This window comes from Athalia rosae, chromosome 4 (genome assembly GCF_917208135.1).
Source record: "Athalia rosae chromosome 4, iyAthRosa1.1, whole genome shotgun sequence".
Taxonomy (NCBI): Eukaryota; Metazoa; Arthropoda; class Insecta; order Hymenoptera; family Athaliidae; genus Athalia; species Athalia rosae.
Genome location: NC_064029.1, coordinates 13,258,839 through 13,394,047, shown reverse-complemented (window position 1 = coordinate 13,394,047; position 135,209 = coordinate 13,258,839). Strand labels below are relative to the sequence as shown.

Below are 135,209 nucleotides of genomic sequence, written 5' to 3'. Positions count from 1 at the left end.
ACGCGACACGCAGGCGGCAGTTGGTTGACACAAGATGGCAATTATTCGTTTACTGCTGGCGGTATAAAGAGTGAATTTATAACGCGACGCTCACCTCTCAATTGTCGAGAAATCTCTTTCTTTCTTAATTGTTATATCGATTAGATTAGATATGAGACTCGTAAAGCGTGTATATGACACACGAGCAACGTGCGACGACGATTATCCCCCGGAGTTTAATTAGCAAAGAAGGGGGAAAAAAAAACAAGAAAAAGGATTACGAAATACCAAAAGCCACAATGAGAATCGGAGTCGAGAATGTGTGTTCCCTTATCAGCGTGCATAATCACGATTATACAGTACCCGCATTTTATTGAAGCAATACTCGCGTAGTCCTCAACTTTAACGATTCAACTTTTAACTACTACAACTTAATAGCCCGATCTCGTCCTTCGCGACCGCGAATATCACATGACCGTATTCATTTATTTATAACACATTATAAGGACGCGACAATGATTTCTTTTTTTTTCTCTCCGACAGTCTGAGGATACGTTATATCTAATTGCTCCGCGAGATGCGAAAATAAAAATTAAAAAAAAAAAAAAAAAAAAAACAAATACAACGTTACGTCGGTGCAATGAGCTTGGCCTTGATCCGCGCGATGAGACGAATATCCTGTAAATCTTTGGTACGGAAGAAGGTAGGTAGGTAGGAGTACCGCAGGAATATCACCGTACACAAAAGGGGGGTGGGGGGGTGGGCCCCGGTGATTCGCGGCGAAATTGGCAAGTGCGAAAAATAAACAGTGGTCCAGAAGGTTCACCGTTAAGTCATTAAAGCGAATGTGTGAGTAGGACGAAAAGAAAGAAGGTACGTAATACGCGACGTGTGTGCGACGTTGATTACACGAGAAGAACGAAAAAGCACGCGAGGCGTTGAGCTACTCGCGATGTTAAGACCCGTTGGCTTATGCGAGTACGAGTTTTCTCACGTATTATACTTATATACGTACGTACGTACGTACGTGTACGTAACCGCGGTGAAGAAAAAACGATCGTTCCATATATCCCACTCGGTGTTGCAGTTGTTATCTGTTTTTATACGGGGAAAGAAAAGTACGAAGCGAATAACGCGGGCGCGGACTAACCAAGCGTGAAAGAAATCCGTGAAACACCAAACTCCGCGAGGAATGGTGAGCACCTGGTCGTGTGCTCGGTGTACAGGAGGTACGTACGTACGTACAACGCACGTACGGGATGAATAATCTAATTGGCACGCGCGCTCCCGAGCGCCAACATCGCGATCAATTATAAATCGAAGTTTCTCCCCGTACGGGATACCTATACACACGCGCGGAAAAAGAAAATAAAATATTCCAACGGAAGGGGAGAATAAAAAAGGATTTCTCTCGCTTTTTACACGTACCATTTATCGCCTGGCGAAAGACACATGTTCTCACCGCAACGTCGCATTATATACTTGTATGTATACGTATACGCTGCCTGCCGCAGAAACGATTCTTCTTTATAATTTATGCGTTTGATTTCGAAAATCGTATTTTTCTTTTCTTTTCAATTCCAAACACACTCCTTTAACCGGCTACGAAAAATTGTACGAATCGATCAGATACATTTTTAATTAGATAACGTCTAGGTACCCAAAACTAGCCACTTGTCGGTCGGCTTTTTTTTTTTTATTCCCACGATGCGCGGTTTCCGCTTCCGGTTTATTACATCCATTCGGACACGTGCAACTGCTGCGTCTTGCCCTATTAAGCAGGCAACACCTGAATACTTGACTTTACAACTAGAGTTCTGAATTTTTTTGTCAACAACGGACGCCAAAGAGGACCGGGAACCTTCAACCCCTCGACGCACGACGTCGGACTTGAGATCCGGTGGGTCAGCGGTTCGTCCGAACCTTCATTTCACCCACGGTATACCGTTTCGTTTAATCCTCTCCGGCATAGGGGAACAAAAAAGAGAGGGGGAAATTTGAGAAAGGGGCGGCAAGGGGGAAGAAAGGGGGCGATGAGTAATGGTCTGCCAATGATACAAATCGCTGCGATTCACCTGCAGTCGATCGGCGATTCGGTTGTGGTTCCAATTAAAAGAACACAGGTTCTGGTCAGCGGGTGACTCTCTTTCCACGCTCCCTGGGAGTCACAAAAAACCCCCCGCGGTACCACCACCCCGAATATACCGAATCGCCACGTGAAATCAAAGAGAAAAGTTCGATCAGATATTAACTCTACCTTTTCCGATTATATGACTACGTAATAAAGGTACCTGCAGAAATCCTCGTCCGACAATCAGATATGATCTTACGCATTATCGTAGGAATAATTTTTCTCGATAAAATCAATCTCGCGAGCGAGTAAGCGGATTCTTCGATTTTTTTTTTTTTTCATCTTTTTACCGCGCTTATAAAAATGGGCGTCTGGTCGAAAAAAGGCATGGGATAAATTTGAAGGGATCGCGGTGGATGCCACGCCAGAAATCCATTGAAAACGAACCTTTTTAACAAGATTCTTAAGAATTTCGAAAGAACTCTATGATCTCGTGGCTGGTGCTCTTCGGGGGGTAGATTTGATAGTTCAAAAATTACCGCAGGTGGTTGATTCCGTTCTATTTCATTTCATTTCATTTCATTTCAATTTTTTTTTTTTTTTTTTTCTGACAATTCAAAGAATACGTACAACACGTATCCGTCCATACGTATTTATAATATTTGAGAAAAGCGGAATAAAAATCGTACAATGGACAATCGCGGTCGTATAGAAATCGTACATTATATCCAAACTCCGTAGAGGGTTGATTTCGGTCACGATCTTTATCAAACAACCCCATTCTCTACCAGCAACTTTCATTTCATTATTTTTTTCACTCTGCATTTCCTACATCAAAAAGCTCGAGCTTCCCCACGAATTTGAATCGCAGAATTTCGTGAGGACCTTTGAACTCCCCGGTGCAAAAGTAAGAAAAAACTTTTTCGTTTCTTTCTCTCATCACCTACAAAATTTTGGGTCCTGTACGATCTCCGCGGCCGGATCCTGGCCGGTTCAACGATAAAATAAAATGTAATAATAATAAGAGGAAAAAAGCCTCCCATCCCACGCGGCAAAGAAACGCGTGGGTGAACGCATATGATAATCGAAGACTGGCGCGTGTGTTTATCGGTCGGTATGGTATACAGGCGGAGAGAGTCTCAGAATGGCCTTTTAACCTTATATGGAAGCCGCACCTGCCGCCTGTTAGCTAGAGGTAATAAAATTTAAAAAAAAATAAAAATAAAAGAAAATAAAAGAAAATAAAAAATAAAATAAAATCTCTTACGAGAGAGGCGGTAATTGTTGACACCGAAATTAAAAATGTTAAACTAAAATGATTGCGCCGTACGCACTGATCATCGATACTCTCTTTCTCCCTGTGTACCGGTACCGCCCTGCACCGCGTTGATATTACGTCGAATAATATTTGTATTACGTAATCGATAAATTTCAATATTTATTAAGATGAACACTTTCTCGAATAATCGAAAGGTCCTTAAAAGACTTCGGCGCCTCTGATGAGACTCCGAAAAATGTTATCACTTCCCCCCTCCCCCCCTCCCCCCTCACCTCAGACCCTTGCTCGCGTGAAAAATGGGTCACTATGAGGCGCGGTCGAAGGTACCCGATGAAAGAAATTCGATATGATTTCGGTCGAGGTGCGCGGCAGCGGAGAATCGCGGTGGAGTCTTCGTCGGGTGGTGAAGCGGAGAAGTTCGGACGGGTTCGGTTCCGATCTCTTTTTCATCGCGAAATTAACCAACGCGAAGGGTGATAGAAACAGAAGATGAGAGAGAGAGAGAGAGAGGAAGAAGCGAAAAAAAAAATTTGTGGGAAGATGCTGCCGGTGGTTTTTAACGTAGCGGCAGCGCCAAGTCGAAATCAGGTTGTTTCGAATGCAGGTGGTTCCGTGGCACAGGTCAGGGTCAGGTTAACCCCGATCAGATTACCGTCGGCGTGGGAGTGTTTTCAAAGACTTCGGATAATAATAGGATAGGAAGAGCTAGAAAAATATCCCCTATAAACCTAGGGAGAGAACGCGTCGCTGAAGATAGCCGCGGTACGTCGCGACCCTGGGATCCCCCAGATCACTTTGAATTTAGTTTATTACCTCGGTCAAGCCCGCTTCTCTCGTCAAACGAAACTCTTTGATTTATAAAGCCACGCATTCGTCGTTATAACCCGCGATGTACTTTCATGATACACGTTTCTCCCGCGTCGAAAGCCGCCCCCACCCCCCCGCCCCCGTGAAAATCGACCGACGAAACTCGAATCGATTGAAAGAAAGGAGGCGAACAACAAAATCACGACGTACTTAACGTTCGATCTCACGATTAACATCGGCGCCGATCGCAACCGGAGTCAAGTTGTATTTCGGGGACGTCGCATCGGTACACAATAAACAGAATTAATTGGGCCACCGCAGGGGTTGTCGGTGGATTTATTTATTATAAACTCGGTCAGACGAGCCGCCGACCCCCGTCGCGACCTCAGATTAATTTCATTTTATTCCGTACGAACTAAACCGACCGGTCAGTCCGTCTCACCGACGACGGTTCGTCGCTTCTTAGGTACCGTAGATACACGGCAATGTCGAAAATTTCACCGCTCATCGATGGCTCACTTCGCGTATTACTTTATCATTTTTTTGAAAAAAAATTTTTCTCTCTCTCTCCGATTCGGAGACACACGGACGACTCAATTATTTAATTTTCCAGATTTCTTGCGCAAGTCGTTTCCGATGGCTCTATTATGGGAATAAAAATTCGCAGAGTTATTTCAGAACGTTTCCGATCTTGTAGAATTGAGTTACGCCCACCGGCGCTCTCGTATAGGATTCACGGGTGATATATTCATTTCTATCGTACGCATTGTGCTTCTCACAATTAGGATATTGTGTCCAACCTCGGTTATCCATCACGTCTTACAATAACGTTTTTAAAGCATTAATCCAACGAAATGGTTTTTTTGAAAGAACTTCTTTTTTTTCTCTCTGCTTACTCGCGTTATAAATCTCACGCTCGGTAACCGCGCACTATAACCCAAAAAAAGAATTATACACGTATCTGTGTCGAGGAAAATTATATTCCGAGTAATTTGTAGGCTCGCAAGGCAATATAACCGGCGTTAAATTTGTTCGATTCAAAAGTCGGTTTACGTGATAAATTAACCGATGGTATACTTACGTGAAACTTGTATCAGAGATGAGGGGAAAAAATGATATCTCACAACTTTGGCGTTTGCGACGATATGTTTAAAAACTCTGTAATATTCCGCAGGAGAGTAGAACAAAAGAGAAAAAAAAAAACAAAGAAAATGAAACTGAAAGATACCAGGAAACTTACAATTCGATCGATCCGGTGCGATAAAATTAAAGTGCTTCTAATCGAGGGTGAACAATTGGATTCGTTACACCGACATTTATATATATATATAAATCGTTACAATCTGAGGAGGTAAAAGAAATAACTGTTCGTGAAGCGTGGATCGGTTGGGATCGCCATACCGGCCTAACACGCTCGGTGAACTTATGAGCTCATGATCGTCAGATGGGTTTGAGAGGATTCTTTGTTCTTACGGCAAGAAGGAGGCTGGAGAGGCTTCGGTCTCGAAAGAGAAAGGAATCGATGTCGACGGCCCAGAGACCGAAGGTATAATAGTAGATCCTGATTATCTGGTACGCCACATCAACTCCCACAGTACAGCGAATGCCGTGGAAATATATATATATATACCTGTATACACGTGTGTGTACAGGTATATATAAATATTCCGGGCATGAATCCCCCCATGCCGAACGCACTATCGGTATACGAGGGCAACGGAGAAGAAGAGATCGTGAAAATGTCAGCGGGATCTTCTCTACGATCGCTTAGATTGTAATAACGATTATTATAAAACGACGTCACAATAATTCCGGCTGTAATATCGTTACGATAATAATCCATTTGTTACGATTGACCTCATCCAATACGCTTCTCGCGCACGTACGAAAGAGAAAAGGGCAAAGCCCGACTGCCGAACCTAAAAAATCGGAGACGGAACCAGAACCAAGACTCGAAACGAAATCTAGACCGGAGAAATTCGCTCCGATATTTTTTCGAAAAAGCCATTCCTCGCGCAAATAATTCACACCCACCCCGTCGAGGTTACGAAATCGGTGAAAGCGTCGGATCATCCGGAGACGGTAAATTTTTCGGAATCGCCCCGTTCGATGCACGTTTCAAGTAAGTAAGATGCTCGTTTTGAGATATCCGGTGGAAAAAAAAAAAGAAGAAAAACAAGAAAAGAATGTACACAAGGTACGAAGGGTCGCGTCTCATCTGCATCATATGGGTAGCAAAAGCGGCAGCAACGGCAGCGGGCAGCAGCGGGATCAGAAGCGTAGTTACGTAGGGGATACTACGCTGCGGGGTCCCGCGGGATCGGGGTGCGCGAGGCGGTTTGATGCAGATATAGTTTATGTACCGGACCTCATTGTGGTCCGCCCAGTTCGCGGTGTACGTACAAGATATAGGTACGGTACACGGAGTGGTGGAGGGGCATCCCCGGATCCTTCTCACATCGTTGAGAGGGTCCAAGTCCCGTGTAGATCTTCAGATAGCCGGAGTACGGAGCTCGAGAGATATTCCTCTCTCTCTCTCTATCTCTCTCTCTACGGTTCGCCCGCGCCGTGCGGCGCGCGGTCCGCGCCTCGCTAATGCCCCAGTTTATAAGGGTTATCTCTACGACGGATCCTCTCGAACGGACCGAGAGACCGAACGGAGGTCTAGGAGATAGCGAGAGTGCTCCTAGAAATTCTCGAGATTTGTTTTGCGGTCAAAAAGGTCGAGAATGATCTCGGAATAAATACGGCGGATCCGGCGACGGCCCTCGCAGGGGGAGACAGAAAATGACGCGTATCCCGTTTTCATCGGAGACCACGCGAACGGGAGTTTCGAAGAAACGAGGTGAATATCGAGAGGGGAAAAATAAAACAAAACTAATTCGGAATCGTAGCGATGATGATATCGGTTTCGCCTTCCGTTCGTACGTTCGGCCGTAGCGTTCGAACTGAAATTATCCTCCTTTAATTACGATGGGTTCTCTTAATTTATTGCGAAATCTGCACCGGTGGCAATTCGATCAGATAAAAACCCACGACCATAAACCACGGCGTCATATAAAACTCCTTTTATTCCCTGCCCCTCGGACTCGGTCGCGAAGCATCCTTTTTCCCATACCGTAACGCTCCGTGAGTACCATACACGGTTATCTCACTCCCGTCCCTCGGAACTCCGACCGAGTTCTCTCTCTCTTTCGGAGACGTGCGTCCTGCCCGCGGCCGCCCACGCGCCGACCCGGTGCCCTCCCATACCGACTCATGCACGCCGTAAAAACCCCCACTTCGTATATATATATATATATATATACAAGCGTTCCCATAACCCAAGAAGACATCCATCCACTCCACACGAATATACCCACCCTCAGCCCTCGCTCTCGAACCCGCGCCTCGCCGCATAGCGGATCGCTCCTTCGAAACGATAAAAGACCGAAGCGGGGTCGCATTTCTTTTCTAATTCTCTCTCCCGTAACTGTATTACACGTACGCTCGCGGGAATTACGTGTAAGAAGAAAGGGGAGAAGACGCGTCGGAATCGATGCCCGGACGAATCGGGTTAATCTCCGATAATTTTCGGTGAGAAAAAAATTTCGAGAACAAGTCGCGAGATGCGTGTAATTTTTTTTGTCCACCGATACGTATCGAAGGAGGTGAAGGACTCTGGTGTATTCCGGTATTTGAAAGTTAAAAATAAAACTGATGCGCGCGGATTTTATTAATTCAATCCTTCCGAGAGCCGACAGCTTCTTAAAAAGGCGCGTTGAATTGTAAGTCGCGCACACGTCGGAGGAACGCAATAATATAAAGAGTCGAGTGTCCGAGATCGTTAAATAAATCGCGACGACTATTCACGTTGAAATGTCCAGGTGTTCGGGTGGGTGGACTCGATTTTAATCTAAAAAACTGAGGTTTTTCTTCATAAATCAGAATACCTCCGAGTCTCATCTGGATCGTCGTTTGATCCCACGAAAAAAAAAAACTCGCTCTACGTCGATCGACCGAAAACGGCAACGGAATCCGTTACCGTTTAATTTTATTCCGATCGAGTATATTTTGCAACGGGCAGATGTTTGATTCGATTTCTCCGCGAACACCGCATAAATTATTCCAGAGAAATCTGTTCCCTCATTGTAATCTCATAATCCACATCTCGATATTGAAATTTTTTTCGGAATTCTATTATACGTTTGGAATTACGATATAAAATTTATAAAATCGCTCATCTTGTTTCCAAACTTAGAGATAATCCCCTCCGAGCAATTATCGTTTCCTTCCAACCTCGAAACTGGGACGAAACAATTAAAATAATCTGCGACAATTATTTGGCGAACGTGGTACAAAATACCAGCCAGCCAGCCCGTTCGCCGTCCCGAATAATTCTCGCGCACGGTGATTCAATTTGCAATTAGCGTTCGCTCCTCGGATTGAATTCGCTAATTGTATTGAACCAAATGAGAAAAAAAGCACACCGTACTTCCCAGAAGATGAACGAAAAAAAAGAAAAAAGAATGCAAGCGCCCTATTTTCTTCTAATCTCGGGGGTCGAAATTGGTAATCGTCAAAAAAACCAATAACGTCGGCGGAGATTCGGCGGGGAAACGAGCGTTAATAAAATAAGATAAAATAAAATAAAATATAAACGTTGCGTCGGAGTAGGCATGGCTCGGGCAGCGTTGCGCTTGCGGTGCGAAGAGCGCGAGGCGTCGAGCCAATTTGTGGTAGGTACACGTCGTGAATGTTTCATTATAACCGATATCTAAGAGGTGTAGCTCCTGCGGGCTACTGAATTTTGGACTTACCGGACGTTGGCTTTCGCTGTCTGCACCCACCCGATGCCGCGCCACACTCCGGGGGAACCACACGATGTTGCCCCGAAGCCGCGTTCTCCATAGTCCGCCCGCTGCTTCTGCTTCTTCTTCTTCTTCTTCTTCTTCTTCTGCTGCTGCTGCTGAAAAACAGTTGTGTAATTGAAATTCGCTCCATCTCGGACGGGAGATGACTACCGACCGCAAATTGTGAGCGGGTTCAGTTTTCTTTTAAAATGTAATTTGTAGCTTTACTTTCGCCCCCATGAAACGGCACCGGGTTTCAAGTTAAAACTATATTTATATATAGGGAGTATTACCTGCGTGGGACGAGCAAATATATCATTACGTATACAACTTTTGAATCCGACAAAAATATTGTGTATACATATATATATATATATATATATATATATACATATCTAACGGGGGAAGAGGTAGTGATGCGAAATATTATATTCCGCGATGATTCAACGCGAAAATGTTGAATGCGGTGAGAAAAAAATAAAATCCACCGCGCGGGTTATAGTTCAGGGATTCGAATTATAAATTATTGTTATACGATTTTATTTTCTTTTTCATTACCAGCGTCATTTATTCCCAAGCCTTTTGCAAAATACGACGAAATAAAGATATGAAAAATTCCATACGATTTCTTCGCAAGCCAAGCAGAATTATAATCCCGGCAAGGTAATATCGTGGCTGCGATAAGTAGAAGTAATTCGATCTCAAATATTTGATAAATATCCACAAAAGCCCGAAGAATAGCCCGAGTATTATGATATATTGTGATATTTAATATGATACATGGTCAGTCGGTGGTTTAAAAACAGGTTCATATACAGCCATGGAAATAGCGAATAAGAAAAAAGAACTGAAAAGAGTTATATGTTTTGTCCAAAATAATCCCCCGCCGACTCTGAGAGTCCCAGAAAAAAACAAAAAAAAATAAAAAAAAAAAAAAAAAACAAATCTGAAAACCAAAAAATAAAGAACCGGGTCCATTCTCGCCAATAAATATTTATCTCGCGACGCGCAACGCGTACGCATCACACTCCCATACACTTTATGTATCGCAGGTTTTATATCTGGTGTAAATTCAGCCGAGAAACACGGGCTTCGCGGATTAGGCAAAATCTGTCTTAAAAATTTTTATCATGCCCAAAAGCTTATTTATATCACGGTACAAGGACGACGATCATCTGCATTGAAAAAAGAAAGTGAAAAAACGATTGAAGAAATTCTCGCTTGAATAGGTTCATTAGTAGTTAGCTTTCGGATTGGTAGCAGCCGTGGAGCTTACCCGCACTTGGGGGATGCATTTCGTGTGATTCTAAAAATGCCGAAGGACTTCGAGACGATGAAAAATAAAAACGATAACGCGCGTAGGTAGCGCATCTTTGAAATAATTCTACGTTTATACGCATAGGCTGTGTGGTAGGTGAGAATATTTATAGCTCAGATATTTTCGAAGCCGTTTGTTATTTTTGAGAGGAAAAATTGAACTGACAAATATTTCATTAACGGTAATCAATAAAATCGGTTGTAATCTCTGTATTATATCTCGTGATACTGTTACAACCGAACGGTTATTACGTTTCATTGAATAATTGACCCCCCTAGGAACGCAAGATAGGTTCTAATTTTTTTCCCTCCCCCTCCTTCGCAATACAGTTATACTATATACGTAACGAAATTATACACGAATATTTTTATTCCTAAGTTATAGTCTCTGTCAGGGCATCTCAGAAAGGCTATTACTATTCCCTTCACTGGTGTTAAAAATTGCCCGAACGTCCCACGGGGATACCCACCGCCCTTTTTCTATCCCCATATACGTACTGTATCTATATTTATTTATCTCAAACTTCTCTCCCATATTTCCACATACAGCGGATCCATCGATGAAACTACCCTCACAGCGAGCTGGAAAATTCTGATATACGTCACGCCGAGCGACGGCCTCTTTCGTTGTAGAAGTTTCGAATGCTCGCACGGTCCACGTCGAGATCGGACGCGACTATACGAATCAAGATCTTAAGTCCGGAGGTTCGCCTTATAAGGTGCGATTCCTCGCAATGAATTTCAACGCCTGACGCGGAGAAGGAATTGAAAAAAAGATATGCTCACGTGTCCAAAATAAAAAAACTTTCATTCTCCAAACGACGCTGGTCTTTTTTTCGCGTCCACTTTGCGACTTTTTTTTTGGGCATTGAAAAATGAAAAACGGTTCATAAAATTCGATACGTACGTATAAATCGTGAGCATTGCATTTTGTCTCATCCGAAGACAATGGTAACGGGGGTCGTTTAGGGTCGATGCTGCGACCTGAGGCATCACCGGGGGAGTTGTTCCGAGGAGACGGTGTACACACGGGGCCACCTGGTAGAAACTTTTGCTCCCTCCGAGGAGCGATCGGAAAGAGATGGGGCCCTTTTTGTTTTACGGTCACGCGTGCCTGGTCTGGAGTAAAGTCGACGTCGGGGACCCCCGGGGTCGACTTCAGCTCCGTATAGAAGCATGAGGTATTTTTGAGTGGCGTCATTCGTTGTTAAGAAGACCGGTCGACGGTCACAGCGAGACAGATAACCTTTATCTGCCCGAAGGCACTCTGCACTTCCAAGTTGATGGACCCAAATCGCGCGGACTTGGTCCCAAAAAGTTTCAAAAGGACAAAAGCGTACGGGGGAATTAGTGATGCGCGAAACAAAAGCAGGTGCAAAACGAACCTAATCTTCGCGGATAACGGAACAAGTTTCTTCCATTCGTATGTGGTGGTCCTGGTTTTTACCTGGTGACAATTAGCTGCTCGAATGGGACAATTTTCGTCCGATTCGTACGGATTTTATTTTTTTTTTCTCTCTCTCTCTCTCTCTCTCCTTCATGTTTTACTATTTCGAGATAACATCTGACGACGTGAAACCGCGTTGACGAGTTGGCAGCGTCTAAATTCAGGTAACTCTAAACTTGCGGCCCAGCGATGAAATGATAGCTTTGGTCTAGCCGGGGACGTGGGACAGAACCTGCAACGTATCCTCGGTAAGGATACGTCGTGAAACGAGATCCGGGATGGAGCCCGGGTGGAGGTCGGAGGGTCCTTACGAAAATCAATCTGATTTAACCAAAGGTGGACGGGACGTCGCTGCCCATACGAAAGGGCGGCAATTATCTTCTGGGCGACAAATTATCGGGGCTTAAACCATCCCGACGCGACGCCCCTAAGACTGGACCAGTCGTTCGGAACTCGGAATGGACTCTCGGAAAAAAACTACCATCCCCTCGTTATATCCGAATTTATGTACTCGCCGGTCCGCAGAGGTCTTTGAAAAATATGAAAAATTTCAAAAAATATACATAAAACCCTTCGGTCACGGGGGTTATTCGGGCGTATAATCGTGCCATGCGCAGGCGGAGTAGGAGTTATACACGTTGGAATGCACACGCTTGATATTCATATTTCAAATCCGTTCGGCGTGTAGGTTGAAAAGGTCGAGAGATATGAACCGAATAAACGGCGTCTAATCGTTGCACTTAACTTCGTTCCACCTATATACCTATACATAATATTCGAAAAGGAAACAAAAAGGCAGGTGCAACGTCAACCGCGTGATGAAAACTGAACTAAACGTCTGGTGGAAAAAACAAAAAAAAAAAAAAAAAAAAAAAAAGAAATCCTTTCAGCTCCACCCTCGAATCCTTCGAATTTTCTCTCTTCTGGTGTTTCGGACCGCGACCAACGCGCCCTCCAGTCTCCGAACGATAAAGATTTGTGGTATCGCACGATTCCCGACCATGAGCATTAAGCATTTGTTCACCGGTGCGGGTTATCTGAGAGCTGGTAATGCGCCTGTAACCCAACACGGTGCTGCTACGGTACCGCGGACAGATAGCCGGTGCGGAGCTCAAAAAACCGTAGGACACGAGACCGGAGAACAAAGCATTACACGTGGAATGATATTCATCCTCGAAGGACTACCGTGACAAAATTAACACCGAGTCTGCTCCGTACGACGATTTTTCCATGGTCAGGATCATTCGAGGACCTTTGCACCGGAGTAACACGTGTACATCATACCGCAACGGAGTTAGCTTCCGAATGAATCCAATTTTATTGGAGATTTTTTCAATTTTTTGAATCGTTTGTCGGTTGCAATCGCGCGGCTACATTTTACAAGCGATTAAACACGTGAACGGTCAATTCGTCGGTATACGAGGTTCGAGATGAGAAAAAAAAAAAAGTCTTGGCGCAGTACAATACCATACGAGATTTATACGAACTCCTTAGACTGTGGTGTATTTTCAAGCGTGCACAATGAAATGAAATGAAAAAAAAAAAGAAGAAAAAAAGAAAAGAGAGATGGAAAATTCATCCGGGCGTAGAACACAAACGTGTACATGATTTCAACCGTGCGAGACAAGCGCATTAGCCACGGAGCGTCTATGTAACCGGGAGACCCGCGCGGTGCTCATTTGAATATTTTATTGTTACTGCTTTTCAATAGCGACGTACACCCGCTGATAGGTTGTAGAAGGACTTTATGATAGTCTTTAGGTAATTCAACGTATATTACGGTAAAAGAACTTTTCAAATTTAACATCCATAAACCTGCAACGCTGCAGGTCTCGTAGTAATAGAAGATTTCCACGCGGTTTCCGTTTGATATACAAATACGCGCGCGCGCACGCGGCCTTAATCTCTGACACATTATACACGCGTTCATTACACAAATCGAATCAGATTTTAATACCGCGGTTATAAAACAGCGCGCCTTCTCAAAACTTTTTTTCTCCCATTTTTTTTTTTTTTTTTTTTTTCTAGTTTCTCACATTCCAAATCACTTTTACTTGCTGCGAGGTGAAACTAGAAAAATTTCAAGGGTCTATTTCCGTGACTGTGAAGCGGCAATTGGGGGGAAGCAGCGTTTTCTGGCCAGAAATTTGACACAAAATTTCCTATACGCGGCGTACGTAAAAATTTCACTTCGGGTCCTATACGGTGCAACAATGGCCATCCGGACGTACAAAAATCCCGAGAACAATGGCGGTGATAATTTTTCAAAGTCACGCGGCGCAGGGTACAGAGAGGGAACAGACGACGCCGACGGTGACGACAGATCCGAACCAGCTTCCAGGGTGTTAAGCCCTGGAAATGGCCTCTCGAGTGCCCGGAAATCGACGATTGTCGCCGGTAATGACTGACCCGAATCCCAAGTCCTAAACCTTCACTTTTGGAAACGCTAACGGTGAAACTCGAAATCCACTCGAGATAGGAGATTTCGCAACGTTGTTACGAGTGTTCTGTTTTTGAGAAAAAATAAGAATGTCACTTCCTGCGATCGTTTCCGTTCGCCACGGTCGACTTGTAGCAATGTGCGAAAATGTACTTGAAAAAAACTTTCCGTAGAAAAAGACCGCGCCTCGTCCGTTATAAACATTTCCAACCACTTCGTGTCATTAAGATTTTCAACTCGAACGAAGGAACAGCCGCACAAGCTACGAGGTGTGAAAGAGATTGTCGATCGTCGTTTCTTTCGGCTCTTTCAAAAAAATAAAAAAAAAAAAAAAAAACACCGCAATGGAACAAGATAAGAGGGGTTGGTATAATATTGATTGTTTCGCGCGAAATATATTCGAACCACGTTCGCGGTATTTCCTGTTAACACAAAAAACTTTCATCGCGTCACGTACACCAACATTTGTTCACCAATGAATGACCACCGCGAGATGATACCCACGTGCGGCCGGGGGTGAGACATAATACCCAGAGAGATCGGTATCTCACATTTACAAAAGGGACGCGTCACGTCCTTCGAATACGTACGAGCGTATCAGCCGATACACCCCACGTTCGGTGTATATAATGGGGTGGAAAAAGCGATCACGATTCACGCGGTAAAAGCATCGCGACCGCGACGCCCGACTTGACGTATTTTATTCTTTCTTCCTTTTTTTTTTTTTTTTTTTTACTTACTTTTTTCAGCTCAGAGCGTTTCTACCAACGAAAAGTAGTATCACAACCCTCTTCCAAGCTCCTCGTACGGCGAGATAAGAAATTATCTTGAAATGCGACCTTAGAAAAAAAAAAAAGTCTATACCAAGTAAAAAAAAAACCAAAAAATCTCTCGCATCCCTTGATCTCGCTGGATCCCTTCTAGATACACACCTAGTCTCTAAGGGGTTTCGGTTATGGGACTATACGGTAGACACCCACGCAGGTGGGACCACACACGACGGTCACCGTCATTTGTTGGACACCGTTCAAGCATGTCGTGTCGCGCGCATGCGATACACGCCATTGTACACTTCTTGGCGCTGTCCCGCGGCGTGTCGCCCCAACCCCCTCTAAAAGCTGGGAGAAATAAAAAAAAACAAAAAAAACAAAAACAAACTTTAACCCGCAACTTTATGGCTTGAGTCAATCGCGTGTGACACGGACGAGCCGTACGAGACCATCGCTTCTAAAAGGTTGAGCGCGTCAAAGGGTTGCTGGCGTTTGCCTCCCCTAAAAGAGAACCATGAGAGCGGGGAACGCCGGCGTATCGTCGTCGGCGTCGGGAATTCTTCCGAAATTTTTTCTTATTCGCTCGCGAGGTAGGGGCATTCCAATTAGAAGGTGCTTCGACGTGTTATGTAATGGATGATCGATTCCTCGCGTTTTTTTACCGCGACGATTCTCGGGGTCCGCGAACCAGATGTTTCAGGTACATCCGTATCGCGGAGAGAGAAAAGGTGCGGGTGATTTTAATTTACATTTTGTCACAGGTAGTTTAATCAAAGTCGAAAGCGGACCAGCAAACACGGTCGTTTCGGTAAGCTCGGAGATATCAATCTACAAAGATGTTAAGGACCAGAAAGACCGCGTATTTATAATCCCCGGTGATCCACGCAGAGGGTGCGCGGGTGAAACGAACGAGATAGGAGAAGAGAAAGATCGAGGGCTCTCCGGAGAAGACGAAAGACGAAGGACGAAAGATGGAAGACGAGAGATGAACTGCGGGGCCGGGCTCCGTATAGGCCGACGGGCAGTGGGCAGCCCAATTTATATTGCGTCCCAGGGACATCGCCGATTAATCCTTGGGGACCCGCAGGACCACCCAAGTGAACCTAACACCCTTTGCTTTGCTTCGCTTCGCTCCCCGACACCGGTCGTGCGTCCTTCTGACTTCGGTTAACTCCGAGTTAAACGTGTGCTCGCGAGTTAAACGTCGCTGCGAGCCGCGATTCGATACCAAAAAGAAAAAGCGTACGGATTTTTTCTTATTCTCGTCGTTTCATCGCGTCGCGAAAATGACGAGAGTTCAAAAAAAAAAATCCACCGATCCAAGTTTGACGTAGAAATATACGGCAGAGAGCTTTTACGTCCACCGCAAGAAGCTAGTTATGATAATGTATTGGCAAAGTGTTCGGTTTTTCTAATAAGATTCCTTTTTTTTTTTTTTTTTTTTTTTCTTCTTCTATACCTTTAATATCCTTTGAGTGTTTTTGTTTTTTTTTGTTTTTTTTTTTTTTTCATTTCTCAGGTTATACGGACACGCGAGGGTCTCCGAAGTGGTCTCGGCTGTTAATTTGAATATTCAGTGCGGGGGTGTTGGCATCGGGCAGCTGCACCACGCGCATAAAACATGAAACGTTAAACATAAAGCATCTCTAGAACGTTCGCGAGACAACCGAGGGGGCCCGGTGTGCGTGACGGTATGCGTGGGTGGGGCCAAACGAGCAAACCCACAAGCGAAGCAACACTTTGAAACGCCGCAGGAAGTGACACATTCGCACGATTTTTGCAACGGACACCAAAGATATTAAGTGTAAGCCGAAAAAAAAAAAAAAAACGCCAACCCCCATATCTCGCGATTTACAACCATGAAAATGATGAATAATTGCTGATGTAACGACCGTTTGCTGAAAATTTGAAAATTATTCCCTCGGATTTCGGTTTAATGTTTCCTCCGGAGACTCGGGCGGCCCAAGTAATTTTTTTCACTTCTTTCTTTTTCTTTTTCTGTTTTTTTCTTTTTTTTTTTTTCATTATTACACCGCGTCCGAGGAATTATAATTCTTGAGGAAATGAGAAGGCCGCCGAGATTATAATTTCCTTTATGGCAGAGCTGAAAAGATATGAGCCTGGGAACCGGTGAGTTTCAGTGTTGGGGTCCCTACTTATATATCACTAAATTCACTCCGAGCACGGTAACATATTTTGTCAACCAAAGTGATAATTATGCACGCCCACGTAGTCTATCGGAAATTAACCAAATCTATCGATTAGTAAAATTGGTATTTATTTTTACGAGGTGTGTCCGATCGTCGAGACACTGCGCGTACGGCTCGTAATACTGTGTTTCTTTTAGAATAGAGAGAAAAAAAGAAAGAAAAAAAAAAAACAAAAACATTTCCCATAAAAAAAAAAAATACTTCCCATGGAACCTGTTTGTCTTCTCTTGTCTCGTCTCAGTCTCCCATAGCATAGTCTCTACGGGGTTACCGATACGTCCGACAGCCGTAAGCCACGGGACCTCTGTAGGATTTCTTTTCCCAATCGGGTTCAAAGTTCATCTCATCGCTATCACGTTCTTATATCCACACCTGCCTCTAATTATAATGGACGCGTACTCGCGTCGGCTTAGGCAGCGCTCAATAATCGCCCATGTACTTTTATATTATATATGGATATGAATGGGGAACTTTAACTTTTGAACCGAACGGCCGAAACTGATTTCCAAATCACAGTTAGCCCATTCAAAGAGGACGGTCGATCGAAGTATGAAAATAGTTTCTATTCGGATGTGGTCGGACTCGTCAAAAACCGGAGAGACGTAACTCTGCCTTTTTTAACGCCATGAATGGTATTAGAATTCACGCAAAAAGCCAATCATTCAACTACACCGGCATAATGAATGGCCGGTTATTTACATACGAAGATGGCGCGTATCTTATTACAGCAAAGAAAGGCGGGTATGGGGTGGGTTAGGTCGAACAATGCGCTCCGAGGTGGTCCACGAGGTAATACGCGCAAAGGTGCGCGACGCGCCGCGTCGACCCGAAGACATGATTAACATCCGTTAATAAGATGGATGCGAATGACCGCCATTGTTATCCTTTGACATCACTTGTGATTTAGGTGTGATTTGGGTACCTACATTTTTTACCCCTTCCCGGGACCTTGTTCGTCATGATTCGAGTCTCGCTGTACGATGCCCGAGAAACGAAACTAGCCGAATGAATTTTGTACCACCTTCCCCACCTAGAAAAAGAAGGTCGACGAATGAATCATTAAGCTCGATTAATCCAGAGCGACCTTACGGAAAATAATCATGTTTGCCCTTTGGATGCATTTTGCTTGGCTTTTGGTTTTTTTTTTCTTTTTTTTTTTTTTTTTTTTTTTACCTGGATGCCGCAGACGGTGCAGATCTGACCCTGGACGGCATCGGAGGGGAGCGTGAAAAATGTGGCGGTTCATTTAATTTACGTAGAAAGGTAAAGGTTATGGGTACGTGTGGTTATAACCACCTTACAACGCAGGTGCGTAGAGTCGGTGGAGTAATTCAAGTTGGAATAACCTGATCTGGGACGAACGGCGAAGGTACACGTAAGTAACGTACCTCAAGTACGGTGTAGGGTGAAGTGAGGTGTACGTACACGCATAACTTATCGTATGCGTGTACCTATAGTAGAGACTCCTCTATCGAGGTACATAAAACGGAACTTGATCGGCCATTAGCGGTGATCCCTCGCTCCAAGCTCACCGTCTCATTTTTTATCAAGGTGTGGAATATAAAGTCTAAAGACACGCCGAGATGCTGCATTGATAGGAGCTCTCCTCTCCTCTCTACCGCGAGTAACGTAGTTACGTTAAATTAAAACGCGCATGGCAGCTGTTGTTTTGATAGCGTCAAGCGAAGGGTTTAATGTTTCCTTTAAAAGCCGCGCACGTTCATAATTGCAATATGATGCACACCGCGCGAGACATATGGCGTAAGGGGGTTGCCCAGTTCCACGGATTTTCAATTAATTCTCGTTGACCACAAATCAGTTTCAATCAACGAATCGCCACCGACCATTTCAACGACCAACTTTACTTTGTCATTCGATCCAAAGGTCTGCCAATTTACCTTATCGCGAATTTGTCGCACGTTAAGATCCGTTGGGATCAACGCTACCTCGGGGTCGATTTCTCGCGTCGTCGCAGCGTCGTCGGCACATCGGCAGCGTTATTATTAACGAAAGATCTCGTACCGAGTTATGCGTTTATCCTTCTCACTTTTGGAGCGCCTGCATGCGCATATAACGTGTTGCGTTATACGCCGCGCGCCGCTGCATCGTGTGGACCAGTAATCCTTGAATGCGCCCGCATAAGAGGAGAACCCATTACAAGAACTGGGCTGAATACACCGCCCTCATAATACATCTCGAGCCATATAGGCCCTTCTCGTAGATATATGTATACATGTATGTATGTGTATATACCTACTTACACTACGTACGTATACATAGGTATATATAAATACACGTGTCGTGCGATGCCGCTGGCTATATAACTACGTATGCATTATATGAGCGTAATATATATATATATATATACGTACGTATAAGAATGTAGGTACCAGTTGCACCTGGCCATACTGGGCACAAGATCTAAATCGAGTCAAAGCGAGCCACGGGAAGACGAGACTTTCTTTTTACCCCCCTCCATTTTATCTCCATCTCATTTTCTCCCTTGAGGAACTGCGTATACCTACCTATATACCCCAAAAAACTAATCGAGATTTATCGATCAGTTTCTCACAACCAATTTATTAGGATATATCTCTACCACAATATCATTCGAGAGAAATCTACAAAAAAATTCTCACCTTCCGAACGGAATTTATTCATACCGATCAAGATTCGAGTGAAATTATGTACTCTCATGTACCAGCTATATCCTACGGATAATTAATTTTCTCGTGTAGGTAATCATCGAAGGTGGAAAATTTGCGTGCAGTTTGAGAAGCGTGCTTATACCGATATATATATATATACACATATATTCGTTCGGTACAATTTCTTCATTATAATAATAAAGACATTAAGCGAATTTTTAGCGCGGACGTGCAAAAAGTGATTTCCAATCTGGAGCTCGTATATATATAATACGAAGTTTAAGCGTATAGATGCACGGTGGGTGGCAGCAGGGGCCTTTATTACGGGCAACCATTTATAATTGTTAAGTTGCGTGTTAATGAGTAATACACCGTATAATTACAACGGACCTTATGCCACCACGAAGAATATTTTCCTCAAAGTCGTCTCACACGCGATCGAATGAAGAAATTTGTATCCATACTTTGGTACAAAAAATCACGTCGCGCCCGTACAACACCGTGAAACAAAGTCGCTATAGGCGTAATGAATGACCGTTAAAATTTTTTCAACAATTCGAAAAACTTTCGCACGAGACGAAGAAGTTTACGACCACCGTGGAAACGGAACCCTCGCTAAACTGATGATGAAATTGTTTTTTTTCTTTTTTCGTTCGTTTGTTTCTTCTTCGTACCTAAAAAACGCATTGCACCTGATCGTGAGCACGTAGCTTAACGAATACGTCGCAAGTCTGTCAACCCTTGTTAGGGGGCCGTCACGCCATCTGGTAAGATAACCCACTTTGGATTTCCCGCGTTTGCGATGAATTTTTTACTCTTTACTTTTTCAATTTTATTTCTTTTTTTTTTTCGTTCATCTGCACGCGCGGGGCTTTTTTTGCGTTATTAAAAATAATGGTGACATATATTAGTTTTAACGAAGAGAGCGTGCACGGTGAATCGTTTTTTTTTTCTCTCGTCGTTTTTTTTTTCACGTGACTCTTTGTACGTCGACGGTAGTAGTCATTTGTTTCCACGAGGGAAGAGCACGAAACAATGGGCCTTAAGCCCCCTCTTCAACGCTTGTATCGCTTGTTGCTTCGAAAAGTGAAAGAGGAAAATAAAGGAGAAAACAAAATAAAACACAAACGAGCGCTCGAAACGAAACTAAAGGAAATTGTTATACTCGAAAGGTATACCGCATGCCGCAGACGTAGCAAATTTTAATTTCAAATCGACCCGGTGTACCGTTCGGATTATTATACTACGAGGGGTATGTTATTGCAAATCCGATTTTTCACCTCAACCACGTGACTGAAAATCGGTCAAAGATTTTCGTTCGAATGGATTATCGCTTCGACACGTCGAGGTGGAGCCCACGGGGAAAGGGTTAAACGGATTTGAGGGGCGCGTCGCGCTACTTGTAACTTTCATTAATGCGGTGGGGACTCCTCAACGTTTAACGTTTAAATCTGTCATATTTATTGCGCTAAGTTTTTCTCGGTAAAGTTCAAACGTAACCTACGCATTATTTACAACGTGGTTTTATTGGTACGCAGTCGTCGTCACGTCGACAATTTTACGACGCGTTTGCCACGGCGAGTCCGACGCGTATACGAGGGGGGGGGCATTGGTCCAGCATTTCGAACGGGCGTCACAATCCCCCGTCGGAGTTTTGCCTTTATGAAGACATTATTTCGCGATACACACGCGCAAGTTGTGCACGTGTGCGGTGTGTAGCGATGATTTCACGACACGTTTACAACCCCCGCGATCGTTTCGAGAAGGTAGAAAATATTTGCGAATCTTCGGCGCAGCCGATGACGCCGTTGCCGCAATTCTGATGCTGATGGGATCCGGTTGTTCTCGCGATCGTAAATACAGATTTCATTGTCGAGATTTCGGACACTCGACCCCGGCACCCACCCTCCCTCCCTCCCCGCACCCTATATACAGTCCTTTGGGCAACGCGGTTATTCCTCACGTAGCTTGCCGCGCATCGCGCACTCTCGATTGGATTTGTTAGCCTCGAGTTACTGCAGTGCAGTTAGCGGTGCGGTTTTGAGCCGGGTTTGATAGGGTAACTGATTTATGACCGTTTGCGGTCAGTCTACGTTCATTGGATTAACCGTAAATATAAGGGAAGGAGTACGTCGGTCGCTGTCTGCTCTAAAGTCGAACGTTACGGTAGCTTCGCTCTATCTTTTGGTATTACGAAAGGGTTCACAGGCGAACCGCTAGCTTCGCGGTAATTCGTCGACTCAACCCTTTCGACTTTCTGAATATGTATTTCACCTTACACCGGACACAAAATTATTGCAGCGGTCAGAAAACCGCGCGATACCCGCAAATATTCTCGAAAGGATGCGTTATAAATCTGTGCGAGTTTTTGAAATACTATAAATTTTACCAATCTCGAGGTGTCAAGACTAAGAAAATTAACGACAACTCGGAAGATCGGAGTGTTCGAGCATTCTCAGTTTGACCTGTTGTATTTTAACCACAGAAATACGAATAAAAACCAGTCGAAATATCTCAATTTCTTCACTTTTTTTATCAATAAATGGGCGATAATTTAACTAATTTAACAGATAGATCAATTTAAGTTTCAGATTTGGATTCCTGAGCTCAAAATACACAAGAATAGCATACAAAAGCCAATTTAAATTACCTAGGCTCAAAATAAACAGAAAAACCCTCAAGAAAGAGATACTGATTTTCAACAGTAAAATCAAAAGAAATTCAAAAGTTATAGTCTTCAGATTGAATTGAATATACAAATCGTTCGGGCGACCAATTGCTGGTATTCGTCATATGTGTAGATTTTTGTTCGAAAATACGAATTTTTTTTTTGTAATTTCTCTGGCAAAAAGGAAGAAATAATTCGAAGGTCGTTCGCTCGTTCGGTGGCGGTAATAAGACAGGATATTTGGCCACCATGGATTTAGCTGCGGACGCAAAATATCACGAGCGTTCAAGGTAAGCGGTAAATTTACCAAGAGCGTAACGACCTGCAGGCATTAACAAGCCAGACAATAATCTGTGAAGGTTGTTGCGAGAATTTCTAGGTTCAGTTTCTGCTGCTGCTGCTGTTGCTGATGTTGCTACCGCTTATGGGAAAGGTAAGTTTCAGAAGCCGGTGCTGAAGTGAAACTTGTCATATTTTGGCCACGGCTTTGGTATATTTATGGCCAGAAATATGGCCAAAAACGTTAGGAGGTCCGCAAACATTCTCTGTCAGCCTCACCGGGTCACAATGAGTCTCGGTAAATTTAAGTGAACACATTTTCCTGATTTTCGGTTAAAATATGACAGCCAACCGAGTCCGAATGAATTGTTTTCTGATTTCGAACCGCCGCTCCGACGTCTTCCGCGACCCTCCGGACGTTGTTTTTTTCGATCCATTCCCTCCCGTCCCCCCCTCCCCAGCCTCGCTCGGTTGCGGCAGATCGCAATAAAAATTGCACAACTTTCGTAAAATATTACCAGCGATATAAGGGGAACGGTTGAAAACAATCCGTAATAATGTGGCCGTATCGAAGTTACCCAAATCCGAATGGAACGACGAAGGTCGAGTCGTAAGGATTCGGGGAATTTTTCTGAAGGTTTTACAGTTGCAACTGTAAAGTAATTTTTCGTTGTCGTAAAACCGAAGGCTCGGAATTTATGTGACTGATGATTATTAGTCATAAAATGCATTCCACCTTCGCTGCAGCAGCCCTAACTATATTACATAAGCGGAGTTCAAATGGATTTGTATAATTCACGGTGAAATTTTTGATCTCCTAATCTGTTCCCAAGGATCCTCGGCAGACGGATCCGAAAATTAAGAAAAAGCTACCAGAGGAATCTCGATTTTAGTGCACCGAGTGAAAGAAAAAAGAAAGGGAGGGAGGTAAAATATCCGAAGATTTTTCCGGACGACTGTAATAAACGTGATTTTTGGTAGAAGAGAAACTCTACAATGGCTCGGTTCAGCAGCGAATCATGACCGAGGCGCATCTGCTAACAACCAAACTAAATTTATGAAAACGTACAGTCAAAGAGAAGAAAAACCAACTCGAAGACGTTGTTTACCGGGTCAGAATAACCGTCGCCAAGGTGCGCGGAAATCAGATGAATAACGATTTTAAATCCGTGACGGTCCCGGGCATCGCTACTCCATTCTATTTACACCGGATCAAATCGCGACCGAACGTCATCTGCCGGTTTCGGAAAATGCCAAATACTCGCTAACTCGAAGATCCCATTGTTAATACTTTGACAAAAAAAAAAAAAAAAAAAAAAAAAGAATGCAAGTTGCTGCCACTTTTTGACCCTCGCACCACATAGTCCGGCGGTGTACCAACGGGGGAGTAGACCGAAAAAATCCTGTTTCGGGATCGATTCCACCGTATTTCCATTCGACGCCGATAACTTCGGGGAAAATTTTCATCGGCATCGGCATCCTCGCGGATATCGCAATGCAGATGAAAAATTGTCGAACGAGTTAACGGAGTACCTGCACGTGATCACGTATGAAAGGTGCAGCACCGGGAGCAGCGGCGAGAGAAGAAGAAGAAGAAGATGGAGAAGATGGAGAAGAGTTAGCTTTTAGTCGAGTGGCTTTATCGAAGGCAGCTGCTTATACACGTCTAAACCTAACGAAGTCGCATTGTAGAATACTACTGCCGGGGCGCAGAGGAGGACAAGGCGTACGTACGTCGTGTCGCGTCGTGGTCTTAGACTCTTCGTGGTCGTGGTCATGGTCATGGTCGCGGTCGTCTTCGTGGGCGGAGAACTCTGCGAAAGCCGCATCGGTCTCCGTGAAATCCACGATTCGCCTCGGAGACGACATTCTATGCAAGCCTCCGGTCGCGCGACTTCCCCGACAGAGGGGTGGTACGCCTTTAAGGACCCGTTTAACTATCGTCCACTTGCCTCCGACCGTTTTCCCGCCCGACGAATCGCCCCACGGGACAATTCTTACCCGGGGTAATAGCCGACGATTGGATACGCTCGACCCAAACTCCGTGCCGTGCATCGCACGCCGTATACACCAGTCAACCCAACTACATACTAACTATATACCAAAGAGAAGTTGAAGTCGAGAACTTTAAGACTGCTGCTGCACTACCTTTGTGTATACGTATACGTTCGATGCTTCCCTCGACACTGCCAACAGTCCTCGTCGTCGTCGTCGTCGTCGTCGTCGTCTCGCGGAGACTTCATTGTCAGAAACGTATTAGATTCAGTAGCCGTTTCTCAAGTCTCGTACGTGATCTGCGGGACATGTGCACCTCTATTGTAAAAATACCAACATGCGCCGCCGCAGCTGAAAGACCAAACGAGTTTTACGCGCAACCCCCACCCACCCCTCATTCATGTCCGGCGGTGTCTTTTCTAACCGCCCGCCCAACGCACCGGACGATCTATTTACACGTATCCGTTTACACTGCGATTAATTGAACTCTTCTTACTATTCCGGCGTATCGGACACCTGTTTTTATCACTTAAAAAAAAAAAGAAATAAAAAGAAATAAAAAAAAAACGAGTTAATTAATTCGTGGAGAACCTGGTCTCTTTTTCGTTTCTCCGAATTTTAGTGACGTCTAAACAAATTTTACGATTATTTTCCGCTCTCGGAGAACGTTGGGAAAAGATTTTCCCGGTCCCGCCCTTTTAGTTAGAGGCTTTTAAGTGGTTTCAATAAATTTTTCTCACCACTCTCCGGGGCCGCGCGCATTTCTCTGTAAACACACGCTCGGTATGCGGAGTAGTGTATGAGGAAGCTGGCCGGAGCGGTGTACCACGGTAACTTGTATATAACCGAGTTGCCTTCTCACAGCCCTCATAATAAAACACCCCCATGAGTCCCGGTCACGACTCACGGGGGCCGCGCCGACGCTGCTTCCGCTGTACAATTGACCATTGTAAAAATTTCTATAGAAAACGTAGTTCAATTAAGTCTACGCGTTGGAAAAGGAGAAGAAACAGCCCAACGGTATCGAACCGGAGAAGAAACTGCCCCGCCCATCGAACTCCGTTCGTAGCAGTAGGTTATTGAGAAGTGATCCTGCAGGAATCGAATGTCCGAATCGTGGGAGTGCGACTGGGGGAGTTGCGACGCTCTCTCCTCCACTCCTCGTTACACGCTCCTCGAGGCGCTCCGGATCCGACTGTACGTCCGTTTTTTTCTCCCCCTCACCGCTTCGGGAGTCGAGAGTTACCGGCTAATTTGAGCTCGAACAAATGGTGAAAAAGTTGAATTCCTGATCAAAGGCGTGTTGCGTTGTCGAAACCGGTGCGAGATGCCAGCGGAGCTACACGACGCGTCAGGCGTTACATTCTGTTATACGCCCGATTGAACGTGGGGATATTTTTGTACTCGTTTTACTTCGGCGGAGGTAGAAAAAAAATTTCGCGGCCATTTTATTCATAAGGGAATGAAAGCGGGCCGAAAGCGAAGCGGCGCTAACGAACCGCGATGCTACTCTTTCGCCGGTGTAAAACGAATCGGCGAGATTCATATCGAGGGATATACACTTTCGCGGTGTTCGTAAGGTGAAATGTTTAAGTAAAGTTTGTAACGACAGTTTCAGTCGTAAATGGAATTTTATGCAGCAATAATGACGAAAATAATCCCCCCCTACGAGAGACTGGAACCTCAGAAAGCAGAAAGTTTAAAAGTTAAAAGACAAAAACACCGCTTTTTAAACAGAGAAGCCCCATTCCCGCTGCCTTTTTATTAACCGGAAATTAAAAGCAGCCCTAACTTCGACCGATCCTCTTCTACCTCCTCCGTCCGCACGCAGCAACGGTACACATACGTCTATCTTTAGCAAGCGGAGATCACCTGCTGTGCGACTTGTTCGTACATAAAATGAACGAACGATCGAAATCATAGGAAATTTTTTTCTTTTGGATACACACATATATATAAAAATTAGTTAAACGTGACCATAAAGTATACGACCTTACTTCTCGCTCTTTTCTCCCCCTTCCAAATTTTTACTCACTAAAATCTCCACCACTCACCCTTGAATTTGGTTTCTCTTACTCCGCCGACAAAGATTTGACAAAAGGTAGCTTCTGAGGACCACTTCTTTCTTCAAAATATCCTTTCAACTCACCGCCAACCTATCCCACCACCTCCTTACACGCACCGTATACTAAACTACCTTTGCGATTACTCCACCGCGTTGCGCACTTTCGGTTCTCCTCGAGAGTGTAAAATTACGTAGTGATTTTTCCATTGAGTCCGGAGTACGTTGAGTGCACCTCTCGAACACACTTTCGACTCGACCTCTTCCTTTACTCATGACTTTAAAATTTGGGAGGACGGAAAATACCTTCGAAGGCTCGCGGTAATAAAACCGAACGCACTTTTAATTCGAACATAAACGCCGTAGGATAAACGAGGAAACAATTCTCACCGCGGGCGATTCGTACGAAACAAGATCCAAGACGAGACTGAGCAGTGATATTGTAACGATAGGTAGTACTCGCAAGTAAACATTAACGCGGAACGTTCGGGATTAAGCGAACGACAACAAGGGGGTGAGAAAAAAACGTCGTAGCGTTCGAGCGGCGAGGCGTCGCGTCGATGCGATTTCGATATAATGTAAATATCTATAAGGAATCCAATTTGTCCGCTACGACGATAAATTGAAATTATGTATGGAAATCGTATAGTTGATAACTTTTTTATTTTTACCTCGGATCCGTTGAACATTTGTTCGTCGCTTTTGCGGGTGTTTAAAGACTCGTTTACGACGGAGAGGTGTTTGTGTTTCTACGAAGTTTTGGAGGTAAACTAGACACACGAGTTAAAAGGTGCTGCGAAGTATAAAAGTAACATCGGCGTAACGGAGTAATAGGCGAGTTTTCCAGTCCCGCATCTGCTTGATCTAAATTAGACCTTGGGGAGAAACCGGAAGCGAACTGGGTGTACAAAATGTACATAAATGTCGCGTGAATTTGGAATAGTAAAAATTTTATGGAAAAACATTCGTAGGTTACAGGGTGGTTACATCGCTGTTTTGTTAAGCGGAGAAAAATGATAATGAGTAAGTTGACACTTTGGTTGGAGAATTCCGTTCGGTAGTACGGCGTAATTGGCCACCGCAGAACCTACTACAGACGATACATGCGCAACTGTTTTCGATAAATACAGGTCAAACGACCATTAGGCAGGTTTGAGGAAAGTGAAACGAAATAGTTTGAAAATTATGATCATTGGTATTCTGAGGAAAACGTCAAAAGCACATGCCGTTGACATAAAGACCCTCGGCAAAGCGCACCGCAAAGACACGCGACAAACTATCTCATCTTCCATGCCCATTATTTGCCCCACATGTGGTTCGCATAAAAAACCAAAAATGAAATAAGGAGACACATGCTACACCGAGTTTAACGCACCGAGTCAAAACTCCCATGATCTCGATTAGTTGCCCTTAATTATATCAAACGAATTCAATAACGACACGGTAAAGTACACGATGAAATTTCAAACGAAATTGAATCCAAACATTCGACTCAAATTATAACTCTTTACGATTTTTAACATTTTTTATCAAAGTTCATTTGATGCATCGGCCGTTCTGATTATTATTCAATTTCAGATGAGTCAATTTCGATAAAAACAATGTTCATTCGACAGTAAAAAAAAAACAAACTCTTGAAATGAATCTAATCAAATTTGTGGATCGAAAAAAGTCCAATAAAGTCGGTAACAGTGGATTCACAGAACCTACGATATAATTGAGCTGAGATTTTCTTCTACATTCGTTGAGTACCAAATACAAATTGGATAGGAAGTTGTAAATTATCGAATTAATTACCTACCTCCAAGGAAATATTGGTTTCCCAACTCACAGAGTCTGTCTACGATTATCATATTCATAGACTTTGTGCTTCGACTAAAAACTCGTATCCATAATACCTTATCGCCTTCGCAGATTGAGTTTCTTAATGGCAGGATCAAAATTACGTTTAAAAGGAGTCTCGTGGTATATGAGACGAAAGGTTGAAATGTAAGTTTCTCGTGGTAATTTTAATTGCGAGACGCGGATACCTTGTATATAATCATAATTAGCTGGCTTGCTCTTTTGGCGTGTAAGCCGTAATGATAGCTTCGGCAATTCTGCAGTTTCGCAGAAAAACAATAAAATAAAACAACAAAAACAAAAACAAAAAACAAAAAACAAAAATCAACGGCGATGACGACGATGGTAATAAAGATAAGAAAAATCTTAGACGCGTTATTTATCGCATTCCTCATATGATATTCCACGCGGCATCCTACGGGACCTACGTAAGTATACGTATATATGGGTTTATATGCATTGATAGCATAAAATGCCACTTGCCTTCTGCAGCACTCGCGCCGCGCATCGTTTTGCCGAAGCCCCCACGCGGACATGGGTCAATATAAGACCCCTCACGTACATAAAATGTTGAAACGCGCGACTGGCATGATTACATGCACATCTTCCCTGCACGCCAACCCGTATTGCAGGTCACACAGATGATAAGAGAATGTGACCGACTGCCGCCGCACGACGTCAACGATCACGCGCACTGCATATGGAATGAAAAAAACGTCAAACATTTTCCGCGCAACATTCGGGGGGGGGGGATTGTAACAAGACAAAAAAACTACAAGAATCGACTCTCACAATCAGTCTGACTCTCACCCGGGAGATTTTAATTTTTAATTGCAGTGTGATGGATAGTCGAATCATCTATTCTTCACGCCCGTCAATCAATGAATTATTAAAAGCACCGTAGGCTTAATTTTATGCACTTTGTACGTGTGTTCGTGTGCGTGCGTGCGTGCGTGCGCGTGTGAAATCTGAAAGTTACACAGACGTTCGCTGGTGTTGTCGACTCCGCGGACAACTAGCTTTTTCTACGAGGATGTTCATTTTTTATTATAGATAAAAGATACAGCCTAATGAGATAAGTGCCTCTATAACCCCTTGCGCAATATACCAGATGCTGCGGACGTTGTAATAATACAGAAAAAAAAATGAATAAATGAATAAATAAAATAATTATGAACTTTGATCCAGCATCCACTCGAACTTCGTTAACGAAAACAACTCGAGTCACGAGTTTACGGAATGTACGTGTACGAGTAAGTGTACATGTACGTGAATTGAATCTTGTGTCAATAAAAAAAATTCCACGATCAAAAGTTTGACAATTTGTATCATCTTCGACCCTCGATCCGAATTTCGAACGTGTGTGCTTTACTTGGGGATGTTTTCAGATTTGTCGGTTTTCTTGTTCGGCAACTGCAGCGGAGTTACACGGACACGCGTTTTGTTCTAAAAAGTGGTAATAAATTGACGACATAAGTAGAGACGCGTGGCCGAGAATTGAGTCGCTTTGCCTTCGCCCGTTGCACGCTTACAAGCGTCACGCTCAGTCGCACGCTTTGGGGGGGTTATAGTGGTTCCTGAGGTATACACAAAAAAATTGGTCTAATAATAGTAAAAACTGAAGTAGAGTATTAAGCGTTACAACTTGGGAAATCGTGGCCCGTCGTCAATCGCGCTCACTTAGCGATGTTCTATTCGTATATTTTTATGCTTTCCAAGAATTATAAAACAGCTTTTAATTTCGGCTCTCAGCGGTATGGCTTTACGACAAAGACGCGTCCCCCGCTTGCAGCACGCGTTCCCAAATTTCCGTCAAGAATGAAAAAAAAAAAGAGAAAAAAATTGTTTTATATATTATCCTCAATACGCGTATTCTAAGATTTTTGGCACACCTCAATATAACGCGTACAAAAACGACGAGTCTGTTTCATACAAAAATGGTTCAAAATTGGCTCGATTAGTTTATTTGGGTGACCGTAATAATACGAAAAGTGTACCGAAAAATTGACTGAAATTATACCGACATTCACTATACTGTACACGGCATATATTTTAGTTGGGAAAATTTTTTTTCGAAAATACAAGTTTTAGAGCGGTCTTCGGAGTTTCCTTATGGGTATGGATATATATAGTACAATAGTGTGAGGCGTAAAACCCGCACGAAAAACGAGGGTAGGTATCTCCGTCGTACCTAACAGTATCCAAAAACTTCGGAGCGTTAACAAAAAGTTTTATGAGATTTCCGGCAGTATAACAAACTTGAGGATATAAGTTTTGGGCCAAAAATTGTAAAAATTTTGTTCCAGAAACAAATTTTTATCATAAACCGCGCGCTGCAGTACAACATCCAGGTCTAAATTCGGGTGGGCTATTATTATGTATATACGTATTCGAAAAATTCTAGAACTCTGGTCTGAATTACATTTGCCTCTATTTGTATCAGAGAGCGGTGTCATTATTGGTTTATTACGGTCACACCGAAGGAATAATAATTAATACCGAAGGTCGACGTTATATCCCAGCAATTGAAGAGCATTTCTTTACTTCGGCCTGCGGCCATTTTCAGGTAGTTAAAACCGCCCGGAACTAAACTCACGGTACAGTAGGTACACGCACAACGCGGACGTTTCATTTCGGTGCAAGAAATTCGGGGACATGATTTTTATTCGAGACATTCGCACTCGACGTCCATTTTACATTTTTTCATCTCCCGTTTTTTCGCGATACTTGAAAAAGGTGGACGCCTGATTGAGTCTCCGTTAATTAACGCCCGTAGCGATCATTAAATTCGATTGATTTCCGATCACGTGCCGTACAGGTTGCTTTTTGCATCGTTTTTATAACGTCGCAACAGCGGACGGAAGGAATATTTGTAAATAAAAATCGTACGTCTGAAATTATTCGATATCTCGTTATCCGCATGAGCATAAAAATAAATGAGAGGCGTGAGCACGAGGGCAATATACGTTTCACGTGGTATAAAGAACTCGGTAATTAGTGCAAGGGAAAATTTCATCCCGTCATACCGAGTTTGGTAAATGAAAAAAAAGGTAAAATTAAAAAACAGAAATTAAAAATGAAGTCTCACTTAATGTCCGTTGCGGAGAATGCCTGACAGATGACTGACAGGTAGCGTATGAAGAATATTCGAGAATGATCGAGCTGTTTGACGGAAGAAAAAAAGAAAAAAAAAAATTATAATAATTAAAGAAAACGAATGAAAAAATTGGTGAGCCTCGAAGATGTAACGGCTAACCGATAAAGAGCATGTATACCTGATTACTGTAATCAAGATTCCGGTTTTATAATTGCACCTGAATATTTATGTGATAATTATGTCTCATCGTTCTGATATATTAAAAAGATGTATAATTTGTTGGTACATTAAGGTTGCTCGGGAATCGCGAAAAGCACTTTCGGTACATTTGAAAGCGGCGATCTCCTTCTTACGTCACAATAATCGGCCACGGTTGTAGTCGGTTACCTGCAATTCCAGAGGGTAAAGTGCTCGTGGGGTTGTTACGGTTACAGTCGTAACCTTCCGGCGAAAACCGTTAAAAATTAACCCTTAACCATTTCGGTTGTAATGGCGAAAAGTGTTATTTACAACTGGAGCATATTTTCGGTTAGAATTTGGAAATTCTCACGTCACAACGTAACTTCTTCGTATCGAACGAGCATAGTTCAATAAAATTTTATTTCGCTCGGACTCGGAAACCTCTTTCCATCATATTTCATGGAAAGGGTAAGACAATTTTTAACCCTAATATCGTTGTACAATTACGTTGTAAAATGGGGCGACCTATTCGAAAACCAAAATCCTACGGGCGATTGCTCTACTTTCATAAAATAATAAACCGTTGAAAATTTTGCAACCAACTACCGCACGCGTACAACGAGTTGCGAACACAATGACACACCTATACGTTACTCGACAAACCCTTTTTGCAAAATCAATTTACAAGTTCCAAGTATTTCACGAACCGCGTAGCGCGAAGATATACGTGAAGTGAAAATTCGGCACCCGGTCGATTCTATTCTTGAGAGGGTTGAAAAAGGGTGTGCATTTATATGAGGGGTACGCAGGAAGAGGAAGTATAAATTCGAACAATCGTCACCCTCATTTTTATCCCTTCGTGATTAGGTGGACCGAATCATTTTTTTTCAGTCGAAACGTAATTTTCCCTGTGCGCGGTGCGGGTCATTATTTTCTGCCAAGATTGCTCAACCCTATTCGCTAAATTTTTCATGAAAAATTGCGCGTCACGTTGTGCAAACATAGGAGATAGGCGACCCTTGACGCAATAAATTTGCTGGTGAATTGGTTTAGGGCGTTTTAACCCGTTTCCGGGTAAGGTATATACAGTTACACCGCGCAGGGTAAACTGCTCCAAATTTTACAAGGTGACCAAAACGGGGCTGAAATTTCTTGTATAATTTACAACGACGCCTACAACCGTCCACACTTTTACTCGCCCGGGGTTGAAACGATCTACTTCTAACTGTTACAGTTTAAATTACCATGGTCGCCGGCCGACTTAGAAAACGAAAGGAAAGAGAGCAACATTTTGGGGTAGGTAATTTACGGCACTGGATATTACCTTATTCGCTTTGACTTTCTGCTAGAATAACTGTTACAGTTTAAACGAGCCTCGTTATTTAATACACGACCGTATAACAGCAGTTTTCATATAGAGCGAACACACCGCTCCTCGGGTTTTGCGAAGTTGCTGCCGGTGTAGGCGGCTGATATAATTGAACGTCGTTGAAGAGCGGTGACCGTTCTCGGAATCTTTTGAGGTTTTCCGACCAGCATATATACATATAACTTGGGTCACGGCTGAAATTCAAGAAAGAAGGAGAAACTCGGCAGCTGCTCTTGTTTATCGTTTACATTCTTTTATCGTAATGTATATTTTACACGAACTCGTTTAGCCCCCGAGGATATTTTTTCATTAAACCCGCGGCATACCTACACTTTTATCTTATTTTTTTTTCTGCTTCGAAGTTTAGTGCGACTTACGTCCGAAGCGCGAAATTTAAAAAATCACCATCCAAGATCGACGCGGTTGATTATTTAATTCGATTTAAATTCCCTCCGCGCGCTCGTTATAACGAGCTTTTGAGTGGACCGGGTACGGCGCCTTTGGTGGTCCGTTCTGGTCCGGAGTAAAAATTTATCCGCGTGGCGTCAAAGGAGGAGGCTACTGCTTTTTCTGCTTCGATAGCCGTGTGCAACGAGAACAAAAAGAAAAAAAAAAAAAAAATGAAGTGAAATAAAAAAGAAAATAGAAAGTAAAAGCGGTCCGATGCACATACCGCGTTACACAAAACGCTAAGTTTACGATTAAGAATTACGATATTTTTATGTTCGCGGCTAACTGAAACTTAACATCCCCGTTAAATTGGTCGCGCGCGCTGCTTAATTTCGATTTTTCAAAGACTTCCACACATACGTTACAGTGAGCTATGCGCGCAATTTGTACGGTGGGCGTAACCCGCCTCTGATACGTATAAAATATTACAATTTTTTATGCGCATGGGCCAGGTTTTCCAATACATCACAATTTTACAGCCGTTGAACTCCTAACGTAACGTAGAGGAATCGGAGAAGCGCGATATTCTCCTCGGAGTTTCAGCTCCTCGTTACGCTTCACATAAGGCTCCCTGAATTCCAAAGCTATGAAAATGGTGAAATTTATGTCGAACAAAAATAAACCGTTAACAACAAATAAGTCACCTTATAGTATCGAAAGAAAAAAATTGGGACCGCGTAAAGCTGTAGACGAGAAAGAAAAAGTGTGTCAGTAAAAAGCATGAGCAGTTAGTTTTACCGTTAAAAGGTTAATTTTTTTTCCCGATTCTGTCGCATCTATTATTTCCCTTAGTCACTGGGACGTCCCGCAAACGTAGCGGTTCGCCCCAGTGCAACGTGCAGTAAGACGGAAGGGTTATGCGGATACCATATAAAGGGCGGGAGTGTTGAGCTACTGCGACGACAATGACAAAGTCAAGCCGGAAATTTTTCGAGGAAGTATGAAGCGGGTGGAGAGAAAAAATTTAAGGAAAAATACTCGGGGGGGTAATTCATCGTTAACAACGAGAGGGAATAATATTTGAAACTTTTACTGCTGACGGTGCAGTGGTGCGTTTTAAGATGTTTTCATATTTTTCTACTTTTCATTTTTCGGTAAACATCCCTCGACTGTATTTAAGAGGGTGGCTTAACCCTTTGGAAAATTTCCCGCCGTCTGTTTTCCAAGTGAATTTGTCTAAGTCGTACAGTAAAACACTAAAGTCAAATGTAAAACGACGAGGCTGAATTATTCAACCCGAGGCAAGTGCCTATCGGCGGAAGGGTTATTTTTACTGACCGGTCGGTCCCGGAGTCAACCCCTTCGGATTGAAAAAAACTGAAATAAAACCCTTTTTCTCGAAGGAGCAGCAGCGTTTTTGAAAATCTAAATTATAAGGGTCCCCAATAAAGCAATATTTTGACTCTTGCGACACGCGTATTATATTTAACCCTTAATATACCTTCCGCTGCCTCAGCTAAAAATCCATCGAAACCCGTAAGGGGTTAAGTTTAAAACCGTAAAATTCACGGTCTGACTTTATATTTTTATCACAGTAACCCCTTTACAAAAAATACAACTACCGTAGCTTAACCCAAAGAACGGGAGACCCCTCACGAGTCCCGTCGATTCTATTGCCGACAATTTGCCGCAGTTTCAACGGGTTGTACATACGTTTCATCTCGCTTCCTCTTCTTTTTTTTTTTTTTTTTCACACAAGATTTCAACCCATTCCCTTGTAAACGGGAATAAAGTACCGTAAGACAGAAGACCGAGTCGTTTTTGAATATGAGAGTGGTGGAAAAAAAATTTGTCCCGTACTTTCACCCAAAAGTTGAAAATTTTTTTCATCCAATTTTTTTCTTTCGACTCATTTGAACTGTTACACAAAACCGTAAAGTCAACCCACTTTCGGCTACCGGAGTCAGTTTCTTACAACGAAAGGGTAGAAGCTATACCGCTAACGGGATGCGAAGAATCCTAGTGAAAAAAAAAGGAGACGGAAGATGGGAAGAAAAAATTGAAAGAAATAAAACGTGGAGCCTATTTTTCCCGGTGTCAGCATCAAAGACTCGAGGATTTCTCACGCGTGCCCGGTTCAACGGCGTATCTCTTACATATACGGTACAAGTGAGTTTCATAATTAAAAACAAACATAACAAAAAACCGAACAAATTAACCGACGAGGAATGACGTTTATTACGAACAGGTGGGTAAAAGCGAATGGTTTGTACATCAGTACCCAATTGAACCGATCTCAGATCAAAGCGCGTAAGAGAATCTCGCTGCGTATCGCCGAACTCGTATTTTCCTCTTATTTTATTTATTCGTTTTGTCGTTCCCTTTTTCGGTGGAGATTCGGTGATGATCTATCGGGGACCTGAGGTAAGATGTGGCTGTAGGGGCGTATACCGATTTAGACAGGGAATTCCCTGGTGGCGCTGGTATATATTTCAGGCCACACACGTGGGGACCGCACAGGCGGTCCGCGGTGAGAAATTACATTTTTATACGCGTAATCATCAGAGCTGAAGAAACGTCCGAGTTGAATCCCGAAGCCGTAACAAGCCGAGCATCGGGAACGACGGCTACTGTTCGCCTGTATACCGAGTTCCAGGTCGGACGAACGAAATCCCGATGCCGAAGATCGACCGTCTTATACACCGCTCGTGTAAAGGTGGTAGGCAAAGAGATCGCCGACTTTCCGTCGACTTTATCGTCTTATTCGTTGATTCTCCGAGCAGCGAGCTCTTGAAAATTAATCGCCGCTTACAGCGGATCAAGGATGAAAATGTGAGTCGAATTTAGTTTCGCTTTCCGATAATTTTTCAAACGTATCTACAGGGGAAAAAAATCACTTATCCTCGATTCTCATCGCAGATAAAATACAGCGATTTTTCAGACACCTCGAACGTCGAGGAAAAATAATTCAAATAAATTCTTGGCGGTTTTTGGAGTTTGAAAAAAAAAAAAAAGAAAAAAAAGAAATATTCTTTTAAAATGTAAAACTCTCGGGGTGACAGGTCGAGCGATTTGGCGTAGAGCGTCGGATGCCAACGTACCATTACAATGGTTTTCGAAGAAAAAAATTGAATAATAAATGTCGGGTGACGGAATCGTTCGTCGCGACCCATTCGGTCGGTACGAATTCATACGTACGTTTGACAAAGGTATTACACGTGTACCAGACGTGTACAGACTGTGCGAGTTGAAACGTGGTCAGAAAATAGGTTTCATTGACGTGAATCCACGCGGCGCTACACAATCTCTACATCCATACATATGAAAACACGGGACGCGATTCTTAACGGCGATAAATAAAGGAAACGACGATGCTGCATTCGATCGGCTCGATTTGATGGTAATTTGTTATTCGTTATCCAATAAAAGGCGTGACAACATTGTTGCGTCACGTCGGAACATATAGAAACAATTTCTCTCGACTCCGCGGTGACTCGTGACTCTCGAATATCTCCGTCGAGTCTTGTATACCTGCAATACGGTACGCGTTCCACACGTTTACACGTATCGGTACACACGTGGGTACCGCTGCACGCTTTCGGGCGCGCATGTACGAGTTCCACGTGCGTGCCACACGATTGCCGTGACAGGGACTGTCACTGTGTCGTAGTCGGGTTATTTTCACTTCTTTTGTGCGACGGCATGGCGGAGCTCTTGGCCAACAAGTGAGACGGCCCACGCGACTCGGAGGAGGGTCATAGGTTAAACAGACGTGGGAACGCCCGGGCACCGAAACCGAAGTCGAAACTCCGAACTTTTGTCGAACGGATTTCTCTCGTTCTCTACGCAACGTGATTAGCATCCGGAGTTACTAAAAAAAAAAAAAACGAAGGAGTAACGACGCCGTCGAAACGTCCGATAAGAATTAGAGTCGACGATTAAGTCGAACGGTTTCCGATATTCGTTTTTTTTTTTTTTTTTTTTCTCTTCATCTTTCGCGTTTATCTCCGAGAGGCAAGCGAGCCGTTTCGAGAGTCGTAAGGTTGGTGGAAGCCGGTGGATCTCCAGCGGTCTCCGGCGCGGGTCTCCGGTGTACGTGAATTTATTTTCGATCCCTCGTGCAGCCTCGTCGAACGCGGCTCACAAAAGGTCGACGAGTCGAAAAACGAAGAACGCAGATAAGCGGCGCGATACGGATAACGGCGAAAGTCGTCCGAAAAATTCTGATCTCCTTACCGGAGCTCGTATGCCCCTTTTACACGAAATGGGACGACCGCGTCTGAGCGGGTAATTAAAAGTAATCGACCTCCCGCAGCCCCAAGTTTATTTTAAGCTCATCTTAATTGGAAGGGCTACTCGGTCCGTGGTGCGGAACAATTGATCGCGCGTTGCCGGAACCCACTGCGACCACGTGAGTCATCTTCGTCGTAGTCGTGCGGTGGATTGAACGGCATAAATAAGCGCAGGCGGAGTTCTCTCCTCTTAATTCATGCGACCTCGCGCCCGACGCGACGCCTCGTCCGATGACGTCACGGTGGCGTCATCTCCAGTCGTTTATAGCGCGTGTACACGTGTACGTACCGCGTACACGTTCCTAATAATAATACGTTGAAACGAGCTTAAGAAAGACCTAGACGTCGGTTCTCACACTCTGTGACCTCACTAACCCTGATCATCACAACCGCGCATTCGTTGCAGCCTTCGTCGTATCGAAGATTGGACGGTAGTAGGACCTGCATAATACGACGCCTGCACTTGTACTCTCGTTAAACTACATCCACGTACATGCATCGTACACAGACGAATTTTGATCGTGTAAATTTTAACATCTCTCACATCGACCGAAGGCGCCTCCGGATGCCGTATCGGGGGCGCCGAAGGATACGGGACGTGATGTGTTCGGATGTGTTTAGAAACCGGAAGACGACCCTGGTGTAAGTTCGTTTTCTTTATACGTTTCACACCACCCCGTTCGTGTGTCGGTTGAATTTTTATACAAAAGTAAAAAGAAGAAGAAGAAGAAGAAAAAAACGAAGAACAAGAGGCGCCAGGGAATTAATAACGCCGGGTAATTACGTAGGTATATAGAAAAGAGAGGGAAACAAAAAAAAAGAAACAAACGAATTCGTGTAACCCGATAGGAGTACGGAAGGTTGAAGGGTCCAGTTTTATCGTGAAAACATATGCAGCATGTGAAGTGCAACGTGGTGTCCCTTATTTTGATAACATCGGTGGTCGGATCGACGGTGTTCGATTATACGTACACTGACAAATGTGATTATGATCAAGTGAAAATTTTCTATTCCATTTTTTTAGATCCTCTTCATCATCGTCGTCGTCGTTCGCATGAAAGTGAACGACTCGCGTCCGAGGGCGTGCACACGAGTCGAACTCGCGTTGCGTGCGGTGGAAAAGGATTCCTCTCTCGTCTATTAGTAGAGAGAACCTTACGCGCGGCTCGACCAAGCGAAAATTAAGGATACCCATATCCGATGTTATCCGAGACACTCCTGCGGATGAACCGCGTCGGTATGCGTGTACAGGTATACGCTTCGTACTACACGTAACGCGACGTGCGGGCCGTTTCGTCTCGTTCGCGTGGCGGAGCGCGAGATGGTAGTTTGTATATGTATATATGAGGTTTGTGCGGAGGTGAAGATATGTTTCTTCGATATAGCCAGAAACTCGTCGACGTCGATCGACGCGATAACCTCAACGGAGCGTTTAAATTGTGTTTTCTTTACACAACGGTGATACGGTGCGAGCGAGCGGAGATGACGTGAATCGCACGATCTTCACTCAGGGCAGAATTTGTTTTTTCTCTTTTCTCTTTTCTCTTCCCCTCGAATTCTGTGAAACTTTCAAGATCTTTTCAGGAGAATCGAACAAACGTGCTTCGTTTTATTCGAGTTTTTTTTTTCAACGCCCTGCCAAGAAGAACGCGTCAAAATCGGTATACAGGTGATTATTGGGGTGTTTTCCATTGAATTCCCAATTATAGGGAATTTGATGTCAGTTTTCATCAATATGCACTCTTATGCACCTATTGGGTGTAGAGCCAAAACTTAATGGAGAAAAAAAGAAAGAAATCGCTCAAAAATGAAACACCCCAGTGTTTATACCTATACCTGATAGCGACAGGAGCTCGCCGGCAGGACTCCGCACTTATATATATATATATATGTATATATAATAAAGGGAGTGGTTATAAATATCAATTATACAGTACGTAATTCCCGGTATTACCATAATTCTTGGACAAGGGTGTTTTTTTTTTTCAACAAAAAAAAAAAAGAGCGAGAGAAAAAAAATTTATGTCGACCACCCAGGGCGAACTGCCCTAAAAAGTTTTGAGGAACGCACGCTTAGCTTCGGCTGTAACACACGACGCTCTGTTATCCTTTATGTATATAACCCGGCTCCTGGGCGTGCGTCGTCGAGTCGATCGTTAAAAAATTTCTCAAATGTAAAATTACACGAATTAAGCATGTAAATTTTGATGTCACCACTCAAGGACGCTCGAGCGTACGGTAGGTAGCGGATGGTTCGCCTCGCGATCTGCATAATTGTAATTACAACTTAGGTCCAGATTGTAGGCGAGAACGAAGCGCCTCCCTGTATCCTCACGAGAAGGTGCAGACAGCAGGTGCTGAAATGATGGATTTTCGCGATCCGTATCACTACGGTACTCCATTAAGTAAAGTGATCGAGTTTTCGAGACTACCGAGAATTCGCAACGTCCACTAGATATTTTACGCTCTTAGCATCCGATGTATCGAACTTTTAGGTATTTTACATCGGGTTCCATAGACTCGTTAATTTTCTCGAGTTATAATCGAACGTATGCATCTTTTCCCATATCTGTATGTTCGCAAATTGGCGATGTGTACATTCGGTAATAATTTTTATCAGTCACGTCTTCGACTACGATATCTACGATCTCGCGATTGTTTCTTCGTCGCGAAAAGAGCTATCAAAAATTCACCGCGCAAAATTCATCGATCGTCCGCGATAGAATATCTCAAAATACATGAATGGAATTTTTCAGCTTCACGTTACCAGATGTTATCTTGGAAATTCAAAGAGTCACGAGTGTGTTTTACTAAATATTTCTGTTTCTAAAAATAACAAAGAAAGAAGTCACTAAATTACATTCGTCGCTTGGCGATTAGATTGCGGCGTACTTTGACAAATAATCTACCCGTCTACGTGTAGATTAGATAGAATACATCTGTAAAAAATAGTTCTACGCACAGTTTGCGTTCGTATTTTTACAATACAACGCGGTACGCTCGCAAAGGTATTCCGAATCCCCCCCCCCCCCTCACCCCGCACATGCCCACAAATCTTCGGGGAAATCTTATTGTCCCTAATAATTCAATATGCCAGAAATAATATCCAATTAGTTCGAATAGATTCTAATTTGGCCGATTCAAACCTCTCGCGTGGTTCGGCGTTCGGTGCACCCTGCACCGGCATCGGCGGCAATATAATCTCGAGATTTGGTAGCTCGTAGTAATTGAGGCTACCGTTGTCGGTATGCGACTTATAGACGCGTACACGGACTTGTATGGTATACAGGCGGCGGAATATGAACGAAAGAAACGAAACGAACGAACGAACGAAACGCACAGTAGCTGATTATTTTATATTGAGCTGGCAACCGCATCGGCGGCATCGCATCGCATCGTGCTACCTGGTCTGATTGAATTGGTGAGTAGTCGTCATCATCTCTTCCTTCGTTCGGGCAATCAGACCGATTCCATTACCCATGAATGAGCTACGAGTAAACATTGATTACGTTAGGAATAAGAGAAAGAAGAAAAAAAAAAAAAAAAATTTAAATGAAAAAAAAAGAGGAACGAAACTCTCCGGCCGCACGGTTCGTGATACGCGCCGCCTAATTTACTCCCTTTTTTTGTTTTATCATTCCTACTCTCACTCTCCGCGTTAGGTTGCATCCACTTTGTCGGCTTTCGATATTGATTCAACATTCCAACATTCGTGTACGCACTCACGCCCGACGCCCCGTATACGGCTATTACACGAATAACGTTGACCAAACGTGATTCGAGGGGTAAAATTTTCATCGTGCGAAAATTTGTTTTTTGCCAGTCAAAATATCGCCGTCCGAAAACCGCGTTACGCGTCTCGAATGGCGCGAGTGAAGTTTTCGGTTGGAGAAAAAAAAAAAAAAAAATCCCTGTCCGCACGCGGTGAAGGATCCGGTAGTCGAAACCACGCACATGTATACGGGCCGTGCGGGGACTTAAATTCCAAAACGAGTCCCATTTGGTCCCTGAAATCGTGAAATAGGATTCCATCTCGTGAGGATTAGAGCTCGTCGCGGGGTAATCCGACAATATTAATGACCCTTGATTCTTCGCCCTCCGGGGCTCGCGATACTCGGCCAGCTTTTCGGATAGTCGTTCGCCCCGTTCTTTGATTGCTCGACGGCGCGGCGCGGCGGTATACCGGTAGCGTTAAACTATCAACTGTATACGTATACAGGTATACGTTGAAACGTATATCGGTATAGCTACGTGTATAAATGGATATCTCACACGCACACCTATCGAAACTTACACGGTACGTAATATCCCACGGGTTTCGCTCTTGGCTACCGCCGATCCCCGCGTCTCTCATAACACAGAAGTTCCTCCCCGGCTAGTCCTGCGATCCAGTCCTGAAACGGGGCAAAGATGTCCGACCGCTTCTGCTTCTTTTAGCTCGGAACGCGTTGCCGGTGTGTAAGCCTATTCATACGCGGAGCTTATAGGGCCGTATACGACTTATGCCTTGGCTACCGGAGTTTTCTAGCCTAAAATTAATCGAGGCCTTATTATAATTTTTATTTAACCTTTTCAAGCGAACGATTCCCATATAGCTATGTGGGACGCGTATAATGCTTCTTCTGACTTTTTACCGGCTGCTGCCCTCTCGGAATATTATTGCCGTTGATGCCGAACGAACGCCGCTCGTATTCCCGAGCAACGTGCACGCTTCTCGGATTAATTGAATAAAGTTCCGAATGATGGATCGGATCTTTTTTCCATTTCACTCCAACGTTCCTTTATACCTATATCCCTATTATTATTCCGACACCTCACGATCCGAGACTCGAAAAACCAAAAAAAAAAAAAAGAGGAGAATACCAAGGAAAAAAAAAGGATCTATTCGTGAAAAAAACAATCAAAAGATATGAAAATTATTTCACTACGTACGACAAATAATTGAGTATGATCCATTAATACGGACCGCGAGTTCATTCTGACCGGAGAACAAGAAGAACGTTATTCGGTTGTGTATAATAAAAATCCTCGAGCTCTTAAAATTAGTCACGTTTTAAACATGTACGTAGTTTAGTGTGCGTTTCTTTTTTTTTCTTTCTTTCCAAGACTCGAGCTACCCCGTGTCCATCTTCTGGTTCCCCGTGGAATTTTCTAAGCAAGTTTAACGTGTGTAACCTACGTTTATCGTGTCACGTTCGTCGTCCAAGTTCAACGTAAAATGCAACGTCTGGAAGAAGTGCATCTTAAAAAACGTGCGTGCAGCCGTTCGTATTGTATATCGAGGTGTGATTCACGTCGTTACTTATGCACGTAAAGTGTATAAAGTGAAACAGTGTGCATTATAATTTACATATAACGCGTAACAGCTACCTTAAGTTCGATAACGCCGTAGAGACCGCTTTTCTGTCTAGAGTTAAGAATGTGGTAATGGAATATGGAAATAAATACTTTAACGTTTCGGCGTATATCTATACGCCGAAAGAAAGGTGAAAAGGCGAGACAACGAGGAGAGAAAAAATGAAAAGGAAGGAACAAAAAGAAGAAGAATCAACCAGCTCTTATATACAGCTCAGACGACGCGAGAGGACGTGAGAATATTGGCCGCAACTACAGGTAAAAAGGTACGGATAGAGAAGTGTTATACGAGGTGGGTTAGGTATACGTATATAGGTAAGAATTATCCACCACTTTTCCATACCGTACATTAGACCCGATCGTCACTTGAATATTTAATAAGAATCAATCGATTATGCTAATCGATCAAATATATACCCTATGCATGACCAGGGTCATGGGAAAAACGTACGAGGAGTTACTCTAATGTCTAGAAAACTTATTAACGTCAATACAAACCGAAGAAAATCACGTCGTCGACGTGACGTGGCCGTGATTTGAAAAAATTCAAAAGGGAAGAACATGTCGCACAAATGTTCAACATTCGTTGTCGATTCTCATTTGAGAAGTTTATAAATGAAAAATTTCCGATTGCATTTTCGTAAGCAGAGATCCGAAAAGAGTCGTCGTAAACTTAGGACGGAACTTCGATCGGTGCGTTACAAAAATAAATATGAAAAAAAACAAAAAAAAAAAAAAACAAAAAAAAACGGTTGAACACAACCAATTATATTTATCACCTGATAAATACTCGTGCGGTTTTTTGGTCGTCCCGCAGGTCCTGTAACGGAGCTCGAGCATAATTCGAATTATTCACGCCGTCTGGCATCGGGTCGACTTATATTATATGCACGTAGCGTTGGGCATCAATTAACGAAAGTGTCTAAAGAGAAATGCCGAAAAAAAGTTTCTGGCGAGAAGAGAAAAAAAAAAAAAAAGGAATATTTTTGAAAGAGCATTGTCGAACCGTTCGGATGACATAAGTTTGACACGTTTTTTCTCTAAATTTTTTTTCATCCCTAGACGTGAACAGGTTTTTAGAAGAAGAAAAAAATTTACCAGAATAAAGGGTTGCGAGTCGGGTCTCGGTTCGTTAGTTTGGTGAGACGGTAGCGTTAATTGTGGGTAGCGAACTGTCTAATAGAAATAATATGATAATTTCTCCTCAACCCGGTTGTTGAATTTTTGCTCACGTGGTTTCACCGTACGCTTTGGGGTTGCGGCCCCAAAAATCTCCAGTATATACCACCGGGTGTTTTATTATTCCCGCGAGTAAATATTAGCCGAAGGGATCATACGTATAGCGGTTAGTTTGAGATGCTAATTGCATCAGTTACACTGAAGTAGAAAGTAGATTTTTTTGTCAAAGACAGTTGAACGTTTAGGGGAGACATTTATTTAAATAAAACTGCGGCTGAACGCAATAAGGGAACGCCTTGAAACTCCGCGTCTTAAATTTTGATAAAATGAAAAATGAACTTTGAAAAATGATATTTTGAGTAAAAGTGTAACCCGCACGCGACTGCTTTTTATAATATATGGTATAGACGACAACTATTGAAAACTTGAATGACCTGAATTTTTGAATTTCTTTATCTTATAGCTTCTCAAAGTTATACCTGCGAGGACTGTACGAAATTGAAGTATACACCCTTGCAGGGTTTCCTGCGAGCCCCACATGCGTTTCGCCGTACTATATACGTAGTAAAATGAATTTAGTAAACAGTTTATTGTTCGCATTCGTTTTACGGCAGGTCCTGCAAATTGCTTTTATTGTGGGTCGTCTTTGTGCGCCCTGTTCCTACCCTATTCCCCCCGTTCCCTCCTTCTCCTTTCCCTCGAGTCTAACCCCCGATGCCTCGAATCAGACATTCGAAGAGAATATCGATGCCCTACCCCATTCCATCGGCAGATGCGAAACCTTGTCGTAAAGTGCGACGAAATATTCACTCCGATAAAATTCCAAATAATATACAATTGTCTTCACGCAATCTATACTCTCGCGCGAAGAAGGATACACCGCGGTGTCGTATCTGTGGTATTTAGGTAGAGATTGACAAATGACACGGATAGGAGGTATATGAGAATTACATCTCAATCGCCCACGCTCGGTTGGCATTGTTCACATCTTGGCGGCATACGGATACAAAATGCCCCACCTAATAGAAGAGCGACTACTTTTCCGTAGACATATACCATTGGAGGTGCAAAGGTCGGTAAGTCTTGCCTACAAATTATATTCACTAACTGACAATGAGATTATAATTCCCACGGTCGTGAAGCGCGGAGCTGAGTTGGTCGCGTGTAAAATTCTCGTAGACATCTTCCAGCTCTTCGCGATTAGCCTCGGCGTACATACATATGTATACGCTATGTCCGTCCGTGCGGTCTTACGGTCGCTCGAAAAATATTTAGTAAAAATGGAGAAAAAAGATGAAGAAGAAAATCCGACTTCGCACCGCGGGGAGGCACCGCATATTTCACACCGAGCTAAATAGCCCCCTCCGCGAGGCCTCCGCCTCGTTCAACGATCGCAAGAACGGCGTATAAAGCAAAATTTAACCACTAATATCGCGTGGGTAGTGACATACGAGCTAAAGATACGTCGTCTTTCTTTTTACACTCTGGGTTTGTGAGTGTTTACTTTTTTTTTTTTTATTTACCATATTTCAGTTTTTTCATAAAACTCTCATCTCCTTTCATTCGAACGAACTACACGCGAGAGTTTGTACGCACGTTTTCCGAAAACCAAAACATTTTCTTCTTCTTTTTTTTTTTTTTTTTTTTTTTTTTTTGTCGAGTTTATTTTCTGTTCCAAAAATTCTACCTAGAGGTGAGTAAATCTAAATCGGTATAATACGGGGTCGTTTTATAACTTGCACGCGACTCAACGGATGCATAGAAGCGCGTGCGGGGAATGCCTGCAGCCTGTAACTGTAGTCCCAGTTTTTGTTTTATAATATCGGCAACCCGAAACCGCGCCCCAATTTCTACCTGTCCCAAAAATCAGACCCCGATGTTGCATCCTTGGGGCGGCCCGCACGTGCCCTTCTCAGTCAAGGAAACCCAATACAGAACGACGATCGTAAAGAGAAGAAGACTAAACGCTGTAACGAACACCTGTCTTTTTTATTTGACGAATTTCATCGACGACTTTCAAATTTGGGGGATTGATCGAATTGCGAATATTAATCGCAGCGCCGAATTTTTTTTTTGCAAATAAATTATCCGCGTTACCGCATGGAAATTTGCCGAAATCCAGTTTTTATTTTTAATTAAAATTTCCTCTTCTCTCGGCGAGGACAGTCGCGGCGACGCAGAGGAATGTATTATACAAACATTGAGTTATCGAGCCGTGAAGTAATTCCGCCGTCTGGGCACCTGTCGAAAAAATGAGATTCCCTTTCCTGAAGGCTGAAGTTGCACGTGCCAGAGAAGAGGGAAATCCGATACGATTCGATCGAACCGAACGAAGTGCAGATTGAGAACGGCATGCCGCGAAAGCAAAAATTGTGAGGCCCGCGTGGCACCGCCGCCGCCGCCGCCGCCGCCGCCGCCGCGCGGCTCCACTATACCGAGCCCGCAATCCGTGAGTAACGAGGTCAGACGTAGGGCGAAACGCGATATTCCTGTAATATCGAGGAGGCGACCGTCACCGAAAAACGATCCTAGGGAACCGCGTAGGGTTCCTACGGGACACGAGATTTGAGGGAAAAAAATGAAAGTATAACGTTCACCCGACTTCGCTTATCTCCGATATCAAATCTGATCGCACAAGTTCTTCGAGCATGTTTCAATCTCACTTACGATACGCGTCGTCGACAATTTTTTTCATCGCTCATTCTTCGATCACCGAATAAAGGAGAAAGACGGGTACTAGTTTCTACCAGTTCTCGAGCAAACAACTGGAGACCGCGAAAGTTGTCGCGCCGATTGTAAAATTTGCGGAGTGCCGATTTTGTTGAAACATATTCTAGCCGGAGAACGGTTGTATTTTTCGTGGCAAAGGGTGATGAGCCTTCTCTAAAAAATGCGGTGAGGATGATAAAGGGGTGTATATATTTGCGCGGGTTAAGTTGAAAGGGTTCGGTGATCACCAATAAAAGGGTTCGGCTATTCGTTGACCGCAACTTTTAATCCTGCGGATTACCCTTTCCTTATACTCCAAGTTCGACTTCGGTGTGAAAAGGGTGAAATTAGCAACCCTTTTACAACCCTTGTATTCGGAATCCGAGTGGGAAGATCATTCGCAAAAAGTGAAAGTTTCAACATTTCACCCGTCGCAACTCCTTTACAACTCTTTTACAACGGTAAAAACTGTAAAAATTTGAAAATTTTACTCGTTTCTGGCGAGCGTTTTTAGGGTTTTTTTTTTACTTGAAAAAAGAATAAAATCGAAGAAAACTTTACGGTCTCCCCGTTTTTTAACACTTTAACTTCCACCCTTTTACAACCCTTGCAAAACTTGACCCTTCCGAAGTTGTATTTTTATTATTTTACGAGCGGAATGCAGCGGGCGCAACCTTTTTTTCAAAAAGCAACCCCTTGAAACGGAAACTAAATAACCCGTGCTAAAAAAAAATATTGCGGGTTGCAAAATTTTGCGGTTTCTTTCGCCAACATAAGGTTTCGCAGCTCTACCTACCACCACTCCTCTGTCCTAAACTTGTCATTATTTTTCTTCGCACGAGCCAAAGTAGCGGTGCTTTTATGGTGGCCAAGCCTTTTTACGGGGTTATGCTCACAACTCCCGCACCATAAGGGGTAGGGGCTACCCGTTCCGTAATGGATTAGCGATTTCGCAAACTTACTGCAGTTGAATAGAGAAACTTTCAAAGGACATCGCGCACGATAAGGATAAGAATATCACTTCGCACCGTCAAAATCGCATATCGGAACGTAGTTAACGCGACCTTGGGTTCGATAGTGCAACGAGCTGAACCGGGGATCGTAAAATCTGACCATGAGGGTGATCGACAAATTTTGCGTCCGACGGTTTTGAACTGCAGTTTTCAACCCTCCAAAGGGTGTAACGCATTGCCGTCGATGGAATCGGTTTTACAACGGCTATTTGCAAATTTTTCCCCCCTTGCCTTTCATTCGCAAAGGCTTATACCGAAAGCGCGCGAGGTCAAGTTACCCAGGATTTTACGATTCAACCCTAATTGTGTAGGAGTAAAATTTTATATTGCACCTCTTTCTGAAAGTATAGAGTAAATGGAAGGAATTACTCCGTTATACCTGCGGTATAACATTTTGCGAATAACATTTCGCAAATTTCTAGCGTGCTGTTCGTTAAATTCGAAAGTATCCGAAAGTGTCGAGTCGATTCGTCCAAAAATAATTAATCAAGATCAAAGATTGTTGAGGAAAAAAAAAAATCAAAGATATTTTGCCAAAAACCAAAGCACATACACTTCAGAGAAGTATTATACAGGCGTTGAATGACGTAGAATAAAATATCGCGAAAATTTATATCCCGCAGTTCGACTATCAAAAAAATGACGACGATTTCGAGATGAACCGTTCGAATAATTAGAGGGTAGATTAACTTGACCAACAAGTAGCGAAACTCTTTGAGGTCTCCGATCCTACTATAGGGTTAACCCTTTCCCCGGCGTGTTTCTTCAAAATAATAATTGCTTGGGCGTGCAATAACCCTTTACCGTGATTACCGTAGAGCCACAAACGTCAATGTTAAGGGTTGAACGTTACGCCAGCATCAGCAGCCCGTAGAGTTTATTTGAAAATCGCCTTCTTCCGGGTAGCCACAGGTAAAGGGTTGCGAAGGTAACGCGTACATATAGATATATCCGCTTCCCCGTTTCCCCATGCGTAGAAGCAAAGGGTGTTGCTAAAGCGGCGGAACTTCGCCTCAAAAGTATCCCTTTCTACGGTCAGTAACCCTTTCCTATTCCCCTACAGCTCCACGGCAATTAGTCGGGCAAATTTTTTGCCTCGAAAAGGATTAGAGTTTAATATTTCCTACGATTTTTTTTCATCCGGGGACGGTTTATGATTTTTTCGTCAAAGTGTAGGCATCATTTTTTCATTCCGCGATTCCGGATGAGGGGTTGATTTTTTTCTCTCGTTCGGCTCGAAGACGGCTGATCGGTGTTTACGATCGTCCCAGCGGCAGAAAGAAGTTTTTTTTTCGCGCCATATAGGGCTTAAGATGTAAAAAGAGAGGAGAAAAAAAAAAGGTGGCAAGTACTGCACCAACAATGAGAATATTTTCAAATTTAAAATTTTTAGAGCTGAATGTTAAAAAATATATGGCGTTTCGCGTTCGGCGGGGATTCCGAGAGACATAAAATATGTAATCCTTTGACTTTTTAAGAGAAAAAAAACAAAAAAAAAAAGGTTATTCGAAACTTTCAAAAAATACGATCTTTCGAGCTGCACGAATCATCCGGGGTTAAAATTTGACGACTTTTTAAGAGGATTTTCCCTCCCATCAAACCGAGTTAGCCACGCTCCCGTGCTTTAAAAAATTATTAATACGCGTGTACCGAACTCGCACGGGAATTGCCTCGGTACCTGAGTACACCGAATCTCGAAGGTGTGAGACTTATTTTTTTTGTTCAGAGAAAAGGTTAAGGATTCCAGATTTCGGTGAGCTGATTCTCTCAACGTGAGTATAACCGATATTCCTGCGAGTACGGTGTGCAGAGCGGATATCGCGCAGGCGGGTCCTAACCAGAATTTCGTTACGATATTCCATAGCCCGTAGCCGCGGGTCTCGATGCGATACATCGATTACGAATCCCGTCGTCGACGGAGGCACGCTGCACCAACCACAGCCGCAGCATTATCAGCGATCGGATTTTGGTGATTGGACGCTTCAGGGCAGTCGTAAAACTCGCACGCGCCGCGATTTCGGTGCGCTGCGTTCCTTCCGTTACACACGGTATATGCCGATCCCGTGCGGAACGACGGTCGCCGATTTTGGCTCAGGTCACATCTCGAGCAAACATAGCGCGCGGCGACGTTCCCGATTGTTTTCAAACGAAACCGAAGGGTTCCTATTTCTGAGGTATTTTTCTAGCCAGCTCTCCGCGTATTCAACGATTCGTGAAATTTATTATCGCGTTGATCTCATATCCAAGGTGAATCGGCGATGACTTATCGAGTCATTCGAGTCATCGAGCGTCTAGACGAAACCCCAGACTCTTCACCTCGTGATCGTGAATGACGATTGTTACGTACGCGATATATTACAGATACGATTCACATACGTCTCATGGTACATGCACGTGTACATCATCGAATCGCTGACGCGTGATAACGACATCGTAAAAAACACGTGACAAACGATCCTTTCGGCACGTGATTTCAAACTCACGTAAAGGTGATCATGAGAAAAAGATAATTCGAATAAAAAAATATTATGTTATATAAAATCGGATAAAGATTTTCGGGAATCTCTAGGATCGAAAACAAGAGTGATCGATCGGATTGTTGTAGTTACATAAATTCTGGTTTCAATCGATATACGAAGAAGGATTTTTTCAGGTCCGAAAAAGAGACCCTCTCGTCTCGGATTCTTTCCCCATACTGACCGAGATGGATATTCCCGGTTTAAAGTTTGCCCTCCTGCCGCCAGAAGGAGGCATCGTCCTGTGCAGCATCCGAAAGCAAACGAAAACAACGCGTTGACTTCTACTCCCACCGAAAACTTCTCAGGACCTTTTCCCAAGAGTTTTGGGATCTCAACGGGATTCGTTTGCGACCGCGGCATGTGAACACTATGAATCGCACATAGAATTCCAACGTGTTTAAATTACGTTTCTGTGTCGCAACGCGAAACGAATAACAGATTCCCGACGTTCGATACGAGTGAAAAAACCGCTCAGCTAATCATCGGAATAAAAAATGAAGAAAGAAAAAAAAAACTACTACCGATGAATAATAAAATATGAAAGATCCGATTGATCGATGCGCGCGGCGTTCTTCACGATATCCTTCATTTGTCGTATACGGCAAACGATGTGCGACTCTATTGATAGGGGACTGGATAAGAAATCGATAGATCCAAAGATAGAATCATCCCTCGTTAGGAGGAATTATACCGACGAAGCGTCGGAGGTGTATATAATACGCCAAGGGGCAAGGGGGTTGAAAAGAGCGAGGAGAATCTCGAAACGATATGTCACTCGTCACTCGGCGATCACGTGACCGTGCGCTTATAATAGACTAATGACGTACAACCATTTGTAGACTTTCATATGATGCTGCTCGGAGCAAAATAAAATTGACTCCAAGTACGATGACTATCACCTACGGACACCTAAGCGTGTTCAACGATATTTTATCGTCTACAGAAATCGATTTGTTGAAGAGTAAAACTTGTTGAGAATCAAGGCCTACTTCGGGTAATTCGTATGTCCATATATTTAACACCGACGCCTATCGTGGATCTCAACAGTTTTTCGCACGAAACTCCCCGTGCGTAAAAACGACAACGGGGGCTAAAAAAAGTGATCCTCTAAATCCGTATTCCACGACGCAATTTAATCGTGTCATAAACGTTTTGAATCCGTCGATTGTAGAAAAGTTTTTCCGTTTTTTTTTTTTTTCATTTCAGCTCTCAGTCTCATATAGCAAACGTGATCCGGAGGGCGATTGAAATGCGTGGATAAAATAAGTCAGGTGATCGCGTCGCGGATTTCACCTTCCTCAGGATCACCACGCGCCCGATTCGAATAAGAACGCCCTGAACGTTCGAACGCCAGAAGTCGAATGACGATTTCACCCCTCCATCCACGAGGCAAGCGGCACGCTCGTCGCAGGTCGGATCTGGGAACGAAGTGGGAGAATATCTCGTCCAATAAGTGAACGTCTGGCGTGCGCCGGAGCGAATTTCGATCGTCCGATTGGTTCACCGCTCGTGCATCTCTTTTCAAGAGATCTTCGGTTGTCTCTTTCCAAGGCTATCCGTTCTCCCTACCCTCTTTCCATTGCACTTCTCTATCGCTCGCCAGGATTCTCCTCGTCTTACCTTACTCTCGCGCGAACCTCGACGAGTTTTCTAGGCGCGCGGAATCTTCTTCGTTTTACTACAACCCTTCTTGTATTCGATACCGGGATTCATCTGTAGATATATGTACGTGCTCACGTTATTCGTTTCACCGGCCCAGAAGCCCTGAGAACTGAAGGATGCTGCGAAAATCTGTTCGCGCGAAAAAGTCAGACTTCGATCCTCCGACGATCAACGCTGTTTCCCATGTGCGAATCAATGCTTTATGAACCAAACCGACTTCTTCTTTTCGCACCTTCTACAATACGTTTGATAATTAACTCGATAACGTATAGTCAAATTACGTCATATTGTATGGACACGGTATACAGAAACTGCGGTAGAGGAGATTGCAAAAAGTGGTCACGAGATAGGGTTTGATAATATCATAAGTATAGTAGTTAGTCGAGTGATGGTGCAATCCAGTTCTGGTACCGCATAAAAATCTTACGTATGATATCGAGAGAGCCGTGTGTGACACGTGATGCCAAACACACGCGTAGATCGATGCCCAAAAACGGATCAAAAGAGAAAAAGATACGAGGATCGTATAAAAAGTGACTGATAAAAAACATTTATATATTATATATATATATTTATGATACGAAGTCAACCGGTAAGGCCAGTTTCGAGTGGGTTATTTTTATAAAACATAACGCGAGTACACTTATCATGGTCGTGACTCAAATCCGATATAATCTTATAATAGTTTACCGCAAGTGCAGCCAGCAGCGCCGTTCGCGATGAAAAAACACATCCGCGAACAAATACGCGTCGGTGTCTCGTGAAACATTTTCTTTGTGTGTACAGCGTTGGATTCTTTTAATAGCACGCTAATCTTCAACGCCGCGTACTCTCATGTGTGTAATCTGTCGCGAGACTGCGAAAAGCAAAGAACCCGCGCAGCGCATGCACAAGCGGGCGGTAAAAGCCCTAATATTGAAATTGATATTGTTCCGCGTACGAATGCGGTCGAATTAATCTTCGAAATTCTAAAATCATTCGTAGAACGGAGCGGAGGAGTCTCTCTTCTCGTCGACTCGCGAGCTCGCAAGCGGCACACGTCGTCGTTCGGTCTGCGTGCGACCGCAAAACCTGCGGCGAGACGATCGCCGTAGTTTTGAGTCTCGGCGTCGTCGGGGGGGTACGGGCCCCGGGGCTAATCCTGAATCCCGATTTCCGATCGCAATGAGAGAGGGGGAACGTGAAGCGTGCAGCGAGGCGCAAGCAGCGGGGGCCTGACGGCGCCCGACTCCAAAGGCCCAACGCCAACTTGGAAGTGGTTATTGTTGGCGGTGCTTCGGCATTCGGGACCGTAACTACGTTCGCGTGAGTGTGTCCGGCGTACGTGTGCGCCCGGTAGTGGGGGAATTCCGAGCGTCGGGACGCGCCGCCGTCCTTCCCCTACCATTTTTGTTGCCTCCACCGCTAAAAGCAACTCCGTAGTGTCGAGAGGGCAGAACATTGAGTACTCAACGAGCCAGTCGAGCTCCGGTGCGCTCAGCGATAGGACGAGCTTAGAACCGAGCAGCGTTTAGCTGGTGTCGACTGTAACCGACTGGCAAAGTATTTTCGGAGTTTGAACATTTTTTTGAGAGAACCGAAATATTTCTCACGATTTTTGGATCTCCGTTAAAAATACGAGATTAATTTATCGAACTGAATCGATCCACCCTCTGGCACTTTGGATTACGGAACGAGCATAAAATACACAGTGTGATTTTTAGAAATAACCACCGCGAAAGAGGCGAATTAAAAATTTAGTGGACCAAGGAGAATGAAACACCTGGATTACAAATTGTGAAGTGAATATATCCGACGACGACGAAATATCTATAAACTAAACAAGTGAGGGAGAAGAAGAGGAGATTCTCGCGCCGATATTACGCGACAAATACTTTGGTTTTTGTGCGCGACAAATTCATTATTAATCATGGTCACCGGGGTTGGTGCCACGATGCCGACTGGGGGTGTCACCGTTGGTTCTGCACCCCAGACCCAACACGTGCCCCAGGAGGCCGGACAGCCCCCTGCGCAAACTGCGACCTCAACCACGAGACGATCTGGAGAAAACCGACGGGTTAGTGTCTTCAGTAATTGCGTTACAATTAATTGCAATTTTTCGTTATCACCGGGTATCAAACGTTGCGCGTGCACTTCGCGTTCTCATGCGGAAACCCGCTGAGATTGATAAAAAACAACGAATTTCGCTGAAATAGTAAAAAAAAAGAATTTCTACCACAAATCGGAGTACTATGAAAATTGGTCCGATTTCCTCCTTCTACTCTTCGGCATCGAATTAGCAGTTTTCAATTGGACTATATCGGACACTTAATCCGCCGAAAAAAACTCAGAGAGAAAAAAGCTCCTTATGTTCTATGAAAATTTTAAAATTATTTCGCGATCTCATTAGCTTTCACGAATTTATTTTGAAAATAAAAAATCTCGATTCACGTTTTTCTCGCTGTCTCGATATGTTCGTTCGAACGATTCCTGACACCTGTTGTGCGCCGAAGACCGAATCAAATCCCGGGCACGCGTTTTCGGAGAGATTCAAGTTTTTCTTCTTTGATGCGAAAAGAAAAGTGCAAGCTGCTCGCGATATCTGCCCAACGATCATTTTTTGTTTTTTTTTCTAAATCTGCATCACGATCCCTTTTGACTTACCTAAGAATATTTCTCTTTCTGCTTACAGAGCAATAAACCGATAATGGAAAAACGTCGAAGAGCCCGAATAAACAACTGCCTCAACGATCTCAAAACCCTGATACTCGACGCAATGAAAAAAGACGTAAGTATTTTCAAATTCGAAACATAACAGTCAAAATTTGAGAAAACAAAAAATTATTCCAAACTTGACGCGTTCGTTATCAATTTTCATACAGCCGTCACATTTTTTACATCTGCCGATCTCGACGGATCTAAAATTTTCATAGCCCAAGAGAAAATCTAACGATTTCTTTTTTTATTTCTGATTACAGCCGGCCAGACATTCGAAATTAGAAAAAGCCGATATTTTGGAGATGACCGTGAAACACCTGGAGACGTTGCAGCGTCAGCAAGTAGCGTTGGCCGCGGCAACGGACCCGAACGTTTTGAACAAATTTCGTGCCGGATTTACGGAGTGCGCGGGTGAAGTTAGCAGATTTTCGGGTCTGGAAGCATCGGTGAAACGTCGTCTAATGGCACACCTAGCGTCCTGTCTCGGTCCGGTGGAAACGACAACGACGAACGGTCAGACCGTTCAGCAGTCCGTTCAGCCGGCACCGCCGACGACGCAATTGCAAGTTCACATTCTACCCCAAGTGGACGCGACCCCGCGAATTCAAGTTCAACAATCGAACGGAATATTTTTCACGAACGCCAACGGGACGGGTCTTCAACTTGTGCCGACGCGTCTTCCGAACGGTGACATCGCGCTCGTTCTTCCGGCCGGTGCAAAAGCCACGCCGGTCGCATCCCCGTCTTCGTCCCCCGCACCCACGTCCCCGTTACCAACGTTGATACCGATCCCCCAAAGAACGGCGAGCACGGCCTCCGCCTCGTCATCGGCATCATCGGCGAGTTCGACGTCGACGAGTGCCGCGAGTCCCGTCGCATTCGAAGCACCCCCCGCGGCGTTCAGGGAACAGGGCGGTTCCCCCTTTACGACGAACACCAGCCACAGGGACGTCGCGACTTCACCGGCCAACGGATACACCAGCGATCCCGAATTCGATCCGAGGGTCTACAGCCCACCCCTACAAAAACCGCTCGCGCTCGTCATGAGAAAAAGCGTCGTACCTGAAGTTGAAGACAAACCGTGGAGACCGTGGTAATCATTCGATTGAGGATAGAAAGAAGAAAAAAAAAAAAGAAGAGAGGTGAGAAGAAAACGTACGGATAGACGCTCTGACGAAGTATAAAAAAAAAAAAAAAAAGAAAAAAATTAACTGTAACAGTTCAGTAGACATACTTAATAGAAGAGATAAAAATACGTCGAGTGCAGTCCAGCAAATGGGGCTTCCATAATTTCTGTTGAAATCGGAGTGTGTCCAATGTCGGCCAGTATGCATGTATGATAAATATATAGAGATAAGAAAAGCCTGTCGGGCAGTGCCTTGAACAGTGCCTTGTAGATTTCTCATATCCCACGTGACTTTCATCCCCTAGATCGTCTAGTGTACATGTTCGATGTATAGTACATATATATATATTTTTGATTTCCGAGTCCCCCTACCCTGGCTCAATTAATCCTCTCCCGAATTATCTTTCATTTATTATTATTATTCACCCCAACTTATCACGTTCATCCCCTTGTGTAAATACAGTAGATATGTATTAAGTACGTCTGCTACGTAAATAAATTTGTTAAGTGCCTTACGCAACAAGAATCACTAAAGTCTTCCATAAATGGTATTTCTTGTGTACGTAAATCGGAAAAAGCTATTGCATAACGTTCGTAACTTTAGAGAAAAAAAGAGTTAAGCCGTTTGTAATTAACTTGTTAAAATTATACGATATAGTTATTTAGATGTAAGAAATTAAGATATAAGAAAACGAGAGAGAGAGAGAGAAAGAAAGAAAGAAAGAAAGAGTATGTGAGAATGTTTTATTTATATTTATGAGTGTAGAAGATTGAGTTTATTCCTGTCTATTGTGACGATAGAAAAGCACGCTTATTACGAACAAGAGTGTCAAATAAATTGATCTCTTTATTAAAACTTAATATACGTCTTATCAGTTCAAAAACCGAACCAGACCGACTCATAATCCTCGATCCAATTGCCCCCCTAAATAAGTAATCGATTTCCCTCCTCTGCAAAAAAAAAAAAAAACGTCATCCGAACTACTTCGAACTTGTTAGCCAAGTATTTTCTAAAAATTTCGAGCGCCTGGTTACAGGGGCACGTGCTAGACGCTGCAAGCGTCGAGAGCGTCTGAGGTCCCGATGCAACGAGAGGCGCGTTTCTCCCACCATGCGTCCCCATTTCTCCCACCACTGCTCTCATCCCCTCCGTCGACGCGTTCAGGGCTTGCGACCCGCTGAAAAAAAATCATCGGCCAAAACCCTTCGTTGGGACTTGCTGCCCTCTATTGGAGGACCACGAGATCGAAGGGATTCAGGACATGAACGGTAAGGACCATGGACCTTCGGCAAAGAATTCGGAAAAAAAAAGGCGAAATGGAACCGAGAAACAAAAATGAGAAATAAATAATATTCTCAATTTTCCGCGAGATTATACGCTCACAGGTACTCCTTTTCGGTGATTGGAATTAAAAAGAAATTGAAATGTGAATTAGCGCGTCTGTAGCTTCTCGACTGATTGTGATACCGGATAAAAATGGGTTGTAAAGAATTACCGATGCGATAAAGATTTGCGATAAAATCGCGTTGAAACGAGACGCTACGTATGCAAACTGTTACATCACGTAGTGCAAGAGTATACCGAGATGTCAGTGAGAGTAATTAGGGTACATTTTAATCCCGGTAAATACGCTCGTTTCCAATTCTCGTGTCATTCATTATGCGGCACGTCTGGTTGTGTACGATACGTATAGTATAAAAATATCAGACTCTCATGCTCCGCTGCACGTGTACAAGAATATATTATTTATTTGCTCGCGGCGTATCTTCACGGACAAACTCTTTGAACGCCCTATATATGGTCATAGCGTATTAATTTGTGTGTCAGAATGAATGGAGTTATAAGACGAAGAGGGTGCAAAGAGTCGTCATTATCATTTTTACCGTCGCAACGAAGAGAAACAAGGAGACGACTTTTTTTTACGTCATACACGTCTGCCTTCCTCGATTTTTTTCTATTTCTACGCGTTCGACTATTCAGGCGAAGGTAGAGGTGGCGAATAAAAAGAAGTAGCGGTTTTTACAAAAAAAAGAGAACTAAAAAGAAGAAACGACGAAGAATGAAAAGTCGGCGAGAACATTCGATTCGTTGCGATTCGAATTGCGACGAGTAGCTCCGGTGTTAACCAACACGTCAAATTTTTGATAACGTCATCGGAGTCCACGGTGACGCACCGTTTTATCCACCGGCGTGATTACGATTCCTATATTCAATTCGTATACCTACGCTTATAACAATAATTTATTTCTCAGTTATATGCTCAAATTCAGATCCATCCACACATGAAATACGTATAAATATTCAAACACCCGTGAGTCGATGTTACACTCAACAAGTGTGCGCGATATGTCGCGACTGTCAGCGTGCGTGTACGAGGTGCCTCGTTTTAAATGACGTCGCGCCTACAAAACGGACAGGATCTCGTCTTTCTATTCATTTTTTATCGTGTAGTCGAGTCCGTTCAAAAAAAGCTCCTACTACTTTCCAGAGTGGACGAAAACTCAGCTCAGAATCCGAAGATTGGGAGATTGAAATTTTTCGTTTGGAAAAAAAAAAACCATTAATAAAAACGGCGAAACAGATTTAAACTTTTTGAACATTTCCCTGCAATTTTCGTTGCATAATTTGAAATGCAACACCCTGTATATAATCTAAACAAGTGATCTCAAGCAGCCCACGTTACGTCAGAGGTGAGAAAATTTCCCTCCGCGGCTCACGGTCGCCCCTCTCCTATTCGTCCTCCAAGCATACGTACCAGATGTACCATGTAGGTACGTACTGTAACGTGGCGTTTTCAGCCCCGTTACTACGGCACCCAAATCTCCCGGAATTTCCTCCCGTTTTACGTCAATAATCTAGAAAACTGCAGCACACCGAAACGAATCACCAAGGCTAAATTAAAATAAGAGATATTCCGTATGTTAAGCTAATTTTCGTTGTCGTTCCGAATATTCTCTTATGTGACCTGGGAAAATACCGACGAGTTGAGCCAGGACGACCTACGAGGACCTCCCGGGCCCTTTCCTCCAAGGGTACAACTCTGACGTCATCCGTGCCAATCAGACTACCGATGTGCACTCTCCCGTGGTGGACCGGACCACCAGCTGAAGACAGCATCGCAAACATCTCCCGCCTCCCGATCTACCGAATCGCTACCGGCGTATAGGACCGCAAGACGACTCGTCTACGATCTCCCGCTAGACGATAGGTGCGTAAGACGCTCTGCTATCGACGAATGGATGCTACGGAAGGCGGCGTATAGGGTGGCATGAACTGAGTAGTGTCACCTCCCGTCCCGTAACTTACTGGCCAGGAGCCAGACCAAAATAACATCTACCGTTCCGGAACTGATCCCGTCACCGGGTAAAACTTGGTAACCTCCCGAGATGACGTTCTGCCTAGGAAGACATGTAGGGGCCGAGGCACAAGTGAGCCCAGGACTACATTCCGACTCCCGAGACGACATAGGATAGAGATGTTGCTCTTAGGATGAGGACTCCAAGTGCCTGAGTCGACGCAGCCTTGGATGGCCTTCTGAACGCAGACAGCCAGCCGGTCAGTACTCAAAAGCGAGCGCGGCCGATGAGGAAGCATGGATGATGACGTCAGAGGAGAGGAGAGGCGCCGAATAGGCGAATTCAATTGTCACCAGAAGAATTGCGCCCTACACCTGTGGCCTAATTAGGAGAGGGAATCGCCAATCCGGACGATTTCCGCGTAAGAAGATCCTGGACACCGGCGCTCAACTCGTCCTACTCTGCGAGATACCGTCCAACAGACAGGACGTTTTGGTTAGATCCTTCCTTACCAATTCAGATCTTCCTTTGCCGTTTTCCCAAATCTACCGTCTACCGCTACCGTTTTCACCAAACACTACCGCTACCGTTGCTATTTAGATTCACTCCCATCCGTCCCTTAGCTACAGTATAATTAAAACTAGAGTCAGTAAAACAATTGTATTAAGTTAGAGCCAGTGGGTGCCGAACTCCTTCCGTTAAGGTAAGGTTTTCCACCTTCATAGAGAGGCACGAAGTAGCCACGTGGGGGATTGCAAATTGCCTAGAATATTTCGTATTTTGTTTTATTGTCAGAGTGTAAGTCAGTGGTGAAAGACCCACTGCATCCGTTATTTAGAGTGTAAGTCAGTGGTGAAAGACCCACTGCATCCGTTATTTAGAGTGTAAGTCAGTGGTGAAAGACCCACTGCATCCAGTTTATTTAGAGTGTAAGTCGGTGGTTAAAGGCCCACTGCATCCAGTATTTGATAAGTCGGTGGGAACGCGCCCCACCGCAATTTGGTACGGTCCGGTCCGTTACGTTTTTCGGTTTTTGGGCAATTTTGTAATTCCTCCCGGTTTGCCTCGTGGCTGAATTCCGTTACCGTACGTTTTTGTATTTTCGCTCTCGGAGCATTTCTTGGGTCTTCTACCGTTTCTCCCGTGCATTTGCTGCACGGGGTATCATTTAGTACGTTGAGTTATTAAGTAACTCTAAGTAATACGTTAAGGAAAGCCTTGGTGATATTTGGTGATGCTGTATGGTATTTTGTTATAATTTATGTAATATTTTCTCCCGTATTTAATTTGTCATTTTTTGGGTAATCTGTTACCCCTACGGTAAATCTTGCGTTACGTTACGGTCCCGATCTATTTGGAAATCTATCGTCTGTTACCGTAGAGTAGCCACGGAAAAGCGCTCCGTGTAAAACCGCGCCTTTTCTCCCGTTCGTAATTATCGCTCATTCGGATAATTTGTAAAAGAATCAGTAAACTCCCGTAGGCCTTTCGAATATCGAAATTATAATTCTGTACTCCCGTAAATAATCTCCCGCTACCGTTAAACGAATTATATTTTGTTACTCTCGACCTATTGTAAATCTACCGATTCTGTATTTCCTACCGAATTTGTTAAAATACAGTCTCCCGAAATTACGTTACGTTACCGTTTTTTATTTGTGCCCGAATTGTTGTTGTGGATCCACGCCACTCTACCATTTATTTCGCTGTTGAACAGCCTGTGCCTAGCCAGCCACTCCGCCGGATCTGTATTCGTTTATTCCGTAAGTTTTGGTTATTTCGTTAAGTGACGCGACACGCGTCTGGCGCCCAACAATCTTTCCGTTCCGTTTTCCGTTTTCCGTTCCGTTTTACGTTTTCAGTTTCGTACAGATCGCGCCGAAGGCACGTGGGTTTTTCCCGGGTCCAACCCGCCTGGGGGAAAATAGAAAACCTTCTACGTCGCAAGTGGTGCCCAAGGTGGGGCCGCTAAAAAGGGTGATCTGTTTTAAAAAGCCACGTTGCAGTACATACCTCATCCGACCGTACGTAGCTTTATCAGCGAGGATGATAGACCGTTTGTTAGTTTACGGTACAGGTACGTCGAATTCATCGAAAGCTCATTCGTTTCGCGTGAATTCGCGTGCTTCGTATCACATTTCGATGAAGCCTACAATCAGTTATTATTGTACTTTCGTTGATTAGGGAGATGAAGAAGAAAGGTGAATCAAAGTTGAGTACGTATAGTATGGACTGTTTCGTAAGTCAGTCACGTAGTAAACGACTATAAGACTGACGTTTTAACTCCATGTAGAGCTCGAGTCGTCGTCGTCGTCGTTGTCGTCGCAGTCGTTGTTGTCGTAAGTTCGCAACTTTCGCTTCGACTCGCTTCTCCCGATATCAAATCTCATACTACGGTAATTCGAGAGACGAAATAATCGAACAAAAAAGGAACGAAGAAAGAGATAAAAACGGGAAGAAGTACATTATCCGTCTATTATAGTCCAGTAAAAGACAACCACGTACTGCAGTTGCCTCGACTAGTTCGCGACGCGAGTACCTGTAGAACGAATAGCTGTACGTTTATAAAATAAGAAGTTACAAGGGGAAATTTCTTCGCCTGTGGCGTTATAAGTCGCGATACGGTACCAGGACTTCACCAGACTGTTCCACATGAGCTTTACCTGCACGTAAGTGGTATTCAAAAAGATTCTACTTATTCACCAGACATTAAGGAAGTCCTAAACGGTTCTCCGCATACCGATAATAATTAATTATTTCCACCACCGTATTACTCGGTACGTCCGGTTCGCACGTTCGTTTCTATCGCGCCTGGCTACATGAAAATGCAATAAAGCGCACAGGCGCGCTTGCTTCGCCGAGGCGAGAAGTTGAAAATTCTGGACTTGATCGCGACACCGTGGGAGTAGCGCTGGTCGCACTTAATGCCGCGGATACAACGTGCGAAGTTTGAATCCGACCAAAAGAAACGACGGCGTCGTATTTTTCCCGATGATTTTACAGTACGCGCGCGCACAGGTGAACCGGAATCCGCGCAAAAGCCAAGAAAAATACTCTCAACAGGTAAGTACATACGTATACATATATGTGTACACGTAGGTACGCGAGTATATAATAAGTCGCGCATGTATATATTATCACGACGTTGTCCCGCGGGCGGTGTAGTAATTTGTTGCACAACCGAGTTCCCGCGGCATTGGAACGCGACGTGCAAAACATTCGAAATGACAAATGAGCGAGCATGCTGCTGCCGCCGCTGCTGCTGCCGTTTCCACCGCATCCCCGTACCGGTGGGCCTCGTCGCGTCTCGCATCAGCACCGGGATGGACCCCGCGTCCGCGTGTCCGTCCGCCGCAGATATTCTTCCGACGGTGGAGACACACCGGGCACTTCGGTATTCTCTCTTGATTCCCGCAATTTGCATCCGTGCGTCTCAACCAACCGCACACTCTATACTCTTGCGATCCGGTTGTGAATTTTGTTTCGTCCGTTTCATCTTCCTGTGCCATCTCATCTCGATCGATACCAGTTTGAAAGGAATTTCCTTCCCTTTATTTTTATCGCACTACACGCGACCGACCCTGGCGAAAGGTATACCTGGAGTGTAACTACTGGCTTCGTTCCAAAATCGAGATGAACTATAATGTTGCAAATTTATCATTCGATCGGACAAAGTGAATGATAATCGAACGGCGCGTTTTTATTTAAAATTCCGCGTGCGAAATTCAATATCATATGGAAAATCGATTTATCGAGGTCGAATTTAAATGCGTCTTCTTTAATTAAACAACTTTTCCCCGGATTTTATAATGAAGTTTCATCGAAAAGTTTACTTTGCTGTGGTAGAGGACGATATAAAATTCACGATGTGCAGTAATCGTAATCGGGCGAATAAATAACAAAATTGACAACCTCTGTTTATAATAACGGCAGCGATTGAATTAAAACGTGTCTTCCTTGATGAGAAGCCCCTCGGGCTTTAAAGAGACGACATAAATTATTCTCCCTACGTTCGCTCTTGTATCTTCGCGCGGTCCTCTTATACCTCATACCGCGCGCGGCAGATTACAAGAAAAAATACTCGTCGTACAAGACGATGAGTAGCCTACGGCGGTATCAGCCCCTAGGACCCGCGGAGATATTGCGACGTTTTTAATAGCGACGGCAATCTGCATTCGTCCTGCCGAAGAAATCATTTCTAATTTCATCCTATTCCATCTGCAACGACCGCCCTATTTTCGCACGTTCATTATTCATGATTGCAATTGTTATTGGATTCCCGTCAGCGTCACCGGTGAAAGCTCTCAATCCCTTCATAGTTTGGTACGACGATCGTTTTTCCGATCGAGCTTAATTTTTTTCATTCAAGTATTTTCTTCGGTTTTCCGCACCATATTCATTGTCGAAAATTCGTAGCTATTGTTTTCGTGAAATGACTTTTCTGTTCTACGTCACGGGTGGTCAGAAATAGCTTTCAGGTTACCATCATCGTCGTAATTATCACGTTGGCTCATATAAGATAGCTTATCACCTATACGTACGCGTTAGATTTGCTCTTTGTTTTGTCTTCAAACTACCGCGTGCGACGAAACCCGGATATAACATACACGCGTGTATCATGTATACTCGAAATACTCCGACGTCTAATTATAATCGATTTATCCTACGCCATTACGAAAGTGGACGTCATTGACCAATTGTACCGACGCGCGACGCTCTCCGATTACGAATAATCCCTGCGGACGGAAATCGGAGCGATCCTTTACCGAACCTCGGGAGTCAAAAACACCTCAATTTTGGGGAAACAATTTGAACACGGAATTTGAAAATAATTCTGCGAAAATATCGACGGTGGTCCGACAAAGTTCGTCGCGACGTGGTACGAGACGTTATTTTACCACGTCACACCGTATATTTCACGTGTTCCGCCCGGCCTTCATCGATCGAGGGTCGTGATCAGCTGATTCGTTGAGCTCATTCGAACTCACGGGCGTTCTCCGTTGCGGGCGCGTGGTTTCAAGGACACGGCAAGGTTGACACGCGCCGCCAGTCGTTCAATTCGAGTGGGGGAACGTACCGTGTACAAGCGCTGGTGAGAGTCGCGCGTCCGTCGCGTCGCGTACGCCGCGTCGTCGCCGCCTATATTATTCCTCCGTAAGTGGACAATATATTTAGTTGCACGTATGATGTTTATATATATATATATATATATCTGTATTTATGTATATCGCGAATACATTATTAATTCGGTATCGAGTATCGTACCGCGAATTCGAATACGGAATTAAAAAGGCTCCGCGCTACGTATATAAGTCGTACTTTTGTTTGCACGTGCACGACGACGCTTACCCGCGTACGCGGGGAGCTACAGTCAACAGACTCTATTGCGGTCGAAACATTTTTAGGTACGGTTTCATTCCCGACAAGGCGACTTATAAATATTGTATATATATAGGATTTCGTATATATCGAAGTTATTCGCGGTCTTGTATCTGATCATTCATCCGCGGATATACGGAAGCATATATAACGCGATAAGGGAAAACGAACAAGATTCGGAATTAAAGACGGTCGTTTTTCTCGAGTCGCGTTATTCTTCGTTTCATTTTGTTCTCCGTGTCTCACCCGAGGCAAACCCTGAGAAAATCATTACGATAAGTCGCTCTCGGGGAGATCGAAATCAAAAGTATATTTCAGGATTTCCCAGTGATCGGTATTCACAGGAATTTTGCAAGCACCTAATTGCGCAAATTATGTGAATATTTTTCTCCAGGTTTCACGTATGAAAAGGACGGATACGACGAATCGGAAAATACTGCGAACCGATGATCTTCCGAAACTCGAAAATCGATGTTACAGTATACGCGAGTTCACCGAACCAGATCCGTGATCTAGGCTCCGAGGTTTCTTCTCGTCTCCGTCCTTTCTTTTCGTTTTATCCACTAAAAACTGGTGCACGATATATATACGTTATTAAGCCTTGGGCATAATTTAGTTTGACCAAAGAAAACTTCAAAGTATACATGTACCCGTCTACGTGACGTGAGTACCTAGTATATCCTGACTTTACGATACATATAACATTTCTCCCGTGAGGTGTTATCGTTGCGTGAAATTAAAGCCAATCAAGTAGGACGCTTCCGATGCACTATACCGAGGCTCGCCTTCTTTGGCTACTAGCTACTTTTTCTTTTTTTTTTTTAATAACAAAATAACGGAATCACTCGATATCCCGTGCACCAAAAAACTGGAGGAAAAAAAAAAAAAAAAGTTTCGAGTCCCGCAATTATAAACTTGGGGGGGGAGGGGGGGGGGGGGGGAATTTTTCGATCAGTATTTAATTGATCGAACGACAAGTTGATCTTGTACTTTCACTTCGTCGGGTGTCGCTACCGCGGCGTAGTCGGGATGGCGTTAGGAGGTCGTTAAACCTCCGGCAGCCTCGGCGCGAGTCTACGTGATATGTCATCCTACATTTTGAAAAGCACGTTTACCTACACCGAGGGCCTCTCGCTGTGCCGCAATAGAGACACGCTCCCGAGTATATAGGTACGTACGTTGCGTTACGTACACGTACAAGTTGATAGCCTAGCTACGGTATATAAAAAGCAATAAGAGCAATAAAACTCACCAACTCGGAGGCAGGTGCGACCTGATTGCGTCGGTGGTGCCGGAGACTTGTGGCCTGCACGTAACTTTAACGCGGTCGTCTAGCCCCGGGGGACCTGGGACACGGACCCAGACTGCCCCAGCTAGACTTTCGTTACATGCCCTGCAACATCCGTCAAAATTCCACATGAAATTATATGTATTTAAATATGAAATCTCCGCCGTCGTCGTAGGGTGGTCGCCGTTCTTGGAAAATTTCAGACTCCTCGAGTCTTACCGCCGAACGTTAATCCGCCTCTAATGCGAATTTGAAAAAAATTTGCCCTCGAAACTAATTGATGCAAAAAAAAAAAAAAGTTCTTTTTTTGTCGGGGGTTTTTCTCGCGTCGCGTCCGAGCGAGAAAAAATCATTGAAAATAAAAAAACTTGCGTTCGAGAAATATTTCTCATTTAAGGACGCATAAATTGTTTTAAAACAACGCATGGCGTATGTGCACACGCGACATGTGTGTAAATTTAGGTTATAATAATATGATGTAGGTATTTATACGAGTACGTCGGTACCAACAGAAGGGGCCTTTGTACGGTCGATTTGCTTTTCTCGAACGGTTGGTGTGTACGTGTAACGTAAGTGCAGAAGTGCTCGCGTTGTATACGACGCAGCCCCAGACGGGGGAAGTCACCTTTACGAAAGCCACATAAGACGTATATCAATATATTTACGAACTCGGTAGTTTGTTGTTTCAAGATATCCGATGCTCTTAATTCCAATGTTTGCTGCTAACTTCGCCGCCGAGCGTAATTCAATGGTGGTTACCGTCGGGTATGCCGCCGCCGCCGCCGCCGCCGTGGGTATGGTGCGACCTCATTGCCGAGGCGACTCCCCACGATTAGTGGGGCACTCGAAAAATGGGGTGAAAAATAAGAGGCGCTGGCTCGTCAGGGCGAAACGCGCGTGGATAATTTTGCAACGATGACGTTGATAACAATGTTTTTTTTTCAACGAAAATATATATATAATGCATCTTTTACGGCTACACTCGTTAGTTGGCGACAAGGACGAGTAGAGATGCGTCGTCTTTTTACAGCCTCTTATCGTTATCTCGTACGTTCAACGTTATTAAAGTTTGATTCGAGAAAGATATTCGCGCAATTCTGCAAAAAGTAATTAACCCCGCGTTATTATACCGGCGTTTTATTCCGTTGGCTTGTACGGATTGTCACTTTTTTTTTCTCCCGATCGTTTATTCGCCGTATTATTTTTTCCATAATTAGCATAAACTGTCGACGTTTCCAAGATTGTAAAATAACATTATCGTACAGTGATACGAGACGAGACGAATACGAATTTTTCGCTCCTGATGTATTTTACGGTCAGCCGATCGACGCAAGTTCCCGATTGGCGTGGAGTAAATGGAGCTAAACTACTCAACGGCTCGTAAAACAGAGTGCATGTAATAATTCCAATTCGACGAACGAACCAATTTTGGGTACGAGGAGGATCTGCACCGTGGTCCAATCAGCGTTACTCTTTGGTTTGCCGAATTTGATCGAGGAGCGAGTCTCGTAAATACTTCTGACTTAATTAAGAGACCCTCGATACGCAACCGAGTTCGCGACGTACGCGTCCCGCGGCACAAAATCCAAAAGTTATACAAACTCGCCCGAAGTAATATATGTATATTCAATTTGCCCCAAATAACGGCGATCGTCTGGGCGGAAAATCAATGCGACCTTCACGCCTTCGATTCAACTGGGTAACATTCTTCCCGTCAATTAAGCGTAATAACTTACGACTCGCCGTTCATTTTTCCAACGTTTATCGAAACGAGAACTCCGAGTCGTCAGAAGTTGGTTGAAACAACAAAAAAAAAAACAAGGTAAAAATAAACCGCGTACATAATTTTGAACACGTAATTAACCCGGTTGCTGGATACCCGCTAACCGTCAGTTTCAAAGGTTATAGCATTCAACGTTGCTTAAATTACCGTAGAATATGCAAAGTGAGGAAACGTCCTTTTTTTTTTGCGTTTCCTAATTACACTCATCCGACCAATCAACATTCGATGATATCTCAATCGATTGCGATGCCAAGTTTTATTGATTAGCTTGCGAGTCAAATTCTTGAAAAAAAAAAAAAGAAAAAAAAAAGAAAAAAAAAAACATTTTCCAGACGAATATGGCAGTTCACAGTTTTTGCAAACCTTCGTCTTCTCTCTTGTGTAACGAAAGCTTCGGCTCGTTTCGCATATAATAACTTTCTTACTCATTGCTATGCATGGAGCGAAGTCGGGCGACGTAGAACCCGGCAGTAATTGATTTCTGTCCGAGATATATTTACATACGCTAATGGTGTGTGCTGCAAGTTTGGCTCAGTTAGCTTTTGCCTCAAAAGTTGCAGGTGAACCAAGGTCGCAACGATTAGCCTTCCAAAGATTTCGAACGAACGAAAAAACGAACCATCACCATCCGACCGAAAGAGTGCAATTATTCGCCTCCAAAATCGAATAAATCCTAAGCTACTAAGTCGGTACATTTCTGAATTTTTTTACCCGAAGATAAGGTGTTCTTCAGATCGTTTGAGGAACCGTTTCTTGACGTGATCTTGACCCCGAGAACACGCATATTTCGACTGATTGTGAATTGGGCTATGAATATAAATAAATCAAGGTAGCTAAAACTTTTTGCTCTTCAAAGCGATAATTTGATCATATCAACAGATAGATCGATTTGGTTTTCATAGATTCGGATTTCCGAGCTCAAAATAGATATAAGAATACCGTAAAAAACCCCATGAAAAAAATTTTGATATTTAAATCAAAATTGAAGTTGACTTTGTCAGACTTTGCTGACGTCGCAAAACACGAATCCGTCGAGTAAATCGTGCTATGAATTTTTCCCATCGAGATATCTGCATTTCTCCACTCCGAATAAAGTGAAAAATCGGCGATAACTCTCGTTTTTTTTTTCAGAGATCTTGATCGAAAAAAAGGGTGGGAGTGTAGCGAGTCCTAGTACGCGGTTCACTGTAACGACGTGTCGTATAGAGCGGGTTGAAGAAGAGAAAAGGGAAGAGCGGAGAATGAGAAAAAGGAATCGGGATGAAAAAAAAGAAAAAAAGAAATACTTGTAGGACGACGAATCAGTCAGGAATTCTCCCTCGGCCCCGGCCGGGCAGAGACGGTTGCCTTGTTCTTCAAATCCCCTTTTACCGCGCGTCGCGTACGTCGCGTGGCTGGCTCGTGGGACAACGACATTTGACGTGCCTCGCGGATGAGATCAGGCTTATAAGGAGCGTCGCAGCATCCCTGTAGAAACTCTAACGCCGTCGCCTCGTCTCGCCTCCTCTCGCTCTTCCAGTTCATCTTCGTACCCTCGGTATTATTATCAACCCACGCCCGAACCCCGTGCCAGAGAAAGTAGAATCCGCAGGAATCAGGATCAGGATGATCCGCACGAGAGGAAAAAGAAATAACAAAATTCTCACGTTCCCCATGGTATTTCTATGATCGGAATAATACCACAAGGTACATCGTTACCGATAGGTATTACAACCGTCGCAGTTCATTAATCCCCAGTCTCATTCTTTTGCAATTTGTTGCGTACGCGTCGTGCGAACCTAATTACTCCGTATCTCATTTATATGTTTCCCCGGGTATCCGTAGAGACATACGGTGTATGAAATTATTCGCCATGTACAAATACTTCGAGGCGCTTCTGCGGCTAGTTTTTGACATCACACGTTGCCCCACTGCGTAAAAAAAAAAAAGAAAAAGATCACGAACCGAATTTAAATTTTCGAAATCCGACGACGAATACATACCTATATATCGTGTTCGCGACGTAGGAGCTCGTTAAACAAAATGGAGGGACTGACGATGATTCGAGGTCCCAGCGAATCGTCTCGATTTTCGAGAAGAACGTGTCGCTACTCACGTGTACACACGTCCCACGGTTGGTCGTCGATCAAAGAAGTCGAAGAAATATCTTATAGATTCGATCGGGAATTCGAAGGGGGTTCGGAGGTGGGAACCGGCCCCGTCGCGATTCATCCCGCAGCGCAAAATCTTCCCTTTCTCTCCGGGCTTACGCGACCGGTGAAAACGATCGAACGCGATCGAATTTATGTCGTACGATATACGTGTGTACACGCGCTCGTGTATATATCTCTCTGGGATATTCCAAAATGGAGAACGCGAATCCCGCCGCAAGCGCGGCGATGTATTCCTCACCGCGGTAATAAAAAGCGGGCGGAATGCGCGGTGACGAGGTTTAGGGTGAGCCCGGTTTACCGCTCTCTCTCTCCCCCCCCCCCCCTTCCCCCCCCGAAAACCGGAGATACGAGAATACGAAAAGAGATTGAACAAACGAAGATGGAAAATGTATAAAATCAAAAAGTAATATGGAAAAAAACAAAAATAAAGCAAAGGGCGCGGGGGAGCTGCCGAAAGAGCGACCGTTCGAATAGCTACCGAGCGGCGCGGTGGTATCGAATATCGAGTCTCGATGGAAAAGAGCTGCAGCTGCCACTTCTTCCTTCTTCTCGACTAACCCATGCGGAGACGGCATGTACGACAGTTTGTCGATACGTGTCGTATGGATGTAGTTAGAACCGAATCTTCTTCCTCTACCTGATCCGACGCACCGAATAAGTAACACGTGTGTGTCCAATGACACAAGGTACATATTATAAAAACCACGCTAAAACACCACGCACGTCAGAGACGATGTTGCGAGAATCTACGTTATGATTCACGTCCAACGACTGCGTAAAAACCGAGGTAGTCGTTGATAACGATTCAGACCAATATTGGCGATCCAATTTTGTTTTGGAAATTATTATACAACCACCCGTCAGCACCTGCGTTATTGATCTGCTCTGTGTTTTCCAGATTCGAAAACAAAAAAAATAAAAAACGAGTCAAAGACAAAAATGGACTCAAAGTTCGAACTTTTGGCAGCCCCGGTGGCACTGTTTCATTTACCGGAAAATCGCGACTAGGTTTTTCGCTCGAATTTGTTCTTCGACATCGCAATCACACAGGGGTCTTTTAACGACGTCGTTCGAAGTCTCACAGCTGCAGCCGGTAAATACGTGTCCGTGTATATCGCGTACCTCTCGTACACAAGCGTAACCGTGTACATATGACGTTATAAAAATTAACAGAGAGTATATAATAACTATATATAACCAATACACGTATGTAATTATCACCGCGGAGTGGATCCCTGCGGGCGCTTTCACTCGCCTGTAGAGATCCCCGTACGCGTCGCGAAATCGATGTTAACGTTGACCGTCGCGAGTCCGCTACTTTCCGCGGTGTGTTTAATATCATCGGTTTATTTGTTTCGAAAATATGTACAGAAATATATAAGGTATACGTGAAATATATATATGTATATATATAAGCTACGTATCGCATAACCCCGGGCGATATGCAGCGGGTTGCTGCGCTAGCTGATTTATTAGCACGGATGTAGGCGCGAGCACAAAGAGGTATGTAAGTACCTCCATGAACTTATGTAGGGTATGTACGTAGCGGTGATAGGTATGCACGTATATATACCTATATATCTATACTCGGTGGATTAAACGTATCTGTACGACGAATGCCTGGGGAGGAAATTGTTAATTACAAACAAGGCTTGGGGGGGCCCACATGGCGTATGTTGGTTTATTGCCGGTAGTCTGCGCGGCAAATGCGATCGAGTCACATGTCGCACATGCACGTATACGCTCGCGTATGCGATATGCGCATACGAATATATATAAATATATACGTATATACGTCTAATCCCGTGTATAAAGGTGGCACCAAATACGCGCGACTTGAATAATATCGTTCAATCCATATACCGCGGGCCCACTATACTCCAACGATCGTAGCCCACATGTATCGATAGCGTTGTGGGAAGATTGAAATATTCTATAGCGAACTGAAGCGATACAGTTTTCCGATACTTTCTGTACCCTGCAATAATAATCGGACGTCGCGAGGCGAGTAATGTAATATCGCGAGCGAAAAATTTTTTTAAAACAAGAAACAAAAATAATCGTGCAATTTAAACCATTAAGAGTTTTTTATACGGAGTTGAAATTTTTTAACGATCGTGAAATTATAATTGCAGTGTACGATCGGCGCTCCACCTGTAATTAGATTCTCTTAATCATCTAATTTGGGAAATTTTGATGGCTCAATTCGTGGCTATTCCTCGATTTAAAAACCCCCCGGAGTGTGTTATTGGCTTATTAACCAAACCTTGTTCGAAATTCTCTGAAAGAATTAGCGTGAAAAAGTAGAGGGAGAAAGAAGAAGTACGGCGGATAGATAAGCTGCAGATGGAATTACGAGGAGAAGAGAGAAAATAATAGGCGCGGGCTAAAGTTATAGTCGGTAATTAGCAGCGAGTTTTGTACAACGACGCCCAAACGTATGGTTAAGCATCTCTTGGAAATTTTAATTTTGCCGACTACTTTGGACACGAACGACAAAAAAAAACCACACACACTCACATACCCGAGCGCCTAAAATACGTGTACATGCAGATCGCATGCCGAACCGACCGGAGTTGACGTGCGTGCATACGAATCAGGTGGAGAACCTTATGCATAAACATGAATTTTCAGGTGTGACATAGGTGACAGCGCAGCTTGCGGCAGCTAACAAGTCTCGGTCCGTGTACCGCGTACGCGATTCGCGAATGGATCCGATCGACCTATCGTTCGAATGATCGGAAATTTATCGTTACGTAGATCGTTAGAAAATTATAAACAATCGCTCGAGTCGGACCGGACTATATTGAGGCTGCGTACCGAAAAGGAATCGGAATGAGAAATTCATTGGAAACGTACGTGGGCTTCGGCGACCTCGCACTTCGCCCCCATAACCGTGTACTCGTATGAATAATAATACGCCCTCGTAATCCGACGCGCAAGGACCACGAGCGTCGTACCGGTGCGATAGATGTATATTTTTTCAACCGTGCCGATAGACGAATAAAAGGATAGGATCGAAGCGGTTGAACTTCGACGATCGATCGAGAGAAAGAAAAAAAAAACCTGATCCAAGTAGAAGAGAATCTCGAAAAACGCGATCCGGCCGAAAAAAAAAGATTATCGTGCTTGCCACATGTCGTCGGCGGATCGTCGTCCTTCTTCTCCGAAATGATGTTAATAAATTGTAAGTACCCCCATTGTGAGTACAGCAGATCGAATGATCTTCGTACGTAAGGAGAGGTATATGATATCTCGTAACGCGCGGAAGAAGCTCGAGCTATTAATTAGTGGATAACGCGAAAGGAGTGCGAGAGAATAAGTCCGACTCGAACCGGATGTGTGTGTGCGCGCGGCGTGTATGTATACCAACCCCGCGAGCCGCGGGGAGCTGCGAGCAGGCTGCGGCAGTAATCAACCTTAAAAGTAAAGAACCCGGCCAATTAAGACATCAAATACCTTAAAGGTAGCGCGTGGTATATACGTGCGCGGTAAGTGACAGAGTCGGACTCCGCTTATACAGTTACACCTGTGTGCGTGTACGTAGTGTACCTACCATCGGGGGGTATATTTTCTGAAGGTATGGTTCGCAGTTTTGTACCGGATAGATATAAACCATCGAGAGCCGAGGTATCGATGCTCGTACCGCCGCGGTTTGTCCAAACTTGGAAGGAACAGCTGCCGCCTGAACGGGAGGGAACGGTCAGATTTGCCGCGGCCGTAATTGCTTGAATTTTCCGCAAATGGTATCGAGCGAGGAATACACGGAGACGGTAAGGCTATAATGCGCGCGGCCCGTACGCACCGCGTTGCCAGAGGTATAATGTATATATATATATACCCACACTTTGAACCGCGTAATACGCCACCCTTTTTGTTGCAAAAAAACAAAAACAAAAAACAAAAAAAAAAAGGAGGAGAAAAAAAATTACACACCTCGGGAGGCCGCTGCAGCGCTCTCGCGAAACGCGCGTGAAAGGCATCCGGTCTTATTCGCTCCTCGGGGGTTTGTAAAACCATAAAAATAATGTCCGTTATCTCCTTGGCCGCGCGGATCTCATCGGTTTCACTTTTGTAACGTGTCCGCATTGTGTAAACAATTGCTTTGTTTCTTCCGTTTTCGAGATGGCGAAAATCGGTGAGAATTATCGTTCGATTCTATGATCTTACTCGGGGGCGGAGGGTGCCTTCCCCCCAGGGAAGAATTTATTATATTGAGTCGTGTGACACCTGCTCACGTTAGAAGAAAAGGTGGCCGAATTTTCATTGGAAATATACCATATTTGAAGTAAATAATTGGCATGGAATTGTAAAGGTATGTCGTTATTATGCCGCCCGCAGCCGCCGTCACTCGAGGACGACTCGTCGACGTACGTCCTTCCTTAGTTCGTTAGCGCGCGGTGGTCATGCGATGCTGCTCGCGATACTTCTTAATTCAATCTCTCTTCCCGGCTATATACCTGTAGCCGATCTTCTTCGGCGGCCGCCATTTCTTGCTCGGCAAACTCAAACTTGCTCTGTCTAAATTTGTATTCAAATTTGGACCGACTCGAAGTAAACCGCGATGCGAATATACTTGCAACGTTTTTTTTTTGGAATGAAAAAAAAAAAAATTCGACGAAGAAAAAAGAAATAGAACGCCGTTTCTCGTCGGGTCTCGTTTGGCGAAAAATTACAATTTTCATTATCGATGTGCGCGTGTCGTTTTTGATTTCAATGGAACAAAGGGGAGGTAAAGCGCGATCAAATATTTAATCGAGTACATCTCGTACGGGTAAAGTGGAGAGTTACCAGTTCCTCTGACTAAAAGGTTGGGTTAATATTTGCGTACGTATTGCGAAGTAGTCGTCGCGTGTGATTGGCTGAGATTGTCGTACATGCAGCGATATATGTACGTGCGTGTTGCGAAAGTTATTACTGTAAAATTACCTCCAGACGAAGAAGGCATATAACTAAGGTACGCGTACGCACCTATAAGCGTATGAAAAAAAATATTTGACCGGGAAAACAGCGTCTAGCGATGACAGATCGTTATCTTTTTTGTTGTACAGGGGCAAACACCGGCCTAAGCAAAAGTATACGAAATAAGGCTGAGCTGCTTCCATGCGATCGTTGAATTTCTATTTTTTTTTTTTTTTTTGCTCCGTTCCGTTCACAGAAGTAATAAGGAGTCGGGTTGTTCGGTGCGCGTGTAGGTGAGCACCGAACGAATACTTCGGGAGCAGATGAGTGAAAAATTCTCGGCGTGCTCGTAACGTATCGTTTTATCGAACTTTGAGATCGATGATGTATCATGGATCCTCGGACGTGATCGTTGGCATCCGGCATTCTTGTTTGTAAGCATTCCCATGACATCATAACCATTTACCCCATGCCGTATGATCGTTTCTTTCGTTCTTCTGTTTTTTTTTTTTCAATTCTTGTGTCAATTTTCAATTTTTTATCGCTTTCAGTTCGCTCGCTTCATTCCACTACTGAGATTCTATACGCGAGATAACGTGTGTAGCCTTGCCGATGGTTTTTTTTTTTCCCCTCAAATAATGAACGAGGCGCTTCGGCGGGGATTAAAATTTTCTCGATCGGTATCTCATTTTTTCTTTCAATATCAAACGATTATCTCGCGTACCTATCTAACGAATTGAAATAGAAAAATATTTTACCTTCGAACGACCGAAAATTCAGAGAATTCGGAACACGCTATGGATGGAATCGTAGAAATAATCTACGGTAGCTATTCCTGATAATTTATTTAACATTTCTTTCTAAATCATTTGGAAGTGAGTTTGGTTTTTGAAACGTTTTGTTATATCAAAATTTCCTTGTCATTCCCGATCACGTGATTTGAGATTGTGCGAATCAAAAATGAAGCAAGTTTGTAAGATTTTTCGTTCGATCTTGATCCCGGTTAATTTGATCGAGCAAAAACGTATAGATACGCTAATTGCAATATGTAGGTCTTGCGCTCATACGCACGTGAGAGAGAGACGCGTGACAAGCGGTATTATTATACCTGCAAAGAGCGGTATCTATACCGCGCTCCCACTATTTTTTTCTTTCGTACCGCGGCGAGCATCGGCGCTTGCCGCGCTACCGCCGGTCTTAACGTCGCGTCGCCACCCGACGACGCGCGACGGTCACGAGAGCTCCACGAGCCATCGCGTGGGACCGAATCGGCGACGGGGCACCCACGCTTATACTCCCGGCACCCACGCGCCGCGCTGCACGACCACGCGTTTGGGTTCTTCTCCTTCTTCTTCTTCTTCTCCTTTTTCTTCTTCTCCTTTTTCTTCTTCTTCGTCTTCGTCTTCTTCTTCTTCTCTTCGCCTTCGTCTTCGTCTTCTTTATGCTCGACTAGTCGTAGAAAGAGCTGCTGAGAGATGCAGACACCGATGCAGGCGGTGAGTTGTTCCAAACTCGTTGCACCAGACAGAGTCAACTATTTGACCAAGGGACCAACTTCGACTTCTACTCCGAAAAGTGAAAACCTGAATTCAACTTTATCTCGAGCGTGGTTTGTTACCACTTATGGATGGCCCGTCTAACCATTTTTCTTATCCCTGGCTTTTGTTTATCGTCATTCTTTCAACTTTTTCATTCCTCCTTTTCTTCTTCTTCCCTCTCCATCACGCCGTCTCGTCTCTCGTTTTTCGAATTTCTTCATTCTATTCCACCGACGACCACCAAGAATTCGAAGAATCTTCGAGCTATCGTAGGGAACCTCAAATTATTGGGCAAATTTATTTTTCGGTTTCAACGACCGAAGAATTCTTCGTCATAAAATTTTTATCATCTCTACGCTCGCACAGCTTTTGTTTTGTCCATTCGTCGCTCTGAGATTTGATTTTCGACTCTTTTCGACCCTCTTTTTTTCTACTGTTTCTTGTTCCAACTTTCTTCTTTCTCGTAGCGTAGTTCGATTCGCGATTACCCACGACGTCGTAGGTGTACCGCGGTGCTCCCGTCTGCGATTTCTTAATTATATCCGAAGAAGGATCTCCGAGGCTTTTAGAGACCCCTCGTCAAGAGAACGCTATAGATATACATTCGAGTAGTTTTATATACGTGTGTATAATACATGACTATTGGAGTTTCCCCGCGTGCTCACGCCCACGCAACATCGTCCCATTATCGTACCCTGCGGAGCCAGACTGGCCCGAACGGACGATGTCAATGCGCCCCGTCATCCACGAGATGACACTGACAGTGAAGACATAATAATAGTCGAGCGAACCCACGCACTCTCTCGACTCTCCGGGCCCCCCCTGCGTCAGCCCACCCTTGTCGCTGCACTTCATTCTAATAATAAGGCCCCGAATATAAGTTATTATATATACGAACAGCGCTCGGCAGTGCCCAATAAGGTGACTTTTCAGATGGTAGTCGGATACCAGCAATGCGAGCTTTAATTATAAACGATGACCCGCAATATTCGAGTCACTCCGTTCGGCTCGTGCAATTTTTATTCGAAATAATTTGTTCGATTCCGAGCTGCGAGCAACGAAAAAAAAAAAGATTTCGCAAGAGCGCGAGAGCTGATAAATTATCAGACCGGATCCGACGTCGAGGAATATCAGACGTCTGAAAAATTCATCTGTTGTCCAAAAATGGCGTATGTGATATCTAATGTGTACGAAAATATTCCGGACACGAAAACCAATCAATCCGAGGGGGGAAGGAGGAATGCTTTGTACGTCGATTGGGCGTGAAAAAAAAAGGAGATGAGTAAACTGTATGGGGGATAACTAGGAGAATCCGCGGATCTCGGCTGATATCGTGAATTTGAATCATAAATCTAGGGGGTGATCCTTTTCGCAGGATTCACGGTGTTGATATACAATATATACCTGAAAAGTTATAATCCTTTACGCGGGTACGCCGGCAATTTACGCTGAGAACCTGTGATTATATTTATTTTATTTTCTTTATAAAAAAATTTTTTCGCTCCGTTTTTTTTTTTCGTTGAAAATAAAAAGAAACAAATGAAAAGGATGAAAGAGGGTGCTGCGCCACCGAAAAATTGCCATCGAAATACCGCGAGACATTTTTATGGGCTAAGATTGGCATCGCGATAGCGACTATAATTGCCTGAAAACATTTGGAGCGTCAAGAACGCTCTCTGATGTCCCGCTCTTTATAATACTACCGCGGTAAGCCGAGAGTCCAGATTCTGAACATACTAAACGCTCACTATCAAGAACGATCATTTTCTCAACACTATAAACGCCCTGTCAAACGGAAACGCAATTATGTCCGCTGTCCGATTCACACGCGTAACAAAAAACACCGTAGATTTGTGAATTATGTGCACATCGGATAATTTAGCAGAGAAAAATCTCGTGCGCCCCGATTCACAGCGTTTGAAGTATTTTACATAATATTCTAGAAAATTTATCGTAAGATCGGAATTTTTTTCTTTTTTTTTTTCATTTTTTTTTTTTTTTATTCTTCTTTAATTTTGTTGCTCCGACGCGCAGCCACAGTATTTATATACGACAGCCATGGGGCATCGCTCGTGATCATTTCGTTACGTGTTGCGTGAGGTCCGGAGTTCTGCCTTAGGGGTTTATCTGGGTGGTTTGAAAAAAGATTCCTTCGACTCATCCCCCGTAGGGGTGTAAAATATGATCTGCGACGCGAGAGGCACCGGGTAGGAGGTGTGAAAAATAGAAAAAAGCAAAAATACAATCAATTAAAAATAACCGTCACATCGTAGTTTTACAGTCGATCGTTTCATTCGCCGGTTTTATTATTAATCGAGCATCGAGCGTGACCAATCTTTTGATTGGTTCGCTCTATTCAAGGTTACCGAAGGTTCCCCCCCCCCCCTCCTCCCTCCGTTTTAAAGGTTGCGCTAATTTAAAAACCTGAATCGAATTTTATATTAGTTTAGGAATTAATCCAGTTGCGCGGCGCTCGGAAACTAATTATATCCACCTTCTAAGACGGTGATGAATAAAAATAATAAAACCAATTCCCGCTCGCCCTAATCCTTTCGCCCTAATTTTAATGCGAACCTTCATTTTTATACATTGAGCTATGAATATTTATGGGAACCAGGTCCGTTTTCTAAGCGATTATACACCGCCTACTTCACGGTGGCCAGACTCTTCTCGCGCCGATATTATACCGCCACCCTTGTGAAATGAAATATTTCGCCGACGACGACGAGGATGATAAAACTGAAACCAAATTCTTTATTTTACTTTTATAAAAAAACGCGTTCACCTCAGCTCCGCGTGTGCGAGCCGCTCGATATTCGTGCGCGTCCCCGTACAGGGTACGAGTGTACACCGAGTCGAGAGAGCCGCGCTCACGGGGCATGAGAAAGATTTGGGAAAAAAACGCGACAGCCGAAGTAGAGAATCGAATCGAGCAATCTGTATGTATGATATCCAGCATTGGCGGGACCAAATTTGGTGGCATTGTGAGCCGGTTCGACCGGGCGTACGGACAGCTGTTTCCCAGGGTCGAATCCGGTCTTTGCGCGAGCAGCGTCGACTTTAACTTCGCGAACTCGGAGATCTTCGCTCGTCGGGGCGTCGCGCGCGCGTTCCTGGTCGTCGACGTTCGCTATCGACACGAAACGTATCGAACGCCAAAGCGATTCTATGATTTATATTTATGAGTCTTCGACTTCTTCTTATCATTGTTATTTTCATTATTATTGTTATTGTTGTTATTGTTATCCTTTTTCGTCTCATTCTCGGATATCCTTCTCTTCGTTTGTCGTCTTTCTTCGAACCACATCAAGGTACGAGCACGTTACTCACCGGTGCTCGCGGCTATTGATGACTACCGGGGAGTAGTCATCTCAAAGGGCGTCCATTCCAAGTTTATATTAACTGCTCCTGTGCTGCCGGTGCCGGTGCCGCTGCTGTTACAGCTTTGTAAAACAGCAGTTAAAGAGATCCTCGCTAATATGACTACCGCGTAACCTGCATCGGGATATAATCATCCCGTGCGAACGCATCTCTCGAGGCCAAGTATTTTCTCAGAGGTTCGGAATCATTACAAATTGCAATCGCGATACTCGAGACTCTGTCGCTGTCTATCGAAATCGCCACGGAAGAATCGAGTTCTCGCTTTTTATCTCATAGCATCGACAACTGATTCTTGACAGAAGAAATCTGAGGTCATCGAAACAAAAAAAAAATCGCGTCATTTTCACCATGAATCTTCCGTTCGTATAGCTCGTAAGAAGTTACCCTCGTCAAAGTTCCGTCGTGTTCGATCGGGTCTGAATTTCACAATAAAATAGATACGAGTCCCTTCATTATTAGACACGCGGGATGAAATTCGTATCGAATCAACTTCCAAGAGTCGAAGAAGTGACGAATTCTTCGGATCGGCTGAAAAGTAGCGGTGGAACGTATTGTATTCGAGTCCCCTAGCGCGGCGGCTACAGTCGTCGGACGTTCAACCGATAGCGTTCCGGGGTGCATTCCGACCAGGTGTCAGTCCTTTACGAACGACTGAACTCTACCCGGGGATACGCATCTCTCTTTATCGGTCATGGCACGGGGTTGGATCGAAAACTACGGGACGAACGGCGGAACAGGTGTAACCGTAACGCCCGGGTGGTTTTCGGTCTGCCCCTGGAGGCGCTGCCGGGTACAAGACTCGGGACTGTATATCCTCGACAGAGTTCTCGAACGAGATGCCCTGGACCACACAGGTCGCGGCCGACCTGTGTAATATTATTTAATAGTCCAGTGATTCTCAACGATTCTCCCGTACGGGGTGTGGAAGGGTTGAACAAAGAGGAGGAGAAAAGAGGGAAAAAATGCCGTCGACAACCCGCCCCTAAACATTCCCCAAATACCTAACCGTTCGAGGACCGAATTTTTCTGTTTCCTTGTCTGACCTTTTTTTTTTTTTGTTCTTTCAACTTCAGAAACTAGGGGTGGGAAACGGAGATAAGGGGGACGGGGTTATAATTCTGGGATCAAATCGCTGCTCGATTCGTTCCTCGAGTATGCAGAGGAATATGGGAAAACGCGATTATCTGCGAGATAATAACCGTCCACCGTATGAAATTTAAGACAACGAATAGAGTTGTTAAAAATTATTTATTATCGGTAAACGCGGACTGCAGCTGCGTATATGGTAACGGATAATAAACGGTTGTATAGAAGCGTGAAGCTGATACTTTCCGGTTTTACCGAATTCAAAGAGTTATGGCACCCTGACGTACCGCTGTCATCTAAATTAACTCAGTCATAGATCGAGCACGTTAGATACGTACTTAGTGAAGCTGACCGAAAACAAAATAGAAGGGAAAAAAATAATCTGTGAAAAGTTAGGAGTCGCGGCTGATTATCCAAAGTCGTAGGTAGAACACGAATACGTGTACCGTCACAAGAAATATACTTGTACTAATTAATTGGACTATTTACGGTGGCGAAGAGAGCACACGTGAAACGAATGTATAATGATTCCGTGCGACGTTCGTCGAATTTTCGAAAGAATAAGAAATAAAAAAATAAAAAAATAAAAAAGATCGGTGAGAAAAAAAGATGGAATAAAATCAGAGATACCCACGCATTTCAACATTAAATTTCGAGCACTTAATTAACCCCAGGGATATTTCGAGAGGAATAGTGGGGGGGGGGGGGGGGGGGGGGGGAGGGGATGAGAAATATAATTAACGATCTTCTCTCGGTTACTTGGTAACGAAGCTGCGCGCGCGATCTTATTCTAATGATACCCATTAAAAGTTTGACCTCATTAAAATGTCTCGGTCTTCTGACGAACATCGATTAAATAGTTTTTCATTCTACCTACACCTAGTTAAACGCATAATAGCTGATACGGAATACATCAGGGGGCAGGTGCATTAAAAACTTTTACAAAAGAACAGATGAAAAACAATTTTCTTCAAAGGATATCCTTTATCTTCGCATACGTATAGATGTGTGGGATACTTTAAATAGCTTGCAGAAAACCAAAGCGTAGCATCCGTTCAATTACCCGTGCATCCGATGATCCCATTAAAACGCCAACCCTTTCGAGCGTTTTTATGGAATACACTGTACGCAAAGAAGTTATGTGGAAGGTTTTCTATTGAACTGCGGAAATCGATTCCTCGCATCAGGTAGGCTTTTAAATTCTTCTCTGGAACTTGTCATCCGCGGGGTTCAAATACCCCTATAAGGTTTCACGGCTATACGCAAGGTTATTCTACGACGCCGGTTCGAACAATTCTTTACAAATCTATTTCTTTGCCGATTGACATTCAATACTCATCTCCGAGTTCCCACTCGTCTATATTTTATTCTCTCATCTCGAGGGGGTTTTCATCGACCCGAAACTACCCTTGGACACGTGACGAGGAGGCCGATTTATAGGGGCATCGTTTTGATCAATGCTGGATCTTTTTTTTTTTTTTTTTTCTCTGCATTATTACCAATTCAATTTATAAATTGATTGAGAGCGATCGATCGGCCGATCGTTATATGTACCCACTACTCCCGATTTGCGTGGGAACAGAAGTTTGTGGACCGGTGGTGGCGAGTCGGATGCGGAAGGGTTTCAATTAGGAGTTCGATCGCGATATCGATTTCAGAAGGGCTGCGCGGATATCGCTTTAACGGATTATACGAGAAATTAATTAGAGAGGTAGCCGTATTCATCCGGCGTTTATGCATCTATTATAAACTACACCGCAGCGAAGGAATCGATAGCACTGATCTTTGTCCGTTCAATACGGATCCGCTGAGCCCCTGGCTAATAATATATTTCAGGTAGTAGCCATTAGTCGACCGCACAGGATGAGACTGAGACCATGTTCGGAAGATAACGAAAATTGAACGTTCGATATTCCGATGACCTCCGATTGCCCAATAATTGATCGACACGCGTGATCCGTGATTTGCGATATTTTTTAAGGTTCTACGTAACGTGGTCGGTGTCAATTTTTCGTTGTTGTTGTTTTTTTTTTTTCTTCCATACAATCGGTGGGAAACTAATTTTTATTTCGGTTTCCAGATAATTACGTTGGATAATTAGTGGCGCGAGAGGGTGAGCTTTTATACCGGGTTCGGAACTGATTACCGGAGGGAAAAGCGAATTAATGCGAGTCGAGAGCCGCGTGCCCTTCGAGAGGTGGAACCGCCTCGAGCCCTTCCATATAGGAGTAAGTTTTGAAACCGAAAGGTGCGTCCCGTGTGTACATCCGTCGATCCCGTTCTTCTTCGGTAATTCCCCGGGGGTAGAAAATAAAGAGACGAGCGTCAGTACGGTCGGCCACCGTGGCAGACGTCCGCCCCACGCGACCTCAATTTATTCGACACCTCCTCTTACATGCCCTTAGCTACGAACGAGCAAGTTTCTCAGTTCCTCCCTCGCGCTACGAACCACCTTAAACCACAATGGAAAAGGGCGAACTGAGATCGGCTCTCAGCCGTAATCCGCCTTTATGGCAAAATAAATCGCGATCTGACTTGTGGGAGGATGTTCCTCTGGATATAAACCCCGATGTAGACCTCCTACATTCTGCCGCAACAACACATCCTCTTCCACGTCCGACTTCGTTTTATTAGGAAAAATAAATTTTTTTTACCCACAACCTATTTAAGGAGTAGACGAAAAGGGCACGTTGCAAAATTTCACAAGGATCGCGTACAGCGTCCGTCGGTCGGGTCCCTTATTTTTAGGGTGGTCCGGAAAATCGCCCTCACTTTCAAACCGACAAAGCGAAATAGAAATCCTTACCGTTGTCCCTTGTATACGAGTCCCGGCCTCCGTTGTCCGTGAAAATTCTCCCCATTGACGTTTCTGCTTTTCGTCGACACGCGTGCCGTTATTTTAATTTGTTTTTTCTTTGTCTCTCGAAGAGAAGCCCTCATCGTAGCGTGGAGGTTTTTTTCCGAGGGCTGCCGAGAGTCGAGGTTTCGTATTCTCACGAGAGGACGACGCCGAGGACCCGCAGCGAAAGATCTCGTTGGTCAGGAGCGTGCGCCACAGCCTGGGCGGTCGCCGCTGCTGGGATCGCGCGCGTATCCCTCCGGACGAAACGAAGGGTGAGGAGGTTAACCCCCCTGTCCTAAATATGTTATTAGCTTGGCTCGTATAACTGCTTAATTTTGGCTGCGGGACGCCCTAGGGGCGATCGTGTGTCCTGCGAAGAACGCAAGCCGGGCGCGCTTTTGCTCATAGACGCGGGGCACGTCGCATCAAAGATGTGTACGCCACAAGCCTCAACGGTGTTCCCGCTCCGCTGCCGATCTTTTCGAAAAAGGATAGCTCTAGAAATTGCCCGCCCAGAAGTTCGGCGAGCACGGGGGGCCCTAGATTGTTTAATCTTCAACCTTAATCAATGCCTACGTTACCCGTGATTTTCGACAAATTATAATCATCACGCCGGATGTAACGTACTCTCCTGTATACACGAAGGATCCAGTTTGTTTACACCGTCGTGTAAAAAAAACCGGGATCGAAAAGCTGCGCGGGAATTTTATTCGGATTTTTACGCTTTTCGAATCGTGTAGTTAAAATTTTTCTCAAAAACAAAATAATTGGAAAACTTTCGACTCACGTTCGCCGGAACATCTTTGGCGCGGAGTGATTTTTGACTTTTTCCTCGCGGCTCGGTTTCCTCTTGGGTGGGCTCGATTGGTTCGGAGGCTGTTTTAGAAATGATGTTATTAGTTGGCTTAGAATCAATAGGTGACTAGAATTATGGCGGGCCCGAGGGCACGCGGTATATGAGCCATAAATAACGTTATTAGTAGTTATTACCGGTTGCTCAATAATTGACAGATACAAATATTCACATAGCGGAACTAAAGACGTCTAAAAACGTTTGGAAAATTCACCATTTTCATTCGTTCGCTCGACGCGTATAAAATTTCTCCGCATTTTCTATGCTCCGCACGCGCGTTTTCGTTATCCGAGGATAATATCCGTTCCTCGCGCGCGCGGGGGTCGACGGTGTGTGCGCGGTGCGGCAGAAGTTGCAATTGCCTCGCGGTAGGTACTATCGCGAAGAATTTAAGTAGAATTCACCAGAATCCGTGATTATTGTGAACGTACATACAGTGGGAGATACGAATCTGGTTTGACCACGAATTTCGCCCGAGGGTTTCGTTGTGATTATATCTTTGGTAAAAATAAAACTCAGCGCGATTAGCTTCGACGAGTATAAACAACTGCTTCTTCGAGGGTCTCTGAAATTATTTAGCGGGAATCGAGACTGAGAATCGTCAACAGATTTTACATCATTCCTCAACTCGGATAAATTTGAGAATGAAAAAAATTAACGAATATCACCGAATTTTTTCTCCTCGATCAAATTCAAAATGTGCGACGTAATTTATTGAATTAATTACCTCAATTTATGAGACAATGAACGGGGAATAGATATTCATTTTACGTCGAGGAGAAAGAAGTTTTAATAAATATGGGTGAAGAAAAACTGTCTTCGGAACCGGTATGAAGTTGTTATAAAAATTTTTAAAAAACCAACTAGCTGAGAGTGCAGATCCGTGGGACCACACGCGCTTGGAAATTACATCTTTTGAGGATTGAAATTCCATTTCGTATCTTGTAATTGTACGTTGCCCCCCATAGCATGACTAAAAAGTGTATAATTTTCGTGTATAACTTGATATTAATTTGGTTTCATCTCGAGCTTATGTACCGTGCACACGGTTAGGTGCATACGATGCGCTCGCGTTGTGCCCTTAAATAAAAACGTATGGTGTCGATTTCAGCTGCTGCGGCTAATTAGTCCTCGATGTGACGAGCGAAATTAAAATTCGTCCAAAAATTGTTCGCGAAAAATTGAACGCCTTGGCGTCGGAACGCTCGAAAAATTACCGCGAGGAAAATGTTGAAGGAAAAAAGAAAAATCAACAGACGAATAGATTTCAAACCTGTTCAGTATTTTCTCGCTGGGTTTTCAAAGGCGACTCCGTGTCACATGAGTTTGAATAATTTCTATTCGGAAAATAACAAATTCCGAGTCACGTACGCGACTTTTGCCTGCAAGTATAGAAACGGTTTGAAAGGCGCGTTTAAACATCGTGGAGAATTTCGAAATACGTTTACATTGGAGCGATGATCGTTATGTAATAGAATTCGAAGAGTTTATTATATGTATACGTTTCTATCGCAATTAAACTCATACATGCGATATAATTGTGATTACATAGAATTACAGCTATATCCGTACAGTCATGGGTAACACGTGCCGACCTTCTGCTGCACAATCTTTATCTCTAAGTGCGAGAATTATCCATCAGATTTTCCAGAAGCAAATGAGACGATGATCATATTTATAAATGAATTACACACACGCACACACGCTATATAAATACTACCGGGAAAAATGATCAAGCAGAATGGAAAGGCGCTGTGCAAATAAAGGTTCATCGACGAGGATATAATTATTATTATTATTCACTCTCCTCGGTTACCTACAATTATCACAACTGACCGGCAATTATCGTGCGAAATGGTTTGGAAACATGTCGAAAGTCCCTTTTCCCTTTCATCCGGAAAATAACGTATTGCCCGCGTAAGCTCATAGGTATTATCTACCATCGACTCATTCCATTTCCTTTCTTTTTTTTTCTTCTTGTTACAGCTCTAGTTTTTCAAAATTACGTTATCTGTGAATTCATCGAAATTCTCAGAACGATTTGCACCTGGTAAAACAGTCGATCGAAGCTTTGGTTGTTTTGATGTATCCGAAAAAAAAATTAGAAATAGAAAAAAAAGAAAAAAAAGAATTCATTCGCGTGTCGACCTCCTCGCCAAAAGCATACACTCGCCTACCCGATGGAACGTCTATTTGGTATTGAACTTCAGCTTGCGGAGAGTCCAGAATAAATTTGACGAGGACCGCAGTGACAGATCTCTGAGAATTTCGACTTTATTTGCACACGTTGTGCCATTTTTTTTGCCTATGGATTGTACACACCATACGCGTGTTTTTTCAATATTTTATCATAATGTAATTTATCATAATCGGCTTCATTTCAAGGTGACCTCAAACGCTACGGATAGTCAACAATTTATCAGGACACGTCTATTTTGACAACCTCGCTTGTCACGATTTCGAAAAAATTTTTGTGTTACGTTCGATGATTTATGATCGTTTGGAGCTGTTGCGATACGCATTTTAATAAATCGCAGGTAATGCAGAATAATAAGTCGATAGGTCGATGAATTTGTGTACCGAAAGATCGAACGTAAGTAACGTCGGTTAAGTTCGATTCCGTAATTTACAACGAATAAATTATTGCCCCAGGAGCTGTTTGTAACATCACCTTGCGTGCTAAGAATATTAACACCTATACCTCCGACGCAGTAAAGCCACGCGATATCTGAGCAATAAAAAGTAAATTTCAATGCGAACCGAACAGCTAGAATAGCACAGGGTTAAAAACTTCGATGTGTTAATTAAATGAAAACATATTTTTATGAGATATTCTTTAGTCGCGGTACTAACGTCTTCATCTACACACGATATAACGCTGCACTAAAAATGAAATTTCAGTCGCACGTAACGTGCAGGGAGTTTCAGCCCAACGGCTTTTATATCATTCGTAGTGCGTATAAAATATCCTCGTGTTATTATACCCACCGCAGAGCTGCAGCTCGCTTGACCCACTTAACGCTCTTATTGTTATAGTTGGAAAAAGAGGGCAAAAAATGTCTCACAATTTTCGAAAAACATTTTTTCCCCCAACACCCTATCAATTTTTTTCGAAGTAAAACGTACCTGAGTGACACGCTGTGCTCCCCAAGCGTCGATTGAATGCTTGAAGCCGTTTCCACCTGCCTCGAAGCTTTTCGCTGACTCGAAATGCAAGAAAAACTACGCAGTTATAATTCCACTCTTACCGTAATTTAGACCCGACGCGATCCACTGCCTTCTGATTCTGAAGGAGAACTGAAGAATCGGCTCGCAATAACGTTTACATTCGTATGTACCGCACGGAACGGGCAGCGTCGACGCGCAAATTAGTTCACCTCTGTTCAAAGTCGTTGCTCACCCTCCCTGCGTCGGGCGACGCCGTATCATAACAAGACCTTTCTTTCTACAGTCGAAATATATTTTCTACCCGGCGTTTCTGCAGTCATTGAAAAATGCGTGATTTTTCCCGATGAAATTGTACCTTGGAGCGGGTGTGTCCGGTCGTATTTGTACGTACAATGAATGTAAGTATTCGATAACGGATGTCAGATGCTCGACAACAGATATGATTTCGCTGCACGCGCGTTTTACGTATGCGACGACGACGATCGTAAAGAGATAGGCGAGACTCGTGTATTCGGAAATTAAAACACACTCGTGTTCGCTGGCATATTCGCGTTGCGATGCACCGCGTACATGAGTTAAGGTACGTACGTACCTGTACGTATACATATACCTGTACGTGTTACGTATATGCAACGGCAGAGCGAGAACTTCTGTTGCCGTTCGCTGCACGCGTAAACTGAATAAGTTGGTAACGCGAAGCGTACATAAATTCACGACAGAAGACAACCGAGTTAAAGATGTACTTGGGAAACTGGTAACCGATTCTGCGCGAGGGTTAATACCCGTCGTATAGTATAACGTATTTAACGGAGCCGAATCAAATTATAATCATCATTTTATAGCTCGCCGCTGCACCACACTGAAGTTTTCTCCCGTATACCGGTGTGGAAAACGATATACGTGATACCAATATCTGTACACATTCCACCGTCCGATAATCGAGATTAAGCGATATATAATATAAAAGTTGAATTAATGAACGAGTGACGATTATCGCACGTTCTTACACACTCGCCGTATAAATTCTCGATGCGTGTATACCTATACGCGTAATCGATTCAATCCGCCGTTTTTGACGATCGGTAATAATCGGCTGAAAAATCGAACCGTTACGCGTCTACTCGAAATTTATTCAGCGATTTTCAGAGAGACACTAAAAAAATCAATTTTCTAACATTTCTCAAATTTTTTCGCGATAGAACGCGAGTCGACCGGATAATTGCGCCGTTCGAGGTGGTTGGATTTTCGTTCTTTTGAGTCAGGTTATTTATTTTATTTCAAAAAACAGTCGTGGTAAGGTCGAAAGCTCGTAAAATCTCGCGTGAATTAAACACTTGTTTCTAAAAGTGTCGCTTACAACCTGTTTCTTAGATGTTCGTATATACATACACATATACGTATGATATGCGCTGTTTCTCGGACACAGATACCTTTGTGTTATACGCATAGCGTGTGTGGGGAGAATGCGAGCTGGTGAGGTAATGGAAAAGAAAGAATTGAGGGAAGGAGTGTAAAAACATTCAAAGGATGCTCGTACGGGTTTTAAAAAATAAAGGGCGGTGGTGAAAAACAAAAAAATAGAAAGCAGGTATACGTAGGGTAATAATTATTAAGTGAGGCGATTGAATGACATCGAGGCGATTTTCCACGGCGGCGCCCGTTTTTGTAAAACAGTTTTGTCCGTATAAAAAACGGCGTCATTTCGAGTGTTAAGCAGTAATTAATATTCAACTTGAAGAAAATTTAAGAACTCGTTCGACGTGTCGGTTTGAATTTGAGAACAAAAAAATGAGAAAAAAAATCAAACGAAAAGAGAAAATAATAAAATTTCCTGGATCATTTTCGGCGCGCGTTTCGTTACACGGCCTATTAGTTTTATACCTAGCTATTAAATTTAAAGGATATAGGGTTTCCATGAAATAATTGGAAGCCGAGAATGCACGTGTGACGCCGATACCACCCTCCTCAGGCCGTACGCTCTTCCCACCACAAATGTATACACACATTTACATTATTTACTCGAATATATACAAATTAAGAATCACGAAAGGACGACGACGATACAGTTCCGCGCGGACCGAGTAGCGGGAGAGGCCCCGCGTTACGAACGCTGTTGTGACAGGGGGAGGGGGGGGGGGGGGGGGTATCTTCTCGGAGCCGCGTTGATTCTTAACTGACTTTCATTAACCGCCCGAAGAAATCCAATTTATGGGGAAAGAGTTATCTACCGTCAGATTTCATCGCCACGTTTCGTACCGGTGGCTACATCTGTATAACGCGTATCCTTCCACAGAAATACTACAAACTCACAACACGGATGCGAGGAAAAAAAAAGGACGGAGCGCGCCTACGTACGGCGTTGGGTTTGACTTTAATTTTTAGCCCCAAGTCTGGCGGGAGGGTAGTTCGAATTCTCGATGGGCGGTAGCCATTTCACCGAGATATATCCAATATTCACGCTTCGTTTAATTCGTTTCAACCTGGACCGCGCGTTAGTTTTTTTCAACGTAATTTCCCTTCAACCCATTCAACGACACTCGTTCACGATTTTCTCGGCTGTTTAAAAGATTCGTATTATATAACCCGGGGAACTAGGCGTGACTATTAATTAAGAATTCGGGACTTTTAGTCGGAATGAAGAAAAAGTTTTTTTCGGGAGGCTTAACGCGAGCTAGATATATTGGAGTGTTTTTCAAAACGCCCCGGTATTATGTATAGGCAGAAAAAAAACGGACCTCATAATTCCTTCTATATTCCAATTTTGATCTTGAACTTTTTAGAAACTGAGGTGGTTTCTCATTATAATAATTCCGACCGCGCCGTGTCCCATGCATACGTATATATAAAGGCTGATTTTCCAGGTCCGCGTACCTAAATCTGCGAGGTCACGACTTGACCACCGGCGAAGACTTTGCAATCTTTCGGTCGAAACAATGAAAAGAATAAAATTAGTTTCGGTTTCAAATTCCTCGACCATATGTCACGGGGGGGGGGAGGGTGCGCCAAAGAGAAAAATCCAGCTCCGTCGTTCCGAAAACTCCGACATTACCACCGCTGAATAAACATTCAACGAAAGATGAAGATCGGGTAGAAACGAAAAAACAAAAAATAAATAAATTGCGTGAAAGTATGAAAAAATTTTTGCTATTCCGTTGAACGTCAACTCCCAGAAAAGTTCGTCGTTTCCTCACGGGTATTATGGCAAAGTGACGACGATCGAACGCGTCGATAATTGTTTTTCGAAAGCATTCGAGGAGTATAAGGTAATTAAAAATGAAGACGGTGGATTAGCCTTCAAATATCCGTGAAAATGGAGAAGACCCTAAACTAAAACAAAGCGGCTTGGGTTTCTCTGGAGCAATCCGCACACGTGACGCACGAGATACCGTCTCCTGTCATCCGTGTATAACTTTATAATGGCGCATAATAACATAATTTCTGTTTTTCTTCCTTCTGCAGTTTCAGGTGGACTATTAGCCCCGTGGGTTTTGGGTGCTTATTAAAAATTCAGCCCAACCATTTCGTCCTAATTACGGTCTAGCGTAAGTCGTTTCTTCGACCGGATGGAAAAGACCGCGCGCGCGCTCCGGCAAGCGAAACAGCAACGACCAGCCCTTTGCGCAAAGCGGGTCCGGCTGTCCCGAAAAATTACGTGCGATTTTCCAATTTCTGCCAATTTCGAACGTTTCGAAAGTTCTCGACCGCATGAGACGCGGACGCGACTCGTCCGCACCTGCCACGCGCGGCTTACGCGGGAGCAAAATTTTTAATCCCCCGAACCGAAGAACGCATTTTCATTCCACCGGTTCACGTAATCTTCGTGTAACGAGGCAAAATATTTACTCCGTAGAGCGCCCCGCAAAACGTCCGTCTTATTTCAAAGAGTTCAACAACGATCCGAGATACCGATCGCTCGCATTATTCGCCACCCTTGCGGTGAACGGGTTTCGCTTAATACCCGGATTAGGATCGGATACAAAAACGAAACGGGATCATTTTCCTCGCTCTTCCATTATGCGAACGGCGAGTCCGATCCCGAGAGTGATTCGGTCCGGGTCAAAGCACAAGGGAAGCCTATTCCGAACTACTCGGGGGTATTTCTGCAGCGGTGGAAACTCATGACGAAGAACACACATCTTCCACTTTCTACGGGGTTTCTCGTCGAAGGTTGAGCGAAAAACTGGCGAAACCGGAACTCGTAACCATAAACTAAATGCGTGTTCCGTGAAGTGAAGACGTTTGGGCACCATCTCGCACGTGTTCCGTAGCCCCGTGCACGGCCACCGCGCTCATTGTTCCCGGGCACGCGAGACCTGAACCTACTGCGCCGAGTCGTCCCGACTCCGTGACTGCAACACAATCCTACGTACTGAAATTGAAGACAACAACGTCTGCCCGCCGCTGCGACTGCTGCTGGGTTGGCTATAGACCGAATACCATGCCAGGACTAAAAACGTTATGGGTGGCGGACTTCTGGAACAATATACCGAACCTCGACTGCAGTTTCAAGTCGCTCGTACTCGACGCTGCTCGAATGGTTATATTATTAGACCGGTTGAAAAAAAAAACGCTGGAATTTCAGATTTTAGGCAGGGAGAGAGAATTTTCGAACCGAGTTTCTCGCATTGGAAATGATATTTCGAAGATCCTTGGGATTTGAGAAAAATTCTATCCGAATGCAATTTTATAATTCCGTAGACGAGATTTGAGATAAGAATCGCGCGTCCGCTTTAGCGAATCTTATCTCCGCACCCGATCGGTTGAATTTTGACGTCTAAATAGCGTTTCTTATAATCCAATCATACAGGAGAGTCGGAACGAAGTTGAGGCCTGTAATTATTCCGGTCAAATGAGCCACGCGGTCGAGTAGCTTCCATGCAGCTACCGCCGAACCCCGAGCCAACTTCGAGCCTCGGGGTCCCCGTGCTCCGGGCCTACGGTCGGGTGAGTGGTACATTTTTTATTTATAAAAGATTTTATAATTATTTCTTCATTTATTTATTATCGTTATTTCAATTTTTGTTTTCACTTAGGTACCTATGAGGTTCGTAACCGCGGTACACGTAACGCTTGTACCGTACGCGAGCACCTCCGCTCATAAATCGAACTCTGTCCGAGCTTATAATTCCGTAACGGAATCAATTTGCCGTGGGTGGTTGCGCTACACATATCGCCCGGCGTTACACCGCCGAGCGGTGCGGCAGCATTGGCGGTAAGCCTCGTGCATATACGGTGTAATTAAATTGTTACTCCGGGCGTGCCGCACGCCACTCTACATGGGCGGCCCGTCCGCAACGGACACCCGCACCGCTTGTCGTATTTATTAACCCCGTGTAATACGTCTTCACCCCCCCGGAGCAACGAAGAGAGAAGAGAAATAAATTCTTTCGGATATCGCCGGAAATCGTTGAAACTCATTTTTTTCCTCCCTACGTGATTTCCCGACGACGAATTCAGCGACATGTGTCCGAGCGAACGGTCACTTGAGATACGGTTTTACCGTTTTTTTTTTGTCTCTCGTTGTTTGATATATGAATTTTTTTTTTTTTTCGCCTTTGTTTTTGAGACGGGTTAGCCGCGGACCACCCCGGTTCTCGAACAAGGTCGCCTACGTCTGGAGAGGTCTGGGAGTTTCTGAGTGTGCTAGACTGTCTTAAGAGAGACACCTCCGGTAATTGGAAGGGTGCGCCTGAATAATGTTTGTTTGACTGACCATTATGTAAATAAAGAAGCTGCGGTCCTCGAAATTCTACCGCGCGACTCACCGCGGGAGTAAAACTATCTCCTGAAAACCACGGAGAACCTACGACGTCCCGAGTCTTTTCGGGTAAACTTGGGGAATATGGAACGCGTCCAGAAGTAGGACGATTGATGTCTGTTTTTTTTTTTTTTGTCATCTACATACGAGAGACGCGAATCGTCTCGAAGACTTTGAAGAATAAATTCTTAGTGTGGGAGAATAAGGTTGCAAAGTAGAAAGAATTTTCTTCGTAGATGAAATAATTGATTTTCGCGTTTGTCGAATGATTTGTAGCGTTGAATCGCGAGAGTGATATCCTTGCGCGGTAGTGAATAATATAAATATATTAAAAAACGTCGGTATGTATTATGTGGATACAGCGGTGGTGTTCGTGGGATGATAATCTTCCACCTGCCGAACAACTATAAATGGTGGATTGCTGCAGCTTGCTGCGTCCATTAATATAATGTCGAGTAATTAACTAAAGCGACACGAGACCTCCCGAGGACATCTCGGAAGGTAATTTCAACCGGGGAGGAAGATTGCAATGAAAGAAACCAGACTTATATTGTATAAAAGAAGAACAACGACGACGGGGGAATGAGAACTCGGAGAACGCTACGAGCGAAAGAGAAAGAGAAAAAAAAGAGAGAGAACAAGAAAGAGACAACTACCAGCGGCTTAATTATTTATTATTGTCTTCATTTACGATTAGTGGTTATTAATCTGTCCCGGTGGTCCGCGTAATGAGATGCTCCCGCCATTGCATCGTCCGCTCTCACATCTCATTCATCATTCCGTTTCCTAATTATTCTTAAACTCGAAATGCGATCGATCAAACGATTCAACCATTACCGATCTCCTTACTCGAGATATGATATGACTACTTTCAAACTCCGTCGTTCATTTTAATATTTTGCAACTACAAATTTGGACCGATCCGGTGATCGAAATTTCCTCAGGGAACTGTGTACGATCTGCAGCTGGTCATAGTAATAAAATCGCGATGTATACTCCGCAGTAACGAACGCAACTTTTATCGTTCAACGAAACGTACAAATAATTCACGAAACTCGGACGGAATGAGTACGAAGAGTATACCGTAGTAGGTATAATGCTCATCGGCGAACGAATAAAGCTTATTATTTACTCGAGTAAAAAGCGATCAAGCATGACGACCGACGACCCAAAATTACATACAATTACCCGTCGCTCAAAAATCATTGAGCGAGGATTGTTATTTCTCCTCGCAATTTTTGCCGATGAATCGTCAAATGTCGAAACAATTTTTTGATCCGGAGAATTTTTATAAGCGTCGTCTGGCCCCCCCCCTATACTTTCGTGGGCGAAATTTTTTGGTCATATTTTTATTTTTTGCTTTTTTCTTAAAATCCGGTCTAAGAATTTCGGTTAGCCGCTCTTTTGGCAGGAATACACAGCCGGATGAGTCGAGTGCAATAAAAAGCTAGGAGACGTTCTTTGTTTCAAAAGATGGATGTCCCTAAAACCGCCAAAACGTGTCGAATAGGCGCCGTTTGTTGGTTCCCGGTTTTGGATATATCCTTTGTCGGCGAGCGTGCATCGGGGGCCTTACGGTAGCGCATGCTGACTACATACAATACCAAGCGATACGCCGATGTCAGATTTCTCTGTCGGACAATTCCGAATGTATAACCCGCATCGATTTTATATATATATTTTGTACGGATGTATAAAATGGTTTTGAAGAAATCTGTAGCGATGAGGAGCGAGTTTCTTCAACATCGCGCGCGATCAGATTTTGTACCTGCACCGTACCCACACTCCTCCTCCTCCTCCTCTTTTTATTTTTCCTATCCTCTTTCTCTAAGCCTAAGGCCATTAAAATTGTTCACCGATTCGGTCGCGTTCCTGTATAATTTAGTCGTTAGCGAGTGCTCTGCCCACCACTCGCTATAACACGGGATGGGTTTTAAGATATTGACGGAATCATTAGCCCACCGTTCGCTACGTATGTCTTTCTTGCTTATTCTTTCTTTCGGTCCTATTTTCCTACCGGGATTTTTCTATCCTTTTCCTTTTTATTCCCAGAGATATTCCCGTACGTACGTACGTCGACGTGGCTATTCGGAAGGCTACATTTCACGGTAATGTCTACGATACACTGATATCACACACGCCATGCCGAGTATAAAACGGAAAAAAAAAAATAGTGAAAAACGTGTCAAATCTATTCCCAAACACATATTTCCGAATCCACCGTACTCGCCGTAGACAAACACAGTCGGAGGTGGGGAAAAGTCGCAGCTTCTTTTTTTTTTTTTTTTCTTTGAAATTGAAAAACTTACACACTTTCGACTCGACAGTTTTTCGACTCGAGCGGTGGAATTTTCATTTAAATTTTGCGAAGCGATACCTCGGAGTTCTGAACTACTTTTTTTCCAAGTGCAATTCTCCGAGATATCGTGCGGCGCGGGGATGGGCCCGTCGGAGATGAGAGACCCTTTGGTGATTTTGCGATCGGTCTAAATAATTATCGATTGAATTCCCGCGCGACGATCTAAGGGCCACAAAAACGATCTCTTCAGGTTTTGTCAGTGCCTCAGAGCCGCCGCTGCGCTACGCGAATCCGATGCGTCCCTTGGGGGATAATAAGCGAGGGAAGGTAGAATTTGAAAGAAATTTCAAAAAAGGGCGAAGGGCGAAGGGGGGGGGGGGGAGGGGGGTAGATTTCGGAGCAGAAACGTAAGAATAAAAATAAAAGAATCCGGGTGAAAAAAAAATTATGTCGTTATATTGACAGATCCCAATGACGCTGATTGGGTCGGGCGTTGTTCGTCGCGCAGAAGAAAAGTGAAATTAAAAAGCCGCGTCGTGGATCGAGTGGTTCTTCTGAAATTCACGGTCAATTAGGAGGACTCGGGAGCCGCCTCGACGTCATAAAAAATTGTCGTTGCAGCGCGTTTGCAGATTTATTCGGCATTTCTGTACCCGACGCTGATCCTAAAAAATTAGCACCTCTCGGTATGCGATATTTGAGTAAAGATCTCGCAACCAGATTGAGAGAGGATCATCGGGACATCCTGTCTCGAAGTTCTGCAAATTCGCATCACAGTTTCCATCTCTATGACATAAAGAACTTTTTTTTCCGGTACTTTTGCCGTACAGCCGGAGGCTGCGATTACGGTTGTAAATTTCAGGTATCCTTGTATAAAGGATTAAATTTTTTTCCCCAAAGGAAAGACCAGGTATATAACATCGCCGAGGAAATACGTAAGAAAAAAAGGGCGCAGGGACGCATGTAGGACCTTTCCAAAGCTTAGAGCGCCGCAGGTTCTCTATACGGAGCGTTGGGTTGTAGAAAATTTTCTGAAAAGGATTGCCGCAATTTAGCGAGATCTATGAAATCCTGTTGACCCAACTAGTCTCCTCCGTTAAAGGCTGAGAAATTAGGAACTCATAAAAAGTCGTGAGTGGCAATAAATACCGTTTTGCCAGGTGCTCCTATATATAGATGCTCCTCACTGCACAGACGTAGCGATACCTATACGTATAGGTATCGAAACCTGACCTCGTTCACGTGTTCGATTCTCGCGTAATCTGCTCGCACGAGCATTTCCAAAATTTGAAGAAAAAAAAAAAAAAAAAAAAAAAAAAAAAAATAGAGGAAGTAAATCGAAGAGAACACCGGCGGCGGCGGCGGCTGCGGCGGCGTAATATCTGCAGGCAAAGAGAGCTGGAATAAGAAATCCAAGCAAATTGATCGTTACAGCTCGATTTTCGTTGTATTAAAATGCGAATGAATTTCGTAGCACGGAGCGCTGCAGGCGAGATTAGCATCCGGTCATCAAATTTCGCATGGTGTAACCCAATATATTTATATTTTCGGATGGTTCGCTCGTCACTTGGAGTTCTCGAAGTCACGCGAAGGTGTACGCCTACAGGACTAGATTGAATTACGCAAAAGAAGAAGCTGCGTACCTAATTAATTGCGCAGGGAAATGGTCGGGCACAGCTAGGGTACGCGCCGTCGCCGCTCTGATCATCCGGCCACACGATCAGGTAGCCAAATGCCCGAATTTTTTGCCACTCGGAGAATTTATTATCTTCATGTTTCGTTTTTTTTTTTTTTTTCTTTATCACGTACACAAAGTACTTCCACGCCGACTTCCAGTTTTCGATTCCTCGGTCGAATCGAATTCGACCTGTAAAACGCAACGTTTCTCTCCGATAAATATACACCGAGCTTAAAATTGAATCAATAAACTTCACGGAGCTGTTTATTTTTTATTGCCACTAATTTGCGGTGCTGAGTAGGTTTCTAAAATGAGTTTTCGTTCCGCGAGTCTTCGCGAGATTTGATAAGAACAAAAAAAAAAAAAAAGAAAAGACAAAAACAATCGAAGGTGATACGTCTTCGGGTCGGTTTGAAAGAAGCGGACAATTATCCTCGGTTTCTCGTGGGTATAATCGTTTGACAATTTTGCAGGATGTCACATAATCGTTAGCCCGGTTGATCAATCTTCTTTCGAAATTGCCCTCCGCGATCCGGGACCGTTATTGTAGTAAACTTTTGTCAAAGGTGTGTCGCGATGGCATTGATCTAATTGGTTCAAGGTTTTTAAATGACGCCGTTCCGTTCTCAGAGACAAACGACGGTGGGAGAGTATCCCCTCGTCGATTTTTTACAGACCATCTTGAAGAGACGGACGAACGTATCGTCAGAAGCAATATAATCGGCGTCGTCATTGTTCGGGGAGAGAACTTTCGATAATTACGTCTGATTGGAGAACTCGATCGATTTTCAACAATTCCCAAGCCCAGCATCTGCCGCAGATTTATTCTTCGACGTCGACCGTAGGGAATTCCTTCACGCGCGGCGGATACTTTTCGACTGGAAAAGGTACTTCAAAGAGCGACCGTTTGTGCGCGCGTGATGAAACGGTGAGAGCTGACGAACCGACGAGACGTATTTTTTCAGACGTACTCGTACACGATATCAATCGGATCGTGCAAAAATATTCCATATAAATCGTTTACCCTTTAATTCGTCGAGAGGAAAGCCTCCGCGAGATACGTTGCGGAGATGAAATAAATATTATAAATCATCGCGTGATTCATCGCCGGAGTGTATCCTCCTCAACGGATGAACCGGGGGGTTCTGGACCACCCAGTTAACCGAAGAAGAAAACTTCCCGAGACCAGAACTGACTGTGGGCACAAAATCCTCGCGCAAGAATCTCAGATCGATATACGACTGAGCTCGTCGCCCACGCCGGTTGTCAGTCCCCCCCCCCTCTCCGTTTGCCCCCGAGTTTCGTCGAGGTTTGGAACTGCTGCTCCGTGCCTCGCGGTCGAGATGATGTACCGTACGCCACGGAGTCCTGCCAACGTGAGGCCACCTGGAAGCCCGCCACCGCCATTGATACAAAGATATCAGGATATAACTAGCAGCGCTGACTGAATTAGAGGTCCCGCAAAGACTTTAATTGAACTTTTGAATAATGATTGTCGATTTACCGATACGCCTTACATGCGGACCGGCCAAACAGCGAACAACCACCGAGTCCCCCCTCGAGCGGGATCAAGCTCAAAGCTGCACCCCTGAGGTCAGCCCGCGGTCAGGCAGCTTCTTTGTTCTCGATCGCGTATCGCCAATCGGTACGGACATCCCGCGATCGGAAACAATTTTCTTCCCCACCGTTCCAGTCGCTTTCGAATATTTCTTTCGGAGACTAACGAGGCCGAAAGTCGCGGTCGCGATCAGGTTCGAACGAAGCTTCAATTGCGTCAATCAATTTTCGACAGAGCGACTGATCCGTACCTCTCCTTTCTCCTCTCGTTAAAGACGTCGGTCGCCAAAACTCGTCTCGCGATATCGAATCCGATCGAAATCTCCGACGAAAAAGAGAACCCAGCGCGAGAAGAGCGAACTTTGTTCGTGAAGGAATCGGGGGAAACTGACGGAGCTAAACGGTACGCGGTCGTTTCGGTTCAACGTGGGCGTAGGTACTCTCTTTCACTCAGGCGCACCACCGGGTCTCCGAAGTCCTTGTTTGTCGGTCGCGGCTTAATTATTTGAAACTTGATCGCGATAGGATGTTACTAATATTTCGGTGTGTCTCAACCGTCCAATGAATGATACATGCGGCAGCTAGTCGGTGTCCAGTACGCGAATTCATCCACCTACTTAGAGAACAGGAAGAGTATCTCACGTTACCTACACACCTGGACCGAAGTCAGCTGTTTTCGTCCGCCGATATTCATCAAAGTTCGAACTCGGAGTCGGTAGAAATGAAGAATTTTGAAGAACTGTCGGATCACAGGGATTTTTTTATTTTTCATCCAACATTAACCAACCCGATGGAAATTCCTTTTTTAACAAATTATCAGTCTCTTCAGATCTCGTCAACGCTTTCGTTCAATTTTTCACGATCCGATCTAACATCTCGATTCTAATTTTCGGTATGTAACATGCCCAAGATTCGGTGTTATCGGGTCTACTGTAAAAATTCGTTCGGAGTCTAATTCGATTGTTGGAGCCGATATGACGGCCAGCTTACGTCGATGCCGAAGCTGACCATTATACAATAATAATATACAACTACTGTTGTTAGTTGTTGGTAGCTCAGGGCAGTGACCATTAATAGAGGACCGCGTCATTAGAAACACTGATACGCCTAATTATACCGCTCAAAGTTATTTCTTGTCATTTTTCTTTGCACTATCTCATCTTCCGTACAACAAGTCTCTACGGTTAAGTAGTGCTCACCGATACATCCGACAAAAAAGATCAAATCTATTCGGGTTACCACCGAGAGCGCGAGGATCGTTAGCACCATCTCGACTTAACTAGATCGATCACATGCGGCGTAGAAATCTAGCCGCCGCACATAAGTCTCGAAACTTTAACGCGTACAAAAAAACTTCTTCTAGGATATCATGCGGTAAACACTACACTGGTCATTTATTACGACGACATTAACTTTTTGCCACCCTATATAATACCTAGCGTTCACGGTAGATATACCCGCACAATTTTCAAATGTTCACAACCATCGGATTCAAAATGTTCTATCTTTCTGGTTCAGAACTTTTTTTTTTTTTTTTTTTTTGTTTTTTGCGTTCCGAGCAAAAGAACGCGGAAAACCCCGAATCGCTTCAACTTGTGGCGCAGGACACTTGTCGGTCGTTCGTCTCGGTTTTTATATCAATTAAATCGAATGATACCTACAACGTAGTTTGCCGCACGTATACACGTCTAATACTTACGTACAAATATTTTTTTAAACGTTACCTTGTTACGAAATTCTTGTTAATATTATACAAGCCAGTTGGGCGATGATTGACAAACATTTTATAGAACCAATAAATACAAACTTATGGTGTATCATAAGACCTGAGAAACTCCGCGCTACGGCCTACCAGTTTTATATACTAGGTAAGCGACCAATCGCGGGTCTCTTAATTAGAAATAAATATATACGCGCGCACGCATTGATTAGCATTTAATGCCACGTGAGTAGGCGAGTCACTGGAACAGCTGGCGTTCACTCGGTGCCTTTTATTTTTGAAATTTTTTTATTCATTCTCATTCATTTTTTTTTTTTTTTAATTTTTCTCTTCAATCGGCAGCCGTGAAACGCGTGGGCATATATGAAAAATTCCCATGTACTACAATATACACTACGAACGTGAAGTTCTTTCTTTTCTTAGGCGTGCGATAGGCGAGGCGCTGGTGAAGATATTTTCCGTATCAGGATAAAAATGACGTTCTTCTCTGACCTCCGAGGAATCGCGGAGGGTTGGGTTTTGTCTGATTATTTTCGTTGTATAACTTTTTACCGTGTCGGGGAAGACAATCTTCGGATTAGGGCGTGTTGTTGCGGAACTTTTAAATCCAATTTATCATGCGTAACGATCGGCTCTACTGCACGCATCATCGGTCGGAGGTAATGAATCTGAAAATCAGTATTTGCATCATCTCGTTGACCGGATCGCGATCGGGTACGGGTGAGATCAAATTCTATAACGAATTGGCTTAAATTAACGCCTACCCGTGCCGAAGGGGAAGTCTCAAACGCGTTGCATACAGCGCACCTAAAGCACCACCAACGAGACGCGAAGGACTTATAAATATATACCTCGACGTATCGCGTGTTGTATTAAAATATATGTATATAGCGAGATGCGTACACGCGCGAGGAGCAGCACTTTCGCTCGTCCAACGTACACAACTCATCGTAATGTGATTTAAATTGTACGAAATTCATCACCGCGGCGTATCGCATGAGATCGGGGTAATTAGTTTGCATAGCCGATGTATATATATGAGAAAGGGCCGGAGCATGGCAGCTGAATTAAATTAACAACGCGATATACGTACGCGGGATGAGGTTCGCTAATTTATTCGACGATCAAATTCGAATTAGAGCAGACTTCGCGAGGGATAAGAGCTTCCCGTATTCGCACCGCGCGCGACACACCCACCGTCGTGTGTACGAGTTTCACTTTTGCCCGCGAATCGAAAGATATCTCCTCCGTTTCTCGAATATCCCTGCGAGGTACGCGCCGCTCGATCAATTACTTATTCGTGTAATTAATAATCTTATGATTAAAGGGTTTAGATCGAGGAGGAAAAATCCAATCATCGCCGTATAAATCCAATCTCGTAAAACCTATACCCACGTACACCGGGCGTCGTACGCGTACCCATATTGACAAAGTGAAGAGAAAAATCGAATCATAAACAAGATTCTGACCTCGGGGGGCACGCCCCCCAAATTTATACCCTCTATAAATATGAGGATGTGGTATAAGAAGCCACGGGGATTGACCCCCCCCCCCCCCTCCTCCCCCCTCCCCTCCCTCCCCTCTCTCCCTCGTTAATTTATAGCAGTAAATTCTACTCTTAATTACGTCTATTAATACTATATAATTTAATTCTCCGATGGATAGATAAGAATCGAATGTCTTTGAAAAAAAAAACTTCCCGTGCGGCATCGAGCATTATTACGGCGTCGCGTCGATCGCCGTCGCTCCGACTATTCCGTGCGTTTTCATTGCGCCCCCCGTCATATCCTGCAGGGTCTAGGTAGCGTCCCCCGAGTCCCTCGAGGGACTGTTTTTCTCTGTTTTATACGCGTACGCATATACCTACCTACCCGTAACATAGTACTCGCGTACATCCCACCGTTCCGATAGTCTAGACGAGAATATAATACTCATTCAGATTTTACGAACGCTCACTTAATTGTTTTTTTCTTTCTTTCTTTTTTCTTCAATTTTATTTAAGTTTTTTTACGGCCCTCTACGCTGCACGGTCCTTGACTCCACAAACGAGCTCGGCAAACCAAAGCGACTAACGTTACGGATACGCGCACTTAACGATCTAATGCGATTTGGTTTGATTAGCAGATCGGAAGAAGCGGAGAAAAAGAAAAAGAACCGACACTCTCGAGTCGAACAAAGGAAGTTTATTCGTTAAGTTCCACGCGGAACGTTCGAATTTGTTGCCAACTTTTCACATACACGTGTTTCCAGGGCTTGAACTGAATTATCGGACTCGACAAAACGTAAAAATTCTGTGAATCACCGTTTGGTTCGCCATCAATTAGGGTAATGATTGAAAAATTCCCAAACAGCTGGGAGGAATGATCGATCGTTGGAAAATAAAAAATACAGCGACACCGTTTGGTTCAAAAGCACAACATGGTCGAAGTAAAAAAAAAAAACACAAATCTGATTTTTTCTCTCCGCATCTGATTGCGCAAGATCGTTTCGAGATCGGATACGCCCGACAACGTGTAGATAGGTGTAACCTACTTGAATTTGATTCGAGCGACTTTTTCGTCTCGATTTTATCGCGAGAAATTCAACCCGCGGTGATTTCTCCGATGTTTTTGGTACGGACCCATATAATACGAGAACCGGGTTGAAAGCACCTTAGAAATATCATTAAGATGTTTTTGCTGGTTTTATTGTAAGGACGGGTTCGGGATCGTCTATACCAACAATAAGACAAGGCGACGCCTAATAAACGTACGATGAAAAATAGCCACGTGAAATAACACGGTCCAGAGAGAAAAAACAAAAAAGCATTGAAAAGACAAAATAAAATAAAAAAAGTGACGCCCTCTCCATCACCCGCTCTCCCGTATACCGTGCTTTACTTCCAGCTCCAACTTCGCCGGCTCTTCGAGCAATTCCCATCCGATATATTAATGACTTCTGTAGCAGCGCGATGTAATCAAGATTAATAGACATCGAGCCGTACCTACAGCTGGGTTTGTTCGTATTTTCGTAAGCGGGATGAATAAATTCTCCGAATTCAATCGGATCTCGTTTATTTCAGCTCGATTTTGTTCGCAGCGTTGAAAATACAAAAAGAAAAAAAAAAAAAATGGAAAACAACACGCGGATCTAAAAGTTGGAAATAAATGAAAAATTAATAAAATACACCTGCGATCCAACTCAGAAATTAACTTCCACAAAGCGAACCGTTACAAGTCGAACATACATACATATACAATATCCAACGACGCAGCCTAGTGTCAACCAAAAATATAACGGGGCGCAAAGATCGTCGTCGCACGTGGACCTATCGGGGAGGCACGCGCCTCTAATACGACTCTCTCACCCGTCTCCCGGTGAGCCAGAACTATTTCCGCGTGACGGAGAAAACGTTTTGTGAGCGTCCCGACGCCGCGGGAGACGACGACGTTACTCGGGCGTCGCGGTTGTTACGCAGCGGGTGTGTTTTACCGATACAGACAAAAGTTATCCCAGCGGTAATAACTCTTTCGATCCCGTGTCCGATCGACCTTCGATCATCGTCGCGGCGAAAAAACCAAAACAAAAAAAAAAAAAACAACCGTACGGAACGAACCCAGCTCACGAATGAATTTTTTTTTGTCTTTTCCATCCGTTGGAAAAAAATCGAATTGAACGAACGCCGTTATCGACGTTCGTCGAACGGGATCTCGTTTGCTCGTGATTTTCATTTTTATCTTCTTATTTCGTTCACCTTTTATCGAAGGCGAGTCATTCGCGTGTCTCGATATTCCGTGATGCGAGGCGATGGTAATTCAATTAAGGGGGTAACGAGACAGGGACGAAATGTACGCGTGTAATTTGTATTTCCGTAATTAACGATACGCGTATACACATACGTATAAATTCATAATGTATATAGATATATATATATATATAGATATATAGAATGTGAGCACGCACGGTGAGGCGTACGTACGCGAGCTAAGGATATGGACCATTCGGCGCTCCTGGTGCAGATGCTCGATGTGGTTGTGGTTCGGTAACGCTAACGAGTTTAATTAACCAACTTGTATCCATTTATAAGGAGCAATTAGCGCTCTCAGTTGTACACCGGAGCGCGTGATCACAGATAAACTTTTCCTCTTTTCGTCCCGTTTTCTTGAATAAATTATTCGAACAAACTACATAAATGTATATAATTCTCAATTCGTTGAAACGTGGGCGTACGGTGTACACCCGACCACGTATGTACGTACACGTATATTTATTCTACAAATATAAATAAATATAAATATATTCACACAAGCGCCTGCTGCATCGAGGGAGAGGTGTGATTTTAATCCCGCGAGTTTTTCTTATCGCCGTTTTATCAAACTATCAGTATTATAAATATGTTTTATATTGTATACTTGCATACGCTTATGATACCTCGGTTGTAATCGTCGAGCAGCTTGGGGTTCCAATTAAAAAAGACGCGCCTTCTTACGGTGCGACATAATAGGAGATATCTAATTACAACTGCTGATTCGGACGTAAGATTCTCACAATATATATACATGTTTCGGAACATTTCGGAGCTTCGAGATTACCCGTACGCCGCGTTATGTTTAGCGTGATTTTTTTCTCCCCTTTCACCATTTAATTTACGTCCCATCTACCGCTTACTTCGAATAGTTTCGTGGTCGTCGCGGAGATCGTACCAAATTTTCCAAAAGCTTCAACGCGCGTATGGAAAATATTATAATCATACCCGGGAATATTTTACCCCATTAAATTTCCATACGTTCACACCACGTAGAGTAGCTTGCCGAGGTAAGTTATCGTCAATCCGAACCCACGCGTACTTTCCATGGAAGAAATGTCGAATTTTTGAATTTCATTTCGTTCGGTTTTTACACGCAATCAGCAGCTCATCTTTTCTCTCGTATCATTATACTTCCACAAATGGCCATGGCTGCGGTCTTATCTAGTTTTTCGTAATTAAAAAATCTGACTTACCCGTAAGGTGCTCGGCCAATAACCACCGTGTACCTCGTAACTGTCTGTGAAATAAGAAAATAAAAGATTACGTACAAAATCTTTCGATACCAAATCTGGAAAACTAAAAAGCTGATGGCTCTTTGAATATGAAACTTAACCTACGCGTACGGTGTGCGATAGTCTTAAAAACGTCGTCGAGCTATAGGCGAGCGATGATCCGAGAAAATATACACACGACAACGAAAAATAAAAAGTTTGTGACTAAAAAATTCAAGAAATTTTCCGCAGCTCACAGCACCGCTTGATTATGCAAGCGAAGATCGTGCCTCGCACAGATCTTGCATGTTTCTAATTTTTATAATAATACTTTGAACCGTTTCTTTTTCGCTTGGAATTAGATAAAGGAATCGAATGTTATTATCGTCTAAATTGACTTTCTAAATTCTATGGAGTTATAAAATTAAAGGGTAGCGTATGATATTAAGATGATTGAAATTGGATTTTGGAAATAGGGATCGGTCAAACGTCCGGTCTAAATAAAAAAAAAAAAAAAAAAACAATTCGAAAGTAAATTATTATTCCGCAGGTGTGGTGACACGGCGCAGAATTTCGCTCGGCGAATTAACTACGTGAGTAAAAAAGACGAGGCAAAAAAAAACAAAAAAAAAAAAAAACGAAGAGAATTAAGAGAGAGACGGAATTGCGGCTATTTCTAGTCTTTGACCAGTCGGTCTTTCTTTCCCTTTCCTACGCCATCCTAGCTCCTCGGCTCTTCTCCCTGTTCCGACCTGCTACGTTCTAAGAGTTGAAGGCAGGTGCGAGACTCGAGAACTGATCCTCCTGCACTCGTCTTATTACGGTATACCTATATAATACACGTCGGTGTAGAGAAAAATAGTCGTCGGAGAGCTAGGAACAACCGTAGAAATCCCGCTCGATTTTTCTCCCATCTCTTAGGTCGGAGGAAGGAGAAAAACCCGCGGGATGATGATCGCTCATCGTCGTGGGATATAACCGTGAATCGGGTTACGGACTGGCGCCTGAAAAGCATTTGCAAAACGCTCGAGTCCTCGACTCGCTGTTTGAGAAGTTATATCCTGAGAAACGACGACGACGGCGATAGAAGGACCTACGGGGAAAAACCGAATAGACGTATAGATTTGCAAATGGGAACACCTGCCCATTCCGCAGACGTAATTCGCTGAAATCAATCCTCATATCCTGCCACCATCGGGATATTTCGAGACTGTTGCGTATTACGACTTAGAATAATCTTTTCGCAGGTGAAGAAGGATCATTGCAGGTATATTAAAAATGTGAAAAACAAAAATCTTGAAAATTCGCTTTCATTTCGAGGGATAATCTTCAGATCCGGATTGGTATGGCGAGGCGCCTGTAGACTGTTTCTTTAAAAGCTTTAATACGCTATTCGGAATTAGTGAGCTCCGGGCGACGGCGCCGCCATCATCATCAGGTTATAATCCTAGACCCGAACTTTTTGCACAATTTCGGTCCTAACGCAAAAGCGGTACAGACGGCTAGAATTCGTCGGAGAATTTTCGCTGATAGGCGAATACCACCTGCCGTCTATTCGTCCTTGGATAATTGCATCGGTCAGGATTTTAACAGGGACTTTAGTTCGCCTCGGTAGTGCAGTCTGCGGGTTTCGAGGAGAATTATTGGTGTGGGAATGGAGGGTATTATATGGGTACCTAAAACACGAGTCTCTCCGGGTACGGTGCTTCTGCCGTATCCGCTCATCCTTTCGTAGGTATTTATACGTCCGCGCTGGAGGTTGGAAAAGGAAAAAAAAAAAATTCGCCAGGGGCGCCAAAACGATTTCTCAGATTTCAAAAAACCTTCGGTTTTTATACTCCTCCGGGGTTGATCAATTACGAGTTATTAACTCGAGTAGTTATCGTTAAATCATCAAATATAAATACCACTCTACGAAGCCCTATATCTTCCCCTAATTTTCACCCCTGAAATTCTCCGGAAAACAAAAAATAAAATCATAACAAAAATCCGATGGTCGTCTCTCGGGTTCTCTTGTTCCGAAATCCGACCGGATCAACACGATTTCCCTCGCCGCTGCGTCGATTGAAAGAAAAAAAAAAGAAAAAAAAAACAATTCCCCGTCGTATGGAAGAACGATTGAAGGAACGGAGGGGCGCCGAAACAATTTGTCGGCATTCTCCAAGGGCGATCATCGTGTAATTTGGCGTTAAATGTGCCGTGTTTTGTTCGCATGCTCGCTGAAGTTATAAAACTCGGTTGCGCCGCAACGACACGAATTTTGAATTTTTTCTTCTCCGCCGAACGCTACGGAGGATTACACGCTCGGGCGATCATTGATACTCAATATATGAGAATACCGCTATGGCAAAGAACAAAGTTCTCCGGATTTTTGATTTCATTTTCTTCTCTTCAAGAAAAGTACACGAATATTTTTGACTTGTTATTTCGAACGCTGTCAACGTCGCTTCTGTACCACCCTCTCGAAGAAGACGGGAGGTTTCCCTTTGGAGGGCCGAACTTCCTCGGCCGCGTTTAGTCTTAAGGCCGGGAGTCAGCGTCCCCTTGACAATAGATTCGTTTTAAAATCCCCCACAGTCCATAGAGTCGTTACGGGAGTCGTCCGAAAGATGACAATCTACCGCGGGTAAATGTGGGCGTGGAAGCGTCTACCGTCTCCCGTGGGTGAATTTTGTCCTCTTTTTTTTTTTTGTTTTTTTCTCTTTTTCTTCTCTTCTCCTCCCTCGGTCCACCCCGCCCCCGCACCCACGTTCGGAAGAAGTCCCGGATTTAGAAACCGTATTATACCTATATATACTTTTACGAAGTCAACGACGTTCGGCGACGGACGTCGGCGTGAGCCCGAGAAAAACCCAACGCGTATACCGTTAGCCCAGCGTGAGACACGTGCCTTCCGTCACCACAAATTTAGTTGCGGTTTGTTACGAAGAAAACCACCTTGCAGCACGCCGTTCCTGCGCTTGTTACTCCCATGCAGCTGATGACTGTAACCGAAGATAATAATATTCGCCCGTTTGGAATATCTTTTCTTTTTTTCTTTCTCCTCCTCCTCCCGTAGAGAAGCAGAAATACTCGCATAGATATGTATAATTCTACACCCGCCCCAAAAACGGACCTTCGAAACGTGTTCGGAATATTTCAAGAAACCTGGATGACCTCCCGCCGGGCGAGTGTCGAAGACGATAATCCAAAATACCCACCACGGGCAAAATTTAAAAATCTCCACATTTCGAAGGTCCGAAGATACGTATACATCATTCCGAGTTGAGAAGCGGTGTTTAGTTATTCAAAAAATTGTGGCACGTGTGGGACGTACGACTCACGCATAGTTTGCGCGGTAAAATATCATTCTATTATTAGTACCGAGTTTTAAATTGTCCTCGTGTTTGAGATGAAAATAAAAATTTTTTTTTTCTAAATACCCGCCGGCGTTGACTGGCTCGAGCTACGCGCTGACGTACGTCCCATAAATCGCTACGCATAAATTAATATTTTTAATAAATAGCGAATATCGCTGCGACATCGTAGAATTCCAAGCGTGCGAGAAGTCGAAGACGCGTAGAGAACGGCTGATCGTAAGTCTGAATAAAATCATCAAACTCAAAGTAATCAGCAATTAACTGTAAAACCGTGACGACGAGCGACCGCTACCTATATAATAGGGACATCGGTCTTCTCGTACGAATAGTCGATGATTCCGAGATAGGGTTATAGAGAAATGAGGTAATAAAAATTTCAAATAAAATTCGTCGGGGAGATCGGAAAATTTTTTTTTTTTTTTCTCTTGGACAGAGTTTATAATTCATAAGTCAACTCGGCGTGTCGAATTTAACGAACTATGACGATGTAACGTTAATTTACAACGTTAAAGCGATCGATGTCGACCATTTTGAACCGATAGTGGCGCGGAGAGGCGGTAGAAAAAAAGATAAGAATCTTTTTCGGGAAAACCTAAACGCCGCTTTACTCGCGCACGCGGTGACAGACGGCTGATAATGACGACGAGAGAATAAGAGAAAGAATAAAATCAAATCGTAAAACTTCTCATTCCACTATTATGGGCATAATGTATCCACACGTATGTATATGCCTACCTACTTCTTTCAACTCCACTCCATTACATTCCACCCTACGTTAAAACTCTGGATACAGCTCAAGCGTCGAGCATTAGAGGCAACGTAATGGTCGCCCTAGGGCTACGATTCGAACGGCGAAGGCGGCGGACAACCGAAAGGGCGAACGAACGACCGAGAGGGCGAGGAGGGAAAAGAAACATGCGTGACTGTCGGTTGGTTCGGGGCTTGGGTCAGACGAAAGTAGACTCAAATTAGCGTTGTGGCAGTTTATCCTCCTTGGTCTCTGCGCGAGTTTAAGCCGAGTTTACGTTTCCCATACGAAGATTCTCGTTTTTCGTACGAAACGCAACACCTAGACGAGGAAACACTATGCTGAAAATCGCCGAGATGGAAAGTCTCCACCGAATTCCCAAATTTCTCAGCCCTAAGACTTCGTCTGAAATTTTTAACGAACGACGAAAATATATCACGAGTTAACGGGGAATTCCTGATTCGTCAAAACCCGGCTAGCCGCTCTCGAGAAATGTCTAATGTGTTTTTTTCCCCTCGGGGGATAAACGCGGGCTGCATAATATGGAGGGAAAAGTATGAACCGAACTTTATGCGGGTGGGGGATCGTAAGCGTGGCCGAGCGTGCGCCTCTTGGGACGCCTCCGACGCCCCGGGTAAACCGATTACCTCTGCTCCGAGCAACGTATATAGCGCGCATTTTAGCTTTAACTGCGGCACTCCGCAAGTGAGGATTGGTGAGCTTCGTCGGGTACCTACCCGGTAGTTTTTGTATAGATGAAAGTATTCTCAATTTTTTACCAACCCCAAATTAAGGGTGAGAATTGAGAATACGCGAGGTACGCTTATACGCACGGATTTCTATGCGCTTGAGAATATGATTCTTTTGAAATTGTTGCGGCTGAAGAAAAAACTTGAATTTTTGACGATCTTCAAATCGACTCGCGCGTGGCAGTACGATCCCCTGTAATTTCAAGGTTAAACTTGCGCGTACCATCGGTAAAGACCCGAAGTATATACTTTAAAAGCCCAATTTGGTGGCAGTAAAAACAACATTTATTTACGGTCTACTCAGAGGGTAAGAAAAAATTCATGTACAAATAAACGAATAAAACAACGAAATAACGCGGAGGAAAAAAAATTGATGTCGAAAATTGTACCGGTTCAAAAAACCGAGGCATCGTCGCTCATGACTTCCCTAAATTTTTTTTTTTTGCTCTTCTTCGATCTCTCTCAGATTTTGTAACACGTATCGATGGGGATGCGAAATTTTCGCCCAAACTTCGCATCGTTTCGATTCATCTGGAATTTTTTTTTTTTTTTTCTCCCTCTCACCTTTGGCGAGTAAAATTCGGGCGCGCATATAATATTTATTGTGCTCCCGGCTTTTGGGGCAGGCGGTGAAGATTAACCTCTCGCGGGTTTCTGTATAATAGCGAGATCAGGTTGCAAATCTCGCAAGAGAATTCATATACCGTAGGTGTATATACGTGTGTGTGAAAATATACCAACTGCGAGGTAAATTTTTCGGTTCCAAGTTGTTACCTCATTCGAGCCATATAATTATAATAGCTGGTACAGAATTCAAGCGTAAAATTGGTCCGTGCCCTGGACTGACTTTTACAGCTATATTTTAGTGCGCGTATTACTTGATCATTATTATTATGTTAATTACAGTAATTAATGTTCACGGATATTAATTGAGGCTTAAGTTATGCCGCATGCAGAATTTACCCTTCACATATTATATTATTATAATACCATACGTACGCGGCGTACGCGAATTCCTGATTTCGAAAAAGGAATTTCAAGCTTTCGCGTATTCAACGTTTTCAGCGGCGGTAGAAAAGCTGCTACTCCGGTGCATCGATTTCCCGAGAGCTTCGTAACTTTCCTTCATTTTCAAGCTTACATCGACTCGGTAACGATTGAAAAATTACGAAGGAACGAAAAAAGCTTTCATCCCTATCAGTTGGAGATTGTTTTTTCTTTTTTTTTTTTTGTTGACGCAAGTTACTTGGGGCTGTCTAGTGGTAATAATTTATTGCCCCACAACACCCTAGATATTCTACACACGATACACACCTCCGCTCGTACCGTATGTTATTAAGTTTGTGCCTACTCAACTGCAGCTAAAATTATTTTCACCGCACGATAAATTCCGGAGATTAAATATAAACGAATGGTTGTCCTTCCGCGTATACGTAGTACGTAAGTTACTAACGTAAATCGCAAGTCCATACGGTATCGTATCATCTCTTTAGCTTTTTATAACGCGCACACGTATGTAACCGTAAGATACCACGGCGCAGAGTCGTGCAGCGGTTGAAGATTTCGCGTATAAATTCGCATTTAAATCGACAAGATTCGTGAAAAATCGTTGAAAAATTCTTGGGACGAATAAATAAATGTATAAATAAATTTCAGAAAATAACGATGAAAAAACTTTCAACATCTTGCGTCTCGCGTATCGAGATTATCGTCGGTTTATACAATGTATCCAGCAGGATATCGCGAAAGGATCTTCTGATCCTTTGAGCGCGGCAAACGTTGCGATCGTAATAACTAGGAAAATATGATTTTGCGCTCGCGCGTCGCATCGAGGATACGACGGGACCTCCTTCGTTTAGGTTGCTTCGATCATCGTTAATTATCCACTCACCGTGGGGCGCGATATGTTAAAGCCATGCACGATTTTCTCAGAGGTTCTTTTTTTGTACCTCGTACAACGTAATGCGCCGTAGAAAGAAAAGAATCGCCGAATATAACGAAAGAGGCTTCGTCCACGGAAAATATTATAACCAGTTCAAAACATAATTCTGAACCATGAGAGGTGTATTTTAAATGGCAAGTTCCCCGCTGCAGTACAGATGACCGCCTCTTTTTACATACACTGATTACTGACCGTATGCAGTCTTTTCTCAATTTTACGGCAGCATGAACCGCACTGCCCGCAACCAAACGCTTTCATTACACCGAATTTATTTTTTTCAAGTTTTGAAAGTGCTTATTATCCGGAAAAAAATTTGTACAAGTTTGTTAATTATACTTGGAGATTGAGCTCATTGTCAGTAATCCGAATCTGCTGATTGCATTGATCTGTCTATCAAAGTAATTGAGTTATCGTCAATTTTGGAAAGTGAAAAAAATGCGGATATGACGATGCGATTGGTTCGTAGCTCAGTTGACTCGCTTTGTCCTGTAATAAATTTTTGAAATACTAAATTTTTTACCCAAAAGTCGAAAAAATCCGAACGGATACTCTATGGATTCTTCTGGTTTGGGATTCAAAAATCGACAATTTTTTTATCAGATTTTTACATGGTATCCTTATGTATTTTGAGTCCGAAAATCCGGATTTACAAGTTAAATTGATCTATCCATTGAAAAGACCAAGTTATCGCCAGTTTGGCGCTCTTAAAAGTAAAAAACTTGAGATATCTTGATTAATTTGCATTCATAGTCCAATTCAGTTTATAGACGCATGTTTCCGGGATCGACATCACATTAAAAAACGGTAAAACGATATAAAAGCGATATAAAAAATCTCTAATTTTCCTCACATTATTTAGATGTAGTCTCGTGAGAAATGAAAAATGATAGTTACAACTTTTAGCTACACTCGCGCAGGGGTCATGGGATGCGAAATTCATCACGTGAAAATTTACAGCTCGTAACCAGATTTTCTATGGTCAATTGGCAACGCGTTGCATGAAATGACTTGTAGGATATAAACGCAGATATTTCAGACATGCGAGTTTACGAGTTATATAATAATAGTTATAATCTATTTTCTATGCTATATACTTGTAGGTACGGAACGAAGTATAATATTCTTCTTCTTCGGTGAGAGAGAGGGGGGGGGATGCGGTAAATCATAAGAAATATATTCATGCATCGCACCTTACCCTATGATATTATTATAACGATCTCTCGCGAGAAAGTTCCATAAGCCTATTTAAGCGCACCTACACAGCCGCCTGTTCAATCTCACATGGAAAAAGGCGCTATTATCAAACGTTTAGATAAACGGTTCAGGCCATCGGTCCGTATATAGAAAATATTATCACGTTCCCGGACTCGAATTACAATTACATAAAACTAGCCGGGGGTGATCGCAGTTACCGAAAACCTCGTGGAGAAAAAAGACGATAGAAATACCATCTTACACATTATATTATACTTTGGATTTTCGATGGTAATCATCTTCTTCGTACTTTGCGGCATTTCTGGTTGGACTATCGTTAAGTTCTTATTATTATCATCATTATTTTGATGCATGGAAAAAGACCTTCTACACGTCTTGACCCTTCCAATAAAAAATGACATTCCTGCGGGCTGGCTCCGTTACGTCCCTTCAAATCTGATCATACGGACCTATGAGCGGTCATGTTGTAATACCTGTACAGTTTATAATTTTATAGGTATACCAATTTCCGCCCGTGCCAGAAACCATATGGTATACGGGGAATATATATATAATGTATTTTAATATAGGAGGAGGAGAGATAAAAAGAACGAGAAAAAGGAGAAGAAGAAGAAGAAGAAGAAGAAGAAGAAGAGGACTTGTCTCAGAGATCGGTATGAGGATCGCAGGAGGTATGTGAGGAACTTTAACATCCTCCGTCTCTTTCGCTCCCTTCTCGGCGTACCGCGTCTTCCGATCCCTCTTCCTCTTTCTTCCTTTCTTTCTTTTTTTTCGTCAACTACCGTGTTACGTACACCTGTCCACCCTTCCCTACCTACTTACATTTTCTACCTTCCATCGCGTATGCCTCATAACAATACGTGTACGACGTTATTCACACACGCGTGATTCACGAATACCCACCAAAGAAACTAGAGACTCGCGGGTATCCGGTACGACACCGCGGGGGCGGATAAAACGTAAATCTCCATTAGAGTAGCAAGTGTTGTGTTTCTGTCAGGAGAGAGGAGACGGTTTATTTTCCTCAACCGTGTACGGGGATTTTTTGGTCTGCCGAGGAAGGAAAAAAGAACGTCCGTTCGGGGGAACGGGAAGCGAACACATCGAGGGAGTCTGGAACCGAAACCCCACGGACTATCGGGGTCCAACAATATTACAACACGGAACCGAAGAGGAACAAGAAACGTCGAACACGCCCATTGGAAAAATCTCCTAGCCGGAGATCGGAAAATAATCTAATCTAAATGACGTATAAATAACGTAAGGATATATCTGTTCGTTACAATGCGTTGGACTTCAGACACAAGACTTGCCGAACGATTTACATGCAAATGAATATTCTATAGTTTGTTAGTGTCCTGTAATAGAGTTCGAGCTCCGCTCGAAAAATTCAACCTCCTGATGCCGACGACGACGACAACGACGACGACGACGACGACGACGATAGTTACCGTGATTACGATCCCAGATAATTTCGATCGCGTAATAAACGTAATCAATTATAAAAGCATCCATGCTCGGCATACGGTATATGAAGAAAGCAAATTACTTGTTGACCGGATATCGATTCAGTGTATCTTTTGATCGCATATCACGATAGAATCCGAAAATCCCGATGATTCCCGAAGTTGTCCAGCTCCGAAAAAGACTATCTGTTTCATAGATCTTGGGAAAAAAAAAAAAAAAGAAAAAATTTTACGCCCGTCTAAACGATGCAATTACACAGACCAGTCCCCAAACCTGATCCATTTAGCCTCGTAAAATACCATCAGTGCATCGCACCGCGACCGATCACGACGACGAATCGAATTTTCGATGATTCTTTAATTTATTTAAACGAGGGTGATTCGAGGTAACGTCGAACGGACGAAATCGTGTACAATAATAAAGTCGTTCCCGCTCCGATACGCACTAACGATTATTCATAGTTTTTATCCATCGACTATTCCGAGTACCGAGACGATTTTCACTTCAAACTTGTCCCCGTAGAACGCGGGAGATTATTTTCGCCTCGGGGTATTTATTCATGCCCGCCCGAGGCCGTCGTGTATAAGTACACGTGTACACAGCGTATACTTATTTGCATTTTTTTCTCCCAGTTTCATTAACCCTCGACCTCATAGCGGAGAAGGGGAGACCGACTAAAAACGAACATAAGGAAGTAAGCTGCGCGAGAAATAAACCCACCTGAATATTCATACGCCGTTGCTGCCGCCGCTGCCGGTGCTGTTGCCGGGTATATAAATTCAGGAACGTTAAAGCCCGGGTTTAAGTTTCTCGGTTAGAAACGCGTAGTGACTGCAAAGTTCGAATTTGAATTCTCTGAATTCTTCTACGGCCATCCCACGAGTCCGTTCGATTTCTTCTTCCCTTTTTCTTTTCTTTTTCTTTTGATTTTCACAGGCGTTCGGAATCACGAAAAGCGCGATGTGGGTTTTTTTCAAGCGTGTCGAGATTTTTCCATTATCAAAACAGGATCGTTTAGATAAGAGTGAAATTTTTGACGTATCCAGCTGGCTCCTTTGTAATTTCTTTGGCTTTACGATAGCCCCCTCGATCCTTACGACTTCGACCGGCTACAACGTACAGGACGACCGGTCGTTCCCTTTTTCTCGTCCCACGGGGAAGGCGCAGCTTGAAATAATACCTCCTTTTTCGGATCGCCTAAATTAGAGGGTCGAGAAAAGGGGCTTAAAACGCAACCCTTTTCTAATACACACCCCCACGCAACTCCTACCATCACGAAAACTAGAAAAAAAGAAAAATTTACAGGTGCATAAGAATTTTTTCAAACTAATGCACGGGACCAGAAGGGTTGTAAAGATACTGCAGCATCATTATAAAACGTTTATAATATATTTTCTATATGAAATGATCTCATTGTCAAAGCCAATTCCGGATCCTCGGTAGGGTAAGAAAATTTTCATTCCCTCAAATAGAACGAGAAGAGTAATTGAGTTTGTCGTTTTTATCAACACCAAATTTAGCTAAAAAATTTTCGGGTTCCCGTGACTCGCACGACGATGCGATTCGTGGAACAGTTCGAGGTACTAGACGAAAAGGAGAACTGAAAAGAGAATAAATAAAAAGAGCGGAGCTCATGAAGGGAAAAAATCACAGGTGGAAAGGGGCGACCACCTGCGGGCATAAAGGGCACCCCGGAGTAGCTGCGGCAGGTACCACCAGCAAACCACAAGACGCGGTAATTACGTTGGTCGGGGGGCCCTTTAAGAGCAGAGGCAAGGAGTCAGTGATCGTGAAGCCCAAAAAGACTAGAGAGAAATAAAGGAGAGGAGAAACATACTAGGAGTGAAAAATAAAAGAGTAAAAAATCGAAGAATATTGTGAAATAAATAAAAAATGAGAAGAGGAGAAAACGAAAAAAGAAGAAAACATCGGAACCACATAAAAAAGCACTCAAACGAAGACGACCCGATTCGAGAGTAGGACGAAACCAGAGGTGGGCCCTCGGGGCCCTCGGGGCCCGGTTTAGAGGGCCCTTCGGCCGGAGGAAGAGTTGCGCGCGCGGACACGGGTGCACGAAGCGTGACAGTGAATGCGTGCACACCTGCCCTGCCGTCGTTTCACCGGTGGGGGTTCAGGTGTGTGATTTATGGAAACAAAGGGCAGTCGACGAGACTCTAAAAGGGCGGAAAGGAGAGAGGAGTAAAGGAAATAGGTGAAGTTCGGCCCGGGTTTGAAAGGACAGGGCGGAGAAGGATCCTCTCTAGGATTCAACTTAGGTAGTACCTACACCCAGTGGGTCGGAGTTATTGAGGATGTGGAAGTCATAACTCAAGATTTCAAAGGGTTGGAGGGGGTGGTGGCGGTAGGGGATGCGGATAAAATAATCCCCCGTATTTTCCCTTCTTATCTTTTCGAATAGTCGTATAGCCGCGCTCGTACGTCTCCTTCGACCGAATCCGCTTCTTCCTCTCGGATTCGCCCGTATTTCCGTAACTCGTCGCGCGATTCTCCCGTAAAAGATTATCCCCACACCGTAACTCCGGTACATACACCTTATTCACGATTTTTTATTTCTTCTACCTCACTCTCAAAAGTCAAGACCGGCTTTAACAACGTGCGGTTTCCGGTACGGGTTGACTTACAAAGGGTAATGTAAACCTCAACCGACTCCTTGTTCACAACTTTTTACCGTTTTATATATTATACACGAAATTTTGACGCCTCGAGATTCTTCTGTATGAATTCAGTTTTTTAAAATCCGCAAGCTATTTTTTTGGTGCGAACGAATATGAGAGAATCTATGGTGTCGAGAGATGGGCCTTAAAGATGACGGTGCATCGTCGTATTTCCCACTTTTCAGTTAACTTTTCTTTCAACGCCATGGAAATTTTTCTGTCACCTTACGAAAGAGAATTGTCACGGATAATATTCGCAGTTTTCTAATAACGCCACGAGGCAAAACGCTCCATCGAGAATACTTGAACGCGCGGATGTAGCGATTTCGAAGTGCTACGCAAGTACTTCTTTCGTATTCATAAGCCTCTCGTGAGATGTGAATATAATCTTAAATATTTTATCCCGACGCGCGTAGGAAGAGGTGTACAAAGGAAATAAAAAAGATGGAAAAAATTTCGAACGGGTACGCGAGTACTACACGAGTATACTGTAACCAATCTCCGACTCTGGTAACTTTCTGCGCTCGAGGTTTAACTGATAAAAAGTTTGAATTACCTGCAAAATACTGCCCGGAGTCTATGGACTTCATTTATTTCTATTTTACAGACTCCGCGTTCAAAGCTACGTCCGAACGATATTGTAGAAGAGAAAAAAAAGGAAACTGATTAACTCTCGGACGACGGGGAAAAATAGAGAACTGTCTTTTCTATACATTACGCGGAAACCTCGTGGCTAAGGGGGTTATATTTTCGATGATATAGAGAGAACGGTCCAGCTGCTCTGCTTTCTCTTCCATTATATTGGAAATCATTAAGTGTAAGTATATAAATGCAGGTTGTCAAGTAACTCACGATTAGTACACTCACGATTCCCGGAAAGTCTATATAAGGTAGATAATAAGTTACGGTCGTTCATTATGGCGCGAGTTTGTAGAATTTAACGATTTTCGCAATCTGTTATCATCGTTCGTTATTTAAGTGCGTTACATATACATACATATACCCGGCTAGCGGACAAAGCGGTGTCGAACCTCGTGCACCATGTATATATATATATATATGTATAAATATATGTACGGAACGACTAATACCTGTAAAAGTTGTTGCTTTCCTCGGGGCGATTTTCGGGTCTGGGTAACCGGAGCGTTGCTCATACCGAGACTTGAAATGGCCTTAGCCACCTGCAGCCACAAAACGCCCTTTCACTCATTTTATTAACTATTATTACAAGAAATATTTTAGAGCTTGCGGTTTCGAAGACTATTTATTTATTTCTTTTTTTTTTTCATGTTTAGAAAACGTTTCACGAGACTTATTCCGACTCAGTTTTAGTCGAAAAGTTCATTAATTTTGCACGTAGCCTAAACATACGAAACTAACGTACGCGTGACACGTGGACCGAACTCGTATCACCGGAATTCCGTGCGTCACGATTTGGACAAACAAAAACTGTAACGATAACACCAATATCGGCATTCGCCTAAGAATAGCATCCGGTAGTGATTCAAACATTTTGAGCCCGAGCGGGTCGATGAGATACGGAAAATGATGAGACCGAATCCGTTTCCCCACACCACGCATCTTCTTCTTTATTTTCGCGGTATAAATTCCAGGACCACTCGTCGCGGTGGAGAGTTTATTAGCGGATCGGATGATACCCGAGTTGGTCTCTCGTGAGTCAAGAAGGGAAACGGTTTGTTCAGCTTATCTGTACCGAGGGGCTTCCAGAACCCCGAAAATCAATATTGGCATCTGTATAGGGTGATCGTGTGTACGTGTAAGACCGGCAGCTTTTTCTTTGAAGAAAATTCTACTGTGAAATGGGTTCCCCGTGGATAAGAATTCCGGGGTCCCGAGCGCAGGGAGCAGCCCAGCAGCGCGCGCGGTCGGCTAGCTTTGAGTGCAGGCAATTCGAAACGGTTGTTAATATTTGGATAAGCTAGAAAAATAGAAAATACGTAAATATATATATATATACACAATGTAGTATAATAACGCAAGGAAGACTAATGACGAGGTCTCGAATTGTTTCTGTCGTTTTTCTACCGACGAATGGGGGACGAAAGAAATATTTTGTCGAATGCATAACGCGTAATAATAACGTTATAAATTAAAAATGTATGTAATTCGCTTCTCCGCGATAATGTCTTAGGTAACCAAGGAACAAGTTTGAAACTTGAGTTGTAAATTAACGCGGCTTTACAACGAGTCGCAAATTTTTATTCATTTTAATATTTGCATAATTTAATTAAAAAAAACTTTCAGGTGATAAAACCAACTTGTAACCGAGCTGAAAAAAAAAAAATTTCGCGTCTATATAATAATGTTGAAACGTCCGCGTACGTCTACAGCTAATATGTATATCATTGAAAATTATCCTCGTGAATTTGTTCCCGCCAAGCGAACGAGCCGCGGTCTCGCCTAAATTCACCACTCGTAATTTAATCGTCGCTTTATTGAGGCGGGATTTTCGAAAACTGCCTACAACAAACCGTGCAGCGTGCGTCCTACGTAAAGAGAAAAAAGATCCCCGACAAAAAAAAAAAAATCTAAATAAAAAGAAAAAAAAGGGTTGGCCGTTCTCCTTTCCAACGGTTCATGGGTTTGTCGAAAATAAAAATAAATAATTAATGTACTACGAGCCGCGTTGCTGAAAAATACCATAGTCGTAAAGTAGTAGTCAGGTCGAGGTCCGCGTCGGCTACGGCAGAGCATCGAGAGTTTTTGGGGACGTTTATCCTCGCCTAAACAAAAACGTTCAACGGCGGGGCCCCGAACGGTCCGCCGTTGCAAGCGAGCGCGGAGCTACGTGAAAATAAAAAGAATTACAATCTGGAAAGAGCGGCGTAAGCGGATCCTTTTTGCCCGTGAACCGTGCGAAAGAAGCCCGCGGTGATAGCGAGGTATAAATGCTATGTACGTGTGAGCGTATAGGTGATAAACATTTATGTATTTTTGCGATAACGTTCGTACGTTGAAACGTTCGTCGTGACTGCAGCGGTGCAGACAACGGGAACTAATTTCCACTCGGTTTCAAACAACGGATAGGAATGTATTTACAGTGGTCGCTCACTTTTAAAGCGGAAAAAGGAAACGACAATCTTCCCTGCTGTCCTCCGTCGCAGAGGGGAAGAGATACAACCAATCTGCGAACACGGCTTGCCCATTTGGACCCCCTTGACCTACTCGACCTATCGCAGCTGTACGCTCGCGTCATTCTTCGAGACACCCACTCGGAGCGCGAAATGAAAGAAACCTTTAAAAACTGCAGCGGACGAGTTGAAAATTCATTTTGTTAAGGTGATCGCCAATTACCGAAAGGACATCTGTTTTGACTTCCACGATCAATTCTCCGATCTAGATCTATACGCGTGTAAATTAACACGGAAAAATTCTAGCTCCAAAAATACAACCGCGTGTTTGACATGGGCGAGTTCGAACAATGGAACGCGGTATACGCGATCAGCTATCTGAAATTGAATCTTAAATAAACAAATTTTTTTTTTTCTATTCGCTTTTGTTCATTTTGGTCCATAAGATTTATCGCGGCATCTATAACGTCATTATGCGTTAACCATTAAAATTCAATCGCCCAAGATTTCTATCCGGAGGGACTTTTGTGTGTTTTCAGCTTGAATACAATTTCAATCATGATATTTGTGGCAAGGCCACACGACCGAATGAACGAAAATCAATGTCGGTTGGAACCGCATACGAACTGCAGAAAATCACGACTACTTCTTAAACTTCACATATAAAGCATCCGACACCTGTTGATAAAACAAAAACACCAATGATCTCCACTGTGAATTATCATCAATTTTTTTTCGAGATGGTTAATTATAGTAGACTTCGCGTACCTGCATGGTTTGATAGAGGTAAATATCGAACAGCTGAGCTTTGGTGAAAGAATTATTCCATACAGACGCGTTATATCCATATGTAACATTAGGTGATAAATTATACTCACAAATTAATTACCGACCTATAGAGTAACCAATTAAATAGCTGTACTCAATGAAATCGTGATGCGTAATATATCGATGGTAAGATAAACCGATTTAATTGTAGGTCTGGGTATCAAGAGTTGATTAACTAGTCACCGTGCGGTACTGATTTTATCTGACTTTCCATTACCACCGTTTATGGTCCATCACGGTCGGGAAACAAAGGGCTGCGCCGATTCACTCCCCGTTCACCGTTCCGCGAAATCGACTTCTCCATTTCCGCCATACCTACTCGGTGGGGATTTTTTTTCAACAAAATCCTAAGGACGAATTAGCCAGAAGTGGACCAGGTGAGCAGCGTAGGTATATCGGCGAATTATAATTCAGACGAATGCACGCGACGTATTTGGAGAGCGTGTAAAATGAGAAAGAAGGGCGAACAAAAGGTGGGTTATAAAATTATACGACCAAAATGGTAAAAGTTAGTTTAGTCGCGCTTTAGGCACACGACGACGTACGGGGCTTAATTATACCAATATTTATTGCGTTCGCCCGAACAAGAGCTGTTGCGAAATACCATTGTACTCCGGAGTGGTAGATACTAACTGCTAGCCATTCGCGGTCTTGCCCGGCAAATTTGCATATTTTTATGCAGGACTGTCCATTGTTTTAATGGGTAGAAACAACGCTGCGTAGTTGTAACCGAGGCCCGAGGGAACAAGGATCCCTTTTAAACAGACCCTTGTTTATAAAATCCGCATTGTTTTAATAGCCGCGAGTTTTTAGTGGGACCAAAAACTATTTTTGCATATTATACGACGTCTGGAGAACCGAACCGCTCGTGGGAATGAACGAAAGAATTTTAAAAACTCCTTAAAATAACAACGAGAATAAATAAAATTAAGGACTCAATTAACATTGAAACCCCGTACGCGAGAACTTTACGGATTATGCAAGTGAAAATTCGCGAGAAGCGAACCAAACGACTGCGTGGCTCCGGTACGGCATCGAGGGGATAACCGTCATCGGGCTAATAAAGTTGTTGAAGCAAACGACACACGCTGAATATTCTTTATGTCACGCAACTCTGAAGTATTAATTCGAATGCCGTGTCCTCGAGCGATCGCCCGGGCGGACGTCGCCTCCCGCGTTCTGAACGTCGGCGCTCTTCGCGGTGAGCGTTGAACCACCACCCCAATGGAGAAGCAATGGAAGGGTTCGAAAACCATTCTCGATATTTGGGGTTTTGATTTTTATTTTTTGGTTCCAGTTTTTTCCCACGTAAACTCTGTTTTTCGGGATAACTGGAATAATACCTGGAGAAGAGAGAAAAAAAAAATGAGGGTATCTAATAAATATGGATTTCGAGTCATTACCGTTCGTGTTATGGGTGAAATTGATTCGAAAAATTATTACGGCAATACCCACACGATGTGAAAATTTTCGAAATCAATATTCCGGCGCACAGACGATAGCGTGATCGGAATACGTATTCGAATATATCGGGTGGTAGCTGCTTCGTACCGACGTATAATACTTGGGTTTATGCGGAGCCAACCAAAGATTCATGGCGATCGTAACTAAATTTACCGATCTCACAATACGTCTTGGTCTCAGATGTAATTATCTCTAAGTTTTAATCAGGCGATCCTCGGCATAATTGAAGTGATTTAGCGTAGAGGTTGCACTACGGGAAGTCTAACCCCCCGTAGGGATAAACCCGCGTCTCGAGGGCCCCAAAACACAAGTTAAAATCTCGCTCCGTGCAACACCGCTCGCTTGTGTCTTCCACAATTACGACCATTGTCTTTCTCCTAAGAGAACTGACGAAAAAACAAGAATACAAAAAAAAAAAAAAACCCTCTGCCAAATTCGTATTCCATTCATAATTACCGACCATTTTCAAGTCATTATTCGTGTCATTGTACTCGTGGTTATCGATCAACTCAAACCTCACATTTAGGTATACCGGCCCTCGGGATTCTCCAAAGGTCTTTTCACCTCTAGACAATCGTCCGTACACCGAAGAAATTTTTTAATAATACGTTCTCTTCTTTTACCGTCAACTCATTACGCGATGGAACACCTATGGGCTTTCACGTGACCAAGTGTCTTCGACACGTGGAGTCAATTAAATTCGTTTTTCATAAAACGAAACCAAAAAAAACAAATAACCAAATAACGACGCTACGGCTTCATTTGGAAAAATAGTAATAGCGGCAAATTTTGTCTTATTTTCCATCGACGAGCGGTATCGGCGCGAAGATAAGACGACCGTTCTTCGACTCTCACAGCCTCGTTCTCCCGCTTCTATCTCATGAACTTGTATATTTTTTTCTTTATTTTGGTTTTTCCCCCTCCGTGATATTAGAACGCGGACCATCATCGACGTAGAAATGGAACCCCGTCGCGTTCGGTCCTCATTACCGCACCTTTTCTTGATGAAGCATTCAACGCGCGCGCGCGCGTATCCGAAAAGGTATAATACGAGGCCTTGTTTGATGCATTGTCTTTAGAATTAGTTCTTCCCCTCGTGACTCGTGTATAGCCGCGCGAGGAGATGCCGAAATATTTTCTGTCTCACGGACGCGTTGCGGCTCCGACCCCATCGTTCGTATACTCGGATATTTTCGAGGTTGGACGAACGCACTTAGCAGTTCATCATTGTAATTGATTTCGTTTTTGACCAGACGAGAACTATGTAGATTATAGATGAACTTAATGAGTGGTTACATTATCAATCTGTTGACGGTTAAAAGGAATTGGTGATGAGCGATCTTTCGGGTTATCAGATGACCACGGGATCTGACTTTTAATACCCCGTTGAACGATGTCGTTAATCCTTTTAGTTTTTTTCGGATATATTTTTTTTTTTTTTTTTTTTTTGTTTTTTTTACACAGGACTGGTTTATACGGCGATCGCGTGATAAATCTTCACCTCGGACACCGCGATAGCGATGTAATTTCACCTGATTTTCTATGCCGTTGAGAAGAACAATAAGTGTATAGAAATAGAAAGGTGCGGAGCGGTAATTGAATTTACTCAGAAATTGAAGGGGGATTCGATTATCGCAAGTAGACAGTGGGAAATCTGACGGGAACGATATGGAGTATAAATTCTTTCCAGGGAATCCGGTATGATTGCCCGTGAAAATAAGACAAAGGGCAGAAAAACCTTTTATATTACATCCATATTATATACACGTCGCTGTTTACGGGGTCTCGAAAGTTTTTGGGCGAAACCAAATTTTTTTCGCAAAATTAGTGATGGGGTGTTGAAAAATTGAGGTACCGGGTCCGCGAAATAGAATTCTAAAAACCTTTAACCAACCGAAACCGAAAACAAAGGTTCGTCTTTTTTTCATTTTGAAACTGAGAAGGTATCGCTGCCTAAGACAATGCCCGCAGAGGCTGATGATGAATGAGAAGTTCGCTGAAGGAAAATTGGAATATTTTGAGAAATCGTGTAAAATGTTGGGCGGTTCCCGACGGTTAAAAAACTCGATGGATTTGAACCCTGAGACGATTCCATTTACTGGCCGAAATTGATCTTTGGCGGTTACAGCTGCTCCTGCTCGGACTTTAGCCGTTTTACTTTCGATGCCGCTAACACGCCAAGCGTTAATTTTGCCCCGTTCCCGTTGGAGCTTAATTGCAAAATTTGAAACTATACCGGTGCAGCCACCGTAGAAGAAGTTCGCGTGGCGGCGTCCAAACTTGCCTTACGTTTCTTCACTCTCCCTCTTTAATTTCACAGACGAAGAGAATAATCTAAAAAAAACTTTCTCAATATCACACTTGTTATACACCCGAGAGACTAATTTTGCCGACTAAAAATCTGGAAAGTACGCGAATCGAAAAGCTAGTTACGACGGTAACGTTCGTTTGAGCTTCAATTATCCAATTTACTGTAATTGAAAATTATTTTAGCAATTAATTGATTTCATTGGCAATTGAAGAGGTGATTATTGCTTTCTCGTCAAATGAATACAACCGATTATCCGGATTACAGGTCTATGAAAATCAGTTTTCCTATTTCTCGCCGTGGGGGATGGGATACGTGAAATCATGGAGAAACGGAGGAGGAAATTTCTCAGTCCGCCGAGTCGGTCGGAGTGACGTACGAAGCATTCGCGAGTGTGTATATATTTCAGTTCCTAATTAGTTTCAGGAGAAGAATATATTCTGGCGACAATGTGAAGAAAAAAGAAATATATGTACGACGATGAATCTGTCGCTCCGGGTTATATGGGTTGTATATAATACGAGGTGGAGTCAAAAGAGAACCGTGACATATCGCGTTAATGGCATATCTAACTAGCTTGTGTTTGCCCGGTGAGTATAGAGCAGATATGGCGTCTGGTATATAGCGATGAGGAGTGATAAGAAATGATCATAAAGCAGTTTGCTGTAATGAGAAACGACCCGCGGTATAGTTCGTCGGTCCGTCTTACATGCGTCCGCGCCGTTCTTCTCGTTGTTTATTCGTTCGTTCGTTCGTTTATTCCTTGGGTTGGTCAGTCAGTTTCACAAAAACCGGGTGCCCTTCCATTAAAAGTTGCAAACGATCTCCGCCTAATGAGATACCGAAAAGTTAATGGCCCCTTTAATTGGGTTGTTAATTTTCGGAGATGAATTCATAGGTTAAAAATGCAAAAGCTATCTAATACCGTCGAGACACCGACCAGAGTCAAAAGAGGAAACTACAAAAAGGAGGGGAGGAGTCCACCGTATTAGGTGCCCCAATTTTTTTTTTTCTTTTTTTTTTTGTCCTTTCAGATTACATCCCGTATTTTCGAGTTCACGAGCGGACCAGAAAAAATACCTTCGTTTCTCGATCGGGCGTCCGTAGGACGGCAAAAATTTGTCGAAAAACATCCAGCTAATTTTTCACGAAAATGAAGGAAAAATCGATTTGCCAAAGACATCCGGAGCGAAAATCGGGCCGTCATCGAGGTAATTTAAAATTAACCAGAACCGCCTCTTTGTAACCGACCAGCAAGTCATTTGTTCACTACCTGTTTCACGCCATTCGATTTCTCCCATGAATTCTCATGGGAATAAAAAATATCCTTCCGATACGAGCGCGACAGAACGTCGTCGAACGGAAAGACTCGACTATACGACCCGACGATTTTCTCAACATTGGGAGGTGTGACTACAGTGACTGCGTGATTTTTTTTCTCTCTTTTTTCAAATTTTGTATAACTTGTACTTTACATGGTACCTACGAAGTATGAGTAGGTATACAGTCGTTCTCGTGTTCCGGGGTACTCCCAATTTTCAGGTGTAAAATTTCAATTACCTCGACCGTTTTCGGCGATCCACCCTCAAAAATTAGTACATAGTCGAATATAAGAAAGAAACAATGGATTTGAAAAAAAAAATCCATCGAACAACGGCCGCCGAAGAATGCGGGCATTGTGGTCGCACTCTATACTCTATACCGGGGAGAAGACCCATTGCCAACCCATTGTCAGCGATTATAGACAATTCTCCGTTTTATCCATTCTCGAAGATTTCAATTTTTTTCTTTTTACATTTTTTTATTCCTTGTTTTTTTTTTTTTTCTTCGTTTTTCAGTCGAACCGATTCTTACCTTAATATACCAACGCGCGGCGCACAGACCACTTTTGTTACACCAAGTGATCTTTTATCGTCCGTTCATTGAAGTAAGCCGAAAGCCGATAGATTATTTTAATCGGAATGGAACCGCGACAAGACACACCGCCTTTGTCCGATCCATCTGGACCCCTCCGCACTAACTGTTGCGGCAATTTCACACGCCTTTCTTTCTTCTTTTCTCTTTCTTTTTTATTATCCCTTTCTTTTCATTGTTTTTTTTTTTTTTTTTTTTCTATTTTGCTTTTACACAAAATAAAGTGATTTTTCCCCATTCAATGCATTGTGTAGATTCTTTTACAATATTTGAAAATCGTCAGGTGTATTAATCTCGACTTTGCGTCGTTACGCATTTTCTATCGGGGTAAACAAGAAAAAAAAAAATAGTTGAAAAACGGGTGATAAAATGCAGCGCCGTTATAAAGCACAGACAATACGTTAAAAAGGAACTAAAAAAAAAAAAAAAAAATGATGATGAAAAAGTTTGGTATCGCGTAAAAATGAAGGTTCAGAAAATGATGAATCTCAGGTCTGAAAACAGCGGTTGTGGTTGGACTAATAATTGTTCGCAGTGAAATTCCTGTGGCGAACGTATAAACGTAGTCGGTATACACCCGGAGGAAAGAGACCATCCGATGTGGCCTTTCCGCGTCGGTTGTTCCAGAAAATTGAACCTCCGGTACACAAGGCGTACGTACGTACCGTGATTTACTTCGTAATTAATACGTTAGCTTCGTACGAAAGCCGGAGGTTGCGGTTACATCGAATTATTCGACTTTTTAATATTCGAACTGACCAGTTGACCCGGACTCGGTGAAACGATCATCGTTAAATACTCTCACGTGTATCGACGCGACGTACCTCTTCCCTCGCAAAATCTCGAGTCGATCGTAAAATAACTGCACATGTTTTTTTAAAAAAAAAAAAAAAAAAAAGAGAGAGAAAACCGTACGTATGCATCTCGTTGTCGAGGACCTATACATCAAGTGCACGGCTTATTAATTCTGCAAGTTTTTATTGGCCGCGTCGCTATTTCGGGTGATTTCTTTTTATTTTTCTCTCCATAAATTTCATATTATTTGTAATCCGTATCCGAGGTCCCCGAAAAAGAAATGAACGTTCATTATTCCTTCTCGGTATTCCATCGCTAGTTGGCTTTGGTTTTCATTCTAATCGTGGGATAGGCCCTTGGGGTACTTTTGCGGAGACTGTAGCGCGGTGGAGATAATTGCAGGTAATCATAAGGCGTCGGTGGTTTAATACGGTCTGCTACCGTAGCCGGGAGTCGCGTTCTAGTCTACGCCCATTTTTTATATAAATTGTATACGAAATCAGTTTCAGCCGGATCGATCCGCACGCAATTTTTCGAACTAGACCAATCTGGCGCGTAGCTTTTTTTCTTCCCGTTGGAATTCCATCTCGCGGCGCAAAAAAATCGGACATCAGCATTCGGGACGCGTGCAGGACCGAGTTTCTGATCGTAACATCTAGAGATCCGGGTTATAAGGAACCGGAAAAAAGAAACTCGAAAATTTTGTTTCGGGGGATCATATAGACGTATTCTATGCTTACGTCGTCTGGACCTGGTAATTACCCCCTAATAACGGTAATTAGCCTAGGGGCAAGATGCCGACTTTACGTATCTTCTTTTACGTATGTAGCCTACCCACCTATAGTCCGATATACGCGAGGGTAGAGAATAGCGGTGGATGACAGGAACATCTTTAATGAGTGATTATTTTAGGAATAGCCGCGATGTATAAAGCTCGGTGCATCGGATGCAACGCTTCGCCAGACATATTATTAGGTCGAACGTTTCACGCCTTTTGCGAGAAAAATTATAATTTTAGGGTTAAGCTGTTCTTAATGATTCCTCTTAATTACCGGCGCAAGGTGGAAAACGCCCATTATATATTCTTGTTAAACTATTTCAACCCTGAAAATATCTATAAGTATACACCTTCGCGTACATGCATTTCCGTACACATATGTATACCGGACCTCGGTTAACGACTCTCGTAGACAGGAGACCTATCAAGGTCCCGATGGCTAGTGAAATGATAATCGACTGCGACCCACATTACGCGTCATCAATTCGGTACATACAGACGCCCTCGGAGCGCAGCTGATAAATGTTTGCGACCAAAAACTTATGGCGACCCCATGAGATTCCACCGCAGATAACCGTTAAATGCAAATTCAATCCGACGCGCTATTCGAAATTTTTTTTTTTATATTCCTAAAGAAAATTAAGCATCGCCTAGTTCATGACGAACAGCGTAGCTGATCATAATCGCAATCATTCGTAATTCGAGAAAATAGTTGAAATTTTTTTTTTTTCCTCTACCTCCGTTCACGTCGCAATTGCGATTCGCGTTGCGTTAAAACTTCAAAGTGCAAAAATGATCGTAAATTATACCGTATCCGCACGGACATTGTGGCGGTACAATTTTTACAGGCAATTTTTGAACACTCCGTAACTAATCTGAGGTAATAATTCCGGGTGATGTTACACGATATATGGTATACATTCGGTAACAATGAGAAACAAAGGGATTCTTTCCTAACCCTTCGAAGGAGTACAATACACCTGGATGATATACCTCGGATCAGGGATGGTCAGCCCTGTCTGAGTAATTGGTCGGATAATAAATGACCTTCTCTTGTTCTATGGACAGCTTTTCTACCCCATCTCACGCGTAAGGACGTTGAAATTCCGACGGAAAAACGAAACCGAGTTCCTCTCATAGATCTCCGGATTTCCAAAAAAAAAATTCAATCAAACTTTTCCTCGAATGAATCGCCCGGCGGAACAAAATCGTTTCTGAAAAATCTCCGTCGAAAACTGTTATTACGTCGGACCGAGAACCCAGATCTCGATCGTTTTTCAGCTAGATCGGCGTAGCTATAAAATCCTCAGCTAAGACCGACCAATATTCCACGGTATCGTGATTCGCGTACACCGTGCTCTCCGCATCGTTGGTTCGGTTCGGCAGCGCGGTGCAGCGCCTCTACGTACATCGGTTGCATCGTTCGTAACGCTGCACCGCAATTATTCGCGGCAGATCGCACGCGTTCCGGTGTATGTCACAGCGACGCCCGCCTCCCCCATTTGAAAACTGAGCGAGGCTGAGAACACGCTTGAAATACGCCCTCCAAACGTCCGACGCGCTTAACGCCCGCGCCAGTTTCTGCTTATGCCGTTGCGCGTTGCCGCGACGGACGGCGCGGATAGCCCGCGGTGCAAAATGGAACGGACCGGGAGGTCGCTCGTTTTCTTTACGTAATTTCTATCGGGGACAACGAATATCAACTCGAAAACACAATATCCGATGTCACGTACGCCGGCCCATCGATCTCGATATCGAATCGGTATGCGTGCCCGATGATCGGAGATAAGAAAATTTTTTTTACATATTTCATCGAGCTTTTTTACTGCCGTCCGATAATCGCGATCGCACCATCGGTATTCGCAGTCCGTTTCGCGACCATTATTTTTTTCATCCTCGTTACAATTGTCTCCGCAAATGGATTCGTTTCTCGTATGCTTCGGTAATCCGACAAAGGCCTTTATTCGCACAGATATAAAAGCGGCGGCGTTTCAATCACTGAATTTCACACCGATTTCATACGCGTTACGGATCGCCGCTCGAGGTCAATCGTTGACCTCGACCGCTCCGCAGGGCACGACGATCACCAAGCGATACGCGGCGTACGCGCGGATTCGAAAAATCGCCTCTACGTATCGCGGAGCTGCATTACTTTCGTCGGTGTCAATTGTTTTTTCCACCCGTAAAACTACCTTGATTTTATTTTATTTTTTTTTCGAACAGCCGGCGGACACGTACGCCCCGTCTCCGTCAGCGTGTGTAATAATATATGGCGTTTCACTCGGCTGTTTGCTATAGCGCATAGTCATGCGATAGGATTTACACTGGGCGATTTTGCTGATGGATCACGAGGCTTCTTAATTCGTACGTTATCTACACACACGTGCCACGTCTCACCTTCACGAATACAAGCGTAACATCCCTACGCGTTCCACGTACGACTCGGGGAGGAGAGGAGGGAACCGACGGACGGATGGTTGCAATGGCTGCATCATCAATGGTTCCGGCTAGTGGTGCGCGATTCCCCTCGTAATACCTATACAAAAAGTAAAATCCTCCTCGTCGCACGGTGTCGGTGGTTGGGTGCGTTGGGTGTGTTGGGTGAAAATATACGAGTGTGGCGCGTTCACGTGAACGTCAACACACGCGAAACACGTGCACGGTAGAGACCATCGCCGGTATCCTCTGTACGCCTCCCTTCCATCGGTGCTACTTTTTATTTGAACTCATCCTGCATTTATATTATGAAAAATACACAAGTGCGCGGGTGTAGGTGCGTCGGAACGCGTAGGTGCGCGGCGATAGCGTAGTACGGTGGATGGGTATAATGCGAGGACCAGTACGGATGGACGGTTGGACGGATGGACGAGAGTACAAAGCGTGCCACGTTCCGGCGGGCGTGCTTCCTCCTACCGTAGGCACCACCGGGTGTCCGCTCCACTGAGCCATAAGCGAACACCCGCCATTCAAATTGCGTTTATATGTACGTATCTATCCGACGAGCCAACTCTCGCTTTTTAATTGTCACGGTTTTTGGCGCGCTAAATTTTAATTCAACTGTTATAGCTTTCTGGATACGGACTGGATCGGTATCGTTGCGGGATCAAAAAAAAAAACAACGAGCGAATCCCTCGAACCTTGGAAACGGAACTCGTTCGCAATATCGGGGATTCGGTGGAACTGGGAGAGTGAATTTTGAAGAATCGCAGTCTCCGGTCGATTTAATCGGCGCGTCGTTCACGCGGAGTGTGTATCTACACGATTCGTGAAAAGCGCTGACACAATACACGGTGGTGTTACGATACCCCCTGCGGGAACGATCGCGAGCGCGTAATAATAAGAGCGTTTATTATTATGACAATTATCGTCAACGTTATACATTCTAGTCAGAAGAGCAATGGAATCTTTTCTCGTGCCGATAGACACGTAGAGATTTATGCGTGCGTACGTGAAGATATGGTATGTTAACGTACATAGAGAGATACGCGTACAACGCACGGAACGACCGCAAAGGCGACGCTTTTATTTGTTGACCCGTGGTTTATGATTAGCGATAAACTTATGTGCGCTGGCTTAGGGTCCGATTGTAAGAAACCCGAGCGTCACAAGCTTCTCTTTGATCTAAAATTTTCGTATGTGTTGGAGACGCAGACACGTGGAAACCTGGTAATAACATCGTAACGATACCCTCAACTTTCTTCGCGACCTTTCAACCCCGCGTCAGACCTTGACGTTATCGTCTCATTTTTATTTCTCCGATACATTACGAATATATATATATATATATATATATATATATATATATGCGCGGCGTACCCCCGCTGAGAACTGAAAACATCGTTCGCCGTTGCGACTTTATTAACACATGGAAACCAACCCACGTAGGATTCGTGCGTAGAGACGGACTCGTGCAGGGGGCATCTTCTATCTGACAGAGGTGGGGAGGGTCATCGTGCGATAGGAAATCACAAATTATTATTTTCATTTTATATCGTCCGTAATCGTACGGCGTACCGCCATCAGTTCGCTAAAAATACAACAGACAATTAATAAGTGTGAACTTTTTTTCGTTGCAGACGAGCGAAACGGTCGAAATCTTCCCCACGTGCACGTGTCACTGGCATGACTCTGTCAGTTCTACAGGTTTTTTGGGAAGAAAAACAAAAGAATCGATGTACGTACGTGCGGTTACCGCGCGCGGATCGAGGGGGAAAAAATAATGTTCTGGTCTTTTCTCTCTGGTCTGGAGCAAAAAAAAAAAAGAAAGAATATTGACGCAGTGATTCGTTATCGGCGTAATGGCGGGTAAACGGCTATCGGGATGAGCTGACCGTATAAAAGGAATGGATGACGGGAAGGAACGAAGGTGGTAAAGGAGGATCTGCGAAGAAATAAAGGCGCGAAGCGTGAACCATGGAAGAGAAGAAAAAAAAAATAAATAAATAAATAAATAAATAAAACCAAGGAGAAAAGTTCCAGATGCGGCCCGATGCTCTCCGCGGAGGTTATCAGCCGAAGACGCAGTGGCCGACGCGGTAGTTTATCGCGATCCATGGTCAAACGGAGTCGGGAGAGAAAAAAAAAGAAAAAAAAAAAACAAAGTCGAGAGGAAAGTTGGAAGTTGGCGAGGAGATAGCGGTTATATCGAGACGCGGACGTGTGTACCGATAATCGAATGTAACTGCGGCTGAGGAAAAATCAAACCTCAAAGGCGCAAAGGATTTTTATTGAAAGTCCCGGGGATCCCTGATCCCCGAGTGTACGCGTTACGTGTACTCTTTACCCGCGCAGATGGATATAAATTGGGTAGATTTGTATCGGTACTGAAATCCGCCCAGGGTCCGGTTGGCCGCGCAATCGCTGTTTTCCCGGCGTCGGGGAGAGGAGGCGAAATAAAAAAAGTAAAGCTAACAAAGAAATGAATAAAAAATACACGGTCGGTGCACATTTAGCTACCTGAACTCCGCGGCGGGATGCAGTCGGCGGTGAAAATTTACTTTGGTAACGAACCGATTCGGCGCCCGGAGTTAACCTCCGACTCGGAGCTTCCGCTATTATCGCGAGACTCGGACTCGCTCTTGTTATATTACACGTTGAATTTATTTGTCGGTATGATAGAATCGCGATTAAGATTTATTGAATTTTTACCCATACGATACCTCATATTCAATCTCGACGATTGCCTTGCCGATGGAAGTTTTGCAAAATAAATCGGTTCAAGTTAATTTCATTCCATTTTCGAGAGCCAGGTTTTAATTACGCGAAGAACGCAGACGCGTTGCAGTAGCACGGACAGTTGCGGCAACTCCGGTGCGACGCAATCGTCATTTTGTTTTTAATATATATTTTTTTTTGTTTTCTCTTCTCTTCCAGACTGTAAAATGTCTCATCGGATTCGCAGCACCTGCCGCGAATGCATTTGAACGATAATATCCTTTGCATTAACAGTCGCCATCCTTGACATTATTCGACAGCTAAACGACGACGCGCTGCAAGGTACGTACAAAACTAATTGTGAACACATACCTCTGTCGCTATAGTTAACGAAGCCGATCGTTACTTCCAATAATTTCGAAATTCTCTTTTTTTTTTCTTTTATTTCGGATCAACACCCGTTCGATTTCATCGCGTGTAGACGAACAGAGGAATGGAAATAATTTGAGGACGTTGAATCCGTTGATTTCATAAAAATGCACAAACTGAACCACGCGCTGAAAAAAAAGTCTGATAAATTTTAAATGAGCTAGCCAGCTCGTATCTCATTATCATCCCGGTCACAGGAACCTCGGCCGTAAAGGACAATTGCATTATTATATATTTTTCTGCTCTCTTGTTGAGGAAAAATTTCTGTCGTGAAAAAAAAAAATTAAAACACCAACCGAACTTTAGAACCCCGTCCGACCGAAATCGTTTTTATCTTTTTTTATCTGACGCGACGAGAGTTTCGAATTGGATTATAGT

General features: G+C 43.7%; 1 protein-coding gene and 2 long non-coding RNA genes across 3 annotated transcripts; all 3 read left to right on the top strand.

Annotated features, from left to right (window-relative positions):
- Positions 1-53,669: 53,669 nt before the first annotated feature.
- LOC105691162 (protein hairy) lies at positions 53,670-57,095 on the top strand. The gene is made up of 3 exons (XM_012409470.3): positions 53,670-54,467; positions 55,083-55,178; positions 55,369-57,095. Exons 1-3 carry the CDS (start codon positions 54,321-54,323, stop codon positions 56,203-56,205), a joined length of 1,080 nt encoding a protein of 359 aa, XP_012264893.1. The 5' UTR covers positions 53,670-54,320; the 3' UTR covers positions 56,206-57,095.
- Positions 57,096-83,110: 26,015 nt separating this feature from the next.
- On the top strand, positions 83,111-93,298 carry LOC125500765. The gene is made up of 3 exons (XR_007278226.1): positions 83,111-84,155; positions 92,712-92,848; positions 92,938-93,298. It is a non-coding gene; the product is annotated as an uncharacterized LOC125500765 (long non-coding RNA).
- A 38,254-nt stretch (positions 93,299-131,552) lies between these two features.
- LOC125500766 lies at positions 131,553-133,849 on the top strand. Its single transcript, XR_007278227.1, has 3 exons — positions 131,553-132,231; positions 132,315-132,494; positions 133,325-133,849. It is a non-coding gene; the product is annotated as an uncharacterized LOC125500766 (long non-coding RNA).
- The last annotated feature ends 1,360 nt before the right edge of the window (positions 133,850-135,209 follow it).

Excerpts from the sequence above, each read along its gene's own strand:
- LOC105691162 (XM_012409470.3), top strand. The coding sequence starts at position 54,321 with ATGGTCACCGGGGTTGGTGCCACGATGCCGACTGGGGGTGTCACCGTT. Across the intron at positions 54,468-55,082 it reads GATCTGGAGAAAACCGACGG|AGCAATAAACCGATAATGGA; the intron begins GTTAGTGTCTTC and ends TTCTGCTTACAG. Across the intron at positions 55,179-55,368 it reads TCGACGCAATGAAAAAAGAC|CCGGCCAGACATTCGAAATT; the intron begins GTAAGTATTTTC and ends TTCTGATTACAG.